A 141,069-nucleotide genomic window follows, 5' to 3' on the forward strand; every position below is an offset into this window, starting at 1 on the left:
GAGCTCTGCCACTGACCAGTTTGTGAGAGCCACATGGTACTGGGAGAGCTGTTCCCCTCTTTGTGTCCTTTGTTTTTTCCCAACCTGGGCGCTCACCCTTCACCTGCTGGACCCACATGGGTGGCAAACTTCCCAGATCGGTGACAGTCCCTGCACTCCTGGTCAGACCACAAAACTCTTCCTTATTACAAAACACAAATTGAAGATAACTTGTAATGGTGGATGTACACCTTATTCTGGTGCGAGGGTCTAGGATGGCAATATTACCTAGACCTTTCAACTAGATGCTAGATGACCTTTCAACTGTTGCTTTAAAAACCTTATACATATCTTGAGCGCTGTGTGTTTAACTCTGTAGCTCTAACGATATGCTGAAGTTCATCTTTATGATCACTTGTGACAGAGTCCACAAAGTACCAGATGCAGTTTGAGACCTGACAGATTCCATCAAGTGAAGGATTTCCAGAAAGGAAAGATGTCTACATATCTATTTATAGATGTCTATTTATACTGCAGAGGTGTGGATGCTGATGAGTGCACAGCATGTGGCCAGCTGTGGATAGACTCAGCAAGCATTTCATGGGTAGTTGGAGCATGGCAGGCAGGATAATGCTTCTGCTTTCATTCTGAGGGTCAAAAAGTGTGTGGTGCAAAGAGCATATATATAATCCAGTGTTGCCTGTCTTTTCTGGCCAAATTGCCTGCACAGGAGTCTGAGAAAAGGGAAAAAACCAAAACAAACCATTAGAAATAAAGGGACGGTGACATGAGGTAAAGATCAAGAACAGGGAGAGGAGGTGGCACATCTTGGCTGGATGAAAGCTGAAGGGCAGGGAGGAAAGGAACAGCCAAGAAGCAGCAGATGGTCCAGGGGACGTTCTCTGATGCATGTCCCTTGGTGTCACGTTCCTAACAGGCCGCCCTGCAAGCTGATCCAGCATGTTATGCCCCAGTGTCCTGCCTGCCTGTGAAGGCAGCAGGCTTGAAAACAGAAGCGGGAGGCTTGTGCTGGGCACTCTGCAAGGTGGCCAGGGTCTGAGCGCCATGGCCAAGAAGGGGAATAGGAGGGGATGACCATGCAGAGGAGAAAAGAGAGCAGGCATGAGCCATGCAGTGGAGTGGAGGAGGACAAAATGGACTGGCTGGCATTGCTGGGAGAAACCTGGAGCAGGTGTGCAATAAGGAGCAAAGGATGTTGCAAAGGGATGGGCAAAATGGGAGAAAGAACCGTAGCGGGCATTTGTACAACACAGCTTTGGGAGAATGAGTGATTTTGAAGGAACCTAGCCCAGAATTAGGTGATACGGGCTGTTAGTCAAACTTCCTAAAGGACTTGAAACTCAGCATGAGACACCCCTGCCCAGCAGACCACATCACAGACACCCAGACCCACGACACATGAGCGATGTCATGGCAGCATGGCGTTGCTGCAGCATGGCATCACTGCACCATGGTCTCCCTCCCAGAGACTTCTCCCTTTGTCTCCTGGTCTTTTCTGGCACTGTCCAGAGAAACCACGGGGATTTCTTTGCCTCCAGGAGATCAGTTCTCAGCCTGGTGATGGCTGGAGAAGCCTTAGAATGTGTTAATGTTATTTATGTCAGCAGATAGACTCTGCCACTGAGACTGGGCTACTGTTGTGCCAGGCACTACACAAAATCATGGTAAGAGCTGGTCTCTGCTCCAAAAAGGTTATTACCCAGGACAGGCAAGGAGATGAAGTCGCTTGCTTAACTAGCCCAGCAAGTCAGTAGCAGAAAGGGGGAAGGAGCTCCAGCTTCCTTCGTTTGAGGTCAGTGCTTGGTGGACCAGCTCAGATAGTTTCTCACGTTGCCCATATCAGCATATTCTGCTTGCCAGTGTTTATCTCACATCCTTGAGCAATAGCCCTCAGGACTCTGCAGTTCAGTTTTGTTTTATTTTATGGAGGAAGTGACACTCACAACACTCTCAGAGGTTATGTTGTTGCATTGCAACAGCTCTCATCCTACACAGAGATGGAAGAGATCTGAGCAATGCAGATGTGATGACTCAGCTTTGCTGGATTTTACAGCAGTGGAGCTCCACTGAATTTCCAGAGAGATATTCTGATGAGCTTGATGTAAGAGGAAAGAGAATCAAACCTAGTGAAGCTGCCCCAAAGTTAGCCACCCAAAGCAAGCCTCCACCAAAGCCCTTCTCCAATACAGCGGTGCAGCACACAGGGGGGAAGGACACGCACATCTCCCCAGTTTGAGATGCCTATGATGCAAAAATACCTACTCAGTCTAGTTGCCCTGACCTCCTTTTGTAGTCAACAGAGAGAAAACAAATGCAACTAGGGCACAGCTTCTCTGGTTTCTTTTAAACATTTACTTTGGATAAAACAGCTTGCTGTCTGGAAGCGCTCACCCCCCTGCACTGACATGGAGCATCTTGCTCAGACACAGCTCTTGACACCTGGTCAGATGAATCCCAACCTGGCCCTCCCACAGAGATCCAAAAAGGCTGGCAAAAGCCCAGTGCACTGGATCTGTTTGGAGTGAGAAACTCCTCCCAGCTCACAGGGATGAACACCTCTCATACAGAATCACATGTAATCTGCAAGTTCTTCGGGGGCCATTACTGTGGCAAGAAGTGGGTGGCTCTTACACCAGCCCAAGCTTTGAATCAAAGGCACCTGAGCATCCCTGGCAGCTGCCTGGTTTGTGGTGGTTTCACTCATCCAGCTGTACTACCCCAGGTGACCAGCCAAGGGTGGGGAAGGGGCCTCCTGTGCTGGCGCCATAGCACTGAGGTAAAGGACAAGGCCAGGTCAGCAGGCTAGGCAAGGGAACGCTGCACTGGTCAGATGAGAAGTGGCTAAGGCTGGCTGGTTTTACTCTCTCTGTTAGCACTGGATTTGAGAACAGTATTTTTGGTCACCAAAGGACACCTAGACAGGGACTCTGTCCCAAGTCTCAGCATGCCAGAACCTCAGGGATGACTAAAGTTTAGGCACCTTCATCAGGAGGATGACCAATCCTTCATCAAGTAGTTATCATTTGAGGAAAAAGCTGGTCGTCTTCACCAGGAGGACCACCGACTCCTTGTCAAGTACATATTGCCAAGCATTTACCCAACTGTTCCCCACAAAATTTCCATCTTCAGTGCAATGTTCAAAACAAGCTATTACTAATCAATGATCTCTATTTCCAAGATGATACCGGAGTTAGACACATCCCAGCTCCACTTCTTGTGATAGAGCTGCACATATTAGTTGCTAAACAATGTCTCAAACTGTACGTACACTTACATAACCTTGTGCTGTATAATCAACACATTTTATAGCACGAAGAGATCAATCATGCTGATCATCATCACAGAAACATGCCTCTGCCTCCTATCATGTCATTAAAACAACAAAACAACCCCCCAAAAATTTCCAACCTCTGCACCTGCCAACACCCAGCATAGCTTGATGTACCTTGGGACGCTGGCTCTTCTGTAACTTGTGAGCACCACCTGAGCACCACTGGCAGTCAGCAGTCAAAATCCACCCATGCACTACTGCTCCAGCACAGGGCAAAGATCATGAAGAAAGGCTGGGATGATGTCTGCGGAGGGAGGGAGGGAGGAAGGAAAGAAACAAGAAGGGTGATGGAAACAGAGCTGTTTGCACTGTGTTCCACTTGCCAGTCCCTTTCCCAGCACACTCTCTGCCCACCTAGCCTCTTCCCACTGCTGGGTGCTCTTTCCAAGCCTGGAAACAGAGGCTCACATCTTCCTCCAGATGCAGCATTAACAGCAGGCTGTGGGTATCAGTCCCATACTCACCTCCTCGTTTGCTTTGCTCTTGCTGCACCTCCAGAAGAAGGACCACAGACAGACAGGCACTGCCAGCATTTCCAAAGCAAGGACAGAGGTACTGCGGAAGGGTGGCAGGGGCTGAGACACCCGTAGGGCCATTACAACAGCACTGAGTGGGCTACAGCATGTGGCAGGAAAACAGCCATGACACCACGCTGCTGCATGGGGCCGTGTTGACCCTGCTTTAACCTCCTGATGCTGCAATATCAAGTGCTTGATCAGGGGCACAGGAGCCTGCAAGGGGGGCAGGATGCTTTCAAATAGACACTGGCGGTTTGGGGAACTCCAGTCTCCAGGTGAGAATGTGGCCCTGTTACTCCCATATTCATTTATTTCTCCTCAATGGAGCTGATCCTCTCCACAGAGCAGCATCATCCTTCTCTTATTCCAGCCCTACCTCCTAGCCAGGGAACAGTGTGGGAAGAGGAGTCTTTTAAAGGGAAAATACAAGGCAATACAATGACTGAGGGGAGGTTTCTGGAGACCTGTCCCTGCCTATCCTATTCGGAGCCTTTGGGACAGCCTCTTCACCCCTCCAGCCCTTCTTTGTGGTCAGCCCCATCCGAAAAATTAGACAATGAAGAGCAGGAGGTTGTTTCTCGAATGTGCAGCCAGTCCCACCAGGGCCACCATGACCCTGGCCCCTCTAGACAGACCCCCGACCTCATAACCACCTCCAGCCCCATCAGGAGTGCACTGTGAGCCGTGCAGAAACAGAAGGATGCTGTTGAACCCCCCGGCAAGGGTTGCAGTGGAGCCTAGTCCTTGTGTGACAGCTGCCAGGCTGGGGGTACCCTACACTCTGCGCCCTCCCACAAGGCACCCCTTGGTTCCTGCTCTCAGAGGGAGCAGCGCTGCGTGCAGCACCGCAGCCCAGCATCCTCAAGGCTCTGGTACCCTCTGCTGGCCCTGAACGTTTCTTTTGCTAACGAAGCCTCTCCTGTGGTGTTTTTCAGCCTGAAGGTCACCCACAGACATAGCAGCAGCCTCTTGGCACCTGCAGTGTCTTTGCTCGCTTGCAACGCCCAAGACTTCACTGCCTTCAGTCCCTCACCATCTCACACACCGGCAGTGGCCCCCAGGTGCCTGGCAAGGGACAACCTGCACCTTAGGTCTTCAGGAGGACATTGAAGAGAACCAATACTACTTTGCTAGAAATGATAAAAACCTGCAGGGTTGGACAAGCGCAAGGTCATGTAGCAAATACAGAAGGGCTACTGGTGGCTGCACAAGCCCACCCCAGGGCAGAGAGCACGAGAGGTTCCTGGTGAGCAGGACCACTGTCCCTACAGCAGTCAGCACATAAACAAGGTGGCAGAGGCTACTTGGATGAGGGCACACAGCTCTTGGGCATCACCCTGCACCCCCATCCTCAGTGGGGCAAACGGGGGGCTCTGCCCATGCCTCCAGCAGGGCTCTCACACAAGCGCTTTGCTGCAGGGTAAAGCATTTGACTGCTGCAGCCCTTGGAGAGGGGAAGGAGGGAAGAGCTGAGCAGCTTTGAAGCCTGGAACAGCAGGCTGTTTCCTCCGCTGCCGCCAGGAGACTGGGAAGACGGCAGCTGCTGCACACTGTGACCAGGTAAGGTGCTTCCCACACCAAAGCCCAACAGGGCAGCCTGTGCCAACAGCATTTATATCTTAATAGACAGACCAAACCCCGAGTGAGAAATTAGTTTCTGCCTTTAGGACTGCTGGTGCTGCCCATGGGATTGCATCCTGCTTTGAGGCAAGTCCCCAGGGGGGTGCTGGGGTGTGGGTAACACGGGATGAGCAGGAGGGATGCCTTTCCAGCCAAAATCCTGCACTACCTCTCAAGGGGAAAGGGGATACGTTCCCTCTGTCATTCCGAGCAGCCAAAGACCCTGGGCTACCAATACTAGTTTTTATTTTAATACACACGAAAAGCTTTTGGAATTCAGAGAAACACCAACATGATACAGTGACAAAGCATCCAAGGGGAACTCTGACCACCGCGAACGAACCCTGGTTCAAGAGGGAGGCCCTGGGCTGTTTGGCTCCCCAAGGAAAAGCTGCTTCCAGGAGCGGGCTCCAATGCCATGGGGCACTGCCTGTACACGCGCAGGCATCAGACAGCAGCGGTTCCCTCTCAGTGCGAGATGGGGAGGTCACTTGAGGCGGTAGAGGACTTTGCGTTGCATACGGTGCTGGATCTCCCCCCGCCGCATCATCAGCTGCAGCACCTTGTAGATGGCATGTTCTGGGTATTTCTGGAAAAGGGGAGAACAAGGGGAGATAAGCTGGCAGTGGAAAGCTCACTAGAGTCCAGCAGAAACCTGCAACCTCCACTAAAGCCTGGCTTGTCCCTCTTTGAAGGGAAGGAGCCCTGTGGCGTCAGGTGCCGATGTTCCTTTCACTATTTCACGTGTGACTGCAGCCAGTATCATAAATCAAATGGTTCTGGTTCCAAGGGTAGCACAGCAACCTACCCAAACAGCCCCAAACCTCAGTGCTTCTGCAGAAAAATGCATTCTTCCTTCACTCCCTTAAACTCTGCAATCACACTGCACACCACTCCCTACAAATAACTTCAAAAGCAGGTATGACCAGAACGCTCTTCAGCCACCTCTTGGGGAATGGCTTTCACCCCCCAAGCGGCAGCCTGGAGTCCCCACTTTCACAGCCCAACCCTCCGCAGGGTCCCTGTCCCACCTGTCGCGTGAAGTCCTGGACAATGCTGTGCTCTGACACTTGAGAGCCGATGGCAAAGCGACGCTTGAGCTGCTTCTCAATGCGGGACAGCATCTCTTGGTCCTCCTGTGTCGTGAAGCCTTCTGCCCCTGGAGGGAGAGCCTGCATGAACTCCCTGTGCCACCCAGGCATCACTCTAAGCCACTGCCCATCTCCTGTGTGTCCCACAAGAAGCATGTCTGAGACTTTAGGAAACCCATAAACTAATCTACCATCAAAGGTTGTGGAGCTCCAAAGACACAGCTGAATGCGGACATGACTGCTGGAGCTTCCTTCAAACCCTTTGTGCCACGCTGCCTCCCAAGGAAATGTAGTTGCCACCCCCACGGGGAAAGATGTTAAGAGGACAAACAGGTTGGGGAACCACCTCCAGCACTGGGCTCTGCTCTTGGGACCACAGGGAGCCAAGACCATCCCTCCCTTGTCCAGCATGGGTGAAGACCCTCGGTGCTATTCGTTGTTGCCCTCCCTGTGAGCCACAGCCCCACAGCCATAACAGCCCCTTGCCACCACAAGCAGTGCTTTGCCTTTGCTCAGAAAGCAGGTCCAGCACCTGTCTCGTAGCACCCCCTGCCAGCCTGGTCCTGGGAGGGTGCAGAGGAATGAAGGCAGTGGGTTGATTAGCATTGATAACATGCAGCTGTGGCCTTGATTGACATGGATGATGTGCAGCTGTAGCTCGTTTCAGCTAAGTAGTTAAATAGCCCTGAGGATGGTGGGAGAGGTGGCTGGATGGAGGAGGAGCAGTGTGGTCTGACCTCTGGAGGAAGGAGATACAGCACAGACAGTAGAATCTGACCAACGGTAAAGCCTTGTTGCAGTCTACTAGTTTGATCATGCTGCAAAAGGAGGGGAGCTTGTCTTCCCTGCCGCGAGCAACCAGACCCATAATGTCCCTCCTGCCCCCAGCACAGAGCATCTCCCCCTCACCTGACAGGCTGCCTGACATGGCTGCATCAAGGGTGGACACCTGGAAGAGCCGCAAAGCCTCCTCAATGTCTGCCTCTGTGGCGAAGGGCTGAAGCTTCATCTTTGCCAGGGACTCAGCAATGCGCACAATGGCCTCCAGCTGCCTGCAGCCAGAAGAGATGTTCCCTGCTTTCTACAGTAGCTATGAGGGGTCTTCTCCTTCCACCCAACCCGACACCCCCACCTACTCCGGTCTGGCCACCTTCTGCCCCCCCGTGGCACCTCCAATGTTGCCCTGTTCACAGAAGGCTCCCCTAAACCCCAGCACCCCACTAACCCCCTCTTCCTGGGCTATCCCAGGTGACTCCCAGTAATGCAACCCCAATCCCGAGGGTTTCGGTGGGGGGAGGAGGGCGGGGCTGCTCACCGGATGGTGATGGGGATGCTGGAGCGGCGGTCGCTCTCCTGCTCGTGCTGGCGAGTGCCGCTCCGCATCAGGATGTAGCGGTTCTTCAGCTTCTCCGCTGCTGCCACTGACAGCCGAGGGCCACACCTCCTGCAAGGGGGGACAGGAGCTGGAAGCAGTGCCGCTGGGGAGGGTCCCCTGCACAGAGGGTTCCCCAGACACCCCTCGCTTCCTTGCACCATGCTGCGGCACCATTATGAGCTGCTCTTGCTTCCCTTTTTTTGAGACGGGACTTCAAAAAAGTCACCCAGATTGGGTGCCACCACTTGCAAGCATCTGCTGCGTGGTTTGCTCCTCACCGCTGCCTCCCTCCCACTGGGCAGCCTGGGCACTGCGAAAAGGTCATGCCTCTCACTCACGTCCGACAGAAGGAGATGAGCTTCTTCAGCTTGTTCAGCTCGATCTCACCCTCCACCGCCTGAGTCTGTGTCAAGGCACTCACGTGTAAGGACATCACATGCTTGGCCAGTGTCTAGGAGAGCAGAAGGCAGTCAGGCAGCAGGAACGCCCCTGCTTCCTTCTCCCAAAAAATGGGGCACCATGAGTCCCCACTGCACCCACATGCCCCAACCCACCATGTCTCGCTCCTCGTTGTGCTCATCCTTGACGATGAAGATCATGTCAAACCGGGACAGGATGGTGGGCATAAAATCAATGTTCTCCTCACCCTTGGTCTCGTCCCAGCGCCCAAAGACGGAGTTGGCAGCTGCCAACACTGAGCACCGAGAGTTGAGTGTGGTTGTGATTCCTGCCTGCAGAGGGAGGGAGGAATGGATGGGGTCAAGACCATGACCATGTCACAGCAGGGTAGAAGGCTATTAACTCATAGCAAAAGGTCTAAAGCAGTTTGTAAGGACTCATCCTCAATCACTTGCACATAAATAAAACCCCTTAAGTAGCATCCAGTTGCTCTGTAGTCGTTCCATATTGGAGAAGGGTCAGCACAGGAGCTATGTGGGGCTCCCACATGTCCTTCTAGAGGAGGACTGGCTTCAGCTGAGACTTGAGCACTGAGTAACTTCATTTGAACCTCAAGCCAAGGGCAAAGACACACAAGACCCCACCCTAGGTTTGTGACCTGCGCCAGAACCTGGGCAGCTGGGGCTGAGTGTCCCTGGGCAACTTCGGGGGCAAAGTGCAGGTCTGCAGGTAGCAGGGCAAGAGCGACCAGCAAGGAAAAGCTGTGGCAGGTGCTCTGTTACCACCGGCTGAACAGCTGAAGGGTGGGCCAGAACAAACAGGAGGGAGCAGAACTGCTACCAAAAAAAAAAAAAAAAAGCAAGCTTGAGCAGTGGAAACAAAGAGAAACTCTGATTTGAGAGAAGACCTGGTACCAGGATATCAGACAGTTTCTGTAGATCTCCTCAGGGGGTGGAGAACAGTGGAAAGGAAGAAAAAGAAGTGACATCAGGCTGTGACACAGGGACATCAGCCAAACTACTAAATCTAGAGGAGCAGAGGACAGGCAGAGCAAAGGGAGCTCATTTCAGCCCTGTTGAAGTTCAAGCTGCCTAAGAGAAGACAACCCAAAGCCTACACATAGGGCTGACCAGTCTCAGATCAGAGAAACCAGTAACCATCAAAACCACTGCCTGGACACTAAAACAGGCAATTCTGGCAGAAGATGCATGACCATTGGTTGCTGGGCTCTCAGAAACTCAGTGGCAAGTCAGGCTCCTGACCTGGGGTGATGTGCACCCACAGCCCACCTTAGCAATGGAGATGGTTTGCTGCTCCATGGCCTCATGAATGGCTACACGGTCATCCTCCCGCATCTTCTCATCCAAGATGGGAAAAAAAAGAGGCGAGAAAAAAAAAAAAAAAAAAGTCATCATCAGTCACCTCTGCTGGACCTCAGATACACACCCACTGATGCTAACCCCCAAGGTAAAGCTCTGCAAGAAACCTCTGCCCAAGAGCACAGGACATAACCAGGATTTCCCTGCAGCCCCATGCCCTGACCTTCCCCATAAGAAAATGAGGCAGCATCAGGAGTTGCCCTTTCTCCTGCAGCTCTGGGCTCTCCCAGGAGGAGCTGGCAGCCCAAGGGCTCTCTTCCCTGCTCCCACACAAGCAGCCCCACGGGTACCTTGTCAAACTCATCGATGCACACCACTCCCCCATCTGCCAGCACCATGGCTCCTCCCTCCATGAAGAAACTCCTGGAGGAAGGGTCGCGGATCACTGAGGCCGTCAAGCCGGCAGCACTGCTGCCTTTCCCTGAGGTGTAAACCTAGCAGCATGCAGGACAAGGGGACAGCACGTCAGCCGCTGTAGGGCTCCGGAGCACCTCCAGCACTGCCAAATCCAGCACTGCTGGAGGAAATTCAAGGACCTCAAGCAAAACCCCTCAGCACATACAAAAAGCAGACCTGCTGCGTACAGAGCAAGACTATTGCCTAGTCCCAGCCCGTGGACTAAGCAGCTGTGACGCACCAGATGGCTTGCAGACACACAAATACAGGTATTCAGTGCAGAACAAGGACTGACTCATTGTTTGGTGGGCTGCTGCATCAGCTTTGTTTCCCCCCCTGCCGATGAAACAATGTAGTCATGGGCTGAGTTTAATAGAGACTACAAGAAAGCACAGCTGAAAGTATAATTTCATGCCTGGGTTCAGCCTAGAGGTTCGTGCCTGAGATGCAGTCAACTTCATTTGTCCTGACCAGCCAGCCTCTCCACTGATCAAGATTCAACAATAAACAGCAGCACCAGTCACGTCTTTTGATGTCTGCAAATAGCCTGGCTCATATCATAATGAAAGGCATTACCTGCTCCCCCTTCCCTCCTCCACCCTCTGTCCTGCACCCCACCTCTTCCAAGACAGCACCAGAAATGGCAGTTTGCACCTCTGCCAGCTGATCCAGCTGTGGATGCACGGGCAGGTATCTGCTGTGACCACCGTCTAGTCTTTGGTGCTATGCCAGGAGCAGAAGGAAGAAACAAGCTGCACTACAAGGGGGCACCCTCAAGCCACCTACCCCAATGGGCGAACACTTCTCAACGAACTTCAGCAGCTGCGATTTGGCTGTACCGGGGTCACCTAACATCAGCAAGTTGATGTCTCCTCTGCGGGTCAGCCCATCTGGGAGCCTGGAGTGACAGGGTGGGAAGAAGAGAGGCAGGAAAGATGGGTGAGCCTTTCAAGCATTGCTGACAAAGTGGCAGGTGGCTGGCAGCACCACCAGAAGACTGTACAAAGGCTTTGTGGATAAATGAAAACCATGCCACCACTCTCTCTCCACCAGGATGACTCTTCCTCACCTCTTGCGAGAGCCTCCAAATAAGAGGCAGGCAATGGCCTTCTTGATGTCGGTGCTGCCATAGATGGAGGGAGCAATGCTTTTGGCAATAGTCTCATAGATGTTGGGCATAGCAGCAAGGCGACGAAGTTCCTCCTCCTCTTGAGGGGTCACTGAGCCAGCAAAGGTATGTCCTGTACACAGATGAGGAGAGTGATGCAACAGCAAACAAATGGATGTTTTCAAGTAAATGACACTACTCCCCCCCCACCTGCCACCACCAAAATCCCTTCTTTAAGATCATGCCAAGTGCCACCAAGTGGAAAGGGTGGAGAGGGCAGGCATTTGCTATCCCAGCAAGGCAGGCTGTGTCCTTTGAGGCTGGTAGGAGAAAAGGAAGGATCTTGGGCAAAACAGCTCTGGAGGAACCAGAGGGAGAATTACAGTCAGGACCATGTTTTAAATACATAGCTCAATTGTAACTATTGACTGCAGCCCAGATCCTCAGGGATGGCTTAGTAGATTCCCACTATGATCAATAAGATAAAAGCACTTAAATACCCTGGAGAACTCAGGCTGAAGCCTCATTTAATATCACTGAAAGTCATACAGGAGACTACTGCAGAGCATCCAGGGCAAGATAGACCCCTGGACTGGTTTGAACCTTCTGCCATCTAAGCAGCGGAGAAGGATCCAGGCTGTGATTTCACACAGTCCTTGCTGAGGGACCACCTTGTTCAGGGAGGGGCCTCTCCCAACACCAAGCCACCAACACAGACCAGGTCACCAAAAGCAGCCCTCACCTGAGCCCTCCATGTCCACCCGGATGCCCACCACGCGAATGTAAGCGCTTCGGATGCCCACGCCCACGTTGTCACGGCTTCTGTTCTTGCTCTGGGCAGATTTCTTGATGGAGTAGATGCCCATGATAGTGACTCTGTTCCCTGGGACAACTTTGTCGCACAGGTACCTAAGAGGAGGAAGGGGAAAGCAGAGGAATCTTAGTGGGGGAAAGGATGGCACCAGCAACACCCAGCGGGGCCAGGGTGGGGAGACGGCGCCGGTACCTGTCGCAGTACAGCTGCAAGTGCCGGGGCATCTCGCCATGTGGCACAGCGTCTGGGGACTCCTGCAGCTTCAGGATCTGGAAGTCCACACACTTGCACTTATCTGGCATGATGAAATAGGGGTCCAGCGGGCACTTTGGGCGGCCAGCTTGTTCTCTGTGCGGAGAGATCCATCAGGTAAAGTTGCTGGCACTCAAGAGCCACCCCTGGGAGCCCCCCTGTAGAGGGGACAGCAGTGATAGAGCCCAGAGCAGCCGCCCCCCTGAGCAGTGCCCAGCAGGTGAGAATGGCAGTCACACAAGGCCATACCAAGCCCCCTGTCTTGTCAACAGCTGCCGAAAGCATGCAGGAGAACAAGCCATAAACAGGGTGATACTTGTCTGAGTGCTCTCCCTGCCTTCCCCCTGTCCCCTGCAAGCTAAAAGCAGGGAGGAAGGTAATTCATTAATTACACAGAAGGTAACAGTATACGCTCAGCAACACAGCAGGGCATTTTTCTTTATGACCTCGCACACAAAGCAAATGTTAAGTGGTTTCTGGTGAGAAAGCAATTAGCAATGTGACAAGGCTGCCATCAACCTCTCAGTCTCTCGAGACACATTTGCCTTGCTAGACTACAAGCTCTCCGAGACAAGGAGCACCTCCGTGTCCTGCTGCTGTCTCAGTACATCACTACCGATGCCTGACTCCACGCAGAGCTTTCAGGGAGGGTAACACAAGAGTGCAGATGCACTCACACAGTCAAGGATCAGGTGTGAGGTGCCATACAGACTACGTGCAGGAACGATCCCTATCCCAAAGGCTTCTCAAGTTGCATTATAGGTAAGCCACAGAAAATAATACTGGCAGGCATGAGCTCGAAGACGCAACCCACTAGGATTCAGTTGGCGTAGGAGCTGCAGCACAGCGGCAGCCTCATGCTCACAGTTCACATTGGCATCCAGAGCTGTAAAGCAGGATTTGAAGGTTAGTAGCAAGGCATCCCTACAGAAGGTAACGCAAAACAGCCCCCTGGAGAGGGGGAAGCAGAAGAAAGAAGTTTGTTTGAAAAAGGACAGCAGCTTAACACAGCATTATGGGACAGCTAGAGGCAGGAATGAACCTTTAGGTACACGAGGCAAAATGCCCTACAGATAAAAAGAACTCCCTGGACATGGCTGCTCAACACTGCTTGCAGCACTGGTCAGGCAGCATCAAAACCAGCGTGACCACGGATGTATGGAACTAAAACTCGCCAGCCACAGGTGCATGCAGCCACAAGGGCAAAACGTAGGGAGGAGGCAGAAGGCAGCACAGATGCTTGTCTGGTGCAAGAGGGAGCTGACTCTGCGGTGCTCATGGGATGGAGGGGGAGGAAGAGAAGGGGGCACAGTCTTTTTTTCCCCCACCAGCCTGCTGCACGTATCCCCATGTCAGCCCTTACGTGTTGCATTTCCTGGGAAGAGCATAACCCTCCAGGCCTGGGCGCACCGCGATGTTGCTGATGGTGTTGCGGCAGCTACGGCACTGGATGGCTATTCTGGTGGCTTTGGCTCTCACAGGGGTTGCTGCAATTACGATCCCAGGGATCTTCACAAGGTGGGACATCTGGTCAGACTGAAAAGGAAAAGGAAAGGTGAGAAAGTCATCACTGGAGGATGGCTGGGAAAATATAGAAGCTAAAGAAACACAGTTCTTTCTTAGCCACACTTCCCACATTCATGAGACTAAAGTACCAGAACAAAAAAGCCTGCACAATGTCACTCTTCTGCTCTGCAGCAACAGAGGAATGTGGCATGACTTAAGCCATGCTGATTTCAAAGCAAGAGAGGAAAGAACAAAACACTCCATGCAGAACATCATCAACAGCAATAATGTCCCCGCAGCAGGGACCAGCAATAACAGTCGTTTGCAGTGTGATTTAAGTTGCAGGGTATCTCTCCTTGTGAATTAATGTACAACCCATGTCCTGAACTACACAATCAAGTACCAAAAGCTTTCCTGCAATCACGACCACACACAAGGAAGCCCTGTCACTCACTGCTCAGTGTGACAGCCTATTCACCTCACCTTCAGGCTGCGGATGTTGGCTGCATTGGCATCTGATCTCAGCATCACCTGGATATCTTGGAGAGTTTCCTCCCCTGAAGGACGAGGACGGGTAACCTCATCTGCAACTTCTTTTGCTGCTTCTTCCAACTAGAAAGGGAATAACTAGGATATTACAGGTATATTACAGTATATTGTCAGAGCTGCTCTCACGATGTGACAACGTCAGCATGCCAGGTTGCCAGCCTCCTCCACCCTTACCAGATGCAGGTGCTCTGCTGGTTGCTTGTAGAGATAGTCAGCAAGATCTTCATCAAAGCTGGCCAAGTCTTCCATCTCCACCTCCACCCAGTACTGACTCAGGTTATAGTGGCGTTTAAGCTCATCCCTGGAAGGCAATAAGCGGTTTGCAGGGCAGAAAGCAGCAGTCACCCACAGTGACCTTATGACAAGCAAGGAGAAGAGAAGAAAGGTTCTGAAGGGAGTCCTTGGTTTGGAAAGCAAACAGGGAAAATCAAGAGAATGCCAAGAGAAGCACAGGGGGACCAGGGCAAATCTTTCACCCAAAACCACTTTGAAATTTAACAGAAAATGACAGAAAGACCAGGGACACCAGGGCTTGCAGTCACAATGCAAAGCACTAATGGTTTACTAAACAACCAGACAGGCAACTGGAAAACTTCTACACAAGATAATACACTATTATACCTAAAATATGGTTTAAAGACACCAAAGTAATAGCACAGCAGGCAATGTTCTCCTTAGAAAAGCCAGGAAGGATCCATGAAATTCAGAGATGAAAGGTGAAAGACTGTTCCAGCCCTGGCATGATACATCTCCGTGTTCATGCTCTACAGGTGTGTCCCCAGGCTGCACAGGCAAAGGGATGGTCAAGGGACCTTCCCAGCCTCAGAAGGCACACGTGGACAGTGCTGCACCGATTTTAATGGATACAGACAAAATTCCAGACCAGAAAGCACTAGAACTTCAAGACAGACCTTGAATTTCACAATTAAGTGCAAGCCTGGCAGTGCGGATCCCTCTATTGCTACCTCTGCCTGGCTGCCAAAAAATCTGGGAGAACACCAGACCTCAGTTTTCCTATAAGGCTAAATGGGAAAGGCAAAATTTCTTATACTGACAAAGAGCTCTTCACAGCCTATGGCAAGAAAAAAGCTGACATGGGCTATTGTCTCTCTGGGGTGTGCATAGCTGGCAGGAGGTTAACAGCAGAGTGGAAGCATGGAGAGGAGTGGGTAAGGTGCAGAAGGAGAAAAGCGGCTGCAGCAGCACCTGTATTTGAAGGTGAAGCCCGTCCGGTCCGTGCCCACCCGGTACTGCCGCAGGAACTCCTTGAACCGCTTCTGCAGCTGCGACTTCCGAACCTGCCCCTCATCCACCGACGCATCACCCCCAAAGCTGTCACTGTAGAAAACGCCAAGGTCGTCGAAGCCAGACATGGCGACTACTGCTCCCCTGCGGGGGTGGGAGTGCACGGTCAGCCCCAGCCCAGCCCCGTCCCAGGCCCAGCCTCAGGCCCGGGCCCAGCCTCAGCCCCAGGCCCAGGCCCAGGCCCAGGCCCAGGCCCAGCCTCAGCCTCAGGCCCAGGCCCCTCCTCCTCCCACCCCCCCCGCACCAAATGTCCCACGGGATCCCCCCCACCGCCGCACCGCACTCACCCCACGCACCGGTCCTGTCGTCCTCCGCCCCCACCCCAACACCCCAGGGACACCCCCGACACCCCATTCCACCCCACGCCGCCCCGCCCCGCACCTCGCTACCTGCGGGAAGCCGCCACCAACTTTTTCGCGGCAAAAGCAGCGCGCGGCGGAAACCAAACTGCCGCACGGGGCGCGCCACCGCCCCCCCCGCGCACTCCTATTGGCCCGGCCGCAGCGCGCCGCCGCGGATTGGGCCCCCGCCGTCCTCTCGCCCCGCCCCGGGAGGAAGAGCGTGGCCTCGCCGCTGCCGTAGATTGGTCGGGGCGCGCCGTCCCCTGCCGGCCGCGCGCGGTTTGGCGCGAAATCTGGGGGAGAAGGGCGGGGAGGGGAGAGGCGAAATGGCGGGCGGGATCTCGGTGGCGGGGCGGGGCGGGGGAGCGCGTCGGTGGCCCCCAGCTGTCGGGTGGGAGGCGCGGCCGCGGCGGGGGCAGCGTTGCAGGCCGAGGGGTGGGCGGAGGCGTTAGTTACCGAGGGTAAAATGAATGACTGCTGCCGGCTCCTGGGGGGCGGCTGGGGGCTCCGCCTGCGGGGCTCGGGGGGTGGTGGACCCTGAGCGGTAGGTTGCTGTAGGCTGGAGGGGCCGGGCCGGGCCTGTTGCGGTGGGATGCGCTGTGGGGAAATGGCAGGCAGGCCGCACCGCCGCAGGGGTGGCCCCGGCAGGGCAGCGGGGCTGGCGGCACCCGAACGGGGGCGGCTGCCGGTGGTGCTGCCGCCGCCTCAGCGTGCGTGTTCTCCGGGGCGCTTGTCTCGTGACTAGCGGTGTATTTTGGGGGGCGGCTGGCGGGTCATCGCGTCAGCATTCTGGCCCTTCAGAAACGGGGTCGTGCCCAGCAGAGATGAAAACGAAGCTGGGCGGCGCGGTGCGGTGCGAGGGAGGTTTTAACTGCGGCGGGTGCAAAATAACAGACCATCCCGTCATTGCAGAGAAACCAGATACCAGTGTCGCAGCCAAGTACAAGCAAAGCTTTAGCCTCTACTTCTGAAGACTGCTTGAAGCTCAGTCTGGGGTCCTCTAGCGTGCGGTAGCGCAATGGCCGTGCGATACCCAGAGCACCACACCCCTTCTGCCGTGAGCAGGCTGGACCCAGGTTTCCTAACTTTGAGGTCACAGTTATGATCTCTTTCAGCGGCAGGAGGGGCCGAGTGTGGCAAGAGTGCATTTCAGAGCTCGTGGGCATTTGTTTGCGTGTTTGGAATGTTTTGTTAGTTGTTCAGCATGGTTGAATGAACATAATGATTTAGTTGGAGTGGGTTAGAGGGACTGAATAGGTAGAACTTAATATGAATTTGAATGTTCTTGTATTTTAATAGCTTTAAAGCTCATATCCCAGCTTTTCAGATATCTTTTTTTTAAAGAATTAACTGTTTTTTCTACCAGGCGTTGGCAAATGGGTCCAAATAGAGAAGCATTAAAGGGGATTTTGGAAGGGAGGCAGGGCAGAGAAGCGCCTGAGATTAATGACAGCCCATCTTTCCCACTGCTTATTCTCAGCAGGACCTGCCTTCTGATTCTTGCTGTTTGAGCAGGTTCAGTGCTGATCGTTAAAACGGATCAGTAGGAAAGCATGTCTTTGGGATTAAGGTCACAACCAGAACAGACGGCATCACGGAGACAGGTTGATCACAGAGGCTTTCTGGTAGAAAGAGAGGAAGGGACTCTGAGGTGATAGGTAATGGCCTTGTCAGTGTGCCTGCTGTGCCATACCCGAACTGCACCCGCTCCTGCAGTGACTCCTGTGTTAGAGGACCCTCCAAAGCAGATAGGGCCTATGGCCGTAATAGTGGCTGGCCACAAAGCCAGCCCTGCAGATATCTGCCTCAGCAAAAAGAGGGGAAAGAAAGCTGTATGCATGGGCTGCTCCAGCAGTCCTGTGTGTTTGGAGTGTCTTTAGCAATGCCGTGTGTGTGCTGAATCCTGGGAGTAAGTTGGGTTGGTTTGTTACCTAGGTGAGGGTGTGCATGCTTGATGTCTCTCATTTACCTGCCTCGTAGGAGCAAAACCTACTGTGCCTTTCATTTCTGGGTGGTGAAGACATACTTGCTTTTCTGATTTGTGCTGGCAAAGTTCTGGCAAAGACAGTCTGGTAATGGAACCCTTAGCTGGTAGCAGTCAGGGACAGCTGTCCTTGTTTTGACAGGTTGAGGGTCCCATCACCTTTTGCTTTTAACAGAATAGCAGCCAGCTCTCGCATATGGCTTCCACCCCTTAAAAATACTTTATATGTTCACAGAATTTCGTGTGGTTTCTAGAAATAGAGACCAGTGTGTAGGAGCTGAAGATACCTGCCCCAGCTTGTAACAGGTTATTATTAGCACTGAGTGGGAGCAGAGTCTGGCTCTGATGATAGCTCCCACTTCCGTCTATTGTCATGGCTGTGGGGGCAGCAGCTTCAAAAGACACAGAACTGGGAGGAAGAAAGATTCCTCCTCTCTTCCCAGGTAAGGCTTTAATAACAGGAACCACCAGGCCTGAAGATTTTACATTGAAGTTTATGTGTATAAATTATATAACCAGACAAGAGGATGACATTGTATCTTCAACAACCGTCTTCTGCTTTTTAAAAACCAAAAATGATTGGAGAAAGAATTAACAAAGACCTACTAGTGTCATAGAAAACAGTCTGTAACTCACAGGAGCCGTGTGGCTCCACAGAAAAAGTGATCACAGTATTATCTAGCAGTATAAAAAAATTGAGCAAACAGAGCTCTGGGGAGCGTCGTATTTCTGAGGCGAGACACATGTCAAAGCTGCGTTTCTGATCCTGTAGGATTTTGCAGACACTCTGTAAGGCAACGACAATTCTTGGCTGTTGTTTTTAGCCTTTTCTACCCATAGTTTTTGGTGGTAAAGTTAGTCTCTGAGAAGAGCTGACACCAAGCATGAGAGAGACTTTGAACCCCCTTACAGCACTCTGTTTGATTTCTGGGGAGAAAAGTCTCCTAATATTAGTGGCAGAGCCAAGATCACAGTAGCCAGTCGGGGGGGATTTCTCTCACGAGGACTGGGAAAGGTGGATTAGTTCAGGATGAGGGAAGGCACAAAGAAAAGGAAGGTCCTGCTCTTTCACATGGCAAATAAGCCCACGGCAACTGTCATGGCTAGGAAGCCAAGCGCCAGGATCCACCGCACCAGGGGAGTTGTGGGCATCATGTCTTTGTGTCTCCCACTTGTCTTCTCACTTTCTTTCCCAGGTGCTGGACCTAGATCAAGTAGGGAAGGAGAAAAAAAAAGGTGGGTAAGAAGAGGGTGAGGCAAGAAGCCGCTGGTATCGCTTGCTCTCCCCACTGCCAGAGCAGACCCTGCTGGAGTTGTCAAGGGGAGAGGGAGGAAGGCCAGAGCTTGGTTGGGCTGGGGGAAGCGGCAGCAGCAGGTTCTTCTCTCCTGAGGTCAGTGAGGAAGGGAAGCAGCAGGCTCGACCTGGGAATCGCAAAGGCTCACAACCTCTCCTGCCTGTATCTGAGTACCTGCAAGTGCTGGCCTCTTCCCTTATCTCCTTACAGGCTTACAAATGCACCGCCCAGTTCCATCAAACCCCTGATGTGTGCAGAAGACAGCCAAATACTTAAGTCAGAATTTTAAAAGGCATTTTGTCTCCAACGAAGTCAGAATTTTAAAAGGCATTTTGTCTCCTGCTTTTCGTTGGTTTGATTCGTAGGCATCGAATGACCTTAAACAGTCCTCAGCACTCCAGGTAATTTTCTCAGTGTAACTTCAGGATGGGATTCCTCATCCAACACCAAACTTTTCTGAAAATCTTACTTTTATGAGCATATTGGGAAAGGAATGGCAAAGCTTCACAGAGAACTTTTTCTCACTTTCCTAAAGAAGTAGCTTTAAGCTTCATTGTCTAGAGATGTGTAAGATGAGGTCTGCTTTATATTTTTTGCCACAGGAAAACTGTGGTTCAGTCCCGTATGCACTGAAAAATCTCCCTTTTTGTTTCAGAATCAGTAGGTCTTTATAAGGGCTTTTTTATTTGCATCACACATTATCAGGGAAACCACTCTCCTTTGTAAACATCTGAGCCCACTCCTCACTCAGTCACAAGCCTGACTGAAAAGGGATTGCTTTGCTTGCAGCTGCTGCTCGGGCTTTGCCCAGTTCGGGATCGGCCCTTGCCAGCAGTGGAGCTTTTTAAGTCTTGCAAAACTGATGGGCAGCCTGCACATCCCCACTTCCCAGCTGGTTACGTTGCACCATCCAGAATGATGTTCACTGCAAACCCAGCACACTTTCAGGAGTGCTTTCAGTAAATGCTTCTGGAAGGCAGAAAAGTGACCAGAGGGAGATTTAATCCAAAAGGACAGGCTGTTGGGATAGGGATCTGTGTCTGAAAGAAACTTCTGTCAGAATCACAGCACCGTGGCTGATCTGCTGGGCCCAAAAGTGCTGCCTTTAGTTCTGTGAACTCAACCAGTTTTCCCTGTGGTCAAAACCCATGTGGCGAGCAAACCTTGCCCTTGTTAAAGCCTAAGAGGACGAGAGGGGAGTCTCTTCTTGTAAAGCTCCCTCACTGACACTATTTCTGGAGAGCCCACGTGTCATCCTTCCTCAGTCGTGTCTAGAAGGAGCTTTGCACACACCATCGCACCTTGCACTGCTGCTGATGGCTGGAGAAGCATCTCATGCTCATTTCTCAGTGGCTTTTACAAAGGACAACAAAGGAAGGAAAGCAAAACCACAAAGGGGCAATGTTAAACACCTGCCCTTGGAAGTGGCTTACCGTGCTGGTATGACCTGTTCATGTTCCTTGTGCGAAGCTCTGCCTTCGGCTGCACGGGGTGATCATTCTCCTGGCCCTTAGACACCAGCTTCTGCAATGCCTCAAACACCTGAGAAGAGGGAATACTGTCTCGTTAGGTGGCCACCTCTTCCCTGCCCCTGCCCCAGGCACTTTAAGAACTAGAGGAAGACACAAGCCTTCAGTCTAAGTCTCTTGGTACTTTTTGCACAAAACATAACCTGCCTGTGGGGTCAAGAGCATGTCTTTCATGCTCCTTGTTCGCTTCACAGGTTCTCTCAGAAGCTTCCAGCTCAGGTATTGCCCATCTGATGGGAGGGAAAGCAAGGTACCTGTGTGGCTAGTAAGCATGCACAGAGGACCTGTGGAGCTATACTATAGAGGTAGGACAGATGGGTGGTGATCCCCACTCCCAGTATAAGCCCTCATTCGTATCTGAATACTGGTGCATGGAAGAGACTGAATTCAAACCCTGAGGGAGGAAGAAAAGCTTTCCGGAGACCAGCCTTTTACTAGGCTGCCACGTTGGACAAGTGTAGCCATCTGACTAGCTTGCTCGTCACAACTTCCCAGAAACTCAACAACAGAAATACTGGCTTTGTCTTTCCTCTGTAGCTATTATCTTGTTTCAGAGAGGGTGTGGGCAGGCAGGGCTGGCTGGTTGTTACTCACCTGTATATTTAGCAGGAAGGCTTTCTTGGCCTCCTCCAAAACTCTTTTCTTAGTGGCAACATCCATCTCGAGGGCATTCATGCGGGAGCGATAGAGCTGCTTGAACTTGGTGGCATTGGAGACTCCATCAAACGTGAAGAAAGCCAGCCCTTCTCCCGTGCTAGGCAGCTGGAGGGCCTTCTGGGCAATTTTCTTCAGCACCTGCCCCCCAGACAGGTCTCCCAGATACCGAGTGTAGGCATGGGCCACCAGGAGCTCTGGGTGGTTCTTGCCTACATAGTGGAGCCTCTCGACATATTTCTGAGTAGCCTCAGGACATGGGATCTCTTCCTTCCAGTTGCTGCCGTAGAAGTACTCCAAGTCTTCCTCTAGGGCAGCTTTCCGGTGCAGCTCCACTGGGAAATACACAGGGGCATAAACTGGGTTGTTCTTGTTACGTTCAATCTCTTCCTCCAGAGCAGAGTAGATGAAGTACAAGGATGCCGTAACCAGCTGAAAGAGAAGGAAGAGGATGAGCTACAGGTGCATCTGTCTGTCGTCTTCAGGTTTGAGGGACAAATCCTGCTAACAAGAAAGGCACCTGTGGGCACACCCCGTGTGAGTCAGTCGTGCACGACTGTAGTTTTGCAGGTTTCCCATGTGGAAAACAGAGCTGCAAGGTGCAGTGAGACACCTTTAGCTCTTCCCCTTCTGCTTGAGGCAGCATCAGGTAAGACCTAAGCCCTTTTCAGCAAGATACTGGTCTTACCTGCCCTTAAAAGCTGCTGCCTTCACCTTTTAAGTTAAAGATCTTGCAGCTTGATGTACTGGAAACTGGAGCCATCTTATGTCATGCCTGGCCTATTCTCCCTGTTCCCTCAGTCAATAGGGTATTCCCAAAGGTATATTTGCTGGTGCATTGTTTAAATCTGAATGCCTCAAGATGTGGCTTCCCTTGCTGGGGCCTTGGGAGATGATGACACACCCTGTTTATTTTTCAATGTATTCATCCTGTTGGCATCCCACCATCCTGGGAACTGAGACACCACTGCTCTCCTCATTTGGTCTTGCAAGTGGGGTTGCTTCCTTGGTTGCCCCGAGGAGACAACATAAAAGGAGGCTGGAAGCACAGCGTGCCTCTGACAGATGCCTTTGTGAAGGAGTGCTGCGAGGCTGTGCGTTCTCCTCTCAATTTTGAAACCACTGTTATTGTTGTTTTCCCCAGCTTACGCAATTCTCTTCTATCTGCCAGCTTTTCCACGTGGAATAAGACAGTCTGGCTGTATTCTTTCCTTCCCCTGGCATACTCTTTTCAGAGGCTGTATTCATGTGTACAGCCACAGCACCCCTTCCTTGGACTGGAATCCCTTATCAGCAGTAAAGGGTAAAACGTGAAGGTATTGCAGTACGGGTGCGTGGGGTTTGGGGTGGGGGGCTTGGGGAATGTTATGCTGGTAGACAGGAGAGAAAGTTTTCTCTCCCATAAAGCAGTCAGTTCTGCAGTAAAGGAGTTGCCGTTTCAACCTTTCCCCACTGTGCCAGCAAATAGGACTTTGATAAGCACACAGGCAGTGGCTTGGTTGTGGAAACAAATAGTCAGTCTGGGGAGTCACGTATCAGGGTAGATATATAGGTTTGCCAAGAGAGTAAACAAAAACAGAGGTTTTTAAACAATAACCTGTTACCCAGCTTACTGGAAAAGAAACAAAATACAGGAGCATTGCCTAACAAATTAAGAAAATATAACGTGACTGGTTGTTTTCAGAGGCAAGTAGTGGTTTAATGGGAAATGTTGAAAGCTGTCGTTGCTTTTTAAAACCCACATCACATCTCACTCTCCCTGACAGTATGTAAATATCTTCTGAGAAACTGGGCTGTATTTGTGAGGGCCTGACTTTTTATGTTACTGCCAGCCTGTCTCAAAGTTCACTGCCTAACCAATGTCACATTTCTAACAGCAGGAAATTGGCACGTGAGATTAAATTTATGCTTGACTAAGTATCCTGGATGCAACCTGCCAGAAATAAGTAGTCTTTTTCCTGCTCTTGTGGATTTATTTGCTAAGGAACAATTCAACAACAAAGTAATTAAGCCACAGGTTGGATCACTAGCTGTTATTTGCAAGTCCATGCGTCACATCCTATAGCCTCCCAGGAATTTCTGGCCCAGGTGTGTGCTTTGTTTTTGCTCCTGGCTTTGTTATGTAGCTCAGATCCCAGGAATCATGTATCTAGCTAGGTCAGAGCAGGCTAATATCTGCAAATGTTTCTCTTTTATCTTAAGAAAAGTAACGAGCTTCTATACGCTAGTGGCAGACATGGCTTGCTCAAACTCAGTCTGCCTCCCTTATTAATGTTCACAGTATCAGCTCTGGTATAAACCAGGTGACAACTGAAACATTGCAAAGGTCAGTGCCAGAGATGATCCCACATACTCACTTTCTCACTATTATTCTAGCTGTAGCTGCTTAGAGTGCTGTAAATTTAGTATTCTCCCTCTTTGGGGCATTTCAGCTGCTCAAGTATCTCCATATAGTCGTATCTCCATTACCTATCGTTGCCAGTAATTAACATGCAGGCATTTATGAGGAAAGAGAAAAGCAATTGCCTTAATCTCATCAGCTCTTTGTCTTTTTTTATCCTGTTGCAGCTTGGCTGTCCATCCTGATACGCACAATCCTGTGCTGCCTTCTGCCAGAGGAGCTGGTAAGATCTTGGGATGCTGGAGTTTGATGAAGAGCATGTTTTGCACAGGAGATGCTGATACCAGACAGTTGTAATGCAAAGGACCTCCTTCCTCATGCCGTCCCCATCCTCCCCCCCTTCTTTAGACCCTGCACAGCCCCATCTGATCTGACGTTTTATTTCCTGGCGAGGAAATCCCATCCCCAAGTAATGCTGCTACAAAAGTACCTTAAACTCATGGAGCGACACCTGCCCTTTCTGGAAGTTCTTCATGAACGGCGTGTTCTCCGCCTGCTCGTGCACTTCCTTGGTAGCTTCCTTCATCAGTTCTGACAGGTCCCTGGACATGCTGTGGAAGAGCCACAAAACAGAAGGCAATGCTGTCACTCTCCTTTGGCAAAATGGATCTTAGCTCTCCAGGAAAAAACGGGGACCCTGGGGTGGCAGGAAAAGGAGCAGAGCATTCCCAAGAGCCGTGGATGGGAATCAGGGAGCACTAGCATCCCAAACGCTGTCCGAGCAAGGAAGACTGACAGACTCCATCCAGAGGTGAAAGCAGGCACATGCCGTTCCCTGCAGAGCAGAAACAGGAACAGCGTGCCTAAAAGCAAGGGGAGAAATGCAACACTCCTCTGGCAAAAAAATCCCCTCTGGTTCCCATCCCACTCTCACCCTTCAGATCGGTGTGCCTGGGAAGTTTCCATGTTTCTCCACGTCGTTTCACTCCTCCGCTTGCCTGTTGTTTTTTCTTGCTCGTGCTCTCCTCCTTCCCTGCTGCTCCCAGGACAGCGAAGCTCTGAGCTGGGCAGCCCGGCTCAGCATCCAGCTTTATACAGCCAGGCCACGTGAGCGGCCCGGCCGCTGACCTCAGCCTCGGTGCAAACTTCTTGCAACACGATTGCACTTCCCTTCCCAGCTTGGCTGGCAGCCCCTGCTTGCCTGTAGCCCCAAGGGACGAGAAGGAAGTCACCTGATTCACTTTGATAACTAAGCACAAACAAGAGGCTGTCCGTAACTTCTCCTTCAAGGGTGCCTGGCTCCCCAACCCTCTCAGCGCAGTGCCCGTGCTGCAAGAGGGGCTGGCTGTGCTGGGGGCTGCAGGGCTGGACGAGGAGGGGTGGCTTCACAGGGCTAGTGCCTGGGTCAGGGTGGGCAACCTCCTCTCCTTCCAGCCCAGTTTGTGTCCTGGCACCCCCCTCCCTGGGGTGCCAGTAACAGCACCCGCCTTCATCTGCTCTAGCATGGCTTGGGTGTAATCGTCGTCTTTCCCATAACTGTGCACATCTTCACGGAGTCTTTCAGGTAACATCGTATTTGCGGACCGTGGGGTGGGGAGCTCAGCACTACCGGTTAGGAGCATACCCCCTGCACGGCAGGGAGCACCGCAGGCACCCTGGGGTATGTACCAGTCGTGGGCACCCAGAGTAATCTGGCTGCTGTGGCACGTGCATGCACCAGCTCTGGTCTGTGAGCACTAGAACTGCCCTTGCTCGGTGCTAGGCACTGGGGAGTAAACCCTGTGATTTTGCACAGAGCTAGCACGGCTGTGCCAGCACTGAGGCACAGTGAAATCCTTCCCATGCTGTCTTGTGCATTGAAAAAATGCCATCTGATTTGTGTGGCAACTGGCCCCTGCTGTTACTGTAGCTGTGTACAAGGCAATTTAGGAGAATAGCACTCCATCTCCTAGATACCCAGAAGGCGGCTGGGGTAGCTGATGAACTGCAAAGTTGTCGTGCGAGACTTGGGGGGGGAAACTGAGGAAGTCTGCAGAGACTTTCAAAGGCAACTCATTTCTCTGGCTTGAGAAAAAAGAATTGGATAAGGTGCCTCTGCCAGTAGCTGGCTGCTCTGCTGTTCTGTCTGGCAAAGTGGTCAGTGAGGCAGTCAACAGGTGAAGCAGGGCCCTTCTTGTCCAACTGTAGCTGTGCTGGGAGCAGGGCTAGCCAGGACAGATGATGCATTGGCCAGCTGTACTTCAGAAAACCACACGTTCTGTGCTCAACCCAAAGAGCAGGGTACTTAAAAGCCACCTTTCCCCTGCTGCTGTGGTTGTGAGAAAGCCCTGTGCTGCAGTCGTGCAGCAGGTGGTAGGGAGGCAGAGGCTGGGGAGGTGGCAGAAGGACTGTGGCATCATCTGTCTGTCCCCTCCAGCAAGTCCTCTCTGGGGCTTTGCTGGTGGCTGCTGCTGTCCAAGCCACACATATCTCCTTCTCATAGCACCGACACCTGGCCACGCTTGGGTTTGATGCTGCAGGTTCAAAAGCTGTCCTGGAGGAAATATGCTTCCGTGCTTATTTTTCAACTCAGGCAGACATCTGGTGTGCGGTGCAGTGCTCAGGAAGGATTACTCAGCGCTTCCACCCTGACTCAGCCAGACTTTTCCTGTCTTGCTTTTGTCTTTTAAAGCCACAGTGCTTGCTAGCAAAAGCTGTCATGTTCCACTCTTACCCCCATCCCACTGCAGACAACTTGCTGCTGCCTTGCTTGTTTTTCTGTAGGGTAAAATGAATGGGTCCGGATGTCTGCACCTTTGAAGCAACTGTGACAAAGCCCCAGACATCCCCTGAGAGAGGACTCCTGTGCGGAGTCCACAGGAGCACAGGGCTGCATGGCCAGTCCCTCCTGAAAACATTGATGCCATTTTGCCACAGGGATGGCCCTGAAATGAGAATTTCCCTCTGGCATCACTCCTTAAAGCTCACATTTTCCGTCCTTTTCGATGAGTCCTGTTTTGACATGGGAAACTGGAGCACAGATGGAACTTGTAGTTGTGGTGGAAGGAAGTAGGGAATATATAAGGATATGAAAATGAATAATATTATTTATTTTATGAAATAACATGAAAAAAATCCAGCCCTCGAGCCGTGCCCCTCTTTTCATCTCTGTTCTGCAGCTCTGGTAATGCACCCGGTTCCTCACCAAGGACTTTCTGGTTGCTCTCAAGCCAGCCCTTTTGTTCCTTGCCTGCGTGCCTTCTTCCAAGAGGCTGCATGCTTGGGGGCACTATAAAGGTTGTATCCAAAAGGTCCTCCTCCTTCCTTTTCATCCAGGGTTGTGGTAGGTGTGGTTGTGAGACTGGGGAGAAGAGAGAGAAAGGGTGTTTTGTCATGTCACTGCCATTCCAAGTAGGATACTTCTTCCCGGGAAGAAGTCCTGGCTCGTAACCACACTTCCCCAAGACATGGAGTCAATATTCCTCCTCGTGGATCTTGGGGCTTTACCTTCTCCTGGCTGGTCACAAAATATGAGGTCCCTACTGCAGCTCACCTCCACTGTAGGGTTTTCCATCAGGCAAGCAAGCTGTGCCCCGTGACTGATTTACGCTGCCTGATCTCTAGCTGGTCAGGGTTACTTGGGACGGAGCAGCTGAGACTGGGCCCCGCTCCCCGGAAAGGCCCAGATGCCCTGCAGCAAGATGGAAGGAGAACTGAAAGTGGGGGGTCATCATCTTTGCAGTTGCTGGACTGAGGCATTTCTGGCCCCATCCAGTGCTGTGCTGCGAGGACTTGTATTGCTTCTGCCATGCTGTTGCTGTGCAGTGTGGGGAAGATTAATGACACCGAGTGTGCTAATGTGCTGGCAGAGGTTTGTGAGGGAACATCTCTTCCCTGAAGAGAACTTGGGAAGTCGACACTTGGGAGTGATGCGTAGGGAACGAGGTATGTGCTTTTAGTGGAAGGAGCAATCTGGCTCCCAGGGCAACTCCCGCTGTGTGTAGCGGGCCACGAGAAGGCAGAGGTCAGCCCACATCTAGGTAAGCAGGAGATCTTGCTTGAATTTTGTCAAGGTGTCAGACTTGTGGTCTCCACCATACCTGCCAGAAGTCCTGTTGTCTCCTGCTTTTCCAGCAAGCTGGGTGGTACCAGAGCTACTCGCTGTGAGGGTGAGGTGCATGGGCACCGGTGAAACTGCCCAGGAGATTTCTAGCAAAGATGAACCAAATAGCCTTAGGCAAGATACTTTTAATAGTTCCTGCTGGGCTTAAAAGCCTCAATCAGCACATCCCAACCCCTGAGAAAATGCTTGGTCAAGAAATGGTGTAGATGAATGGTTAACAACAACAGAAGGTTTTGGAGTGGTCAGTGTTTTCATCTGCGATAGGGAAGTGGGGGGAGGGTTCTCCTCTTTATACACTTAACAGCCTGTTCTGCCAATAGATACATGGTCAGAAATGTCTAGTTACACGGGCAGTCACGGAGTGCAAAGTCAGCTCTCCTGAACCTGTGTGGGAAGTGCTGTTCCATGCTGGCCTCTGGCAGGCAGCTCCCAGCAGCTTGGCTTGGCTCGGCTTGGCTTGGCTCAGCTCCGTGGGGAAGGCAGCACCCTGGAAAACCAGCCTTCACTGGCTCGGAGGGGTTAATGGTCTCTCTTGGACCGTGACACAGCAAAATGCAGCTGCCAGCCCAGTTTGCACCGGAAAGCTGACTCAGTAACCAGGACTTGCTGTGTAATGGCAGGGGAAAAAAAGAAAAAAAAAAGGCTGTGATAACTGCTTCAGTAACTAGCTGAAGGCAGCAATTAGTACTGGAATATGCAGAGATACTCTGTGGGTTAACTGGTGTTTACCAAAGGAGATTGCCCAGCACAGCCCAGCTGGCAGAACTGACTGTGCTCCTGCCGTCAGCATCAAACAATCCAGCTCCAGATCAAAGATGCAGGTGGAAAAAGGGAGGTTGGGAGTGCAGTGCACTGGGAACCCCCGTGGGGAGTGCAGGCCCACAGCGGTTTGCCAGACTGGCACTACTGGTGCCTTTTGGGGGGTCCTATAGACAGATATGGGGCAAACCCCACACACAGGAACCCTGAAGACCAGCATGGTGGGAGATGGAGGTGCAGGCAGATCTCTCAGATATAGATGAATCAGCATGACAAAAATAGGAAATGCAGATTACAATACATATTTTTACAGATGTATGGATCTGCGTGCCGCAGTGGCAGTGCATGAGCGTCTCCAGCCCATGACTACCAGAAAGGAGAGAGCTCTGGCCTGGCTGGGACTAGAGCAGGGAGGAGGAGTGGGAACAGGGCAAACACCCTGCAAGGCACTTTCTGGCTTTGTGAGTAGAGACTCAGTGTCAGGCAGCGACCTAAAACATGCAGCAGGTCTCTGGGTTAGGGGTGCACTGGGCTGAAATTTTGGGGCAGCATGCATAGAGCCTACCACGCTCCTTAGAGCTGAGGGGTGGGGGAACAGCCCTGTGCTCTGCTGGGGATTTGCCCTGGGAGCAAAAGGGAGGCGTGAAAGGCAGCAGGGCAGAGTTAGCAAATAAAAATCCCATTTGTGTAAACGTTTCAGTCCGTGCTGCCTCCTTTGTTTCAGAGCTACAAACGTGTAAAACAAAGCGTGCTCTGACTGCGGGACAGAACAAACTGTGAAAATCTGGATTTGAAAACCACACATATGCAACAAGGAGGACCTTGTGCCAACAACTCACCCCCCTTCCTCAGGGGAGGCGGGGGGGATGGAGCTGGAAACCAAGTTTTGCCAAGAGAGTGAGACCCAGGCTCCCCTCCCTCCAGATTTCCAAGCCACCCCTGCGTGGTTCCCTGCCCCCGGGTATGGGAGACCCATGTCCCCCTCCTCCGTGGCGCCGTGCAGCCCGTGGGCTGGGGGCAGCTGGGGCTCTTTCTGGAGATTTCTCTGATTTTCCCGAGAAGTGGGACTAGGGCCAACAGCGGCAGCTGCAATCTCAGGGCGGTGCACGGAAAACCGCCCCTTGATAAACAGCCTCACATGGACTCTGCTCCACCGTGACTCAGCAAAACAGCCCCTCGCCACAGCCCCGAAACCTTTACTCAGCAATATGGGGTGGCCCGGCCTGACCCTGACTCAACAGGACACCCACGTGGGGTGACTCGGCACTAGCTGTGGGGTGACTCAGCATTAGCGGGAGGAGGGCTGCGGGGGTCTGGGGCTGTGGCAGGCGCAGGGAGCCCTGGCAGGACTCGCAGCGCCACTGGCAGCAGCAAAATGCTCCCATTCCTGCTGTGCTTCCCAGCCCCCTGCAGCTGTGCTGGGCCGGCAGGGAAGGGTCAGAAAAGGTGGTGTTCCAGGCTGGGAAAGCCGCACGCCTCACTGACCCGGGGGCGTGGAGGATGCTGTGGCCATCTGCCCTGGGACCCAGGTGGTCCCCACTCCATTATGGGGGGAATCAAGGCATGGGAGCGCTGCTCTTTAGGGTGCAGGATGGGCACCCAGCTTCACCGGTGCTGGTGGAAAACACCAAACCCAGGAAATAGGGTGTGTGGGAATGAGGTTATTTTAGAGGCTGGCATGTGGGGCATGCCAAATTTAAGCGGCTTACCCAAGCACACAGAGGGTGTCTGTGGCACAGCCGTGTGCCTCCCTTTCCCCCTCCCTTTTTCTTCACTCCTTACCGAAGATCACTCCTGGGCGGGCAGGCAAATCTGTATTTACACCACCAAGCCACCACCTATTTTAAAAGCGTGATGGCTACACGCTAACAGGAATAAATAGGCCGTAGAAGGGTTAGCAAGGATAAATGTTTTTTCAAAGCCCTACATTTAGGGGCACAGTGGGCTCAATGTCGGAGAGCCCCATGCACCACGGTGCTTATGGGCTGCAGCCACTAGTGCAAAAGAGCAAGAACATCCCCCTTTTTGGGGAGGCCTTCCCCAGCCTCCTGGGCACCTGGGGAGACTGGGCTGTCAGCTGTGTGTGGCAGAGACCCCCTGCCCAGTGCCTAGCCCAGCAGGACCTCAGTGCTGTGGTTGCGGCTGTTGCACTAAATAATCATTAATAGGCACACCTGTGCGACATGGGATTTGAATTAAAGTGTTCAGCTGCTGGGCGCAGTCTGGCAGAGGTGAGAGGGACTGGAGATGCTTGACATGAGGTGAGCCACCCCCTTATTGCTCTGCAGGAGCTTGTGGTTGATGGTGTGAATTGCTACAAAAAGTGTTTGCCTGCCCGGAGGCAGTGGGGATGGGCAGAGGGGCACTGCTGGCAGCAGATCACCCACACTCTGGCTGCCCCCACCTCCCTGCTCCCTTTTGGACTGAAATTGTGAAAAGAAGCTCAGAACATTGCCACTTATCTCCCACTGAGACTGGTCTGATATTTAAGTCCCTTCTTTTTTTTGGTCAAGGAGCTAAAAATACCGCAGAAGTGCCTTGCGGCAATTTTTCTGAACACAGATTTTCCTGCTGCTCTGTGCTGGTGAAAAGAACCTCCCTTAAAGCTGCAGGAAAGCCATACCCTTGCCTCACTCCACCATCAGATTCACCTTGTGCCCGATGTGTGCTTTTCTGCCACGTTCGGCCAGGAAAGCACAGCACCTGGGGACTGGCATGTGCAGCTTTTCTGTGCCAGGAGGAAATGACTGACCCCCCCTGACAAAGCCCTGCTGCAGCGCCTGTCTCCCCAGGGCTCTCCTTGCAAGGGCTGAGAACCCAGCCTCGCTGCTGTAGATCAAAACACCCCCCTGCCCCCCGGCCAGGGGCTCCCACCAAGGACCAAGGTCAAGCCCTGCAGAAATGCTGCTGGAGACAGTGCTGCAGCAAACTTCTCCTCCCCACGGGGAGCAATCCTGTCCCCTCTGACCCATCTCTGTCCCTCTGACTGCTGGTGACCCTGCCAGGAGAGGGAAGCGAATCTGCCTGCTTGTGTAGACCAAACCCGCTGTGGTTCCCAGCACCCTCACACACACACGAGGTTTTGCAAGGAGGACAACAGCAGATAGGAAAGAGGAAGCTTTTGCTTGCAAGCCTGTGCCCCTGAGCCCCCGTTTCTTTGCTCACACTGGTCACTGGCACAAAGCAACAGGGACACTTGTTCACCCAACACGCGGCAGAGCTGCTGTGCGCCGCGTGGGATCCTTTTAGACTGGGGACAGCGGGCAAGTCAATGGAAGAGCAATCTCGTCAGGGCTACCAGCACCTTAGCGTCACTCTGGTGCAAGAAATCACCTCTGTCTGCATGGTTTGTGGAATATCTTCAAGAGAAACAGAAAAAAACCCAGACTGGCTGCCAGTACAACTCCTTGTTGCACTGTTGCACCAGTGACTGCTGGCTAACTCTGTTTCCTTGCTCCCAAGCACTGGGGCACATACTTTTCCTCTTGTGTGTTTATGCACAATTTCCTACCCTCTTTTTTTTTTTTTTTCTCTTTCCTCTCTTTTTCTGCTTCCATTTGCTTATGACCCCACACAGATAAAAATGAGTTCCCTACAGAAATGTTTTCCTTTCTTACAACCCCATCTCTGCTGCTCACTGGGTCCCTGCTGTACGCCCCTTCCCAGCATCTCCATCTGCCCTGAGCAGCACCACTACAGTGATATGAAGGGGAGCGGCTTTATTCCCATTTTGTGAAGGAAGGGGGAACTTTGTTATTCAAAGTAAGCTTTGAGGAAGTTTTGACATGGCAGAGCAACATGAAAATCCTGTGGGATGGAGAGCAGCCTTCCCAATGTACTAGCACTGGACACTTCTGTGCTGATTTGTGAGGTGATGTGGGAAATCAGGAGATTTTTTGTTAATTGCTCTTAAAAAAAATCATATACTGTTTGGAGGTTAGTAGTAGGTAAAAGAGAAGCATGCATTTTTTTGCCTGTACAAATATGATGCTGGTATGCCAAGAACCACACAACTCAAACATCATGGAAATTCTCATTAACTTTTAGCATATATTTGATTTTTAGAGATGTGAAGCAACTCTGACCCAGTACAAGGAAGTTATGCCTTTCTTCAGTTTACATAGAAACAACTGTTTCTATGTTCTGGGTCATGCAAAATATCTGGCCAGGCCAGGATCCTGTTCCCAGTGTGATTATTAATGGACACAGGTCAAGTGCTCCGTCCCCGCGCCCGTGCAGTCGCAATACCCAGATGGGTGCTCTGAAGCCGTTGCTGTGTAGGTCCACGCTGGGCTAATGGTTGCAGCATAATACTTAGAATAAGGAAAAACTTTGTTTTGTTTCCAGTGGCTGCAGAACCTGCTAAGCTGGTCACTGGGAAGGAAGAGGTTGTCCTCTGTGTTGGTGGAGCTCAGGCTGGGTGTGCAAGGGACCACAGCCATCTGGTGGTCAGAGTGAGCAGGCGGTGTTATTTCTTTTTAAAATAGCAACATTAGAAAACAGTTTTAAAAAGGGAAAGGCATTTAAAGGAATTCTTTGTAGTGGTGTCATTTTATTTTTTCGCAATCATAAAGCAGTTTTTGACAAGGCAAAACACCTGGCCTCTACTTAAAACAATCCCTTGCAGACCTGGCAGGTTTATTTTCCAAGTTCCTCCTCAAAAGAAACCTTGCAAAATTACTCAAGCTATTACTGGTATAATCTATAACAAGTACAACAGTACTAATTTGGGCGTGAAATCTTTCCATGTTCCCATTCTTCATATTTTCAGTTGCTTGAAAAAAGATACGTCATCCCTGTAGGATAAATCTCTGCGCTGGTGGGCCGCAGTGAAGAGCACTGTGACCATGGTGGGCTGCGTGGCGGGGAGGGGACAGGCTTGCCCAGAGGGCCACGACCAGCACCCTGAACTTCCACCTGTTGGTCATTGCTTCAGACTCACCCCACTTGGCAGTCACTAAAACCCCTTCCCACCTGTTTGTGCTGTGACGGAAATAGCCGCGAGCTGATTCCCCTGTGCTCAAGTCTTTCTTGGGGACGGTCCCCCTCTCAGCTTTGCGAGCTCCTGTGCAGGCTGTCTGGGGAGGAAGAAAACAAGGTGAGGGTGGAGAAGGGGTCCTTACCCTGAGGTGGGCTCAGGGCATCCCAGGGGCAGCAAGGAGGAGCTTGAGCTCCCCATGTTTGGGGTACACATTCGAAGATGGCTTCATTTCTCTTTCAAGGAAAGCCGTGGGTATGCACCAAGGGAGCTGGAGGCACCGAGAGCTTTAAGCACCTGCTGAGGCATGAACCAGTGTTCAAAACATCACCAGTGTGAACAGGCTGGGGTCCTTTGCAAGTGCTGCCTGGACACCAGAAGCCCTCCCTTTCTGGCAGAGCCAGGCAGCCTGCGTGCAGGCACTGGCAAGAGGCCTTGGGCATCAGGCCCCTGGCTCTGGAGACCCTTCTGGTCCCACAACTGCAAACCCACCAGCCTGGGCTCCATTGTGCCATTGTGCCTCCGCTCTTGCTTCCTCCCCTGCAGGTGCTCCAGGAGGGGAAGCTCAGCATTTGGCCCCTTTGCCTTTCCTCCTTGTCCTGTTTTTCTGTTGAGACTCGCAGGAGGGGAGCTGCAGGGGCTCTCAGACCCTCATGCCTCAGCTCAGAGCCCTGTCTCGCAGGAGGGACCTGCCCTTGCGGGTCTGCAGCACCGGAGGGGTTGGGGGGTTGGGGGGTACTGCGCTGGCCTGTCACTCATGGGCCCGCATGGTCCTTTGACTTGGAGTGTCCTCCTGTGAGCCACAGGCCTAGCACAGAGCCTTTGGTGCAAGCTCTGCGTGCTCTGGCTGGGGTGGGGGGGGGAGATGCTCTGCAGGGAGCCGTGTTTGGTTCTGGGCTTGCTACAGCAGTGACAGCAGCGGCCAGATCCAGAGCTGCGTGGGCAAATCTAGCCTCTCCACCCGGGTTTCACTTCTAGCATCTGCTGGGACAGGGATGCTTTGGAGATTAAAAACACAAAAAGGCTATTTCAGGAAGCCACGGGTGTGGTAAAAATGGACTGGTGACAGAGGTCTGCAGCTGTGCCACTCCTCAGCGCTTACCCACGTTGGCTGCATGAAACCCTCATGCAGTCAGTAAGGCAGAAACCTGCTGCTCTTAGGCTGTGCTTTCCGGAGGGGAAGTGCTAAGCATGCTTCGTTTGATCAAAGCCCTTCTTAGGCGAGGAGCATGGGGTCCTGTGGGGTGGTGAAGTCCTGCTGCGGAACTGGCTGCAGCAGGGGCGAGTAGCTCAGAGATGGAAGCCACAACCTCCAGCTTCAGGCAGCCTCTAGCAGAGCCACTCCTGGACTCATCAGCAAGATGGGGCAGGGTGGGCAGCTTTCAGGCTCGCTAGGCTGGCCTCTCCCCTGCCCACCAACTCCGTAAGACAGTATGTGCACTCTGGTTTAAGGACAGCTGCTGAAAGAGGGTTACATTAAATATATAATACCATCTGGTTAAGAAAGGAGGGGGAGTCTCCCCTAGTTCCTCCCAGAGGCACTGGGAATGCAATGGTGATTCATTTTTCCAAGGGACACTGTCCAAGCATAGTATCTGCTGTCCGTCTTGGAAAGCTGAGGAAGACACAAAGCCTCCTCGTGTCCCACGATTGCTTACAGGGGAGGAAAGCCAGCACCGGCTGCCACCAGCTGCAGACCAGCTTCGCTCACAGCTCTTACCCTCAAGCCTCTGCCCCAGCTTGGTACATCTGAGACGGCAGTGCAGGCACTGGAAGAGGAAGGTGCTGAGGTCTGGACAACTTCAGCCAATTTAACTCCTTCCTACAAATCTAGGGCTGAAAGGACACTTTCGACCTGATCAACCCTCCTTTTAAGAATCCCTCCCCCTGCTCCCGCTTGGCTGGACACCGGGGGTGGTGGCATGGGGACAACTGAGGACAGGACATCCCATGGATACCAGAGCACCCTTTTGTAGCAACTGTATTTCTTGCATGTCTTGAAGAGATTTATGGGCTGCGAGGTGGGTATCGAGAGCTGGTCACAAGGTAGAGAGGGAAAGGAGAGTAGGTAGCTCACCCTCTCGCTATTTTGAGATGGGGTGTAGTCACCTCCCCAGAAGACTGTGCCAAAAAGCAGCGAGCACCTGCCTTGGCTTGCAGCACCCTCAGCCCCATGCCGTGCCCCACCTCAGCACCACAGCGCCCTTGCCTTTTTTTGGAAAGCAAATGTGGCTGCATGGTTGCACACCTCTTCTCCCCGCCAGGGTCCTCCCCTCCCCACGCCAGCACTGACAGCGCACACATATCTTCAAGGGAGGCTCAAGACTTTGCTCCTTTAATGTGCAATAAAAAAAGGCAACTCTCCCACACTCCGCAAGAAATCCCATGAGCAGGAGCCCCAGGCTTGGCACCCTCCTCCCTGGCTGCCTTTTACAACTGGGTAGTGCATGCAGTTTGCTCAAAAGGGTTTTTCTCTCCATGTGCAAAGGAGCTCCTGGCTGCTGCAGGGCTGCTTTGCTGGCACGAGATGACTGATGTCTCACTTCACCTCTGTGGTCACCAGCTGAACAAGCTACCCCAGCAACAGCACGTTCTCTCTGGTATAACAGTGCTGGTGGCCTCCTGCTTTAGGGAACGCAGCTCTTTGGCCCCAGCACACACAGCTATCCTGAGGGAGTCCATAGCATTGGCCTGATCAGAGACTCCCCACACCGCGGCACAATGTGGTGGAAGGCATCGGTGGAAGTGAGGGGGAGGTGGGACTGCATCAGGAAAAGACAGGAGAAAAGTATAATAATGGGAGAATTAAATTAACTGCAGAGTTTGCTGAAGGCACATCCTACCCCACAGCAGACAGCGCCTTCAGCCTGGGGTGCTGCTCACAGCTCAAGCCCTGTGTGCAGCCGAGGGCTTTGGTAACTGGCTGTCCTGCAAAAGAAATATTTGGGCTGTGGGTAGGATTCTGGATAAACTGATGAGAAGGGGAGGAAAGGAAGAGGAAAAGAAATGGTTGTGAGTGGGAAAGTGTTGCATACCACAAGCACTTGTGCGAGAGACTAGAGCAACTGGGCCCCTCTACCATTAGTGTTCCTCCTCTGTGACCTCTAATGCTTCACATCCCCATGCTTCCCAGTCTAACACTGGCAGTCAGAGGGCTGGAGATCCATTCCAGGGATGGGGTGAGGAGAGGCAGGCAGGAATGATTTCAGCAGCAGACTGCAGCCTCTCCTGTTTCTTGGGCAAGATTTCTTAACTACCTCACTGGAGAGGAGGATGGGGAGCTTCTTCCACTTTGCCCACACTGTCCCCCCCAGGAAAAGCCCACTGAACTCCCACATTCCCTAGCAGCTTTAAAAAACCCCTTCACAAGTCTATTGTGTAACATCCCTAAACACAACAAAGATTATCTAAAATCTGAAAGCAGCTTAAAAATAAAAACAACTCAAAGGGAAAACAGGAAAAGAGTGGAGGAAGGGGACAGAGTCCTTCCTCTGCTGGCCCCTGGTCGGAGGCAAGCAAAACAGCACACACAGCCTCTTGCTCCACACCACACCAGTCCATAGCATTCACAAGGCAAACATAGTGTCATCTTCCTTTGCTTGCTTCTGATGATGGCTGGCAGCAGGAGGGGAGATGGACGTCCCTGCTGAGGAGCTGGATAAAGTGGGTAGTCGGTCTGCAACTTTTGCTCGCTCTTCCAGAAACTTGTCGAATTCTGGGGCAAGAGAAGAGCAGAGCATTAGCAAGGAGGGAGGTCTGTGAAAGAGCCAAGGAGTTGCCAGGACCAGCTGGAGAAAGGGGTTGCTTGGCAAGTCTTACCTTCGCTTGTGACACCTTTTGCATCCTCTGACTCTCCCTAGGGAAGGAGAAGGGCATGGTTAGAAGCAAGGTAGACAAAGGCATCTCCACAGATGTGATTCTTCGTCTGCACAGAGACAGGATAGCACTCCCCTTAACTCCGCAGTACAGACATGTTAGAATGGTCCTGAGCCTCAGTTCGTTAGTTACGCCTCCCAGAAGGCTGACCATACTGCTGTGGTATCCCAAACCCTGTGTTCTTGGCTTTTCCTCCCCTGCTCCCTCCAAGCAGCCTGTGCCACATATTCAGCAGTGCCAGCGCTATTGTACACTGCCTAAAATCCAGCCCTGCAGACAACTCTGGCAGGACTGCTGGCTCCAGGGAAGCAGCTCCTCACATACCACATCTGTAGAGAGCCACTTTTCTATGTCTTCCATGAAATTGGCTTGGGGAACTGGCACCTAAAACAGAAGGAAAAGGAGTGATGAGGCCAAGAAAAAGAGAGGACGTTGCAGGAAATCCACTCTGCAAAAAGAAAGCGCAACCCAAAAGCTAACCCTGTTGCTCCGCTGTTCTGTCAGCTCAGGCCCTTCCAAATCCAGCCAGTGCCACTGCAGAGCTCTCCCAGCTACCGGTGCCACCGCTCACCTGCTTCCTCTGCCCCATCCACAGCCAGACATGCACAGTTTCCAGGATACAGGCTATCAAAAGCATCTGGGGTTTAGTGGTTGGCTTTGGGGTATTAGGACTGTACCAGGCTTTCCATTTTGGTGGACCCACTAGGTGGAAGTTGGCTGCTTGTATTAGGCAGCCAGAGAACAAGAGACAAGCTTCTCTCCAAACCTCTTCCCTTCTGCAGACAAGTGACAGTCTGATGTCAAAGTCTGTGATGCTGAAGATACTGGACATGTCAGGTTTGGCACCACATTAAGGGGGAAAGACACCTCCCAAGAAGTGATTCCCTGGTATGATCATGGAGCACAGCAGGATTTGGCATCACACCAAACTAAAGAAACAGACCCATCAGAGAGAAGGTCTTCTGCAATTTAAGTAAATTTTACTTCCACTCGGGACAAGTCTAGCTCAGAAGACTTCACGTCCCTGGCCAATTTAAGTAGCAAAGAGACATCTTCCTAGCAGATGGAGAAAACTTGGAAGGAAACCAAGTCTGATTCCAAACCCCAGATCCTTTTCTCCAATCATGAGCTCCTGAACAAAGCTGAGCAAGGAGCAGCCCTTGCTAGAGGCTCCACAAGCAGAAGCGCAAGAGAGTATTTGTGGGAACTTACTATTAGTCTCCTAGTATGTATAGCTCTACTTGCTCCCAGGAAACCAGCAAGACCAAGAAAAAGAGCAATTCCTTCTTACCAAGGACAGGCAGATTTCCCCAAACCAGGTACTAAGTGCAAATAGTTACCACAGCTGACAGATGGATGAACAGGGATGGAAGAGGATGTATGGGACTAGGGAAGTTTCAAAGTGAACTGGCTTTGTCTACCCAGAGAGGAACTCTTTGGGGTAGAAGGGCATTCAAGCTAACTGGACAGCATGTGGGGAAACTTCCTAGAGCAGACATCAGTTTGGGCAGTGCCCATTTCAGGAAGACAGGCTAACAAGCCTAACTAAGACCTGGGAGCCTGTCAAAGCCTCAGTGTGCTTGAGGGGATGTAATTGCAGGAATTCCTGCTGCCAAAAGACCAAATTCAACAGCTGGAAGGGTCAAACACTTTATCTAGAGAAGGAGGTCTTGAATAGGGTAAAAGCCCAAATGTGTTTTCCTCCAAATGGGGCAGCTCATGCTGAGCAGGAGAGGCTGCAGGGGGAATGAATAGCAGGAGTCTTCCTCATGATGCCACCAGCCAGTGCCTCTGCCCCAGACACCCACTCCAAAACAGGCCATCCTCTAGCTCAGAGTGGCACATGCTCTCGTGGCCTCAGAGCAACTTGGATTTTTTCCTACAGACATGTTTACTTGAGGAAGGACTGATACACTGCCTGCTTCCTTCCCAACCCTGGTCTCCACTACTGGCCCAGATCAAGGTTGCTTCATTTGAGTTTGCAGTCTCTGCTGATGTCTGCTGTACACCCTCATGTGCTGTGCCAGAGCCACTTCTAGTTCAGCAGCCCCAGCCTCCCCCTCCCTGCTGGCACTCCACGATCTCACCATTCCTTGCCGCATCATCCACTTAGTCAGCTGGGCTCCATCACTAGACGCACCAGGCTCCCCCTGGTCAAGAGAGAGTCTGCACTGAAAACTGCTATCGCAGAGGGCGAGGGAGAGGGGAGGCAGTGGGTTTAGGGTTGGGGAAAGGACACGTAAGTACTGGTGGCCTAATTCTCTGATTGCAGAGAGAAGGCAACTGGACTTGGGGAATCCTGCTGAAGACAAATAAAACATACATTTCCAGGTGGAAATTTCCCTGTAGATATATGGAGGCCATCCTGTTACTGACTGAGTCAGCCCCAGACTTTCCATAGTTCCCCACCTCTGCGGTTTAAAGGATGAGGTATATAGCCCAGGTAGGAAACACAGGTTGGTAGAGACCAGGAGTTATCATCAGTCATGTTAAATACTTGATTTTTCCCAAACAGACAACACAATTGTTGCATCGGTAAGCAAAGAGGATACTCTTATTCCTGCTGATACACTTTAAGCTCTGTGGCCACTCACCGTTCCTGTGTTCTGCTGCCGGGCATCCAGGGCACCAGCAAGTCCTTTGGAGGCTTGGGGATCTTCATACTTTACCCTGAAAGCATGAAGTTAGATAACACACAGGCTGATGAGATGCCCGAGAGTGAAAAGCAGAACTCCTAAACACATATTCTGTGCTTCTGACTGCACAACTTCTCATCTCTTGTTCTGCTTCCAAGAGCTTCTAGGTGTGCAAACCCCCTACTAAAGGTGTAGCCCATCACCAAACAGACTAATTACTCACTGCAAGATCACTGTGGGATACCACAGGACAGCCCAGGCAGACAACAGGCGGATGACATGGCATCGTATGAAAACAACCATACAAGAGACTAAAACACAGACTTACAGAGCTAGGTGCAGCAACCACAACACTCATCTTCTCTGGGGCTGATTATAGAAGAGAGATAACTAACACAGACTGACCGGAAGATTACAGCTACTTCAGAAAGGATTTGAGCAACAAGCCTCTATATACTCATCTACCTTCACAGACACAAACACAGCTCAAAAACATCTCTTTAACTGATACAACTCAAGAATTGATGGTGGCAGAGATTCACTGGTCTGTTCTACATAGGAGGTGAGACTGGATGATCAGAAGAGCCTAGTGTTGCTTCAAGGTCTCCAGATGTACCATTACAGCAACCTTTTTCTACACATATACACATCTCACCCATAATCTCCCTCATCCCATTTCTCTGCCCCATCTAGCCTGCTACCACACATCACCATTTGATCCATGCAGAGCAGGGAAAACAGTCCATCCATGCTGGGAGAATGAAGCCTCTCCTAGAAACTCTCCGCAAGTCTCCTCTCCAGCTGCGCCCAGGCCCCTTTTTGCAGACCCAGCAGACCATCAAGTGGAGCTGTTTTTGTTGAGAGCCAGGGGCTTGGGCCACCGGCGCTCAAACTTCTCGAAGAAGTGCTCATCAGTGAAGGGGCCGCTGTGGACAATGGCATCAAGGATGAAGTACAACGCTGCTATCATGCCACTGATGAGGAAGAACGGCAGGAAAGGCTTGAGATGTTTCAAGCACTGCTTCGCCGAGATGCACATGAAGCATGGGGGGGTCAGGAACAAACCCCAGTGGCCTTGCCTGTGTCTCCTGCCAGCACGTCCTGTCTGGGAACAGCAGAGCAATGGGTCTGTTCAGATGGAGGGAGACACTGAGAGCTGAGGTTGGTGAGTGAAATGTGAAGCCTGAGCCAGTGAGAGTAGAAGCTACCTGGCAGGAGTGCAAGTGCAGGCAGATGGAGGGCAGTGAGAAATAAATAGAAGATGTCTTGTTACTTGTGCAGAGATCATAAGCCTCAGCCTGTTAAGGATTGCGCCACAGCGGAGAGGATACGATTCCATGCCTGTCCAGATCTCCCCCAGCCTTAAGCACTCAGAACATACCAGTGGCTCAGATTTCAGCCCCACACTGGGTGCTGCCAGCACCACTGTTTTTGTCCTGGCCTGCCTCTGTCCTCAGGCAGCACACCCCACAGTAGAAGTGGTGGGGAAACCCACGGACAAAACACATGACGTTGTGTGTAGGCCATGGGTTTCCCCACTACTTTTACCAGAAGCAGTCTGAGGCAGAGGAATGAAAGGAGACATCCTTAAGAGACCTAAACTTGCCACTGCGCAGCTGCAGAACAAGGCACTCCCGTGGATGGACATCAGGACCACAGGTCTTTGAGGGCTGAAGGCAGTCATGTGCCTGGGGGCTCTGCTGCTTGGTAACTGATGGAGAGCAGTGGATGACTCTGACAGGCAAAACAGCATGAGATGAGCCTCAGTCTCTTAAGCCAAAGGGATCTGGTCAGCACAGCTCTTGTCAGCTCCTCCCAGAACAAGGATTCAGGAATCCATTTTTTGCAGTAGGGAAGAGATCTCTTCAGTTCAGCCAGTACTACGGAGACCCAACTCTTAGTGCTTTACACCAGGAGGTCTCAAACACACTGTGGAGGTAGAAACATCAGGCCCACTGACCAACAGAGAAGTTGAGGCACAGAGCAGTGCCCTGCCTTGCAAGCCACAACTGACTGCATGCTTCCTGCACTCCAGTTCAATACTCTGTCCATTAGGCTGTAACGATATTCAGCAGTTCCCAAATTCAACATCACCTCAGTCAGGGCACATGAGTTCAGAGACAGACAAGGAAACTCAGCCAGTCCCACTCCACACCTTCATCTCCAGACACTGAGTCTCCCCAGCACATGCAGCACTGCAGTCCCCACACGCAGAGACCACTCCATCTCCCCACACCCAGGAGGACACTGTGAAAGGGGGACGACGGCAGCAGGGAGAGGGACTGGGAACACAGAGGCCGTCCTACAAACACTGTGTGTCAGAAGAGTGCATTTTCCGCTGTCTCCCAAGAACTGCTGCTGGTTGGGGTCACAGCCCCAGTTGCCTGAGCCCTCCCCCTTTGCAAGAAGGCAGGACAGGATAGAGTGGGCTGATACACTCACTCTCTGCGCTGCTCAGCCAGTGAGCTGCCTCGGGTCAGCGCAAACATGTCAAACTCTTCTTCCAGCTTGCCAGAGGTATCGAGGGAGTGCAGCCCCGCGCTTATGCTGCTCGAGCCCAGGTCTGTGGGAGAGAGAGCAGGGTGAGCAGGCAGCACAGAGCAGTAAACAGAGGGCTGTGGGCTTGGAGGGTGCTAGGTGGAAAGCTAGCATCAGGACAGGCTAAACTGCTCTAGGCCCACTCCTCTATCCTGCCCCTCAGCTGCAGCGCCGGCTGTGTGTGTGTGCAGTGCCATGGGTGAAGTAACAGAAGCAGTTTCTTTGCCTGCTCAGCAGATATTTTTAGCTCAGTCTCAGGCAGCATCATCATCAATTTACTGCATTTAGGCTAAATGTTCCTGACCATTTAAGACAACTCAGAGGGAATTGCCTCATAACCTGTGGAAGAGGAAGGATAACCTGTGCTTCTGGGCAAGCACCTCTGAGACAGATGAGTAGATTTTCATGACTCAGGCATCATCTGGCAAACCCTGACTTGAAAAATATCTCACCTGGCTTGTCTGTAAAAACAGTCTTGCCATTTTTCTGTAGCTGCATCCATGCTGTACTGAATGTGCTCACAGCTAGCAAGAGGTTCAGGGAGTGCTATGCAGGTTGTCAGTATGTTTTGAGGAGCCCTCAGGACCTCTCAGGCTTTCTGAGTAAACGACCTGTCAAATCTTGGGTCCTGAACCCAAGATGCTCACGGATGCCTTTGCAGCACAACTCAGCTGCTTTTCTTCTCCCAGACCTCAGTGGTCAGTCTGACACCACACAGCAAGAGAGGCAACTGCACTGCTGCTAGGCACTGCAGAAGGAGCAACTTTCTCCCCTCCCCTCCCCTCCGCCTATTGCTGAGGTCCTTCTTAAGTCACGTCCAGCTTGTGCACAACTTGAGGTGTGGATGCTGAGACATATGCTTGTGTGCCTTGGGGCACACACAAGTTTCTTCATGAGTTTATTAGTTGACCATACACCCTATTTATCTAGGTTACTTTACAAATGTGACTAAATATTTTTGGGAAGTGATTCAAAGGCATTCTTAGGAATCAAGGATTCCCAGAGCAGCACAGTAGAAGGACTGAGGGGTAAACTGCATGGCAACATACTCATTTCAGCCAGCTGAGAGGAAAGGTTGTTGGTGACTTCAGGCTGTCTCACTGCAGGAGTACTGGTTCCCAGGTCAATCAAGCTGTTCTCTGCCTCATTTGGTGCCTTTGGAGAAAAAAAAGGGAAAAATGATGGAGTTTTGGAAGCTCAAACACTCTGACCCCACAACTGTAGCTCATTAACACTGAAGAGGGAAGCCTTTCTGTACCCATTGAAAAGTATCAGCTGTGAAGCCCCTCCTTGTGAGAAGGAGGACAGTGATCAGAGAACTGGCTGGGAATAGTGTTGCAGGGCAGAATACGCCTTGGTAGCCAGCCTCTCAGCTCCGCTGGATGTCAGCAAGTAGGGTAGGTACTGGCTCAGAGGACAGGGCAGTGCTCAGAGGACAAAAGGAGACTCATATGGGAACTGGTCCTCTCAGTGTTCATTACTAGGAAACCGTAACTACTCCTGGTCTGCTCTTGTTCTTCGGGTGAGAAGAAGGCTCCCACTGGCAGGGAGGGAGAGGCTAGCAGTGAGAACTGGAGTGTCCTCCACACCAGTGCAGCTGGTGCAGCTGGGCTGTGAGAGCAAAGCCTACACCTTGTAAGTGGGGCAGATTGAACCTCTCTCCAATTTAGCAGGGCACTGCTGGACCTGCAGGATGCAGAACAAGCTGCACAGAGGGGCAGTTGCTCCAACTTACCTTAACAGGCTGTCCTGTCCGAAGACGCTCAAACCTACAAGGAAGATGACAGGATGCGTTTCAGTAGTGTGTGCTTATTCACCCATAGCCCAAGAGATTTCTTACAACGCTTGGTGCACACTGCCCTTTCCGACATACTAGGAAAGGGGGACCATGGCTCAGGGCCCAATTCTTGCTCAAGACCGAAGACACTGTGACAAAGCCCACAGAACTGATGTCTCCTGAGAGGTGGTGAGAGGAAGCTTCTTGTGATCCTCCACAACTACTTCTAACCAAAATGGTTCAAACCCAGTTCTTCATACAGACACAGGGACTAAATTCTCCAGACTTCATCCTAGCTTAAGAGGTGGGTTTGATGGAATGGAAGAAAAAAGAAAGGGGTGCTGATCCCACCTGGGCAAGTCCTCTCTGTCCCTCTCTACCTCAGAGCTAGAAAACCAGCTCTTCCTATGCAGTTCCTTCCTTCTTCTTCTAGGTTATTGCACAGGGACATCTTTATATTCTATCAGTAACTTAAACAGCAGCTTTGAAGGGACAGGAATAAATCAGCGAAAACTGAGCACTGGCTTTGTTCTCAAAGATGGATGATACAGGCTGATACATCTTGAGTATTATATTTATGGGAAAATCAAAAGGGTTGCATAGAAAGTCTCCAAGGGACTGTAAACTTGTGGAAAAGCAGGGCAGAGAATTGAGGAGAGAGGTACCTTTCATGGCGCAGAAACACATTGTTGAGGTTGTCATTGACGAGGAGCAGCTCCTCGGTGAGTTGCTCATGGAGGACATGGGGAATTAGCTCCAGCACACGCTGCTGCATGGCTCTGCATGTCCGATTCAGCTCCTACTCACAGCAAGGAAAAGTTACCACAAAGGTCAGGCTAAGGCTGAGCTCTCACAGATTTGGAAGTTTCACTGGGACAGACAGACCCCAGAGGCAACTGGGATCTATCAGCAAGGGCTGATGGGCAACAGATACCAGTGTGAGAGGTAAGCTGAGTCTGAGTTTTACAGACAGTAATTGTATACCTCTTGTGTAACACATAACCCAGAAAGAAAGGCTCTCAGGGACTACAAGTCCCCATCTGAGATGATTCCAGCCTCAATAGTGCAACTTTCCTTGGCCTGTGGAAAACTCCACTTTCCCTGTGTGTCCCTTATCCTACCACTCCCTGGCAAATCCCACACTAAACTGTCCAGTTGTTCCCCACGCCTGGCATGTGTCATATCTCAGTCCATCAAGTCACTGCTAAATCAAGCTGCATGTGCCAGCCCTCCACCCTGCCAGTGTTCCTTACTTGCAGCAGCTCCAGGTCAGAAGGCTCAGCCTGGGATGGCACCAGCTCTGTCAACATCTCTGACATGACCTTCATGTTCCCATTCACCACTTCCAGCTCACTGCGCAGCTTCCCAATCTGCAAAAGGGAGGGGAAGTGACAGCTCCACCTGGGAAGACTGGGGAGATAGCTGAGGTAACTCTGTGTGTGTGTTCATAGAGCCAAAGGGTATGGCCACTGGGGAGCTCACTTGTCACCACTCAGTCTAGCTCCCAGGAGCTCCCAGCAGAAGAAAGCTCCATTACTTGCCATCAAGTTCATTTTCTGGTAATATATGCCAGGGCCTCATCTAGGATCTCTGGCCACTAGCCTAGCCTTGTTTTTTAATAGCCAGCACAGGCTGCTGTTATGATTCAAATCTCTCATCAGCTAGCAGGTCCTGTGTGGCAGCCACTCAAATAATTTCATTTCCAAAGCAGTGTAAGAGGGGGAAAAAAATTAATTCCCATTCAAAAGGTGAGCCTCAGTTAATTGCGCAGTTGAAGCTTTTTACCTCTGGTTTCAAAAGCTGCTAATAAGCCTCTTGAGGACAGTTTGTACCCTCTGCTCTGCAAGGGGATGCAACATACCGACAGCTGGAGATTTGGTGCTGAACATGGTGTCATATGAAGTCAGGGTGAGGAAGGAGAAAGAGGTTGGGGAAACAAGTGAGAAAGCCCTGGTCTTTGGAAACTGCATAGCCAGACATGGTTGATTCATATAAAGCCAGAAGTGAGGCAAGATAAAGAAAGATGTTGAGGCGGCACCTACTGAGCAAGCTTTTGCTGTACTGCGCTACAAAGACCTCACTCAAAACCTGTGTCTCAGTTCCCCACTTCCCTATAGCCAGGGCATCTTCCCTCTACCTGCAAGCAGCCCTGTCTTAGGAAAACATAACTGCTCTGTATTTGTGGTATTCCAGCTCACCACTGTGACCACAACGGAGCTCTGGGGAGCTCTCAAGGGACTATGCTTTAAGGAACAGCTCCTTGAGGACAGAGGCTGGGGAAGGACGAGGACAGCAGCACCAGAACAGTGTTTGTGAAACAGTCCCCAAACGCAGGGAGAGTCAGCAGCATCACTGGGCTCGTGTCCAACTCACCTGCTCTGGTGTGGGTGTGATGGGCGTCTCACTGGGTGTGCCTCTCCCAGTGGGCAGGGTGACAGGGTGGAGGATGGACTCTATCTGCTGAGGGGAGTTGACCACAGGTGAGTTCTGTCCGGACTGGGAGTCAGAGCTATACACAGTCTACAGACAGAGGTGGGAAAAGTGATGGAGAGGAGACGTTAGACACTCACAGCTGACAGAGAAGTACAATTAGGAGATAAATGTTGATGTCAAGTCCCCACCTGCTTTCAACAGCTTTCTTAGCAAAGAGGCTGTCCTGGAGCTTCTTGCTCCACGAAAGCCCTCTAAGTACAAGCTAGAGTTCCTGAAGTTCCCTCATAGCTCCAGAACAGCAACTGCCCAACACCCTTCTCTTCAGCAATGCTCCCATACTCCCATACCCTCTGTGGTGTGTGGATGGGTGACAGCATGTCCAGATCAGTCATGGGGAACTCCAGGCCCTTCCGTCTCAGGTCTTCATAGACAGCAACAACACCAGTCAAGTCTGGTGAGCTGCGGAAGGCATCTGCCCAGGACTAGGGAGAAGGAGACAGTACAGCCCATCATCATTTACAGTAGTCTTCTGTACAAACACCTGAAGACACGCACTCTCTGAAGAGGTGCAGATGCTCATGCTTCTTGGCTCACCTGGATGAGGGTCAGCACCTTGTCATGCACTATGGCAGGTGGATTGTTCTTTGGCAGGATTGTTCTCACCAGGACACCTTCTACAAAGTCCTGGCTGGACACAAGGACATGGAATCGATGGCCGCAGTTTTTGACGCATGTCTCCAGGACCTTCAAAGGCAATAATGCATTAGCTATAGCCTTCTCTGCCTACATGTGTTTGCCTTGTTGGCTTTAGGTACCCCCGCCTTTTCAGCCAGGGACTCAGCTTTACAGCAGGATATCACAGTGCTGAGAAAGAGCCCTGACCACTCACCGTCAAAGCCAGCATAACTTCATGGAAGTTCTTATTCCCTACAATTCTCTTCTTAATGGCTCGGAAAGCATCTTTGGGCCTGCAGGGGAAATCAGATGAAGAAAGATCATCAGAAGATTGAGACCCACATACAGAGAGGCAAAGCAAAACAGCCACTGGCTCTGGATGCCTCATACTCAGCAGGTGACCTTCCCCACCACAGTTTCAGGACAGCTTGGAGCAATGACTGGGAAAATAGCTTCTGCCTGTGGTTCTGCAAGAGAAGCAGGGTCCTGCTAAAGTGTACTGTTACTGAAACTGGAGGCCTCTGTGTCGATGTCTGCAACAACTCAAGGTGTAAAGGACACAACAGAGAGCAGAGTAAAAGCAATGCTAGAAACGCACTACTTGGGGCAGAACAACATGCCATGGCAGAGAGACTGAAAAGAAGGAGAACACAAAAAAGCTTGGCATGGGTTAGAAACAGGAAGGAGTGAGCTGCAGCAATCCCCGTGTTGCTCAGAGAGAAGCTGTTTAACAACATTTCCCTGGAGGAAAGAAGGCTAAAAAGCAGCAGGGTAGATGCAGTGGCAAAATCTTGCATATATTGCAGGTGTGCAAGACAGCAGCAGTATAGCAGGGTCTCCTTAATCCTTCTCAGAGGGGAGAAGCACTGCAGTCTCAGCCCACTGTGGTCTTGTGAGAGGGCAGAAATGAACCAACATGCTCTGGCAGAGCACGGGAAGAGAGGCTGGGCTGGAAGAGCAGCAGCATTGGAGGAGAAGAGCGTGGTGGAGACACAGAGGCAATGAGGTATTGGCCTGCGGGGCAGCATGGCTGCAATGGATGGGCATTAGCAGGGCAGTGGCAGAGCCCATCATGTCCAGAGGGTACAGCTGTGTTATCAGCTGCTCAGAATTGAAACAGCAAGTGGCCACAGCTTGGGCCTGAGAACTGTGGACAGACGGGCATATTTGCACTGTGGGGATAGCATGGGAAAAGACTGGTGACAGATTTGTGAGTAGAGATGTTTGACTTTGTTTTCATACAACTGTGAAGCTGAAAACTGGGCTTGCTAATCCTCTGTCAGCACCACTGTGGGGTAGGACAGCAGGAGCGAAACCTACATTTTTTAATCCATGTAGCACCTTCCTTTTTACATGCTGCTCTTGACATCTCCACTGTGAGAAGGAGCAGTCCCCCTTGAATTCACTGGCAAACCCCCAGAGTTAACAAGTCTGGCAGATCTCTGAACATCTCCCTGCAGGGAGAGGGAGACGAGGGCTCCCCCACCTACTTTGCACATGTCTGAGTGACTGTACATGAAAATACCTGAGAAGTGAACCCCCAGCAGGACCTGCACATTCAGAGGACTGAATACAGCCTGAGATTTTCCTCTCTTCTCAGTCACCAGCCTGCAGATTTTCACATTCCCAGAAGAGAGAAACAGAGGGGTATGAAGGAGGAATAAATTGAAGTGGAAGAATTGCAAATATGCCTCTGGGAGATGGGAGGCAGCCTGGCTTGAACTGAGGTTTCTCTGGGGACCTCGAAGGCCTGTTTGATGGCTCTCAGTGCTCACAAAGATTACAGGGAAGCATCTAACAGATGCTCTGACAGCCTTGCTGTGTCTCTTGGCCTCCTAGCAGAATGCCATCCCAGGGAGTGTTGGGAAGCCTAGCTTATTACCTCCACCAGTGCATGCTACCGCTGGAGTCTAGGGATATAGTGTTACAGTGTCTGCTGGGACCTGCTGCTGGATGTGTACCCATGCCAGCTCCCTTACCCTTCTTCAGTCTCGTTAATGATGTCGCAGATCTCCATGTTCAGAGCCCAGTCCTCGCTCTGCAGGGATCCATCGGTAGCTCTCTCTGGAAAACAGCAACCAAGACAGAGCAAGGCTAAGAGCAGCCCTGGCACTTTCATGGGCTGCTGTTCAGCCGTCACAACACCCCAGAGCTCAGCCTCCTCCCTCTCCGTGGCTTCCAGCACCACAAGCAAGGAGGCAAAACTAGGCGTAAAGTCCAGGTCCCCAAGTACTCCCACTAGGTGTCACCACCGCAAAGCACATGGCTGGCCGGCGTTGGGACGGGTGGATGCTCAACTTCGCCCATGCCACATAGCTACCAACACACAAACACACACCGCCTGATCTCTGGTGTTCTGCACATGAGGGGAGGGGGCTCGGCATGACTTCAGCTCCTCAGCTGGAGAGAAGGGGGCTTATTTGCTTTGCTGCTGGAGGGCCAGAAACCGGGAGTTTGGTCTGCTCACACTGGCACGGATCGATGGCACCACTCTTGGTTTGCACCATATCAAGGAGACAAAAGAATCAACTCCCTTCTTTTTACACAGGCCTTACATAAACAAAGACACAAACATAAACACCCAAAGCAGGGCGCTCTCCTGTTTAAGGTTTACACCTCTCCCTGAACTTCTGGCCTCTGGGGAGTATGGACAGAAGTGGACTGCAGGCTGAAGTTGAAGCAGTATTGTTTCAGCTTTGTGTCCCCTTTAATTAGGAATTCTTCAGTCAGCCTTGATGTTATTCAAGGCAGAGATTTAGGAAATGAGCAGCTATTACTGAGAGCACCAGTGTCTCCACCCTATAATCAGCCAGTCTTGGTCCTAGCCATGCTGACTGACCGATGCCTTCAGGGACACCACCAGCTGCGGGGGGGGGGGAAGAAAACCACCAGCGGCGCAGGCAGGCCCAGGCACTCTCCAGATCACAAGGAAACACAGAGACAGCAGATGGCAAGCAGAGGACAAGAACCATCTTCCCCAGCTCTCCCATCATATGAAACGCCTGACTTAGCACCGGGGCAAGAGAATTAAAACTAGCCAGACCGGTTTAGCACCTACCAGGTACTCTTCAGGAGAGCCCAGACTCAACAAGGTACTTAGAGAAGTGCCTGCATTTACAAAACTGCTGTTCCTGCAAAATCTGGAGCTGGGCCTTGCCAGCTACCCCTTTGTAGAGGCCCTTCCTCCACAGAGCTGCTTTATTCTGCTTTTGACCCAGCAGCTAATGATGCCTCTGTGGGAATGGAATGAAATGGCCATTCACGAAGGAACAGGATAGGGCTGTAACACAGGCAAAATAAGATTTTTAAACTCCTGCTTGGGTAAACACATCCATCATGGTTTGGGATGCCTTGTTTTTAAGGGCCAGGCAGAGAGCTATTCACAGCACCGTGCAATGCAGCCTCTTACACACGTGTCCCTCCCACAGATTACACACCACAGCACTAAGCTACCTGTCCGCATCTTACTGCAATCCAGCCACCACCTTTTCTGTTGACTGCAGAATGTATTGATGACACTGTGATTACACTGATACACTGTGGCCACAGCCAGACTGCAGAGGGCAAACTGAGGGAGTGGCAGAACTTCCTGATGCTCTTCCACCTTTCTGAAGATCTCGCTACTACTATAAAATCCTGAAGGCCCCCGGATTCAGGTGAACTCTTTGTCACTTTGTGTACTGATTTTATATAGGAACCCTGGTCTCTTGCAGATCTAAGCTTCCTCAGTGGGGCACAGGAGGTAGCATCACATTGGGTGGTGTGGTGGAGAATATATCCAGGGCAGTGGGATGCAGGGATGCGTGTCTGGTGCACCAGGGCATACACCAGTGAATGGGTGAAGCTGTAGTAATACATGGGAGAAAATGTTTTCCATTAGGGCTCCTTTGGGATCAGGACTTGGTATAGTGGCAGAGGTCCAGGTTCTCTCCTGCTCTGGGACACCACATGGCCAGCCTTGCTGGCAGGCAGATTGCAGCTCAGCTCAGTCTGATGGATTTGGCATACATGGTCAGAAAGCCACCCTTCACTTGCACTTTCCTCCAGCATCCCCCACTCATGACACACCTTGGTTTGAACTCCAGCATAGCCAGAAGTTTCTCCATACAGTTTGCTGCCTCTGGCAGTGAAGCACCCAAATCAATCATACAGGGGTTACTCCACTGAAAGGAAATCCACATCCACTCTTCTTATCCCTGAAGGAAAACACTGTACATGGAAGTAAAAAAACCACAACCAAGGAACAGGGCTGAGCCTGCTGGGAAGCCCTGAGCTACAGAAGAAACCAAGGATGAAACAAAAACTGCCTTAAACCCTCAAGTCCTTGCTGTTCAAGTCTCCCCAACCCTCCTCGTACTCATTTTCACTGTACATAAACACAAACTGAGTCTGCAAACACCCTTCCCTCACTTCCCTATGTTTGGTGGCACTCTGTAACCACCACCATCCCTTTTCCTCCAAACATCCCAATCCTGCCAAGGTCAGACAGCAGGTTTGCTTTTCAGACAGGAATGCGAACAAACTGTGCATGCTCCTTCACCTGGCTGGCCACTTACAGAAAAATGGGGCTTCCTCCAAAGTGACACACACTGCCCCACTGTTACCCCACAACGCTGTGGTCAGCCTGCTACCGTCACCCCTGTTCATACTGGCTGACCAAAAGCTGCAGGAAAGCAGCAAACCTGCCATAAATGCAACGTAGGCTCAAAAAAGACAAAGTTCGAAGAGCAGTGTTAGAGCATATGGAAAACAGGAAAGTGACCATGAGGTATTTCCAAGGACAAAGCACCTGAATTTACCCAGTACAGATTAAGGCCTTGGGAGAGCTGGAGCTAATGCCCTTTTAATCCTCCTTGCTTGCTTCCAAGCTCTAATGGACTGTCCAAGACTTGTGGGATATGTTGGAGCTTTCTCTGAAATCCTGAACTTTATCCTTTTACTAAAGCCTGCAGAAGAGAAGGAAACAAAGTCTATTCATTAGTCACATGAAGGATCAGGGTGGCTGGCCTTGTTTCACGAGCTGTAATTAGCACATGAGCTGTCTGCCCCTCATGAAATGTGAGCCGGGGATGGCCGGGTGGAGCGATAAGCCCCTAAAAACAGCAAGCACAGGAGGCAGGGCACAACCCCCTGCCCAGCGCTCTGCCTGGTGGGGCTCATCAGGCAGCATCCACTTCTGCTGGCTAAGGAGCTGAGCCTGACCTGCCACGGAGAATCCTCCCCAGCAAAGTTTATCGGCGGGCACATGAATGCCGTCTCCCTCCAAGACTGAAACCAACAGAATGTACAGGAGGCTGTTCACAGGGCCGCTTCAAAACCACATTGTTTTGGCAGCCAGTCCCGCTCTCCGGGTGTGACAGCATTGGGGTTTGTCTGATTCCAGTCTGCTGCTTCACAAATTGCTTGGACTGACCCAGAACCACTGAAGAATGTGGTACGGGTTGATTTAAAGCATTGAGACTTTTCCTGCCTGGCATTTGATGCGCTCCTGCTGAGTTCAACTGGCTTATAAAAATTATCTAGAATCATCAGATAAGAAAGAACTCTAAGCACGGCATAACTGACACAACAGAGCTTCGTGCTATCAGTGAATTTCACAGCTTTGCTTCTTTTCAAGTTTATTGTCTCTGCTTTCGTGGCAGGGGAGAGCCCGCTGTGGGGCTGGCAATCTCACCCGGCCATCCCTGCAGCAGCACACCAGCAACACAGCCAACAGCATGGGGAAGTACAGGAGCTGGGGACAAAAGATAACTGTGCGAGCTCCTGTCTCCTTTGCTCCCTGTCGCTGAAGCACCCATAACCAGACAGGTGCTGTTCAGAAACCCCTCGCCTGTGACATACTCTGCCATATCTCTCTCATCAGAGAATGTGTGCCTCTCCTCCAAGTCAAGCCCTTAAAACCAGAGCTCCCTACAGTGCTTAGTCTCGCTGGCTTTAAATTCCTTAGCAAAGCATCAAGCACCTTCTCACCCGTTTCAACAGATGTTTGAGGGCACCACCATTGTGTTGCACGAGACAGCACAGGTTCAGCAGAAGGCAACACAACAGTCCTTTCCCCTAAGCTCCCTTCAATTCATAACCCCCTGGCCCAAATCAGCATCCTGTACAATGTCTCCTTGCTAAGCCTCCTGCTTTCGCTTCCCTGGGGGAAACCAGCACCAGCTCAGTCAGGACTCCACAGTTCAGCTGCACTGCTCCTCCGAAGACGGACAACACACTTTCTAGAGAGAACAGAGATATGGTCCAAACCTAATTCAAGGATGCTGATCGACACACACCTGTACTGACATAATGCTGTGGGTATTTGGGTCTCTGAATTTCTCCTGCTCCTTCCCTGTGAATCAGCTTGAACCCTTAGGGATCAAACAACTCTTCCACTGCTGCCTTCGCCTCCAGACAGAGTGGGCACAGAAGGCAAGGCAACACTTTTTTGAGAAGCACTACCTTGGAGGGACCCATCTGACTCTTACAGGAGACTGTTACCCACAACAGCTGGTAACTGCTGCCCACCAGTTCCTAAGGTCCTAACTCACAGAGGGGTGCAGGGATACCTGCAAAGTGGGATCCAAGTGGCTGTGGGGATTTTTCTGCATATTGTGTTGTACCTGCTCTCCTTCCTCACCCATGAGCCCCTTACTTGCTACCTCTTTACAGTCGGCACTTTTCCTGGCTCTCATGCTTAAACCAACCTCTAACCATAAAAAAATCCTCTTCATCTCTGTGCTACACTGTTACTTCTCTCCCTTGCCCGCCCTCACTCACTGAAATAACCGGGCTCTGTCCCTTTCAGTATTGCTGTAATTACTAGTTATTCCAGACTTCCAGGATCAGGAGAGAGCATTGGTGGTTTCTTCTCCCTTCTCTCACTCAGAGCACATCCTTGAATTTAGATTTTCCATTTTGAAGTTTCTCTTAGCTCCTACATGGAGGCGCAGCGGATTTCCCTTTTGAGGGGGGAATCCAAACTACAATGCTTCAGCACTCTGGAGATTTTCCCACTGGGTTAAAAAAAAAAACAACAACCCCCCCCAAAAAAACCCAAACAAACCCAACCAACAAAACCCCTGAAGAAGCCGGTATTCATCTTACTTGGGAAAAGACACCATGGTCCAAAACCAGGACAGAGGCAACTTTTGTGACTAAATCTCAAGACTGGAAGTAAAAAGCTAGAAAACCTACTCCTTTGCAATTGACTCATTCTGTGACAGATGACTGACACTATCTGAGCATTGGTTTCCTTGTCAGCAAAATAAATGGGACTTACTAGATTAACATTATTGAAGGAATTTGAGAAAGTTGCTGCAGTGTGCCACAGAGGATTTTTTTTCATTCCTTAGCCTTCATCTAAAGCTATTTTAGACTTTGTAAGCTGTATCAGGTAGACATGACTTTGCTCAAGTAATTTACAAAGGCACAGTATTAGCTTTCTGCAGACAGCCCAAAGCAGCAGCGCTATACAGGTTTGGTGATCAGGCTCATGGGTTCAACGTGCAGCTGCCACAGACCTACCAAACAAGTTTGGGTAAGTCATGTTCGCGTCTCAAATTAAACAGAGATGATAGCACTTATCCATGTCCCCAGGAAGTTGATAAGCAATGTTCAAAAGCAGAAAACATTCGTATTTTCAGCCACCAGGCCTTTCAAGTTCTCCACACTGAGTTCCCTTCTCATATGCTGCAGTTCCTCCACCCCTTTGGACTCCCATAACCCCAGTCAACCCCAGTCATTAAGATCTCTAATATCACACCTCTGGTACTAAGGACTCTAAACTCTAAACTCCTGTTTGACAGCACTCTTGAAATACAGTTTTCCTCCTCTTTGTTGTTGGTTTGTTGCTTGAAAAACCCTTCTTTAATTGAAGCAAAGCCCAGAGGGACCCCACTTACAATCTGGCTACTATACTGATCAGAAGATCCAGAGGGCAAGAAGTGATCTGTAACATCTAAAGATAACTTCAGATTGCCTCTACCCAAACACAAAACCGAATCTGATGCACTCACTGAGGGAATCAAAGAGCATTCATTCTGGAAAGGGCAGGAGATGGCTTCTCTTGGGAAGTGTGATGGAACATGTGATATTCATGGGGGGAAACTGTCAAATATCATCTGAAGTTTTTTGTTACAGAAAACTTTCCCGGTCATCCTTCTCCCACTTTGCTGTGTGCATCTCACCTATCTCACCCAACACTAGAGTGGGACACCGCAGTGCCCCTGACTCACATCATTCAGACAGTGCTTTGGGTAGCCTCTAAACTAAGCAGCGCTTATAAAAGCATTACCTAAAGCAGCTGCTTGCTCCCTTCCCAGCCACAGCAGCCTATTCATCCATGCTGCGCTATTCACCAAAACCTACTGAATCAATGACCAGATGTTTACAGCAAATAACCAAGGTCTGCACAAGTGACAAAAAGCAAGACTGAGCAAGTGCATCAACTTACAAATGGCTGTTGCACGAGCTGGAGAGTTTAAACAGGCAACATCCATCACAACTTGAAGGCACTTAAGACAATACAACATGGGAAGAAAATAACCTTTATTCTAAGTATTTTAAAGAACTGCATCTGTTTTCAGACCAGTGTAGCTGTTAATGGTCTTGTTCTTTCTAACTGTAGCATCTCTTTGCTCAGTTTCTGAAGGCTACATCCTTCTGTGCTCATCTAGCTGACCTGAACACAGGGACTAAGCCAGACTGTGTGTCTTCGGGCCTGCAAGGTCACAGAGCTGACGCTACACTCCTGCCCGTGATTCCACTGCCGGGGCTGGTACTCGGCCCTGTGAGGGAGCCTGTGGCGTAGTTGGGGGCTGCTCTCCACAGAGCCAGGGCACAGCCTTGCCAGGCCCTACTTGTCCCAGACCTCTGTGCTGGGAAATCCACAGGGGCCAGCCACCCCCAGAGTGCTCATCCTTCACGTGGGGAACGCTGATCCGACTAGCTGTGCCACAGCACCCCGGAGCCAGGCCAGCCTGAAGCCCCCTGTCCCCCCGCAGCCTCCAGCTCAGCGACGGCTGCCCCCACCGCCCTGTCACCTCAGGGCCAGCGCAGCCCCTAACTGCCCGGTGTGCCGCCCAGCCAAGCAGCAGCTCCCGCGGTACCCCCCGGCAGCACCTCGCCCCTCTCACGAAGCCCCCAGAGAGGTGCAGGCGGGAATGGCCCCGAGCCAATCACGGGCCTCGGCTCTATCGGGGGGCGTGGTTCAAGCCACCGGTCTGCGTCCCCTTTAAGTGAGGAAACTTCGCCTCGCCACCTCAAGACCCCCTCGCGCCCGGATTGGCTGGCGGGTCCGACGACGGAGCCGCCACGGGCTGCGCGTCCACTACTGGTCGGCAACGCCCGTCAGTCGGAGCGGAGCTCTCCTCTGATTGGTCGATGCCCTCTCCGTCCCGCCGCGAAGGCGGGGGCCGACGCTTCTCGGAGGAAGGGGTCCGGCGGGCGGGCGAGCGCCCCCGGGGACGCGGGGGAGGGCGACCGAGCGGGCGGGGAGGGGCGGGGGGGCGCGCGGCCGCGGGGCTCACCGATGCGCTGCCCCACGGGGGAGCTGAAGGGGTTCCCCAGGAGAAAGTCCATCGCCGCCGCGCCGCGATCAGCTGACGCCGCCGCCGCCGCCGCTCACGTGACCCGCGCGCCAGGCCGGGGCGGGCCCCCGCCGGGCCCCGCTGTGACGCCACCGCCGCCGCGCGGGAGGGGCGCCCGGCCCCGCCGCGGGGCTGAGGCACGGAGCTGCGCGGGGCCGGCCCCGGCCCGCAGGAGCCGAGAGGCTCCCGGCCCCGAGAGCCGCCACCGCTCCCCGCAACACCGCGCTGCGCTTCAGCCCGTGCAGAAAAACCGCGCGCTGCAGCTTCGCCCAGATACGCGACAGCCTGTCGCGATAGATTTTCAGTTCCCCGTAAGCCCGTGTCGGTGCGGACTCGTAGGGAGCGGGGGGTACCAGCTGGGCGGCCGGGCACCGCGTTCTGCGACGCCCTCCGTGGCTGCCATCCACTAACGCTGACCCGCGACCGCAAATCACGATGGACCCCCCAGCCTTGCCCCCAGTCCCAGGTACTGTTCTCCCCCAGGTGCCACGAACCTGAACGGGTGAGGCAGCAGGGAAAAGCCCCGATGCCATCTGCGGTGCTCGGTGGCAGGTCCCCCCTTCAGAGGTCCCCAAACGGTCAGTGCCCCTTACAGCGACATTTTGGGTGACCAGCGCTAGTGGGAATAGAATAGCTTGCCTGCAAACTGAGGTGAGTTTAAGGAGAAGTGTTTGCTGAGAAACACTAAATACTAGTAGCAACAACAGCTGCAGAAAGCACAGTGCATGCCAGAAATTAAGGACAATACTCCAAACATTAAAAAACACAATTATATTGTAAGTCCAGTACAAAAAAGTTTCTTTGTATAATTGTGACATAATCTGGATCAAACAGCAAGGAAATAACAAAAATATAAAAACTGCTAAGTCTTGCCAAAGTTTTCCCTCTAGTACCAAATACCACAAGATACAGATTATACAAAGTGTACAAATTTTAATAAAAATATAATACACCAGGGCTGTGTGTGTTTTTCACTCTTCAAGAGTTTTCCATTGTACAGACAACAAACCTAAAGCTGATTCCCTTCTGTTCCTTAGAGAGCAGATCTACCCCTTCACCACAATGGTCTCCATTGCAAAGGGCTGGAAAGAGACACTTATTTTATGCTCTTCCCAATAGCGGGTGTTTTAGTACAGGCCAGAATCCGAAGTGGGATCGGACTCCCTCCCTCCTGGGCCCCTCCCAATTCCAGGCTCACTGGGATTAGTCATACACTGTTGAAACATGTATGCTCTGGTGTGAGGGCTTGGGTCGAGAACACGTACCTTCTGCCTCCTCCACTAACTGGCTGAGAAAACCAAACACAGCACTGTGAAAAGCTCCGTAAGAGATGGCCTACCTTGTACAGACACAGCTGGGGAATATAAGAGGACACCTGCACCTGTGAGGACATCCTGCACACCTAAAGATTTAATTTAAATCTTATTTGGGGCTCAGCCACAATAAGGGATGGCTCACTTTCAACTGCCCTGAAAAACAGAAGGCAGATTTCAGACTGGCAGTAAAAAAAGCGCTCTTCCATCTTTTTAAAGCTCTTACATTATGAGGCTGGAAAGACTGGAGTCAAATTGTATTTCAGTTGTTCTACCTACCGTCACAAGATAGCCTGTATTCTACAAACATGTAAGATCTTTCTGGTGTTTCCCCGTGCAGTGCCAATGCTTACTACTACACATACAGCTGATTCCTGCAGGAAGCGGGGTGAGGCAAACGATTCATATTTTCTACACACTTGGTGGAGGGAGGCATTTTTGCTTTTAAATTATGTATATATATATATATATATACACACGCAGAGAAATATACAGGATAAATTAAAATCTGTTACAGATATTGGTAGAAGTTAAATACATATGATAGGAACACCACATACACGGACATACAGACACACAAAAGCCTTTATGAGAAAGTGTTCTCTTGCGGCTCCTTTTCTAGAGGAGTAGAAAACCAAACACCAAGTATGTGGCTGGAAGGAAAGGGAATCGGTCCAATCAACCCACATGTGCCTTACTCAGCCATAACAGCTTCAAACTGGTCATTAATCACTGCCTCGCAGCAGCACCATGGCTCTTTCAATACGGCTGGTGAAAGGGATGGGGGATGAACAATCTCAGAAACCAAAGTTGTCTGTGTCTGTTCACAAAACAGATGCAAAATGGGCAGAAGCAATCCAAGTTTTTCCCATCTGCTTCCACGCTTTTCTCCATCGAAGCAGGCTGACTGTGCTCTGGAAAAATCAGCAGGAGGTTCGTTCTCTCAAGCCAATGCAGCTGGTTGATACATCATGCTAATGGCAATTTGGGTGCAAGTCCGCAAGAAAAGATTAAATTTGTTGTCGTCTTCCACTTTACTTCAAATGCCAGCTACCAGACCAGCCAGCTGACGCTGAAAACTTTCAGTTACTACTGACTGAAGAGGGGGGGGGGTTGGAAAAATTGACCAAGAGGCAAAGACCTCTGTATCTTTGATCAGCTATCCAGTTTTCCCCTCAAGCAGTAGATTTTAAACTGAAGAACAGCTAGAAATAAGGCTGGTGAAGAGTTCAGTTCTATTCCTTGGTCCAAAACATATTATCATCTCTACCTACCCATAGAATATCAGAATACTTTAGGTTGGAAGGGATATCAGGAGGTCATCTGGTCCACCCCCCTGCTTAAATAAAGTCCAACTAGAGCAGGCTGCTCATTCAGTTTCTAAATATCATCAAGGATGGAGAGTCAAGTACCTCTCTGGGCCACCTGTTTCAATGACCCCTCTCATGGTGATGCTTTTTATATCGCAAAGTCCATTCTCTGGCTGCTTCCCCCACTAAAGGATGTGAATTTAAGGCCAGTATCTCAAAAGCTTTCTGAATTCTTCTTACAAAATACTTTAAGATTGGAGGACATTTAACCCACCAACACAAAGGGGTTTTCTCAGCTTAACTTCACAACTTTTCATAAAATAGAAGCCAAATTGTTACAATCCTATGTATATACTATACAGATAGAAAACTTTAAAACCCTACACACGGAGCCCTTTGGGAGCACCGGCATAGTGCATATGTACACAAGTCAGCTATGCAGAGGTTGAGTACATTCCAGGATCCTTTCCCATCAAAGTCCAGGCATGATGTAGGCGATGTTGTCTAGTGTGTTTGACTGGGAAAAGAAATTTAGTATTTTTTAGTGTTGGTTAATGACTCAAAATCCTTAAAAAATGACACAGATGAGGGTACTAAGCACATTCACTTATCTTACAAGTTATCATATGATGAGACAACCAAATGTGCCTAGTCATCACCACCACTGCTAGGCTTATTTTCACATTTTTGGAAATGTAAATTAACTAAACATAAAGGTAGTCTCAGTATTTGTAAGCACCTGGAAACAATGAAAATGCTTGAGGCTTTCCTCATGTGACCTCCTCCTTATGAACCCCACACTCTTATCTTTGATTTTAAAACAAGCACATTGACCGTATCACATTAACCATGGGAAAAACTAGTGATGAAGGACTTCAGAAAAGTGATCTATGGTGTAGCATATAAAAAAAAAATTACTTTACACTCAAAAGTCCTTTATGATAACCATGGGAAAAACTAGTGATGAAGGACTTCAGAAAAGTGATCTATGCTGTAGCATATAAAAAAAAAATTACTTTACACTCAAAAGTCCTTTATGAAATTCTATAGTGTAAAAGTAAAGAGAAAATCTTTCAAACACACTCACTAATAGGGTGTCAGATGGGAAAAAGTGCCTTCCAATTTTCCTTGCAAAACATAACAGAATTCTGACAGTAAGAGTCCTTCTCTTGCAGATCAGAAAACAAGACAGCATATTATCTGTATGTTCTTCAAATGCACTATTTCAGTAGGCTCAAGCCTGTGGCTGGATGGCTGAAGAAGGCCTTAGATACACCATCTTTTAATTGCTGAAGACAGAGGAGCTGGAGCTGTACCAGTTGAGATTCTCGAATTTAACAGTGCCACCTACTGACTGAAAAGAGAAATTGCATGCGTGCAACACGCAACACGACCACTGGCAGTTTTATCCACACCATGGCACACCGCTGTCGTGATCTCTCTCATGGTAAAAACCAGAGTAATTTATTTATTATCCAGTCTCAATACAATACTGGTTTTCAGAAGAGAAGGGTAAGTGCCTTAATCCACTTAAAGCTCCATTGCTTCTTATAACACAAAGTTGATTAAGTTTCCAATATACACACCATTAGTCATGTAGTGTCATTGCTCCAAACGCACTGGCAAGCAAGAGGGAAAAAAAGTATACCATGTTCTTCCATGGCTTAGGGTGGGAACACCCTACTGACTCAGCTTTTGCACAGAGAGCCAGTTTGTGCGAGCTCAGAGCCCAAGCTGTCGACTTTGTTGTTAACAGTCTGTTCTCTGAATCAATGTTTGGGCTGCCCTATTATACCATGCTAACTCCTATCCCATTTTTCTTGTTCTCTCTGACAGATTTGTTTTTAGTCTCTTAACTTTTGCAGACTGTATATTTATTTTTCATTTCTGCTCCACTCCTTTGCTGCTTTATTCATGTCTCCTGTTGGAGGTATGACTCCTGATTCCTTTTATGCTGCTGCCACCTTAATTTATGTCCACACCACGCTACATGGATACCACAAGCTGTTGCTAAATCAGGGCTCAATATTAAGTGTAGTTTAAAGCGGAAAATAACCTGTAGTTATGTAGCTCCTTAAAACAGAGACTGTTTTTCTTCCCTTGGAGAAGGTTACAGCCATGTGTAAAAGGCCCTACTCAATCACATCAGGAATCCCAAGATCACAAGTTATTTTTTATGCTACTAAAGAAAAAACAGATTGTGTGATACACAGCAGCTAGAAGGTGGTTTTTATTTTTATGGAAAATTAGACCTTTAAAAAACACTGCTATGTGTACAGGTGCTTTTATTTGATTCAGATGGATTTATTCAATCACTAAACCTGCACACTGCAATCAATGCTACAAACACTAGGTCAACCTCTACTGGGAGGAAAAATGTTGCACAGTATCATACAACAGCAACATCTGAAAGAAATTCAAGAAATATTCCTCTATAGAAATGCATGACCGTAACAATTTTCTGATTGCATTGGAATTATAATCACATCGTAAGAGTGATGAATCAAAAAACTCTAGCTGGACTTTACTGAAATTAACAGTGCTAGAATGGAAATAATCACAAGGAACTCACCAAAACGTGCTTAGGGCAGCCATTCAACTCAGGTAGTTGTGTGGTCAGACATGCTAATGGACCCAAAGCACAGATGATTGAATCCAGAAGTACTGACAAACTTCCTGAAACAGCCACCATTCCCTGCAAGTACGGAAAAAAAAAGCAGGGTAGGAAATTATTAGTAATTCCTACCTTAGGAATTAAAAAATTCCACTAATTAGTAGTGGAATTAGTAGTGGAAATTATGGTTCTTTCACAAGTGTATTGGTTCTCATGCGGATACAGCATCTTCACTCTGGAGCTCCTCTAGTCCACTTTCATTATTTACAGTAACAAAACCATGCCATGCACTTCACACAGACTGCTGGCTCAAAAAATTTAAGAATTCAGTAGGCAACATACTGGTGTAGGAGAACAGCAGGGGACAACAGAAAAGGTCAGAAAGTTGTCAGCTGTGTAAAACAATTCCACCATTTTTTGTAATGTAATTTCTTTGCCATTTTGTACCATCTATTTTGTTAACTACTTGAGTCCTAAAGACAATAGTTATTTTATCATTGAAGTCTAAAGACATGCTAAGCCTGTAACTAATGTTTTAGTCATTGATATACTTTCAGGAAAGGGAATTTGTTTCTGTAAAGGGGGAGATTTTACTCCAGTTGTTCCTCTGAAGAATGACTTCAGTCATACCAGAAACAAAACTCAAGAACATTTATTTTACTACTGATAAAACAAGCAAGCATAGTAGGATGAGATGATCACACTAGCCATAAAATTCAATGATATCATTTCAGCCAAATACATATTCACCTTACAGGCTGGGCTGAGTTCTGAAAGTGTGTGTGCGTACATGTGTATGGATGCATAGAATCACTAACAGCAGGAAAACATTAAAAAATGACATTTTCTACATTACTAGGTGAATTGAAACAATAGTAGCCCCTATCCAAAGCACTGGCAATATGATACTTCCAGAAAACAGGGCACGCGAGAAACATCTTGGTAAAGGCTGATGGTTTTCTTAGAATGTGTGAGATGGCAATAGAAACTGAGCCACAGACTGGCAAAGATAGCAAGGAATTACCAAATCCAAGGTGAACATACAGTAAGACTGAAGAGTCTGTTAAACTAAGAATTGCCTTCAAGGACCTAGAGCTGTGAAGGACCTTCTTCTTTGATGCCTACTGTTTACTAAGAAACAAGGCTTTTTATTTCCCTGAGAACAGCAATGCATCAAAGAAACAGGACACACCATCTCCGATTTCTCAATCCTAACAGAAAAGTATTGGTTTTAAGTAAAATAAAATAATAATCCCCCCCAATCCTGTGTGTAGATTACGTCGCATCACTGTGAGATCGAGGGTTAGACTCACCTCTGTTTCCTGCAGTCTGTGTCCAATAAGGCTCAGAGATTCACCCAGCAGCTGTAAATGTGCAGCTACATCAATAGGATCTGTCTCAGGGACTTTGGCTGGTGAGGAAGACACCACCACAGTGCTGGTGGGGGACTTCTTATGAGGGGAAATCACCCCTGTTGGAGAAGCTGGAAACACACAAATTAATTTGACATTCTCTTCTTTCATTCTTTTACTTACTAGCCTATTTACTCAGTAAAGTTCAAATCTCAAAGGCATGAGATACTTAAATAGTTCTGTGGACCTGGTCCTGTGATCTCTGGAGTCAAAGCTTGGCTTCTACATGTACAAAACATCTCCCTCAGCTGAATGCAATTTGGGAGGATTTGGTTTGGGAGATACGATAGAATTTTCCTCTAGCAGCAAACTAACTCCACTTGAACATCCGTGTTGCCTCTTCTTATTTTACATTTCACATGGGGTAATGGCTTTAAGCTGAAAGCGGGTAACTTTAGATTAGATGTAACAAAGAAATTCTTCGCTATGAGGGTGGTGAGGCACTGGAACAGGTTGCCCAGAGAAGCTGTGGATGTCCCATCCCTAGAAGTGTTCAAGGCCAGGTCCGATGGGGCTTTGAGCAACCTGGTCTACTGGAAGGTGTCCCTGCCCATGGTTGCAACTAGCTGATCTTTAAGGTTCCTTCCAACCCAACCCATTCTATAATTCTATGATTTCAATCCGTAAGCTGCTAAAAACAGTACCATTCTACAAAGCAGACACGGAAATATTTTTGAAAAATGCTGACATCATTCTCACTCTCACAGAAAAATTGTTTTTGAGTAATATGATTTGATGTCAAGCCTTATAAGCAAGCAGGTAGGTGTGTGAAGCAGGAAAGGACCTTTGTTGCTTACCCCACAGGCAACACTGTCTTCCCTGTCCAAGAAAAAAAAGACCACAGCAAATAAAGTACAACAATTACCTTTTATTTTTGGTGCACCATCTGAAGATGATGCCTTTCTCTTCACAGTGGTGGCCTCTGCTTTATTCTGTTTGTGTTGGAGATACTGAGCTTTCTGTTTCCATATCTGCAGTTACCATGGCATGAAAAGAGAGGTTCATAACATTAGGTAATTCTGTTACCTGGTGCCAGGACCTGGAGGCAGAATGATGTTATGTAGCTAACTGGTGAAGCAATACCACGAGAAGAAACTGGATGCTTTTATGATCACATGAGCAAAATTTCCATACATTCCACCTTTACATACTTCAGGGACATAAGTAGCACTTTTTAAGGTATGGTGGCAATGCTGCCAGCACATTCTGACCTAAGCACTTAGTTTACAGAAATGATTTTACAAAACCATCTCACACACACTCACCAGTTTATCCTTCTCGGGTAGCTGCTTCCATACTTCTGCCAGTTTTTTACTTAGTTCTCCAAAATCTGGCAGAAGGAAAGAAGAAAAATGTTTAAAACAAATGAAATCATAAAATCATGGAGAGAACACAGGAAATTTCCTAGCCCATACATACACTTTTAAGAAGCTACCCATTCCACAACTGGAACTCTCCACACTGTCCTGAAAATGATTGCCACTGTGCATTCCCGTTACTGTTTAAGATGGAAAAAACCCCTTATACCAGGAATATAAAGTCACATGTACATACAGCAATGAAGGTAAGTCTTTAAATAAAGAATGCTGGGAAGGTAACACAATGAAGGTAACTATGGAAAGAAAGAGCTAGCAATTCTTTGGTATCCAGATTCACAGCTTGGTTAAAATGCAATGAAATCAAATAATGAAATCCACTCCTGTCCTCTCTGCCACCTCTTATTCAAAGAAAACCGGCCAACTCTTTGCATTCTATCAAAATTAAGATGGTATGAAAAAGAGATGATACGTTCTGCTAATTAATCTGACTGGTGTATAATCAAGAGAAGAGAAGGCTAGATTATTCTCTCACCTATTCCAGGGTGCTCAGACACAATAGTTGTACGATATTCCTTACAGAACACTTGATAGGCAGACATATTTTTCTTCTTTGGCTAGTTAGAAGAAGAAAAGGAAACAAAGATTTTTAATTATGATGAGACCTACTTGAACTTAGCAAGAATTTGGCATTTATTGAAGACTTACAGATGTGGTGCTCAGACCAGGAACTAAAAAAGCAGTGTTTTACATGTTCTGGCTGAATTTAGTGTTTATGAAAGCATAGGAACCAGCTAGATCCAGTCTTAGCACAAGGCTTATCTTGCAACAACTCTATCAATGCATTTAATTCATAAGTTACAACAACCTGCTATTCTAAATCTAGGATCGACACACAACTCTGTTAATATACTTCAGTTTTAAAACTTAAAAATAACAAAAAAAAATATCTGCTATACTATTCAGAGTTCCTATTATAAATCTGTCAAAACAATTCAGTCCTCAACATTTTGCTCCATTCCTTGCATCCTTACAGAACACTTCAAATTGGCAGGAAAATAGACAGTGGAAGTACACTGACAGCAGAGGCATAAGCAATGGCTGAGCTATGATCAGAGAAAACTTACCAAACAGAATAGAATAATGGCTGAACAAATTTGGGCTACATCTGCCCACTGCCTGACACAAAGCAACTCTTGTCTATTTGAACATACAGAAACTGGTTTTCCCCATTTATATACTTACATAGCTGCAGTTATATCACCTGTAAACTCATTCATATGCTAGTTACCACTTTTCCTACTCATATTTTTATACACTAGCCATGGAAAACTGAATTTATGCGTGCTGGACAAAACTGGGCATGTGATAGTCTATAAGAATTAGAATTTCACTTGAACAGAGGAGTAAATGTGTAAATACCTTCACTTCTCAGGTTAGAGCTTGATTCCTTTTAACAGGAACTGTAATGATGATCTACATCACTAGTCCAAAAGTCTGCCTGGCAACAGCTAGAACCAGTTACCTTAGAAAATGGTGCAGCTGTGCATGGTACATAACCTGCACCGAGCAAATTAAGCACAACTTTTTCAAAGAACCTCTATCGGCTAAGGACTTCCTGTGCCAAAAAACCAGAATGATACATGTTCCTTTTGCTACAAACAGAAATCACAGTGGCTTACACATTTTTCCTAACATGCTTCAGTGAAACCATTGATTCTGTATTAGTTGTTCTTCTGTTTCAATTTAACATGCCTTTGTAATGGAGTGCCTAATTCACCACCACCCACCACCCACCAAAATTCTCCCTCCAATTTTTCCTTACTTTTTCTCTGTCTTTTTCCTTTTCCATTTCTTTTTCCTTTTCTCTTTCCTTTTCCTTTTCTCTTTCCTTTTCCTTTTCCTTTTCTCTTTCCTTTTCCTTTTCTCTTTCTCTTTCTTTTTCCTTTTCTCTTTCTTTTTCCTTTTCCTTTTCTCTTTCCTTTTCCTTTTCTCTTTCCTTTTCCTTTTCCTTTTCTCTTTCCTTTTCCTTTTCTCTTTCTCTTTCTTTTTCCTTTTCTCTTTCCTTTTCCTTTTCCCTTTCCCATTTCTCAGCTTTGTCCTTCTCCTTGTCTTCCTTTTTCCTCCTCTTCTCACCTTGACCATCTGAATGAAAAACAGCAGGAGGAGGTGGAGGAAGAACATAGGGGGTACTGGGAGGAGGCGGTGGCGACACTGTTACTTCTGCTAATGCCACAGGAGCGTGCCCAGAACTCTTTTTAGACTTAGAGTGCCTCTTCTCTCTGTGTTTCTCCTTGTCTTTTTTTTTCTTACTTTTTTTTGACTTCTTCTTCTTTTTGATTTCCCGGTAGGAGTCATCTATCACTAGCTCTCCAGCTTCCAACTCCCCACCAGAAGAGGAACCAGATTCTGGTGGTGCCTCCACACCTGAAATCTCATACTCACTCCCATGGCCCTCTGAAAAAAGGGAGGTGTCAGCACCAAGACCCTCAGAAGGTGGATGAGAGTCTGAAGGTGTTTTGTGCTTCTTCCGGGATGACTTCAGGAAGCTCTGCAGTTCATGACCCAGCAGGAATGAGCCTTGCTCATCTCGAGCCGATTTCTTTGAAGATTTCTTTGCAGCTGCTGGTGCTGAAGAGTAGGAGAAAGAATCATCATCTGCTGCACTACTTTTCTCTTTCGGTGAAAGGATGAGCTTCATCTTCAAGCCATCAGGTTCACGCAGAGTAAGTGTCTCTGTGTTCACGTAGAGAGGTTTCATTTTTTTAGATTTGTGGAAGCTGCCATCGTCCACTGAGTGCTCCCCACTGCTCCCACTCAGCTTTTTCTTGGGGTGCTCCTTTTTGCTTTCTGAATGACCAGAGGAAGTATAAGATGATTTTTCTGAGGTCTTCTTTGAAGACTTTGAGCTTGTGGCCAAAGGTGAGGTGATAGCCTTGAGTAAATCCATGGTTGTATCAGCTGAGGATGGGCTAGAAACTGCTTTTTTCTTCTTCTTTGATGGTAGATCCAAAGGCGAAACACCTGGAAAAGATCAAGAAAAATGTACATCAAGATGATTCCCTTAAAGACAGCATTATGCTAGCCCAAAGAAGTGAAGTAGAAATTCTGCAAAATTTATGATTACAGCCAATAGATTTACCTCCTGGCTTAAACAGAAGAGCTCTGAAGCTTGTAGCCAGCTCAGCAAAGCCTTACTGATACAGTTTAGGAGCTGTAATGCCTGAGCTGGTCAACCAATTTAAGGCAGGAAGACAGAGTAGGAAAGTTCTTGAAGTTTTATCAAACCCTGTATTCTGTTGTGAAATAACATATTTTGATGAAAATGTACCTTACTGAGCCTGAAATTACACCTCAAGTGCAAGGTTTTCATGCCATTTTTAGCCAAGGTGAGACCAATGAATTGAAAGTACAAGCTTTTTCATTCTGAAAACAGATTTTGATGAAATTTCAGCTTAGCTTCCTCTTTTCACTGGGCCAAAAATAAATCTTACACCTGTTAAGCTTTTATGAACAGAACTGTCATTTTCTGGGCAGCTTATTAATTGTGAGAATAATGTTTCTGTATTTAAACTGAACCCAAAAGCATTAATTTCTCACCCTGATGCCTTCTACTTTTATAAATTCAGAGAAAGTAATACTATCTGCAAGTAAAGTTACAGCTTGTAACGCAACAGGGGAAAAAGAAATGCAAATATCGAAAGGAAAGGCATGAGTCAGAAAACTACAAGTTGTCAATGAGAAGGGAGTGGAAAATGTCTACCCCCAACAATGGCAACTTGTTATGCTAGACCTTAAAATTCTCCCTAATCTTCTGCTGTCTTGTGCTGATCAGCATCAGGTTTCTGATTACTTGTCCTAAGACAGGCTGATGTGCTCCTCCCCCATAAACCGCTAACAACAAAGCTTGATGACACTCTTTAACAGTGTTCTTTCCTTAAAGTCATCATCTGTTAGCACCTTCCCCTGCTTGATTGCTACCTTACCTCTGTAGCAGAACTCATCGGAGGAGTGCTTTCTCTTCTTTTTGTGAGGCTCTGTCCCCGGAAAAAGCTCACTGTCCTACAATAAGAAGAAAAAAGTTGCTGACAAACAACAGGGAAATAATATGAGATTCACATGGACTACTGACATAGATAATAATTTGCAGGAGATATTAAGAGTTATTTGTATTGCTGTAACATCAAAGAGCCCTAGGTATGAACCAGGATCATTATTCTAGGCACCAAAACAAGCAAAGGAAACATACTCTGTCCCCAAAAGTCCACAGTGTAGGTTTAAGGTAAGAGGTAAAAAGCATGGTACAGATAAGTGGGAGAATACAAAAAAATGGTATTAGTCAGGATTGGTTTCAGCACATCAGCCACCTAACTGGCGTCAAGCTTTCTTGTAGGCACTGCAGCAAGACAGGGCTATAAGGTAACTGAAAGACAGATCTCCATAGGGAGCTCCCCCCAAGTGAGAGAAGCAATACACAAGAAAACTTGAGAAAGCATATTTGAAAGTGTTAAGAAATGGGCAATGAAAGCCAGCACGTGGAGATCAGCTGATGAGTTGATAAAAGACAGACATCTACCTCTTAATAAAGCTAAGAGATAACTAAGCATGCATAGGCTGGCAAGCCTTGAAAATGAAGGCAAGCAGTTCATGTTTAATATGCTGAAAAAGATAAAAGAAGTGACAGGAGGTGTAGAGAGGTGACAATTAAAATGATGGGCCAAAAAACTGTCCTTAATATGTCATGTCACCCAATTATTATTTGTCTTTTGACCAACTTATGGTCTGAAAATGAAGATCTTCTACAGAATTCCATCTGCATGGTAGAAGAAAATTCTAAATTTAAGCTAGAACTTCTTTCCAGTTTAAAAAAAACCTAAATAATCACAAGATTTTTATCAAATTCAAAAAAAGATTCAAAGATAATCACCTTTGAGCTACAGCAGAAATTTTAGCTCAAAGAGGATAATTTTGAAGAAACTTAAGTTGTCACTACGTGATTTCAGAGTTAAGGCCCCACAGAGGTGAATAGGGCAAGTCCATACCTCTCAAGAGCTATCGTTTCAGGCTTTCTGCAGAATCAGGAAGATAACAATGCATCAGTTAACATTATATTCATCCTTTGCTGGCTATTTATACAACCATAAATTCTAAAAAAATGTTTTTTGTGTGCCTATAAAGTTATTCATGTTATCTTATGACTTGCAAGGTTCTACATAAAGACTAGGACAGCACTCTACTACCGTATTTTACATAGCCAGAAACATCAGAATCAGTTGTAATTGGGATTGACCCCGTCCTTTTCCCCAGAAAGGTTACAGAACAATACTGGACACTACTAGCTGCTCTTGCAGTCTTCTATGTGCATTTCTACATAAAAAAGAACAACAAACCCATCCGTCCCAGTTCATCACTAGCTTTCCACATTTCCTTACACTTTCAACCTTTTCTCTGTGGACTTCCTGACCTGGGTTGCTATCTTGTCTTCCTCTTGCAGCTGATCCTTGTGAGAACGCTTTTTCTCTCGCTGTATCCTGCCAGTTGCCAGCCACGCGTCATCAACACTTCGGTCACTCTCTAGGAACTCTTAAGATTTACGTGAAATGGGAAAAAAGGGAGAAATGAAATACCCCATTAAGGAGTGATATACATGTGGGCTATGCACAAAATAAGGTAACAGGGGATGCTGGCACAGTGATGCACAAAACCCAAGAAGCACAGGGGCCTAAAAGATAACAATATGTACTCTGACCACAGGGATGGGCTCAGTGCTCTAATGCTGTAACACAATCACTCAAGATTTCATTTCTAACCCCTGTATTTCTTCCTGAAGACAACTGGACCTAAAAATATTACCATGACTAAAGATACCCTTATCCCTGGTCTCCTGTTCCATTGACCTAGCAGGGAAAAGAAAGGCTGCAGTGGCAGTTTCCAATCAAGGTGTTTGCATTAGGAAACACCACCCATTTCTCTCAAGTTCTAAGCCCAGTACTTTACACCTGGAAGTCAAGGGCTTGGGATCCTCCAGCAACTTGGCCAGGTTAAATTTAAGGGCTCCATGACATACTGGCTTCCTTTCCCACTCTGACTGCATGGCCTGGCAAGGGCTGCAGAGGGTACCCTTTGTTTTTTGGCAACTCCCTCTGAGTTTATGAAGCAGTCATACCTTCTTTCTTCTTGGAGTCATCATAAGCCATGGTGGTCCTGCAGGAGCCTGAGAATGTGTTGCCACGTCTGGGCTCCTTCCCCCGTTCCCATCTACAGGAAAAGGTCTGAGAAACAGAGAATGAAAATAACCCTCCCATAAAGAAGAATCACGATGTAAAATGGGAAATTTCCTCTGAATCAAGTGAAGATTCTCTGGAAGACAGTGGGAAAGGAAAGGAGTCTACCTTCTGGTCAGTTCATGCTCACTCTTCAGGCTTGACAGAAATTTTTTTTTAATTAAATTGGAGGTAGTTGTTCTATTATTTTAAAGATATAGAAGACCACCCCTCTTCACTGTAAAATCTCCAAATCACTGAAGCATTTTATTTACAAAAATAGGAAGGGGGTGAGAAGATAGCAGAGTTTGATTTTCACGACACACAAAACTGCACCCAAACTTGTGTCAAAGCCATTTTTTATCAGGAGCCACTGTAGCAGAGTGGAATGTTTAAAGAGAGATTTCAAACCCTTGAATCTCAGACAATGTGAAGGAAAAGAAGGAACCAGGCAGAAATCATTGTACTACAAGAGAATAATTTCAAATATTTTTAATTAAAAGATCGCACATTTTGTAATGAAGGTGTGCATCCTTCTGATGTGTTTCCCAACACTACCACTGCAGCCATTCTGAATGCCAGCCTGGGAGAGGGAATGGAAGAAAGCACTCCTTTTTGCTAGGCCTTCTGCAGGACCTCAATACCTGTCAGCTCCCAGGTTTCAGGCCTCCTCTACTTGAATAATTCTGTTCCACAGCTGCTCGCATACAGCAGGGCACTGCCCTTATGGAACAGCTGCACCCTGGTTCTCTCAAGAGTAAACAGCTTTTATTCTTCAGTCAGTGACCGGCTTAACATGGAAAGATCAACCTTTTGCTCATAAGCAATTAAACCAACTGCATCTACCCGATTTTGTGTGTTTGCGCACACACATGTAAGCATTCAACCACAAAGACCATGCAGTTTATCCATTCTTGCTGACACTGTAATCTTGCCACACTGAAGTTACATTAGAATACCTCTGACAGCAGGGAACTTGTGCTTGTACATCCCTGGATGTACCTCAATTTTATAAATAATTGACTGAGGCTGAGGATGTGCAACATATTCATCTGATAGTGGTTACTCACATGAAACAAGTCCCAACTAAATCAAGCATGCAGGTACACAGCAGATGTTTCTGTTTAAATTCATAGGAATACATGTTACTTCTTCAGGTTTCAGGAAACCATCCACCACAAAACGTTTTAATTTGGTATCCTGACCACTATATGTTGCTGGTAGCAAGCGCCACAACTTGTAGACAGAATTTGTGTAGACACATAAGATCACTGCATATGTATACACACTAGAGCACTGCACTTTGCAATAAAAAAAAGGGCATCTTGCCATTTGTGTGTTCACAATTTTGAACCGGATCTTGTCAACATTTCATGATGTTCAGTTGTTGTATGGACTTCAGTGGCAACACATGTGATACTACAGCACTGTGCCCAAGAGTGTAAGGGCCTAATCTAAACACTGCTCAGCAAAATAAAGCTGAAGACAGTCACCGATGACTTGAAGAAACTAATATTTGTCTATAGCTATACGTGTAACTTTTACTCTCTTTTTAAATCTTATCTGTTTGACAGGTATAAAGACTGGTAGATAACTCCCAAAGGGGCCTCCAACCTACACTCTAACTCTGCAAATACAAAGCACATCCTTAACTAGTGCCATCCTATAATTCCTAACCAGGTTCCCCTGCCTCAAATTCTTTGGTTTCAGCAGTAATCGCAGGGGTTGGGTGGAACAGATTTCTCTTCACGTCTCCCATTCCGTAACACACACGCCTGCGGGATCAAGACCGAGCGTTGCTCTTCTGCAGCCCCCCGGACTCCACAGGGACCCCCGCACTTCGGTCCCCCAGGGGAGGCTGCACCCCATGGCGGCGGGCCGCGGGGCTGGAAGCGGAGGGGGGGCGGCGGCGGCTCGGGCCGGGCCCTCTCCCCGTTTCCCGCCGGCGCTCCCAAGCGACCTGGCCGAGCCGCGGGGGCTGCCAGGCCCCGACGGGAATTCCGCGCACGGCGGAGGGAGAAAACGTCAGCGCCGGCCCCGGGCCGGCCCTCCCCTGCCCCCCGCCCCGCACGTGTGCGCCAGCACCCTCAGGGCCTGGGGACGTCAGGACTCTCCCGCCGCCGCCGCCGCCGTTTGAAGCGGGCTCGGCTGCCCCGCTCCCGCCCGTGCGCCTTCTCACCCCAGCGGACTCCGGCCTCACTCCAGCCCACGGCTCCACCCCTGCAGGAGGCCCGAGCGTGCCCCGGCAGCGGGGCCCCCCAGCGGCGACAGGGCCAGGTGGCCGGCTGGTGTCGAGCGGCGGGGTGGGGAAGGCGCCTCACTCTGCACCGCCGCTTCCCGCCGCGCCACCGCCGCCCGCGGCCGCCATCTTGAAAAAGGAGACAAGGGACGCCCGCCCGGCGACGGGGCCAGGGGCGGCCAGTCGAGCACCTCCAACGTGGCACCCGCAGGGTGGGGGAGAGGGAGGGGTGAAGGATTACCGAGCGCATCGATAGCCGAGCGGGGCGGGGCGCGCCGTGCGGCGGGGTCTGAGCGGAGCCGCCGCGTCCGGCACCCGCCACGCGTTTATCGTTCCCCGCCGTGGCCCGCCGCTGCTGGCACGGGCGGGGTTTGGAATACCGTGCGCTGGGCCGCGGGGCCTAGCTCGGTGCCCCGCTGGTGCGAGCGCACGGGCCCAGGGCTGGGGCCGGGGCGGCCTGGGAGCTGGGCCACCCCCCGTGCCCCCAGGCACCCACCGTGGTTCCTCGGGTGCCGGGTGCCCCCCGGAGGCACGAGTGGGCCGCGCACCGCGGCCCCGAGCGCCCGGGGCCGAGCCGGTGCTCGCCTTGCCCTGCTGGGCACAGGGTGGGCCTGCGGTGCTGGCGGGGCGTGCCTCCCACCCCTCAGCCTCCCTGGCGGGGACAGGCCTGAGCTGGCCGGGCTGGCAGCGCGGGTTAGCTGTTGGCTGCTTGTGCCTGCTGCGCTGGCTCAATGGGAAAGGGTGAAATCCTGTTACGAAGCAGTTACTGGGCCAGCACGTTGATGAGATGAGTCATGCGAAGCCTATCTGGTTGCCTGAGGAACTGCATGGGTGGAGAGTGGGGACCTGAGCAGCGCTCTGGGGCTGCTGCCTGTGAAGGCGTCGTGCAATCCTCACACCCTTTCCAATCAGCTTTCCAAAGGTGGTGATCAAATGAAAGGCAAATCACCCCCTGCATCTTCTAAAGGGCTCACTCCTAAGTGCAAAGGATTCAAGATGGAGGTAATAAAGCTCAAGAAACAGCCAGGTCAGAAAAGTCTTTTCCCCACCAGTTTAGCCTTTCCTCACTCTGACCGCTCAAGAGGTCCCTGTTTGACAAACCTCATTTAACTCTTACCTTAAATCCCATCATCTCCACTGGTGCAGGAATCTTCTTTTTATTTAGATGTCAGCAGACACTCACATGACTCTGTGTCAGAGGCTGTTCACAGTCACATGCTGCCTACAGACTACAGTTCCCAGCCATGCCTGAGGTTAAACCTGACACATCACAGACATTCTGGTCTCAGCCCTTACAGATCTGCCGTCTGGTCCTGCTGATGCTTTTGTGTCCTAACAAGTACGTAATGGTGACAATAATTATTTGTGGTACAGTAGGGCCTAGAGGAATTAGAAGCAGATAGAAGCCTATGCCCTTTATGCTGTGTGAAAGTATAGTTTGATCCAAAGTGAGCGGTACAGCCCCTATGCACAGATCGATGTCTGCAAGTCCAGCAGCTTTAACGCATCAGAGTAAAAACCTGCTAGCCCTTAGGCTGAGCACAAGGCCTGTACAGATGTTCTCATGAATGTATATGCCTGCTGCTGGTGAAACTGTCTAAAATCATTCTTTGATTTTAGTTGAGTAAGGGCCTCTGCAAATTCATGACCAGGACTATGGTGGGTTGACCCTGGCTGGATGCCAGGTGCCCACCAAAGCTGCTCAGTCACTCCCCTCCTCAGCTGGACAGTGGAGAGAAAATACAATGAAAGGCCCATGGGTGGAGAGAAGGACAGGGAGATCACTCAGCAATTCCTGTCACAGGCAAAACAGACTTGACTTGGGGAAAAATTAATTTATTACCAATCAAATCAGAGTAGGGTAATGAGAAAATAAAAACAAATCTTAAAATACCTTCTTCTCACCCCTGTCTTTTTCCCAGGCTCCTGATTATCTCTGCCTCCTCCCCTCAGTGGCACGGGGGATGGGGAATGGGGGTTGTGGTCGGTTCATCACATGTACCTGCTGCTCGTCCTCTTCAGAGGGAGGACCCCTCCCACTCTTCCCCTGCTCCAGCATGTGGTCCCTCCCACAGGAGGCAGTTCTTCACAATTCTCCAATGTGAGTCCTTCCCATGGGCTGTAGCTATTCATGAACTGCTCCAGCGTGGGTCCCTCGCACAGGGTGCGGTCCTTCAGGAACAAACTGCTGCAGCATGGGTCCCCGTGGGGTCTCAAGCCCTGCCAGCAAACCGGCTCCAGCCTGGACTCCTCTCTGCACGGGTCCACAGGTCCTGCCGGGCGCCAGCATCAAGCATGGGCTTCCCACAGGGTCCCAGCCTCCTTTGGGCATCCACCTGCTCAAGTGCAGGTTCCTCTATGGGCTGCAGGTGGGTATCTGCTCCACCGTGGACTTCATGGGCTGCAGGGGCACAGCCTGCTTCGCTGTGGCCTTTGCCACAGGCTGCATATGAATCTGGAGCACGTCCTCCCCACCTTCTTCACTGACCCTGGTGTCTGCAGAGTTGTTGCTCTCACTTATTCTCACTCTCTCTGGCTACAATTCCTGTAGGTTTTTGTCCCCTTCTTAAAAATGCTACCCCAGAGGTGCTGCTACCCTGCCTATCACTGATGGGCTCAGCCTTGGCCAGTGGCAGGTCTGTCTTGGAGCCGGCTGGCATTGGTCTGTCAGACATAGGAGAAGCCGCCCCTATAGCCCTGCTGCTACCAAAACTTTGCCATGCAAACCTACAACAAGGACCTTGCCAGAGTTGAACCCACTGAGACCTGCTCTTTAGCTCTGATTATTGATATTTCATGGGGTCCCAGCAGTGGATCCCTACCCCATTTGGCAGTGCACAGTACAACAAAAACACAGCTCCTGTCACCAGAATTTTACAGTCTTCATCTTTCTTGCTCATATTACAAAATATATGGAAACATGAGTTAACTCCTGGGAGCACTCAGCCTACAGGTCAGGTGGAGGTGGAATGGGAGCAAGTCAGGATAAGCCATTAGCATGGTTGGGAAAGGCTAGGTGCAGCCTGAAGGAACAGGGATATAGATTACTTTGAAAACTGAAAGCCTAAATTAGCCTGGCATTTGATGGCAAATATTTGATAAAGATAGCTAGTAAATGTGTAGGGATGGTATGTTTAATATTCTGTACCCTAGAATGAGAAAGGATTCTAGTTCCCCTGCAGTTTAATGTTTTTACTGCTAGGTGGCTTGTAGGCATTGGAGTGTGTCAGTGATTGTGTGTGGAGGAGAGAGAAAGAATTTGCAGGTGGATTTGCAAAAGTGAGACTATAGCAAGATACTTTTATTTAAAGCCACTGAAGCACCAATCATTCAGACTTCCCCTGGTGAGATCTATCCATGCTCCTTTCCTCCTACAGAACAACAACAACAGCAACAATACTAATACTAATAATAGTAACTGTAGTAGTAACAATAACATGTAGTCCCTCCTACTGCACTTCTCATCAGCGCAGAAATGCTCAGAAAAATTTCAGTCATTCTTATTCTTTAGAGCTAATAAAGGGAACCAACGAGCAGAAGCCACTGGCATTTATTGGGTGCTTTCAAACAGCTTAGCCTTTCCCTTTTCTAGAAAATCCAGGGATCCCTTTAACGTGTACGCCTAGATTATACAGGTCAGGTGGGGAAAATGTCAGGATGCTGATAGCACATTTAGGAGAGTCACAACCCCTTCAAATCCTTAACACCTGGCAGAATTACTTCTTTGTACTCTTAAATATAAGAGGTCATACGAGGGAATCAAAAAATCAAACAGTCCCCACAGTTTCTAAGACCTGAAGCACAGCTTCAGTCAGTCTCAGGCTATTGTGAAAATATTGCTTATTCCTTTTGTTCAGACCATCTTGCATTCTTTGCCTACATGCCAGGGAGACAAAGTGCAAAAGGGTACATGGTATGTTTCCTCAGGTGTCTTCTTGGCAGTGAGATACAGATTGTATGAAATGCTTTCGCCAGTGCAGAATGTTTTAGGGCATGTGTATACTTTCTCATGCTTAATGTAAGAATAATTGTGTGCTAAGGGCTTACTGCCCATGAAGCCACTCAATATGGTCTTGCTTTCCCCATGTTATATCCACTATCTACCCTTGTCTGCCTATTTTCTCCTGCCTGTACTAAGGTGCAAGTTTCTGGATTTAGTTAGCCCTCTTTTTGTTTCATTGTTTCTCAGTACTTAGTTCAGTGGGGTCTCAAGGGCAATGAGTGTAGGAGGAATGAGTAGCAACATGAGCACAAGCCCACAACCAAGTTATGTACTGAATTAAATACAGCACTCAGAGCTGTATGAACAATTATCAATTCTCCCTGCCATAGTTTGCAACTCACAAATGCCTTTTCACTCCTGCCCCATTTTACCATATTTTTTTCCTAGATTCCAAGATGATTTGGCATTAACTGGAATGGAACCTAGATCAAAACCTCCGATCCCCACCTGTCTATGAAAAGCCTGCTTCTTTTTACACAGTGCTACTCTTCTCTGTGCACGCTACACTACCTTGTATGTTACTAGCTACCAAGCTGCCTTTATAAAGGAAGCTTGGTTTGTTACATTTGAGAGGTTCTGTGAAAAATAAACATATTTTAACAGGCCTATGGCTATGAATATGGAGGAAATGGCCATAATGTTACAGTGGACTTCAGGTGAAATGGACCTTGCTTGCCAATTACCTCAGCTGTATAATTTCCTTGGTCTTATTTATAAACAAGGCTAGTGAGTCATTTGAATACAAGGACTTGTTTCCTTACAGAAGCAAAACTTCAAAAGATTTGCTATCTGCATTGTTTCAGTGTTGGGGATTTACTTAAATTACTTCTCATTTGTCTTCATTTTTTTTCAGGATGCATTCATTTTCTTGCCTCTTCATCTGGGAATACAGTCGTTAATGCAGCAGCAAGGGTGTGTGATTCATTTGTAATGTCAATATGAAGGCCTGAATGTTCCCCAGAGCCACAACTTCTGTCATGGTGGGGACGGACCTTCTCCCCTGGTTCTCGTACTGCACCCTCTGTATTCACATGCAGAAGTAAGGTGAGGTGGGAGGATAGAGTCCTCGTCCATCGGGTGGGGAAACAGTACCATGTGTTACAGCAGGATTAGTGGGGTCTGGAGAGGAAGAGTGCACTCCTGGATGTGGTTAGGCAAAGCAAAAGGGATGATACTGGGGCAATATGCATAGAGGAAAGGCTAAATGCAGACAAATCAGTCATCCTTGGATTTGCCTCTTTTCATGGATTTTGATCTCCTCCTCCCTACCACCTGCCAGGGAGGTAGAATTGGTTTAATCTGAGTTTCATGGAGCTGTAGAAGGCCTATGCCACTGCTTTTAGCACTCAGCTCTCCCTCCGTGCCTGCTCCCTAGGGACCTTTCTGGTTTTTGCTGACCATAATTCCTCACAGCCCTGGTCCCATAAAACATCAAGCATTCAACCCTATCTGTATTCTTGTTTTACATTTTCTTTTTTTTCCTTGGATTTGGTAATTTATTTCATTTCCTCCTCTCATACCTTGATTCTTTCCATTATAGCTCTTTTCTGTACAGTCCAGACTGACCTGCTTCTCCCTTTTTAGTCAAAGTGGCATGATCCTTCACCTGTACAAAAAAGCCTGTAACTCTGGGCTGCTTTATTCCTGCAGTTTTCTGTTTAGAACAGAAGCATAGCTTCAGCAGATGTTCTGCACTGGGTAGAGGCAATTATTTTATTGCTAAAATTTCTCTTAACATTATGTCGATGGGTCATGGCTCTTTTTGTGGACCAAGCCTGCATATTGCTTCTGTTTCTGGCTACAGATGTCGTAGCTGGAGATCAGAACTTTTGAGAAGAGCAGACTTCCCTGAATGGTTGCAAAGTGGCAGTGGAGTTTGCAGGGGCTGGCAACAGGACAGTGCTACCTGCAAAACTCTTGGGATGCCAGCTGGACCAGTGCCAGCCATGGTGTGCCACAATCAATGGAGCTGCTGCAAAAATATGGGCAAGAGGTGACATATGGAAAAGGCTCCAGACTCCCAAAGTTTGGAGGCATGGCAAAGGCAATAGGAAGATGCACTGGTGTTGGGGCCAGGTGAGGAATAATAAAAGGTGCCTTGTACACCTGCATGCATTGTGGAGTGGTATGTGTTGGGGGAAATTGGTGTTGCAGGACATTTTATATGTTGCAGCAGGTAATTTGCAATGCTTTCTTTCAGGGTCACAGGATTCAGACAAGATGATCTGGGTCCGTTCCCTGCTGTTGTAGGCCCACTGTCATTCGATCCCTATTGTAAACTGATCGGTCTTTACCTTAAAAGCAATCAAGTCTCATCCTCTCACAACATTCACTGGAAGGCTTTTCCAGAATCACCTTAATCCGATGGTTAGGAACCATCTTCTGATTATCAGCCTGAATGTATTCATGGTTAGCTTGCATCCATTTGTTCCTGTGCCAAAATTTTCTTTTAGTTAGTGTAATTATTGTCTCTTGTTGCTGTTTTTGCTCTGATGTATTTATAGAGAGCTGTTGTACCTCCTCTCAGTTCTCATCTTGCAAGGCTAAACAAAGCATGCTCTCCTAGTTGCCTCCTAGCTGGTGGCCTCCTCCTTCCTCTCCCCATGCCCACAGCCTTACTCTGTGCTTGCTCACATTGAATTCATCCCTGAAGCTGGGTGACTGGTAATGGACACTGTTTACTCAGAGGTCTCACCAAGGGCTTACACAGTGACGCTAATAATTCCCTCTCTCTAGAGGAAATACTCCTTTTTTCTTTTTTTTTTTTTTTTTTTTTTTTTGTGGAGATAGAAGAGTTGAATACTTTCTTAAAACTTTTGAATACAACTTTCTGATAAGATGTTAAAAAAACAGCAAGAGTCCGTCTGCATTATAATTTCCCCTATAGTCACAGGGGGATATGGGAAACAAGGAACATACACAGCATGTTCCTGGCTTTTTGGGGAGCAGGGCAGAGGCTGCTCAGCTCTGGGTTTACTCTGTGACTGCCGTACATGTAATGTTGAGGAGGGACTCTTGTGTCAGGTAGGTAGCACTCTGTGATATTGCTTTGCAGGGTGGGCCACCGCCATCACGCTGGAGGCTTTGGGGTGCTGATCATGTGAGGCCTGGAGCTGACCTTTGTCTTGCTTTGTATCTCCAACATGCCCTAGCTACTGCAGGGCTATACCATCTTTCTTGCCTTCTTTCTCTCTTTTCCTCCTTACGTCACTTTTTCTCCTGATAGTTAAGGTGCCAGTGGATGCTGAACATGTAGCTGTGACCCTTTTGCTGCTTAAATGCAGGTACTCCTTTCACCATGCCCATGAACTCATCAGCTGCCTGCCTGACTCACACCTGTCTGAGATGATACTGGATTATATTTAGGTTGGCCCCAGTTTTAACTGCCTTAAATAAAAATTATCTGTTTGCTATATTGTGCCAGACATCACAAAACTTGTAGCATTTGGGAATGGAGTACAGGATGAAATTACAGAAGTAGGAACATGGGAGACGGTTATAACATTTATTAAAGAGAGGATGTTTATCCTGGTCATTTTGCTTATGTGTGCAGGGGCACACATCGTGGTGAAAAGACCTTGGAGTGCTGAGACTTTCTGGGAATCGTCACTTGAAGGAAAGATAAACTGTACTGCATGGAGCCACCAACCCCCCTTTCCCCAGCTATTTAAAAGCAACTGTTCCCTGGTCTCGGGGTAAATACAGCTGGTCAGGGATACAGTGACATTTTTGTGTGGTTGCACTAGTGTTTGTTAAGGAACTTGCTTAAAGAAGCCTCACCTCTCACTGTGCCACAAGCTGAGATAAATATTAACTCAAGCTCACTTTTCTGGGTTACAGGAGAACATAAAAATAGGGACCTGTGGCATTGTGACATGGTACAGCAGAATTATTTAGCTGGGAAGTCTGCCGTCTGGGCCACGACTGAGATAATGCTGGGAATGGCATAGGAGTGGAAGGCCTCTGTAAAATGAATTTTAACTGTACTTTGCACGAAGCAGACAAAAGAGTCATAAAGCTGAGCTTAATGTTGTGGGGGTTTTTTTGACAGTATTTGTCCAAAGCATAAGTAAAAACATAGAGTAAAATTGCAATGAGAATATTTTCTGTGCAAACTGCATTAGAAACCTACAGAAGAACTCAGGGTGCTCCAAGGTGAATCAGAGTGGAAGCTCCTTCAGCTCATAGCTCACTGCAGCCATGCAACAATATTTTGAAATTTCTTCCTTTCTTCCTTTAATTGCTGTCCAGGTGGAAGCTGAGGGTTTTCAGCATTGTCTAGGGATGCTGAAGCTGTGGCAGTCTGAAGAGCAGTTTTGACAAGCCTCCCAGTGATCCTCAGATCCTCTCCATGTGCCTGGGCTGTGTACTGGTCAGTGGTACACTATGTAAGAGAGGACACATTGTTCTCCCAGAAGTGCTGGTCCCAAATAGGGCACACAGGGCTGTGCACCCCACATTTGTTTTGGTGAGAAACCCAGGGGATAATTTGATATTTTGTAGTTAAGGTCTCAGACTGGGGGAGTCCCAAACAAGAAAAAAAATCTGTTGTTCATTTCTATGAAGGATACAACACTTAGTGTACTTACATAGAGAGAAGTAGAGAGATTGTATCAGTGTACATGCCAGTCATAACTCATTTCTCTTTTTAATAGTACTAGCCTGGTAAGGCTATTAAGTATTGGTGCTGCACTTGGAGCACAGAAAGAATAGGATGTTTTATGGTCCTAAATTCAATTCACGGTTAAATGTCTCAGGTAATGGAAGCTTTTACCACATCACTTGAGAGACCATTGTATTGTCTGCTAGATTTCATAAGCAAGGCATTTTCTTCTTTATTTAGTTGAGCTGCTCGCTTTTCCTGAAAAAATAAATGACCAAATAAAAAGCAAATCTGAGAGCCTCCCCCACTGAGTCTATTTCAGTTGTTGCTGTTTTCTTCACATTTTCCTCCATGAACTGCATTAGTTTCCAGTTGAAGGAACCTGAAGAAAAGATGATTATTACCAAGAAATTTGCAAATTAGCATGGCTCAAAACACCCCCACAGCAGTGTTCTAGTAAAATGAGTGAGGCTGGGCTAAAACATCTATATATTTATTTGGATCATTCTATATTTGGATTTAGCAATCCTATTTACTGAGCTGAAATTTAGGACTCTTTAGATACATTTGTCGTGGAAATAGGACTAGTAAATTATAAGTTCTCATAGGTGGGAGGATGAGGACAGTGCCTAAGATCAAACAAGGAGAAAAGCAACATTCTTCCTTTTCTGTTAAGTCTGTTTGCATATTTTCAGCACATTCAGCAAATGAATAGGTCTGTGGATGGTCAAAATTAGTGGTTAAAGAGAAGCAAAATGCACCAAGTATGGGATGTGGGATATTGCAGGGCTATTATACAAATTGATGCTATGCCTTCAGCAGGAGTTTTCCATTCAATTTATGTCACCTTCAAAGGAGGAGAGGGCAGTTGAGTCACCCTGCCAGGACGAGTCTATGCATGGAAATACTCCCATATAAAGATTGAAACATTAGTGAAGAGATGAAGAAGGGATGGGAAATGTACACCATATAAGGTACAATGCTGGAGAAGACATGACGACTAACCACTGTTTTTTACAAAACAAGAAGAAAGGACAATTTAATTGAGAGGAAGAAGACTGGTAAAAGGGAGCTTTCTTCCATATGACAAAAGGAGGCAGTGGAAACCCCTGCTTTCATGTTTCTTGGAGTCCAGGAGCACAGCTCTAAACAAGGGTGGAAATTTCTGTGTTAACTCTAGTGTAATTACTGTATTTGCAAATATATTTTTATTTAAACACTGCCGTTCTGGAAAGCAGAGACCTGCCATGTTCTGGAACAGAAGTCAAATTTGGATTCTGAGAACTTGTCAAGAAATGCTTCTGGGAGACAAATGATCACATAAATGTCAACTGCAGCATTTCTTAAATGTTCCTGCTCCAGTCGTTGCCAGCAATAATGTCACAGCAATATCTTTTGGGCTGAACGTGGATCTGCACAACATTATGTTCTGAAGGCATCCATAGCACTAAATTTTTCACCATACTCCTCTCTTTACCACAGCTAAATTCACAGTTTATGTACGCATTATCCTGTGCTTCTAAGCTACTGCTACTTGCCAAGATTTACAGCATCTTTCCTTAAACTCAAATGTCTACAAAAATCACCAGATGGCAGCAGAGTCATTTCTGGTCTCCTCTTGCCCTGAACTCATCACAGCTGCATGCTCTGGGGTGCTCCTTGTAGCCACAGTTCCCAGCTTTGCAGGGTATGCAAAGGCAGCTATACCTGCTAAGAAAGTACTTGCCTCTTCCTCATCAAGAGATTTATGTTCTCCATTCGGTGACTCCATGAAGGCTGGGTTTTAAGGGATGAATCTCTATTTTTTTCTCCATACTCCTTGTTTTTCTCAAGAGTTGCCCCAATCTGTAGCTTACAGACACCAATATATATACATGCTAATGGCTGTGTTCTTACTGTATGTTATATACTGCCAAGTTTATGCAGGATCATCAACAGCTTTGGCTAAAAGCAGAGATTGTCTCTGGAACCAGCAGAGGTTGACTCCATGGCTCAGGGATGAAACTGGCTTAATAAGAATCATGTTAACGACATTACTTGCTGTTGTTCCACCCTTGTGGTTGGGTTTTTTCAAGAAAATGCTAGAAGTAAAATGCTAAGAGGAGAGAAATACCCTGAAGGGTTACAAAATTCAGAATAATTTTGGTCTGGAACAATCCTCAAGTTTCCCAATTCTGCAATTTCCCATAAAAAGGAATAATTCCCAGGCAGTTTCCCAGCTACAACTGTTAGACATGGAGGCTCCGTAGCAGCCTGACGGATGGGTGAACAGACAGGAAAGCAGCCTGGCTGGTGGTATCAGTGTTTTTTTGCCTGCTTTCCCAAGAAACCTCACTGAACTTGAGCAGTCTGCAGGAATCATTCAGATGTCAGTGCTAAAACGAGGAGGAAGTTTCCTCTGGTGGTCATGATCTGGTCTCTGTAGGTCCAGTAGCTCCTTTCCTGCCTGCTTCAATGACAGGCCGATCTCTAGGGCAAGGGAAAAAGGGAGAGGTTATTGTGATTCTTCTGGCTTGTTTCTTTTAGAAAAAAAAAACCACAAAACAAACCCCAACAAAAAACTGAATCAACGCACACTTTTATTCCTCCTGGAAGAGCTCCTTTCAATGAAGTTTTGGGTCTGGAGATGGATCAAAGCAACTGTGTTCAAACCTACTGGAAAGGAAATGGCTCTTATCATAGGTTTCAAAATGACCTTTACCATACTCTCACAAAATCAAAAAAATACTGCTGTGCTCAGCAAAAGACAGATGGAGGCTTCTAAACTCAGGTTCATCAAATGCATTCCTGGATAGACACTCTTCCAAGGTCACCTCCTATGTAACCTGTGAAATCACTGAATGTGTGTGTGGGTGTTTATTGATACTGGGGGTTGGTGCTTCTGGATATTTTCACAAGATTAAGGGCTTCCTTCTTACTCCCAGAAGTGCCCCTGTTACAATTTGGTGGTGGAAGAAATTCCCCAAATTAGTGCTGTTCCACCCATTGTTAAAGCCTTCTTTCCAGAGTTGTGGAAAGGTATTAGTAGAAAAGAAAAGGAGATAATTTTACGTATTTGCACACCCAAAACCTCACAATTTAGGGCTGCAAACTCGCTTCCTCATCCTCCCTCCTACTTAATTTTCTCCATGCAACCCTCCAGCAGGGGTTGGAAGTTTGAAATGGACGTAAAGCAAAAATACATGCTGTCTGTTATCATGAGCATATTTCAAGGGGAAAATGGATTATACTTTTATTGGACTGAATGCATTCAATTGCAGAAACTTTTATTATTTTGAAACAAAGTTTTGTGACTCAAACAAAAGGCTAAGTGTTACCCACTATGCCAATTCTAAGCATTTTCCTATAGCTGATTTTTAAAATAGCCTTTAGGATTTACTTGACTAAATGAAACCTCAGGAAGGAGAATCTTGCGGGGAGGGGGGAGGGGAGGGAAATCACTGCATTAGAGGTGATAAAATGAGAAATGAGAGTGATGAACATCAGTGCAAACTCATCAGCATTAGAATAAACTCAGAAATAGACAGTCTACATTTCCATAATGCTGTCAGCTGCCACTACAGAGACAGGGATCTATTACCTCTGTTTATACTGCTGCTAACTTAATTTATAGCAATTTATTCTATAAAAGTAGACAGCAACTTGACTGGCTGGGGAAAAAAAATCCCGTTTGTGCTGAAAATAAAAATGATAATGCACATAATAGATTCCTGAAAGTAATTTGAATGGCCAGTTAAGACACAAGGTGAGTTAGACATATTTTTAGTAAATCTCAGCATGAATTACTTACTTTCATATGCACGTTTGTAGATGCATCGATAAAGGGCAGACATGGCACATTTATGTAGTAAGATTGGAGGGGCCCAGGCTAGCTCACCTCTTGCAGGCTTCTTTATTTTGCTGTGATTGCATGGGAGGGGGGAAACGAGAGCAGAAGTGGCCACAGTGCCCTCAGGGCTGAAATCAGGTACCTTTTCATGATCAGCATTGTAAAAAAAGGATCTGATACAGCTTTGTCCCACCAAAAATGTGCAGCTCATGTAATTTCTGTCCAGATGGCAGAGAAGATAAGAAACACCAAGCTTTCCACAGCTTTCAGTCTATGGAGGTGTCTGTAAGATATTTGGCAGGCAGGCATTGGTATGTTCTGCTTTTGCTCCAGACCAGCTGACACAAGCCTCAAACTGGAGACTCAGCCTGGTGTCTCCTCAGCCCGGTCCCTCAGCCTGGTCCCTCAGCATGGTGTCTCAGCTTGGACTCAGCTCTGTGCTCACCACTACTGCTCCGTGTTGGGTCTGGAGCGGATTGCATCCTGTTAGACTGACTCCAGAACAAACTAGCAGCAGTTTGCAAGATACCATGAAAACATACCTAGAGATGTTGGGATCTCAGCCCTTTGGGTGAGATTACATACCAGCTTGTTAAAGCCCATGGCCTGGTGCAGTCAGAGGTGTTCTGCTCTCAGGCAGTGGTCCTCACTCTCTTTGTTCCCTGAACAGGAATCTGGACTTTCTCCATAGCAAACAAGCCTCTTGGTGAGAAGCTTGCTCTTCTTAAGTACTTTTCAAGGCCCCTAAGAAGCAGTTCATGAGCCTCTAGGGTTCCATAAAGCCAGAGGCAGAAAAGCACGATTCTGGAAAGTCTAAGGGATATAATCATTAGCTACAGGTAAACATGTGCTTAAAAGTTTTGCTAATCAGAGATGGACTGCTGAACCAGGGCCTTGGGAGCTGCCTTGTGACCACAGTTATTCCCTTTATGACAAGGAGTTGATCTTCAGACTGAGGTAGAATGTTTTCCTGTAGCAACATAAGCTGTTTCTGCAGAGGAAAGGAAAGGGAGGAAAGGACTGGCAATAGTTTGTGTCAGCCTCTGCTCAGGATTAAAATAGCTGGGAGCAGAGCAAAATGATGAGTACTGTCGCTGCTGTGCATATACCACCAGGTTTGCATAAAACAGAGGATAAGGTAGCTGAGAACTGAGCTGCATGGACTAAGCCACAGAAGGAGAGAAGTGTAATGCAGAAACATCAAGGTCTGGCATATTTGATAGTGACTCTGGGCGGAGAGAGGCATGAGAAGTTTGCACGATACTTGTCTGCCAGCTGTCTAGCTCCAGAGATTGCTGATCCATAAGAATCTCACATCTCATAACAATGCCATGAGCAGAATGAAGCCTCTATTGCATTTTGCACCACACTGATCCCCCTGGCTCAGTGGCATCCCCAGTGTTTCCAGGGCTAACAGGTGAGGTTGCCCTCATGCAGATCATTGCTTCAGAAACAGCACATGTTTCTCAGCCAGCTTTGCCCATGCCTCCCATCACTTGAAGGCCTCCAATGCTCTTTCCCCTGAGCAGCTACAGGCTGGCACCACGTCCTCACACCTCTCATGGCAGTGGAAACTGCTGAGGTCTATGATGCTGTGCAGGAGCAGCTTGGGGGAGGACTGGCAGCACCCTTGGCCCCACAAACAGCCTCTGCATGTTTCCCCTATGGCATGGTAACTCAGCTGGCATACACAGAGCACCCATGTGAGTCCCATCTGAAGGCTTACAATGTGGATGGTGGGACAAGCCAGTCCTGAGGGTAAGCTCGAAGGCTGGTGTCTCTGACATGCATCCCCAGCTTTACCTGTGTCAGTGTCTCGGGGTCAAACCAGTGGTTGAAGTACTTTGTCCATGCCTGTGCTGCTTCAGATGTGAGCTTAGTAAAAATTGTTGTTGAGAAACCAGATCTGGACCATGTTCAAAAGCCAAACTAATTCTCTTTGCTTCAGGCCTTGAACCCTTTAATTTGCTGCTATTGGAGGCTTATCCAGCTGCTAGCTACAAACTCTTCCTGCTGCAGCACTATGCTGTGTTATGCTCCTGCTCTACTGTAAGGGAAGAGACAAGGGAAACATGGGATTTAGAAGGATTTTTGATGTAATATTTCAAAGCTTTACAAAGGACTCTGGTAGGGGTCGGTGTAGGCTCCTCATTCTAACTGAGAGTTTAGATTAAGAAAAACAAGCCGTTGATTCATTGCCTCGGGTCTTCAGCTGTGCAAACCAGCAGGGCATTGATTTATAATGGGTGAGAGTCTAGGGCAGTCTGGTAGCCCACAACATAAGTAAGCCCACAAAAGGCTATATAAGCATGCAAAAGGATAGTGTTTCTGGTCTTTATTGTTTTTTAGCTGCTTAAAGACCATCTATTTCAGTAGGTGTCAGAGGATTAATAACTTTGAGGATCTGCCATCTTGCACATCATTTAAAAGGCCCTAATGGGGTAAGGGAGCACAGACAGATTTGCTGAGGTTCTGCGTACCTCGGCACCTGTGACAGTCTTTCCAAATTCATACAGTCAAGCAGAGAACACTGGCATGTGCAACAGGAAGGAAGGGAAATCTCATTGTGCGTGGTAAGAGATGACAGGTTTAAGCCACTGTGCCTTATGAAAGAGGACACCAGGTTGTCTGCGGGAACAGGGAACTAGATGGGAGTAGTGAGTGTGGAAATGCAAAGGAGCAACACGCATGGCAAGTTGAAGACATTTCAGTGTACGGTATATACCAAAACGAAAAAAATCATTGTCTATGATTTCAAGCCTAATTGCTGTTCCTTGAGGGCCTCAGTATAACAGATTATTATTGATGTGAAAGGAAGGGCTTGCTAGGAAACATGGTTAAATAAAATTTTGAACTCTAAAAGCTTTGATCATGGGGCTGATTTTGTGTCCACTTCAACCTAACTTACTTAATATATAGAATAGCTCATGACAGCATTTTTGATAGTAGTCAGGTATAAAGCTGGATTTTACTTTATTTGACCACCCATCAGTGAGAAATTAAGAGTCAGTTAGCAGTGCAATGTAATGCATTGAAACGTGACACATACTGCACTAGTCAGCCACACTGCAGGTTATAGACAACATCACACATTGCATTCAAATAGCTGGATTGTCAGGTCTGTGGAACATCATGAAGTTTGCCTTCAAGTGCTGTTCTGCTCTGAAAAGCAGGCTTTAAAAAGCTCACTGTGTGGCTCCATGTTTATTGCATTGCTCTAGTCCTTGTCAGATCACACTGCTTAGAAGAAGATGCTTTCTTCTTTCTAGTTGCCAGCTCAGAGTGGGATCAGAGAAGAAAGGTGGCTTGTTCTTCCATGTCAACTCAAAGAGTGTAAGTGACACATGAATGATTTCATCCCTTTATGTTTTGCACTACTTGGGCAGCCCTTGTTGTCTCACCCAGTAACTGCTGCTGGAGCACAGTATTTGCTTTTTATAGAAGCCGTCTTTACCTTCCCTGCCTGGTGTCATTTAGGTTAAGACAGTTAGTCATGAAGTGGCTGCAGTGCTGTAAGCTGTGTTTCAAGGTAAGTCAGCTCGCAGATCAGTTGGTCAGCTAAGAAGCTGTAGTATGGCCTCCTTCTTTTGATGCCTGTTCTCAAAGGTCTGCCCAGCCTTAGACTCCCAGGGCTAGGTAAAGAACACCATCAGACACAAAAGGGTATGCATTTGCTTGTGCTTGCATGAATCAAAATCCCATGCTAACAGATGAGAGAGGAGCCAAATGAAGTGAGACATGGGGCACTGAACACATCTGTCAGAGAAGTCTGTGAGAAAAGCTGAGTACAGTTTCACTGTGGTGTGATGCAGTGCTCATTCCTTTTCAGTAGCTGCCGACTGGGCCTTCTGGGTCTCATCTAGTTCTCCTGAGTAGCTGCCTCCTACCCTTTCTCTCCTCCTTTCTTTCTCCTTCTTTTATGCAGTTTTTCCTCTTGGTTCAGCAGTGTGGCATGGATGGACATACGCTGAGAGTTTGGCCCTGTGCTCAAAAGAGGGTCTCCAGGAGGCAGGGGTCAGAAAGGGCTGGGCAGGAGGAAAGGCATGAGGAGGTGTGAGCACCAGCACAGCACGGTGTCCTTGGGGTTTGTGCTTTGTGGGGGTGGTAAGCTCCACCTGAAGGTCTTATGGTTGGGGTGTCCTCAGATGTCTCTTCCTTATGAATCCTGTCATCTCTGTGGGAGCTGACCTCACTCTTGAAAGCTGTTTTTCGGCTGTGCTATTCAAGAGTCTCTCTCCACTACTCAGACAGCTTTTGTTCACTGACTTCTTGGGACAAAATAGCCTCTGACCCTCTTTGTCCAGCCTGTCTGGTATCATGATCAGCCTGTTCAGAAGCCACTCATGTGAAGGCAGAGGAAATGGAACTTGATGGCTTTACTAGCCTTTTTTGTTAACCTTGTTTCCATGGGAAAGCAAGGTAACACGTGCAGATGCAATGAGTTTCCCACCAACTAAGGAGATGGCTTATAATAATATTGATGCATCTGATTTCTTCTGACGTGCCTGTGGGTCTCTTGAGCTACTCTGTAGACAGTCTGCTAGGAAAAGCTGATAGTGAGCAGTCTTTGCTTTTCCCAAGCATTTTTTCCAACATGCTTCTTTGTTTTCTTCCTAATCCACCTTGCAGTGAGGTCATGATCTCATGTGGGCTCCTATCTACACTATCTTAACAGAAACAATTACACTTTCTGCTTTAATTCACAGTGAGCTCCACCCTCCCTTCCAAAGCTGGAGGATGCATTTTCCCTTAGCTGTAGCTGTGTAGCTCTTGCTGACTTAAAAAGATCAGACAGGTACATGATAGGAAGCACCCAACCTCCTTCAGGGTTCCCACATATATTGCCATGGGGAGAGAATCATCCTTGCTTGCTTCTGAGAATGAACTGCTTGACCCCCTCCCTAACCTCTGAGGGAGAGGAATTAATTCAGAAGTAAACACTGCCTTCAGATACAAGCTGCTTATCTGAGTCCTGAGCAGGGGCTTTGTACAGGAACCCCTTAGGAGGTGCTCCATCACATGCTTCCCCTCCAAAGCAAGCAGTCAAGTGGTGAACCCTCTAGCAAGACACAGTGATACAGCTTAAACTAACCTACTTACCCACCACAGCAGCCTTAAGCAGTTTCCCCTGGCTGTTGGCACTGCTCTGACACAGGGATTCCCTGCACTTGCTGTGTTGCCTCACATCCACAACCTTGATGGTCAGGTGAGGTTCCAGGACTGCTGCCTTTGGCAGCATCCCCAGCTGTGTGTGCTGAGTTTTGGTGGAGATGCTCCCCTGCCCCCATGCTGGCTGTGCAGTCCATAAATGCCCCTTGATGATCTTCATCACTGTCCTTGGGAGTGGTGGTGGGTTAGCAGATTAGTCGTAACTTAGTAAGAGGGAAGTCATCTGTGAGGCAGTAGTAACAAAGAAAATAATTATCCTCTCCATTAAGAGCAGTTTAGCAGTTTAGAGGAAGATGAGAGCAAAGGATTGTTTCCTCCTTTTATCTCTTTACTAGAGAAACAGGGGACGCAGAGGCTCGGCTGTGCTCAAGCAGCCAGACAGGCAGGTGGATGACGGTGGGGGCAGAAGTGACAATTCTCTCCTTCCTCATCCTCATTTCCTGCTAAGGATGGAAAAGAGGGAGGGGAGTCAGTGGCCAGAGAGGACACTGCTGATGGTGACACAGCAGGTGAAAACCTGCTAGGAGTCTGTAAGAGATACAGGAGGAAAGAAGTGAATAGCTGATGACAAGTGGAACTAATGAGACCTGGTTTCAATACATTTTTGTCTCATGGTTGGTTGTCAGTCCAATTTAAACTTCTCCTGTTGTTGGGGCATTAATAACGCTTCTCGTCTGTGTGGGCTGTCTTTAGTCTAAAAAGCTGTGAGTTCAGCCTGCAGGCTTTCTGCATTTGGGACACAGGTACTCTGTCCTCTACCTGGACCTCCTTCTTTTTTTATGAAAACCTTTCATTTATGCTGTCATGATAGTGGAATTCAGCTAAAATTTTACAGTGAGCTCAAGGGAGCGAGGGAAGGAAAGGAAGACATTTGAATGGACAGACACATGCATTAACACCTCTGCACAAAGAGCATGGTTGTGTGAATCCCATTTCCTTAGAAAATCTGGATCAAAATGTCTGATATTTCAGCAAGTGAAGGGTGGACTAAAACACTCAGAGGGCCTTGGGAAAGTGAAGGACCATGCAAATGGGATGCTCAGTTTTTATTGTCTGACTTCTGTCATTGTTCTAGAGAAAGAGAAATGCCACACATGATGCCTGAAATCTGCCAGCATCTACCTCCAGCTGCTCCCCTGCAATTATCTTTTAAATAGCAGAAATTGTTTTCTGCTCTTGATCTCTCACTGCTGCCTTCTTCTTCATCCTCTTCTTTTATTTCATAAATATCATAAAATCACCACTTCAAAAGAGGGAGAGAGGGAGACATTAATTAAGAAGCTTGTATTCTAGTTTGAGGCTTTCACTGATAATCAGAAACTGCTTGAGTTGCGCTTTCAGGGGTCTGTAATATGAACAGAATCTCTGAATAGGGAGACAGGCTGTAATTAATTTCTCTCTCCAGGATGATTACAGATATAAATAGTAAAACAAAGACAGGCAAATATCAGCAGAGGTGCCCACATTGCATGTACTCCATCATAACGTTGCTCAGTAGCAGATTGTTTTCTACTCAAGGTCAGTGGTTCACAGCACGAGAAGGATATGCCACTGAATTCCCAGGAGGTCACTTTTCCTGGCCTTTGCTAGCACAACACCTGATAAATCATCACTTTCAAGACACTTTTCCAAGTGTCAGGCATAGCAAAGGAACTTTTTCTTCTCATCCCACCCCTATCAGAAACCTGCACTATCAGAAACCTGTCCTGTGGAGGGCTGGCAGCAGAAACTAGTTAAGCTGGGGTATTTTGAGTGTTAGTGCAGCAGCATTGTGGGAAGCATGAAGTCTTAGCAAGGAGATGAAAGGGTAGGATTGGCAGAAGCCTCTAGCTGCTTTTCAGCATCTCAGGTTTCATGGGGAAAAAAAAGTGCCTTGCTGCCAGGGCTCTGCAGCAAATTCAAAAGAAAGAGCAAGTCTAGTGTTGCAGCACTGAGCAAGTTTGCAGACAGCCTGCAAAAAATGACGTCCATTTGTTTGAGCAGGTGCTGTCTCCACAGCCAGTGCTGACACTTTTGGTGTCTTCAACATGAAATGTTTTGTTGCTGAATGAAGCCCGGGGAGAAGAGGGAGAAGGCTGGGCTTATACCGGTTCATGTGTTCTTCTCAGACAGACCAGTGGCTTGGGCAATGCCTTGGGCTACATGCTGTAAGACAGCAGCAGGTAGGGCTGCGCAGAGAACATGTCCTTGCTTTCACATCCTATGAGGATGGTGAGATGTAATGTTCTGGAGATGTGGCTCTTCTGTATGCCCCTTCATCCAAAGCTAAGGGAAAGGCAGTGAGATAACAGCCAGCTCTTTCCTAGAGCTCTTCATTAGCAGCCATCAATGCTTTTTCAAAGCAGGTCAACATTATCATTGACTATTTTATAGAGGGACAATGAGGCATGAGGATACACAGAGCAATTCACTCACAATCTCCGCTAGCAACAGGTACTGTGTCTTCCATGACCCATATTGTGCCTGACCCCAAACCTACAGCTTCCTTTAAGGGCAAATAAGCTCAAAAGAGATAAACTATGAGCAGCTTCCATAGCAAGCTGATGCCATAGCAGTGAAAACTGCTCCTGTTGTTCTTTCCAGGCTTGTCAACAGCACCATCAGGTTCCAGCTCCGCATATATGTTAGCAGTAGGAATGGAGGGATAACTCACTTGAAAGCTTTCTTCTGGGGTTTATGTAGTGATTTTATCAACTTGTTCTCATGCTGACAACCTGCCTAAAATAAAGGACTTTGCTCTGAAAACAGGGACTGCAGTATCTACTTTTAAATAAGCAGAAAGGAAGCAATAGTCAGGGACTGGCTGAATAATGCAGCAGACTCCCTTCCAGAGGAGGAAGGATCGAGCTGATGGTGGGTCAGAAATTGATTGTCAGGTGAAGAAAGATGTAGGAGATATTGAAAGGTCCAGAGAAGGTCAATGAAGATAGAAGTGTCATTGAATTTATAGATGATGAGAGATCACAGGGACTCTTTAGCCAGAAATGATGACTAGTTACAGGGAGACTTGTCTGAGACATTCACAATGATTAAAGATGGAAAGTGAAATTGATTGCTCCTTCCTTTCTTTCCTTTTTTTTTAAAAAAAAGCACCTCTGTCCTGCAATGTAGGAACAAGGGGTCACTCACCGAAAATTAAAGGGCAGCAGCTCTAGAGCTGATAAAAAGAAACCTTTTTTCTTTTAAAAATGCTGCATGTAGTTTATCCGTGGAATTTATAGTCCCTTTCCCCGAGGTCATGGAGGCAAAGGCTGTGGCCAGATTTTAAAGAGTCTGGACTAATTTCACAGCCCTTTACAACATATATGGCTACCTGAGGCAAGGCAAAAAGTGCAGGTATTGAATCACATGCTTTGGGGAAAAACCTTAGAAATCCTTCTTTGAGACAGGATGGACATCTCCTTGTCAGAGCATGGCAGGCAGCTGGAGTTTAAACATGCCCATCCTTGTGCACCACTCCTTTGTGGGGGCTTTCTGCCTGACTATGGAGGCATTTGAAGGGAACATGAACCTCAGCTGAGCTTCTCTTATCCCTGGAATGGGATCTTAACAAAAAACTCACCTTCATGCCAGCCCTAAGCGATGAATCAGTGCACCCTGTGCCTCAGGGTTGTCAGCTCCAGCAGAGGGGTGAGGAGCATGGCAAGGGACAGCCCTTCTTTAACCTGATACAGCTCCACTAGGACAAGCTTATTTGTCAGAGTCCACAGTTATCCTGGGAACTATTATTTATCTGGTGACTTTTCTCTTGCCTTTCCTTGGGTGCAACAGGGGCAGGGTGTTGCAACAACTCAGTTCCAGCACTGTCAACCTCGTGCAGCAGTGTGCTGACAGAACAGAAGGTGGCTGCAGAGGCAGTGAAGCAGCGTTTCTGCACCCAAGGAGTCAGTCAGGGTGGAAGGGTGGGCACAGGGTGGGAGATGTTGCAAGGCATGGACAGGATGGATGTTAATTATGTACATGCTGGTTTGTGAAGCACTTGTGAGAATCAAACATTATTGTCAGACTGGCAAGATGTCAAAAAAATAAATACACACCAAGCCTAGCACATGGCTCTTGAATTCTCTCCAGAGTAGCTGGGATCTGGGTTCAGAGCTGAAGCACAGATCCAGCTCTCACATTTATCATGGCCTTGTCTTTTCTTAAGGAAGGTAGCAACCATCAGGTTTTGTTCTTTGGAAGGAGACGGTTTCATCATTCGTTGGCCGTGAAACTCTATCTGCTTGGGAAAATAGTGAACAGGGGACAGGTAAAGCTGCAAATCTGCTGTGATGCGAGTCCCAGGGCAATTCTGCCAAGGATGAAGAACTCGCCATTTTGACAGCTGGGCCATAATGATAAAATTACAGCCTTCTAATGTGCCATAGATACCTCATGCAAGAGTAAAACGTGGTCTGGGCTTTCACTTTTGAGGGCTGGGATTCAGTTTTGTTTGCAATTCTGTCTTCAAAGGAAGATGGTGATGGAGCATGTATGGTTGTTTGAAAGAGAGCTTGTCCTCTGGCAAAACACGGGTTAAAGACATTTGTTAGTTCTGGAGTCTTCACTGGAAACATCTGTAATCATATCCCTGTGTCCTGGAGAGCCATCAGCCATTTCCACTTTAAGGGGAACACAAGGCTTGTAATGCTCTTTCCCAGTATTTTTTGAAGCAGGGATTACATGTCAGTTTTTCATGTCAGTGGTCTTCTGGCTAGTCTTTTTTATCCAACAGCAGCCATGACTAATAGCTGAGGTTCTTTACTGCTCTACTCTGCCACCAGACATAAGTTTTCCCATGTCACCAGTCAGAAATCGTGGGATAATGTCATCGTATTGACAGTGCTGTCAGCTCACTAAAATATTGCATGATGTCCTCCCAGTGACCACTTTGGTTGGGCAAAGCTGTTATCAGTCTGCTTTCCTGCAGAGTTTTGTGGTAAAATCCCCCTTCAACTGCACATGATTGACATACTGACCTTATCAGGATAGCTTCATGGTAAGTGCTATTTAAATGCGTAAACCCTTATTCTCCTCCTTGTCATTGCATCCTTCACCTGTATTGTGCATGGCCAGCTGGAGAGGATGCTTTAACTAGCAGTGGACTGTTCCTCAAACTGACATAGCAGGGCAGACTTGTGAATTTTTCCCAAATCCCCAGATGGTGCCTTCCACTGAGATTGCTGTTGATCAGGTGGAGCTCTTTTCCATCTGGGCTATAAACATATGCATACACACAGAAGAAGGATTATCAATAATGCAACAGTGACTGTGATGAACCGTGATAGGTGGTGACAGGAAGTGGGAGATGAATACATTCAAATCAGTGTGCTTGGCAGGTATGTGAAATATTATTGTGTTAGAGGTGGGACCTTTAGTGCTTTAACGCCAATACCCCAGGTGAGAGATCCAGTACTGATGCTGTCAGTCAAATTTGATTTTCTGTAGGTTCTTCTCACCCATCACTGTGGTGTAGCAGTATCTTTTCTCAAGCAGTATCACTGGTGTTTGTCACAGGTGGTTCTTTCCTCTTTCCTTCTTTTCTGGATCCAGGAGAAAGAGAGCAAAATTAGAATGGGCAAATAGAGAGGAGGAGAGTGGGTGCATCGGTGGGAGCTGTGTTACAATGGGGACTGCGTGGCACCGCAGGCCACTGAATAGCTCTAGCCAGACCCCCAGTGCTAAAGCAATCAGGAGATGTGAAAGGCAAGGGGAGAGAGAGATTTGACTGCAAAGATATCACTCTTATGTATGCAAGCGTGATTACTTTTTGAGACCATGAGGGAAAACGGGAGGCGAAGTTTTCCAAACAGCCCATTCATCAGGCTTATGCCTTTCTTGATCCTTTAGTCAGGAAGGGATGAAAATATTTCTAAATTTGAACCCTGCCTTCACAGTCTGAGGTATACTTTATCTTATGGAAAAGCAAAATGTCCTGTGATCTTTTACGCTTGTCTTCTCTGATCCTTCTTTCTGGGAATGATTCCCCTTTTTCAGCCTGAAGAAATCAAGGCTGAAAAGAGCAGTGTGGTTGACAGGTCCCTTGGCAGTCTGTGCGTGTTGAACTCTTGAATGAAGGTCACACCAAATGATTTGCAGATGATCTACGTGCAGTTAAACATGTTTGCACAAAACGCTCATCAAATAATTCTGAATAATGAGTGCAGGTGCTAAAATCTGCATGTGTCTGCAGGCATTTCATGATCAGAAGTAAGAACTTAAAATTTGCCAGCTTAAGTTGTTCCTGACAGAATAATCAGCACGCTCTGCTGTGCTCTGTGGTTGCACCCTCTGTTCTGTGCCTGAATTACAGATACAGGAGATGCTCAGTGCAGTTAGCCTTCCCCATGTGGACGTTTTAACAAGCCAATTTTCTCATTCTGCCATGCAAGAAATCTCAAAAGCAGACTGACTGCAAGGTAGGTTGTGTTTGAGGAATTAAGAATTAAAACCAAAACACTCTCATGGCTCAGATTCAGAGGAGACTAGAGGTGACCAAGTGCCAGTTGCACTCACTGGTAAGTTTTTATGAAACAAGACTGTTGCGTTGGTAATTACGCTGGTCAGCCTTTGGGTGCTTGTTTCCTGATTTTACACACAGCATTCATGCTACACCCTGCTCTGTTCTGAGAAGAGATGACTTGGTAAAGGCTGACTTTGTGTGAACCAGTGAGCTGTGCTGGTTCAAATCCCCAAAGGCTGCATCCAAATGTGAGTGAAGGAGAGGAACCAGTGACCTGGGTGAGATCAGCACCACTGCTCATCATAGCCTGGGCTACATGAAGACAGCCACAGCAAAAACCCCTGCAATCCATGAACCTCTGTGTGGGCATGGAGGTCATGGAAAGAAACACGCGCATCTCATGTATGAGCAATTTGGACTGTGGTCAAGAACTAGGCAGAACTGGTGACTGGGCAGTTCTCTTTCCTCCAAGGGACTTTCTTCTCTAGAAATACTTTTGACTACTTAATAGTGTATATGGTACAGAAGTGTCCAGTTTTCCTGACCCTACAAAATCATGTCAAAATGTTTCTCTGGCCAAGAGTCAGCAAACAACATATATTTCCTAGAGCCAAGCCTGACAGAAATGTTGGGAGAGGTTTACAGGCACGCACTGACAAAGCCTGGCCAGGAGTTCTATTTCTTAATGGTGGGAGGGGATCTGTCTGACTCAGACATGAGAATGGGGCTATGGTTGCTTAATCCACTTTCCGTCACAGCTGGGGCTATCAATTACCTGCAGCTCCTGAGCTGGCATGCCTCTGTCGTGGGATAGATTCTACATTTGAGCTGCATTTGAATTGCTTGCGAGTCTTGGCTCAAGAACCACAGGCTGGTTGCTCCTGATTAAAGGCCAGAGGTGGTAAAATAGAGACAAGGGGCTAAATGTCTTTGCTCAAACTACTCTAGCACCTGTACCAGTGCTGGCCAGTAACTGTACAACAACCTAGAGTAGCTGCATCTCTGATGGACAGGATAGGACTCCCTGAGACGGCAGCATCTGTTCCCTGGATTTAATCTGTTTTGTTTAAAAACAGAGGACTGCAGTCTTTAGGGCTGTTGGCTTGGCATATTATGGGGGTACTGTATGCAAATGTAATTATACACATGAACGCCCCCTGAGAAAAATCCAAATAATTCTTAAATTGGCACAGAGACAATGCTACTATTGAGTTTAAGGTGGTCAGCCTGCTGGACATTGCATTTCAATTACCTTTACATTCATTTGGTGCCACTGAAGTGAAGTCATTTTCACTGATTAATGCCAAGAACCAACAGATATGTTCTTCCCTTTTGTTTTCTCCTTTTCAAAATTGAATTTAGTGCTGGTGAGCAGTGCCAAAATGACAGCTCTGCAGTCTGCAGTGTTTTGTTCAGCCAAGGAACTAGTCCTAGCACAGCATGAGCAAGAGATTCTTTGCTCACAAATGGATGCACTGAGGAAGCAGGAATCAGTCGGCTGCACCTCCCTTAGTGGTGCATAGTCCCAGTGTGGCAACTCTGTGAATTTTTGCATCCCTGTGTCAGCTACATGAGGCACATTTTGACTTTCCTGGTGAAAGGCATAATTTTTGGACTAGAGGGAGTAGGTGGAAGGGGATCCTATACTTGGGCAGTGCACAGACCCTGTTGTCTTGTGCCTAACGGTGGTAATGGGGTGTGCATACAGTGTGCAGTGGAGGGAAAGAGAGTCTCTTCTCTCCGAGCCAGCATTTGTTTGAACTCCCTACATCCATGTAGCACAAGGTTTCTCCAGGGGGGTTAGGTCGTGGAAGTGGTGCAACCTGGCTAGCAAGGGTCTGTGCTCGCCTGCATGTGGGCTGCTTCTTGTGCTTGGGCTGTATTATAGAACCATAGAATCATTTAAGTTGGGAAAGACCGTTAAGATCATCAAGTCTGACAGTTAACTTGACACTACCATGTCTACTGCTAAACCATGTTCCTATTGCTTGGATGGGAATTGTTGATGCTGATGTCTCCTTGGTGTACTTTGATGGACCATGTAGATGAGCCCTCCTGTGGTCCCCTGGCAGTGGGACTGGCAGAAATCAGGTTGCATGAACTACAAAGCAGCTGGCAGGCTAACAGTGGTCTCCAGCCACCTGTTGCAAACTCAGGCACATTGGCACACAGGACTAGTCTGTGATCCCTGCTGTACCTGTGAAGGCAGAGGAAAACAGTGACTTCAAATCTGGACGGGGCTTCTTGGCCCACTTAAAGCACAACCAAGCAATGTACTGGATGCAGGATCTTCAGGACAGGCCAAATGGTCCCATAGGGAAAAAGGAGTGAACTGCCAATGCTTTTGTACAACAGCGCTTCCCATTGCCATGAAGCTGCTCAACGTGTACTAATGAATGACAAAGGCCAGTTACCCCAGTCACCAGGGGTGTCCCAAACAGCCTCACTGCTTGCATCTCACTCCCTTTTCCCCACCCTACCACCTCTCTTCTTGGACCCCTAGGAAGGAAGAGGAGGAAGGTGGATATTCATGACCACGTCAGGGAGATAAAAGAGAAACAAGTAGCAGGTGTGCTAGAAAGCCATTAGAAGGTATGCTTTTCTTGTGACATTTTGTTATCATAATTATTATTTCAGATGCCTTTGGAGTATAATCAACAGTTGTCTCCCTATCAATGTGCTTAGTAAAAATGTCTCAAATGCACAAGAGAATCCATTTATTGCTTCTGAGTTGCAGGAAGCTGAAATTACTGATTAAATAACCTCTCAGATCAAGTGAGGGTAAATCAGTACTGACCAGGGAGAACAAACAGTGCAGATTTTACTCTTGTGACCCAAAGCTGCACACCATCACAGTTCATCTGATCTTGTCAAATGAAAATGAAGGTGAATTATCTGTCTTTTTCCAGCTGGTGTTCCTATGATGTGGACAGGAATACCAGCATACAATAGTTTAAGGATTTTTTTTCCTCTTTGGTTTCTTGCTTGTACATTAGAAAGGGAATAGGAAAAACCATGACGCTGTCGTGTTTAATATGCTTGTGTATATTGTCTCGTGCTTAAGGTTTCCTCCAGTAAGTAATTTAAAATCTTCTAAACATCTTTGTTGTGTATCTCACATGATTATGGACTGAATATGGCTTTCAGCTTTGCCTGAGCCATCTTCCTAATTCTGAGGGGTTTTGCAGTGGTAAGTGAGGTCAAGCCCTTGTCTTCTCAGTTTTCATTTTGGTATATTCAACACGTATGAGGAGCTGGATTTCCCACCTACTCTTTGGCTTGCTCTAACCCTTACAGAAGCAGTTTAAGTACATCATTGCTTGTATTACAGCTTTATGGCCAACAGAGTGCTGATGTCTGTTCAGATTTGTTTTGACAAAAAGTGGCAGAAATTGGTCTGGGATGTTGTGTTTTCTGGGTACCACTTTTCTACAGCCATGTTCATCTCAGATTTACCATCTCCTGCTCTTTGAGGTCCCTGGATTTTACTTACTTTTTGAACCACTTGGCCAGACATGCAGCTTGGCAAATATTTAACCATGAATTTCACTGTTAAGGCTGGAACTGTTGAGAAAGATTTCTCCCCTTTTCTGCAAATATCATGAGTAATGATAGGTTATAGCAGTCTTGTGTGTTGGACTTTCACCTTGGTTATTTTGCCAGTTTGACTCCTACAGCAGGTCCAGAAGGACAACGAAGAGCACAAGTCAAGACTGGTGCAGACAAGATGCCTGCATGTCCCAGGGATATTCCAGCACCCCGGGGGTTGTCTGTGAATAAATCTAGCTTCCAGCTGTTTGCTCTAACTTCATAAGGTTTTCAGACCTTCAAAAGATCCTTTAAAATGCTAAAAAGTCCTTGAAATTGTTAATGGGATGATGAGCTGAAGAGGCTTATCATCTTCCAGACAAGGACCTTTTCTAGAAGAGGGATTTTAATCCTATTGCATATTGGTGCAAGAAGTGGAGGGTGAGATTTATGGTCTATCATGTGCATGAGTGAGATTAGTGGATCTTAAGGGTGTCTTCTCTGGCTTTAAATTCAGTTTTCCTTTTATTTTTTATGAAAGTTGGATTGCAATGGTTTTAGTACTTGCCTAAGCAAGGGATTGAAAATATGGGTTGTGATCAGGTGGAGAAGGTCTTGGGAAAAATCCCGGAAAAGCTGTTAAATCAGCAAAAATTTCCTCAATGTAATCTAGACAGTTGGAGCTCACTTGTTTGTGACCAAAGAAGGGGTCACAGAGAGGGTTCCCACCTCTTGTCTTCTAGAACATAGTGTCTTTGGTCACCATTGCACTTGACAGCAGAGCTACAGGCAGAAGAAAATATAAAGAACAGAGAGAGCTTTCAACCACCTGCAATTTAATTTAAAGAAAAGATCAGTCTCTGTGGTTACAATCTACATACTTACACCCCTCCCATGAATCTTGAGTTAGTAAAACCTGTCTCCAGGCTGTTGGATGATCTTAATTAAACTTAATTAATTATTTATTCAAATAAAATAAGACATGCCAAGACTCTCTGGGGAGGCTGTAAGGGTAATAATGCCTCTTATTAGAAAAACGTGTCAATACCTCACATAAACCGGGGCCATTTTGTTTGTATGGGATCCTGCTTTCTTAAAGTCTTCAGGTCTCAAAACAATGAATTTTCATTTGTGTATGGTAGGAGCTCTCCACCCCTCTCGTACCATCACCCTCTTGCTGTTTTGTGTTGTGGAACTGCAAATACTAAGCAGACATTTCTTTTCCTAGGTAGCTTCTGGCAGTCTTCACCTGAACTTTTAAGATCATTTATACAGACCGGAAACAAGTAATGCCAAGAAGATACTTCTTTTCCATGACACATTGTGAGTGATTCTTGCATAAAATTGCCAAGCACTTGACAAAGTCATAATCACTAACTAATGATCCATAATGCAATTGCTATAATTAGTGGCATTATTGATATTACCTTACTAGAGTAATGGGACTCACTTAACCTTTGTAGCAAAAGAAATTGGGGTATTGATGCTGACAAGGACTGGCATCAAGTGGACAATAAACAGTCTGTACAGCAGTTACTTGATAACATCCCTGTAGCTTGGTCTCTGCTACTTACCATAGCTATGTGGCTGGTTTGGAACTGCAAGAATTTGGAGCAGTGGATAGTCCTTTTTCCACTCCAGTCTGCTCAGACCTGTCAAGGCTATGCCTTGACTGAAAGGTTAAGTGTGCTCCAAGTCCCATGACCTATGGATAAGCCCTATGTGTCCATATTCTTCATAGGAAGAGTCAGGTATCTGAGTCCACCCCAGAGTGGAGATACCTGCTGGTGGGCAGAGCTGGAGTGTGCTTGACCCTCTCCAGGGAGGTGTGTGGGACAATGCATCCCTGCAGTGGCCTGGACCTAGAGGTACATCTTCAAGGGATGATGGGGTGCTCCCCATGGTGTCCCATTTTGGGAGCTTTCCCAAAAGCTGGGCAGCTCTGTGGTGAGCCATGCTTGTTTTTTCCCCCCAGCAAGGAACTGGACTGAGACCAACCACCCACTAGATGACAACATCTCTAGCTGCTAAGAGGCTGTGCTGGATTCAACAGGTTATCACAGAGGAAGAGGCTGGCTCAGATTTCTTTGTGAAACCAGCAGCCAGAAAGAGGGGTTTTCTTAGACAGGTCTCCTCAAGCAAGGAGGTGAAATGATAGATGACATATGATGGTCATGTGGCACAAGGTGCAAGCTACTTTGGGCTGAAGTCCTGTAGTAAAGCCTTTGGGAAATCAGCATCTTTTTTTTAATGACTACAACATATTATATTGTCCTCTCTCTATTTGTTTTAATAGAAAATATCCACCAAACATGTTCATCTGTGCACAGGCTGTCCTCTTTGAAGGCTGGTGATGAGGATGAGCACCACCTCTGTTCCCACTACCTGTTGCAGGCAGGCTACGTAATCATGATGTTCCTCTTGGCTTTGTAATTGTACACTTCATAGCTTGAAGAATAATAATGGTAATAAGCTCTGGAGAAAGAAACCATGTCAGTATGGAGCTCTTGCCCTCTTGCTGGAGCCCCATTTGAAGGGTGCAGTGGGAAGCATTGAGAGGGGTTGCTGTGGAAAGCTGCCTTTCACCTTAGCAAAACCATCCCTCTCACCAGCTCTCCCCATGTGAAGGAGCTCCCCCCCCGGCCCCCCCCCCCCCCCCCCCCCCCCCAGCTTCGTGGCTGCATCCAGTCTCACAGAGCCTCAGCAGGGCTGGGTGAGGGCCAGCCTGATGGCTCTGTCTTGCTTGTCGGGCCAGCTACCTTGGTGCCGTTCCAAAGTTATCTCCTAATTAACCTTGACACAAGCCTCAGCTTTCCAAAAGCCTGCTGGACCTCTGAAAAATTCAATTTTTTCTCTGATGAGGTGCATTCAGATAAGTTTCAGCTTAATGGGGCCAACAGTCCCTGAAGTGTACAGGTGGATGCTTAACTGGACTTGTCCTCTTCATCACAGGGAAAACTTGCTACATGCTAAAAAAATTAATTTGCTGATCTTTATAAAATCTATTTATAACAAAATCTACAAAGGAGAAATGAGATTGAAAACTGACTCCAGACACCACTTAGTAAGAATTATTTCATGCCAGTATGTGTTAAATTCGATATCTATTCCATTCATGCAGTGTAGTTTATTAAAATGAACAGCATCTCAAATATGCATTTCTGCATTCAGTTACCTCAGCCTATTCTTGATGGATCTATTACTGCTGAAGGATACAAATTTCTGCCGACTGTGAGAGAGTTCATGGCCATTTGATGGTGGGGAGAAAAAAAAAGAAAAAGGGGCAAGTTGAAGGCATAAAGTGTCTTAGCCTAAAAATAGCAATGAGAACTAACCAGCAGGAGACCCACATCAGAGCAATATATAGGCTGTCTGTGGCCTTTCTGGTGACAGAGCCTGACTGCCACATCACTGCTAACAGATGGTTTATTGTGGACGTTTTCCACGGATAAGGAGGCATTTTTCTGGGGCTATCCTGGGAGATAGGGTACTCTAACCAGCCTTCAGAAACACCCCAAATCACGAGGGTTTGGTTTTGCTTGAGGCAACAGATGAGGTTCCTCCCCAGACCCCACCACCTCTTTATGCCACCAGCCCTGTCCATCTCTGCCCTTGGGACCTCTCCACCAGCAGGTGCCTCTGCCCCATCCCTGACAGTGTCTCTGGCCAGGTTTGCTCCGTCCCCTCCTGCAGTGGAGCTGCCCTCATGCTGTGCCTCTGCAGCCCGACCTCTGGGCGCCTCTCCAGCACCTGGAAGCTGTGCACCTGGCTCTTGGTTTCTCACACCATCCAGCCACTTATAATGTCTCTGTCCCAGGGACTAAATCGAGTGTTTAATGGCCTCCCAAGGGGAAACCGTTGTAAAAGCTGCAGCAGTAAATATAGTCCAAAGAGTCCAAGAAAGCAAAGAACAACTAGGTGTGTTGGCTGATTTAAATGGGCCATCTTGGTTTCTCTGTCTCACATCTTCACTTTTCTAAATTCCTTGCCTTCACCTCTGATGCTTTGCTATATTTAGCTTGATAACTAACTGTATTTCCAGTAACCTTGCAAAGCATTTTCAGCAGAATGAATATGCAAGATCCTACCTGAAAGTATGATGTTATTTTGTGTTACATATAGTCTTATTTTTCTGGCATTTTCCCTACTGGGGTGAAGAAGCTTAAGACACATATGTGCCTGGCGGTTTTAGAGTGCTGCCCAAGTGCTAATTTCTTGTGTGAGGTAAGCACTTTGGTTAGCTTTAAAAAGAAGGGAAAGATGAAGCTGATGGAGGAAAAGACTTGCTAAAAAAGTCAGAAGAGAGTCCATGGCTGAGCAGAGGCTGAAGCCATGGACGCTGGTGTGTGTTAAGTCTGGTAAGTCAAAGCTCTCATTGCTACTGTAAGCCTGCACTGACTTACACGATTAGAGTTTTTGCACCCTTCCCTTTCTGGCACATGGTGAACCCCTGACTTCAGAAAGTCAAGTGCTTCTTCATGGGTGATAAAAATAAATGTACTGCAAACCATTAGCCATCATTGGAAAAGTAGGGCAGGGGCTGTGCTGGGGTGTGCGGCTTACAGCTGGGTTGTGATACCGGGCATCTGTTACACCGATCAGCAACAGCTAGAGATGCGCTGTGTGCTGGAGCACACCTTTGCAGATTGACTCACGGAGACAGCTGAAGTTTTAGCCCTGTAAGTCAGGGCTTCCACAAGACATTGGGTAGGGTTATAAATCAGTGGGTCAGTCCAGCACCGGAGATATCTTTAAAAGGAGTACATTTTTGCCAGGGTTAAATCTTCCCAATCAGAGGCCTCCGTTTGGAGCCTGGCTTTGTCATACAAGACTAATTGACAAACCTCTGTGCTATAATATTATCCCTGTCACCCCACTGAAATGCAATAGTAATGCTGGCTTCTATAAATCAACCTGATCTTAAAAAGGAAAGTTAAATGAGCATCGCATTATAAACCACAAAGCACATTCATCACTCTGCTACAAACCATAAATATGACAAGTACATCCATCAATTCAGCACCTTTCTTTCAGGTCTGCCTAAATGGACTTTAGTAACTTAATGGCTCCAGAAAGCTTTCCCTTCTTAAATACACTGTGGAGCCTGGTTTTTCATTTACCATGGTTAGCAGAAGTGAAGCTCAGCCATCTGTAGCCATGTTCCTGTGCCAAGAGCTCCTGCAAGGGAAAAATCCACCTCTTCAGAGGGTGCACCTAGAGTAACTCCCTTGGAAAAGGTTACTGTCACGCTGCTCCACTGCTAGTGCTTCAACTGTACGAACTGGCAACGGTTGGATGTCTGCCTACTATAGCCATCGAGCTAGGCAAGCTAGAAAACACTCTAGCTGAAAAGGGATAAACAGATCTAAAGCGAAGTTTTCCATGATTTGCTGTCAGACTATAAAGATTTATTGAGTGGGTACTCTGGATCCCTGATAATACCATGTTTCCATTACCAGCCTGGTGGATGTGCTAGGGAATTATTAAATCTGCAGAGAAGAGTAAGCTGGAAGGGATGCTGCACATGTCTGGAAGGCAGGATTTCAAACGGCTAATGGGAAGAATATCTCTGGAAAACAGTATATGGTTCAAGAACAACTACCAGTCTGAAGACTGCTGGGTCCTCTTTTGGATGTGGTATCACCACACTGCAAGAGAGGCCTGAGCCAACTGGTGACAGTCAAAGAGAGAGCAGAGAGGGTGGAAAACAAGTGGGTGAGGAAAGAGTGAAAGAACTGGGCTTAACCAAAAGAAGAGGTGACTGAAGGCAGACATGACAATGATCTCTAAACACATAAAAAGCCACAATAAGGAGAACAGGAATACACTTACCCACCCCACCCCACACCCCACCTCCCGTCTGCTATGGTGAAGTAAAGAAATAATGGTTTTAAGTTGTAGAAAGAGAGATTTAGGTTTGGCATTAGGACTAAATTTCCCAATAGTAATGGCAGATAAAGCAGTAGAGTAGGTTGCCTGGGAAGGCAGTGACATCTTCATCGTGGGAGGCTTTGAAGATCTGACTAAGCAAACAGTAGACAGTGCCTTGTGGAAATGGGGTGGACAAGATGTTGTCTGAGTGCTTCCAGCCCTGTTTTCTGTAATTCTATGTTTGGCTAGCAACAGAGCTGTTAGTCCTGTTAGTCTTACAGGACATAACAGTCCATGCTCCTCTGCCTGCCCATTTTCCCATGCGCAGTTAGATATTGGAGGCAGCATACCTAGCAGTTTCCCACTTGCATCTTCCCTATCTCCTGCTGAAGGACACGTGTAGATGAACCATTCCACCTTCCCTTGTTTCTCTTGATCCTCTGGGGTGAACAGCAGTGGAGCTCAGCCCAGTCCTGTTATGCGGAGGGGAACAGATGGACTTCAGAAGCAGCACATGTGCAAATCCTTGTGGAGGCATTGCCACCAGAACACTGTGCACTCCCAGAAACATCTTTTAAAAGTCACATCCCAGGCACTGCTTTTAGATAGAGCAGCTGACAACACAAAGACTGGCTGTAAAATATCTAATCCCCCAAGGAGAGTTGCAGTAAAGCTAACAAATGCTATGTTAAGCCCAGTGGACAAGGATCCTGCCATGGCTAGCACTCTGGGGGGAGAGGTGTTTTGAGATGGGTGGAAGAATCTCTAGAAGAGGTTTTTGGAGAAAATGTCAGGATTCCATACTTGCTGCCTGTTGTTGTGAGGGTCTGCACCTGATGCTGTGGGGCTGACGATGTTCCTCCGGATCATCAGGGCTGAGACTCTATGATACTGGTGCTGACCCCCAGCTCCCCTCCGCTTGTCTGGAGGAGATATTGCTGCGCTTCCATCCCATCAGCTCTCTCCCACTTGCACTCAGCTACTGTGCCACAGAGCACAGTGCAGCTGTAGCTCCCCACACTGCCTTGGCATGGCCAGCAGTAAGACAGCACCTTCATGGGCCTGGCTGGGAAGGGGAGAAGAGTGGGGTCAATCCTGCCTGCCTAGATCCCACACTGTCGGCTGGCCTTGCAGCCAGTGGAACATTCTGGTGGGTCTTTTTTCACTTCAACCATAAAATATCTTTTGAAGTCATCAGGAAATGTGTCCGCTTGGAAAAAACCCAAACAAAGAGCAGCAGCTTTTCCTTGCCCTCCCAGCAAACCATGGACATAAGCAGATGCCTGGGGTAGAATAAGAACAGGGCAAGCACATGTCCTACTGCTTCTAATCAACTTCCCTTGTTAAATAAATTAGGTCAAGTCAATACACAGAAATCACAGCAACTGAGTTAAGTGGGTGCTGAGAAAGCTGTAGGTTTATTCTGTTCCGTTCAGTGTTGCACCTGAAGCCTGGGTAAATTCATTAGGGCAAATGACAGGCAGTCATGCCTATCCAGGCGGTGGGCAGTGCTGCAGACAAGGAGCTGGTGGTCACCTGAAGTGGAGCTGACTCCAGGGACAGGCAGGACCTCACCACTGACCTGTTATGTCCTTTAGGTTGCAGGATACATTTGCGTGGGTCTGGAACCTGTGAAAAAGGTGCTATTAGTATGTTTCTTGACAGGGTGTGCTTGCTCATATGCTGTCCCTTTAGCCTCCCCTAAGACTACTAGCTACGAAATTACTTCTGGCGCATGTGTTTCACTTGCATGTGTGCAGCTTTAAAGCAGGTTAGCTCATGCATGGACTCTGGGCTAAGAACCTCAGGGACAGTGGACTTGCCTAGTAAGATCTCTGTCCCTCTATAAAAGAAAGCATGCCAAAGAAACACAGCATAGTAAGTCAAACACCCCGAATACTGAGAATACAAGAACTAAAGATCTCCTTCCCTTCCAAGCTCAATCCTGACACTTCATGCCAGTTCATTATGGTGCACTCAGGGATTATGTGATCACATGCTATTTTTTCCAGATGCCCCTGTGCATCATTTCTCATGACTAAGTCCAGTAACCAGCCACCAGAAAGTCCTACAGAGGAAAACACAGGTGGGAAAGTTTGATATTCAACTGGTTTTTATAGGCCAAATTTGAGCAGATGCAACTGGGCACAGAAAATGCTGCTGCTTGAACTCCTCTCCTGCAACATTTCCAGACTGTGAAGTACAGCACAGAGGTGCAAAAGCTCCTACAAACCCCATAATGGCTTTTTAACAATGGAGAGAGGTGGGAAATTTAAATAAGGAGGTTGTGGGAAGATGTAGATGAAATGGCTATATAGATGTGGGGAAAGAAAAGGCAGTGTTGTGCAGCTGCTGTTCTTTCTTATGGCCGGAAGTAGCACGTTGCATCAGGAAGTACTTAAAGAGAAGAAAGATACTAAATCCTTCCCAGAAGTGTAACACTTTGCATTAGGCTCAAGCTGAAAACCTTGGCTCAAAACAAATCTGAACACAAGAGTGTTTAACCACTAGAGCCAAACTTTATGGCTAGCACACAGCTCTAGATAAATAATGATACCAAAGCATATTCTTTTCCTTTTAAATGAGGTCCAAATAATTATGATGGTCTGTCTTTGAGAAAAATTGACCAAGCTTAGCATATCTTAATTAGCTTCCATCTTCCCAAAGGAAAAAAACGGAATGAAGTTGTATACTTCTTAATTCACCTTGGTAAAAAGGACCATCTTTGAATGCTTGGCCTGATACAGAGATGTCACTTTTAAAATAACTCAGCCTGGCTTAACGTGTCTTGACAGGATATAATAACCTGGTGCAGCATGTTAAGAAGAAATAGTCATCCTTTTGGACTGGGCTTTAGAATCAATAATACTGATACAGAAAAAATACTGGGGGGAAAAAAGAGAAATCCTTACAAGCGGATTGTAGGAATGAGGTGCATTAGATCAGCTATTTGTCAGGTGGTGTAATCTGATGGTCCTAGGGTCAATGATGATGGGTTTTTCAGTAGTGGTGAAACTCTTCGTCAGTCTTCAGTCATGGCTCTTCCTGAAGTGTGAGAGGTTAGGATGCCTGAGTAATTAAATGAGACAAAATCTAGCAACTTCAAAACCTCTGTGCAATAATTCTTTGATTTTTGTTGGTGCAGTAGGTATTTCATAGTGATTGTAAAGCAATTGGGTTTTTGGAGGGCCACAAGATTGTGGAATTAACAGTCATGCCAGAAGCCTCACCTGGCTTCAGCCATCTAAAGGTTGTGCGTGTGACGAGTATTGGGTGGTTGATGTGGATAGGGTTGGCAGTCTCAGTCCAAGCCACAGAGGTGGCCCAGTGTCCACAGCAGAGCAATGAAGGCTTGGAGGAGCACTTAATTTGGGGTGCCGTGTGTCAAGGTTTTGGCTGCAGATCTTCCTAAGCTATCAGCGAGCAAGCTTGGAAGTTATCTGTGCTGCTTTCACTGCCTACAAAGCCCTGCATCGCTCCTGCACTTCTCATAGTGGACTGTGACCAGGTGGGGATGAAAAGACCCAGTCTCACCACTAGAAACAGCCCCAAGAGGTCCTTGGGGGGCAGGGGCAGGCATAGTACGAGGGTTCCCTTGGACAGTGCTTTCCCTGCATCTCTTTTTAGGACTCAGCAGAGGGACTGAGTTCTCCAAGAGATGTCAGCTAGGCACGGTCCTCCAGCCTCAGCTGGGCTGGAATTTTTTTTAGAATTTTACTGTACCCTTGAGGAAAATAATAACATGAGTTTTTTGCCCTCCTGCAGCCCAAATCTTATAGCTACTTGGAGGCCTGCATAATTTCACCTTCAACATGATGCTGTGAAATATGTGATCCCCAATTTATAACTGGTGGATCTCAGACAGAAGGCAAGTCAGATGGCATGGCCAAGGGTCCCTGGGAAGCCGGTGGTGGGATTTGGAGGCAAGGAGGCCATCCTCACATCCCACGCGATGCAGATGAAGGCCTGTTAGTCATTAACTGGAGCTTATCGCAGCTGATGGCACTGCTCCATCTTCTTCACTGGGAGCCTGCTGCAAAGCCTACTGGTGCTGTTGGAAAGGCTCCTACTCGAACGATGGGCTTTTGGCCAGTTCTCTGTGCTCTGCCGCCAACCATTAGTTTGCAAATGCAGTTTACGATTTCCTCTCTCTTCACTTACCCCCATCAAGGGCTTGGCTGAATACAGCAATAAGGAAGCAAGGAGGGTCAAGTTTATAAATGACTGTGGGAAGTTTGGTTTCCATGGCTGCCAGCAATTACTGTGCAGACTCAGATGAGTGGAGATTACAGCCCAGGGCTGCTATTTTGCGCGCTGGCAAGACACAATAACAAATGACAAACTTAATTCACTGCTGCAGCAGGGAGGAGGCATCTCACTCTGTGAACCTGGGGCTTATCTTACAGGAGAAGCAGCTCTAAGTGGATTTTTCCTTTTTCTGGCTGTGCTGATGCCAGCTAATGCATATTCTTCAGTCAGTAGCATCATCTCACCTCGGAGATCTTAAGTCTATTAGCTACCCAAAATTTCTATTTCTGGACCTCAGAAACGTTAAGCAAATAAGAAAATCCAGCCCCCAGGGTGGGCTTAGAGGTCAGCCTTATTTGTAATTTCTTTGCCCAAAGGATCTGATTAACTCTTTGCTAATTGAAATACAAAATAAATAGTTGCTTGGCTAAGATGCGAGGTGGCAGCTTGCATTCCACAGGGGTTGGGAGCTCACCTCTCTCCAGAACATTTCCACATGCTGCCTACTGTCAACGCAGGTGCCAGGGGCTTATTTATAAGATTACAAGTCCACACTATGGAACCATTTATTACTTTTAGCAATCAGTTAATAATGAGCTGTATGAGCTAAACTTGGTATCATGGCTTAAACCACAGTAAAAGATATGCACTTAGGCAGTGCATGGTGCATGTTAGTGTTTCCAGCAGGAAGGTTTTGTAAGAGCATCTCCAGCTATCTTGAACCCTTCCTGGTACCTCTAAGGCAAAAGAAGCCATTTGGGGCAAACGGAAAACTTTACAGTCTGCTCAGCGCTAAGCGGACACAATAAAATATATAACCATATAGTGAGTTGGCACCGAGGCAGCACTTTTCAACTTCTGTCTTAGTTGTTGTTGCAATTTCCTGCCACAGCAGACAAGTAATATTCCTTTCCAACAGACACAGGAGATAAATACTGGGATTAGAGTTACGCATCAAGAACCATCTTCAGAGGCAGGTATCACTCAGCAAGTAGCTACTCCACTGAAATCAATGGCACTTCTGCTATTGATGCCTTCCTTGCTGTTGGGTGCCAAGAGACAGTGGTCAGATCACCCCTGCAGCCATCACTCTGGTAAACTGAGTAGTTTGGCGCTTGTAGTCATGCCTTGGAAAGCAGGTTTGCAAATTCCAGGGCCATTGTCCTGGATCTTCTCTGGAGCATCTCCAGCTAAGCAGTCTGGGCTCCTGGTGTGGTTGCACCAGTTTCAAAGAAAAGGTGAAATTACCTCCTTACTGCCCTCAGAGGTGGCCTGATCAGGTGTTTCATCAGATGTGAAAGTATCCCATTGGCTATTTATGGTTGACTAACTGGGGTCCATAACTGATTTTTTGAAGACATTCCTGACCATTCCCTGTTCTGTAGGTGCCACCTGTATTTTCTGTTCCTAGATATATGACTGAACTGAAACACAGTTGCCGTACTTGTTTTTGCCAAGTTCACCAAGAAATTACAAAGCTGTTTGTGTCAGTGACATCTCCTACAATTTTCTACCCTTCCAATCTTAATATGACAGATTTTAGTGGCAGATTTTATTAGAACATAGGTATGAATGTAAAATACCATCATGCCACCCACCTACCCTTGTGGGACCCAATCCCTAAGACAACCACAGGATGACAGCTTTCTGTGTTCAATCATATTTTCAGAGTCATTAGTCACTTTAATCCATTTACTACACACTCTGTTGGCTTTGTATTGTTCTAGGATTTAAATCCAGCTGGTGTGTGGTACCAAGTTGAATACTTTGGAAAATCTTAGTGTTTTTTCTCACCAACACCATTGACTTCATCAACTAAACTTGTAATCAAGGAAAGAAAGATATTAAGTTCATTTGACAGGGTCTGTTTTCCATAAACCCCTGCTGATGGGCACGAATTATATTCCCCCTATTAGCTGCTCCATTATTTTACCTGGGATCGATGTCAGTCTGACAGGCCTATAATTACCTGGGTCATCTCCTTTACCCTTTTAAAATATTAGCTCAACACAAGCTTTCTGTCAGTCCTGTGGAAATTCCCTGCTGCTCCATGAGTTATGGAAAATTAACCTTTATAGTACAGAGAGCTGTAGCAAAAGCAGCACAGGGCAGGACAAGGCTGTCTTCTTCACTCCCTGTCACCTGCCATACTAGAAGGTGTCCCCCAGCCTCCCTGGTATCATTACACGCAGTCAGGAAAGTTGGACTTCGGCCACTTGCCCTGTTTCCATGAGCACAAGTCCCCCTTTCCTCCCAGCACCACTACCTGATGGATGCCTTTCTTCTGCTCCATACCGTAGTCCTGGCTTCCACACTGTGGCCTTTTGGGACCAGAACTGGGGTCTCTGGCAGGGCCATGCCCCCTGGGGAGTACATCCCAGCTGTGGGTGGTAGGAGCTAAGGACTTCCCCATTGCTGCTGGAGCACTGGGCTGCTGGGACCCACGAGGTGATTGTGTGTCTGGCAGCTCTGCCTCCTGCTTGGGGAGCAACCTTGAACAAGTGGTTCCCCTTTTGATGCTGTGTCTCCTGGCAGGCAAAACAGGGGTGACTGTTTCTGGGTCGGGAGCTTTGTGGTCACTATGTGAGAGGAGTAAATGTTAATATATTATTTGTCTTCTTTTTTCTTTTTGCTTTCCCTTTTTTCCCCTCACCTTCTCTACAGTCTTTTCTTGGATTCTGCTTGCTTCTTAACCCATGTGTTTGTCTGGGCTTCTGCTGCTGTTGTCATACCCAGGCAGGGTCTGACTAAAACAAATGCATATCCATGTAAGCACAAGAATCCACAGCATATCGGACCACAAGAGGAGTGCTGTGGCTTTCATGCTCTGGAGCTGTTCTTGTATGTATAAAAGGCTACAATTTTAACCAATGTCAAGGCTACAATTTTAACCAATGTCAAGGTCCGCTGGATGAGAGACAGACATCTTTTATTATATAACTAAAATATGGCATGAATAGCTGTAACTTCTGTAAGGAGGCAAGCAGACATATGTACACGGAAGAGTTCATAACCAAGAATATCAATAATATCAAGAACAAATACACAAGCTCCTCCTTTCCCCATTCATGTAAGCACAAACAGGAGTCAGCACGCACACACAGAGTGTGAAGGTATTGAAAAGGAGTGCCCATGTCAAGCCAGGTTAGATATAACCTATAATTTAATAGCTGATTCTTTTTTTTTTGGTAAGTGTTTCAGCATCTTCTTTTGATCTATGCTTTTGGGTAAGTATTTCAGCATCTTCTTTTGATCTGTGCTTTTGGGTGTACTGCACGATCTCATCCCAAAGCCAAGAAATTTTTATTCCGAGGTTCTCCAAGGACCCCTCCTGCTGACCTCCTCCAACTTTTTCTCTGGCTGCCTGAGAAAAAAGAGATCTGGTGTTTGGAGAAAAAAAAATAATATCTCGGTTTACTGGTCTTTGCTTCCAAAAGTGGTCTGAGTTAGGCAAGGAGAAAGGCTAAAAAAAAAAGTTATAGACTAAGAAATCAGGAAGGAAATATGTCAATGTAGAATTTTTCCTCATGGGCTATTGACAAGGGGCACAGCCAGCACAGTAGCAGGGAGTGATCACCCTGTCAGGTCAATGAGATGGAAGAGACACAGAGAACTTGCTGACATTTCTAGGGACCCATGTAAGATGCTAAGCACGGCTTGCATTTGGATATTAGTTTGCAGGCAAGTGATGTTTCTCTTCCCAACACAGGCCCCATAGAATAGTAATAAGGGAACGCTGAGGACTGGAACCAGCTCAGGGTTATTTTATTAGTGTATGTGGTTATCAGGCAAAGCCTAGCACTGGGGATCCTGTTACACACGACTGCTTCTGAGTCATTACTCCAAGCTTATGAGAGAAGCACATTTCCCTCCTGGGGGACCCCAGATAATTGTTGATTTGGAGAGTGAAGATGAATGGCAATGCTGAACCACACACACATACACACACAAAATGTCAGACTTAACTCCCTGTGTTTTAACGTAGATTCTTCAAGAAGAGGCCGAGTCATTGATTTCCCTCTCTGGGATGAACCCTGAAGAATAGGTAGGCACTGACACACAATTTCTGTCTTTCTGATAGCAAATAAATGAAGCGGCACTGAGAGTAGCACTGAAGCCACTCATCGACCGTGAAGTGCCCACCCTAGCATACAGTGCAGAGCTTTGGGACAGCAAGCAGTGCACCGCAGGGAAGGTGGCATAGTAGCATTAACTCTTGCTTTCCCACAGGAAAACAAGCCTGAGCTGAAAGTGGAGTCACTTAGTAACTTAACTCCCAGCCTGAGCGGCTGGTGCTGGTATTTACTGGAGACACTGGAAAGCAGCAGTCTTAAGACTTGACACAACTGTCCTTACTAGCATTGCTTAGAGAGGAAGCAGCAACATCTAAAGCTCAAGCAAAAACTTGTTAAAACTTATTTGTAGCTCCCAGTTTAGAGTAGACTCCAGGAAGCATTTCCATATGTGGAGATATGGTATGAAAAGGCTGAAATCCTTTATCCATGCAGGTTCCAGGGGCACAAGCAAGTGATTTCATGTAGCTCAGTGGCTTTATGGAGGTCATCTGAGACAAGAAATTTTATTTCCTTTTGTAGACTGACCCAGGAACAGCTCATCTCAGATGGTCACAGCAGCTTGGCCGACGAGTGGTAATTCCATTTCTGGTGGCCACTCTGCAACAGACGTACTACAGACATACTGCTCATCCCAGCACTGCTTTAAAGGAGAGGGAATCAGTTTGTGTGAAAGAAAGAAGGGAAGAAGTGTTGTTGGTGCCCACAGTCCCTGCGGGTGGGGGGATGCTGGCTCATCAGTGGTTTTTCACTTGGAGAGGAAGCAGCTTCTTTCTTCTCAGATTAGGCGAGGATGAGTACTGCTCAGTGCAAAGAAAATTACCTGATTTTAAGAAATTTGGAGAAGTAAGCCATTTCCTTCTATGGCATTGCCCCATTGCCTATATTTAGTTGCCCATCTACTTATGGGCATCAAAGCAGCAATGGCCTTTGTCTGTCACTGGTGCAACCCAGCATGTCCAGGGACTATTTTGGCCTTCAATGAAAGGGAAGCCAGCTCTTAGTACACTCCAGGCAGGCCCTGGGGAACTTGCATGTTGCCAAGACTACACAGCTACTGGTGTCCAAAATAGCTGAAGTCCATCTGCTAGGCAGTGGTGCCTGCAGCACAGACATCTCCAGAAGGATAGGGCCCATTTGCCCACAGCAATTTTATGTCAAGGATTCCTTTAGGTCAGGGTTAACTCTTGCTGCAGTAATATTCACATATGCTGCAGTATCTGCATGCATAACTGTGTGTGACCCTGATTGTATGAGTGCTTCTTGTAAAATGCACAGACTAGGGCCAGTCCTCCATTTCTCTGGTCCAGCACGGGCCATTTAACACTTGTGGAATGTGTTGAAAACATAAAGTCCAGCAGAATATTTGCTTCTGCCACCACGGCTAGCAATATAGGCCCACGTGTTGAGGTGCGCAGAGCCCTGGCAGGTCCTTCTGCCCCACTGAGCAGGAGAGCAGGAGTGATTCCTGCTGGTCCATGACAGCTGGTGCCTCTTCAGTGACCCAGTGATGACAGGGCAAGGAGGGAGGAAATAATTCTCACTGCCCTAATGCAAGCAGCAAAGAAAAACTGAAAAATTGTGAAAAATCCTTTGACAGCTTGTCTTTAATTACAGAGCATCAGCCCTGTGTAGCAAACTGGGCTGAGCAGGGTGGTCCCTCTGTGGTACAAATATCTCTTGCTCTTTGTGCTGTTTGTCTAGGAGCTGGAAGGGATGCCAGCAAGTCATCAGGAAATACCATGTTTTCACAGACCCAGAGGTGCCTTAATTTCCATAATAATACTGTTTTCTTCTCTTAATTATTGATAGTCTTCCTAGATGAATATAATATTTAAAAATGTATTAAGCAGAGCTGTTCTGCCCTGAAAGAAAGAATAATAGTAAAACTTTGTCTTGTAGCTGCCTGCAGGCTTTATCCCACAGCAAGATGATTGAAGCAGAAAGAATAACTTAACAAAAAAGGTATTGAATAGAGGCTTCAGGAGTCTCACTTCTGTTCCTGACTATGTCATGGGTGTCCACTCTCACCTCTGCTCCCTCACTGTCTAACTGTGGTGCAGAACAAGATGTATTTTCCTGGTGCATTCTTTCTTTTGATGCTTTAGTTTTCTTGCTTCTTACTCTGCAGAGGAGACAGTGGTTCATGGGATTGGTGTCACTTGGGAGAATTTAACTGCTGTTGAAATACTTATAGTAATGTAGAGAACATTGATGCTGATTAGGAGGGGGTCTGGGAAACAGATGTAACTGCATTGTGGGAGTTTTCTAGCCGTTTTTCAGGAGATGGTAGCTGTCACCAGTCTCTAAGGCAGTGTTCCAATGCTGTCATAAAAATAAAACCCTAGCTGTAAAGGTAAAAAAATCATTGTCTCTTAGCTGTAGTCTCAGACCTGCTCAGGTATGCTCTGAGCAAGAGAGTACCTGCTGGCAGCCTTCTCTCTCACTGTCCTCTGTGAGTCCTGTAATGCCACAATCCAGGTAAGGCACCAGAGAGCAAGCATAAAAATTATCCTTAGGGGAATTCTGTGCTGGTATATAATAATCCAAATAAGTATCATGGTAGTTGGCTCATGGACTCCCCCCAGAATATTATCTGCATCATTTAGGTGGGGAAAGCAAGGCAAAGAGCTTAAGTAATTTATCCAAGGAAGCACACAGGTCAGGAGCAGAGTGGGGGCAGCGCTCAGAGGGACCTGTGTGTGTGCACTGCATTTGTCAATGCAGTCTGTCCCCTTAAGGAGAGCAGAACCTCCCACTAGGATTGTTTAAACTTATTTTGCAAAACTCATCTATTCCAAATGACTACCCAAAGTAATCATTTACATGCAACTGAGTATTGTCTCAGAAGTAATTTACTAGTGATTACTTTTTATGATGTGCATGCTAGTTGCATGCAGCTGCACAGCATTACATGATAATCAGCCCTACACTTCGGTAGGAAAAGCTAACTGGCATGACACAATCCAAACCCTCTCACTAGCGAGAAATAACCTGATTATTCCATAAGATTATGGTTTTTCCTCTGCAGAAAGCTCTGATCCCCTGTTACACCCAAGGACATCCATCATCCCAGCATGAGTGGAGCAGGCCACTAGGTGGAAGTGTTGGCTGAGCAAGCTCGGGAGATGATAAGCTAAGTAAGAGAGGAGAAAGTCCTGGGATCCTGGCTTGCTTTCCCTTTAGGAACGTCGGTGCTAGCAGCATGGACTCAGACTCGGTCTGTTCGTGGAAGGCACCACTGGAGAAAGCGCTCTGTCATTTTGCTCATGCACTGTTTTGCGACTTGCTGTTGATTAGAAAAAATAGAGATATTACAATTTAAACTGAGGTGGGTAAACACCTCATTGAGGCAGCCCGATAATAAGGAAGCCGATTCCAAGAAATGCGGGCAACTGCAGAGTTCCTGCTGAGCTCAGCAGTTCTGAAAAATACAGCTGTTCATTCAAGTGCCTTAAAAAATATAAAAGAAACCAACACACACACACACACACACACACACACCCCCGCCTTGGCTTTAGGGACCAGCCCGTGATAGTCCTGGCCTGCCATGTAAAAGTCCTTATGCCTTATTTTGCTGCAAGTCGAAAATTCTGGGGAAAATGAGCTTTTGCCTGACGACAGTTTTGGCTGAAGAGCTGGCACAGTGATCAGAAGAGCTTCAGAGGTGTGGTGCCCTGCTGACCCCCCAGCCTTGCTGAGGTGAAGGGGGTGACTTGGGGGAGCACGCTGCCTTCAGTGGTGCGAGGAAGATGGATCACAACAGGGAGACTGAACACTGCGAACCCTGTCTGCCCGTCCTGTGTGAGTGATGGGAGCTTGTTGCACGCAGAGGTGGGAACTCTAGGCAACGGGGCAGCCTGGCTACTCCTCCCTCAGACACTGGAGAGTGCCATTAAATGTGTGTGCCATGAAGATTTCTTTCTCCAGGATGACTCTGAGAATGATTGAGGTTTCTTGCTTCCCTTAAAGCATAAAGGAGGGGGGCAGCGGCACTTTCTTTGCAGCCAGAGCAGGCAGGTTTACCAGTGGAGGGAAGCATTCCTGCATGGGAAGCTGCTGCTTTACTTCTGTGTTTACTCTCCCAACAGTTCCCACAATTAAAGTGCTCCAGCAACAATAAATATTTTGGTGTGCAGTCTCACTTGTTAGCTACCTTGCATAGCAGGGTTCACAGGGCTGCTGCATTTCTGCGCTCTGTGAGCTGCATGGCACTCACCATACCCACCGCTCCTTTACTGCTGTTTTAGTCCACCTGAGCATGATGAGCTCGTACCTAAAGGGGGCATAACTGAATCTCAAAAGGATGGGGGATTAATTTGGAGAACATGGCACATCTCAGTGTACACAGGTATGGATACTGCAGTGTGATAGCTCTGTAAATCCCTTCAATGCAATACAGCTAAGCTGGAGACTGGATGCTGAAAAACACTAGCTTTCTGGCAAGAGCACCTCGTTGCATGCTCGAGAGAAGATAGAGATGATGAAAATATGTGAATGTCTTTTAATAGCACTCTTCTTGTAGCTATAAGGAAGAACTGTAAGTTGAGGGGACAAACTATGCAGACTCAATCATATAAACCTTAGGAGGACTCGTGCAAGTAGGAACTTACCAGGTTCCACTGTGGCAGACAGGGACAACCCCACTTGTTGTCTGTTGGGTAGCTCTTTCAAGAGAGCCTTTCAGGGAACTGGCTGAGCTGCCTGTTACTGCAATGTCCCAGCTTCCCAGTCACTGAAGCTAAGCCAGGAGTTCAGGGCAGCCAGTTTTAGGAGCCTGCAGCCTCCAGGCTGCTTCTCAGAGCAGATGAGTTGTGCTGTTTCATACAACAGAGAGGTGACAGGTTGGGATGCATCTAGCTAGCTAATAGCGACACAGCCATGTAGCATTTTGTATTAGTGCTTTCTTTTTTTTTTTTTTCCTGTGTGCTCCTGTAAATCAAAGCTATGCAACCTTAGGTTAGTCCCTTCAGTGTACACATTAGGAAACACTATTTTTTACATATTAATATACCCCTTCCCAAAAAATTATTTCTCCATGCCCTTTACATTTTCATAGCATGGTTCTTTGTGGATCTTATGACACATCTATTATTTCATAGGTGCCACACATAGCAGCTAAAGGGAAATTGCTGGAGGGAACACTAAAGAAAAACCTACCTTTCCACACCATCTTCTGTGCTTCTCTATAGATCGTCTGTTGGAGCAGGAATGTCAGGTACCAGGCCTACTACTTTCCTTGCATTTTGCAAGATGTTGCTTGTGGGACCGTGATGGTCTGGTTCATGATGGCAGAGCAAGGTACCTCTTGTTTTTCCCCCTCTATATGCCTCAGAGTCCCTAGAAAGAAGGTTGCTGATGTACCAGAACTGGTGGCTTGTAATACATCCCTAGCATTGGTTTTATTTTACATGGTGCTGTAGTCACTGAAAAAATGGTAGAGCTGGCATAGATTTAATTTTCTTCTTAGTAGCTGGTACAGTGCTATGTTTTGGATTTGGTGTGAGAACAATGTTGGTAGGACACTGATGTTTTTAGTTGTTGCTAAGTGATGTTTATACTAAGTCAAGGACTTTCCAGTTTCCTGGGCCCTGCCAGCGAAAGGGCTGGAGAAGCATGGGAAATTGGGAAGGGACACAGCCAGGACAGCTGACCTAACTAACCAAAAGGATATTCCATACCATATGACATCATGCTGAGTATATAAGCCGGGGGACATCTGGTGTTATGGCATTTGTCTTCCCAAGTAACTGTTACGCACGCTGAAGCCCTGCTTTCCTGGAGATGGCTGAACACCTGCCTGCCCATGGGAAGCAGCGAATGAATTCCTTGTTTTGCTTTGCTTGCATGTGTGGCTTTTGCTTTACCTATTAAGCTGTCTTTATCTCAGCCCATGAGTTTTATCATTTTACTCTTCTGATCCTCTCCCCCATTCCACTGTGGAGGGAGTGAGTAAATGGCTGCGTGGTGCTTAGTCGCTGGCCTGGGTTAAACCATGGCAAAGCTTCAGAGCACAGTGAAAGACAATCAGCTTTCAGACCTCCTGTCTTTCCTTTGCTATGTTGCAAAGAGCCCTGTCTTGATAAATATGCCACAGCGAGCAGAGTTAGTGAAAGCTTTGCAAAGCTGAGAGCATGTATCCCTGAGTCTGGCCACCCAAACTAGGTTTGTGATGCCTCAGACCCCTATAGAGAAAATGAAACCCCAGCTACTGCAAGCATCAGGTTAGGGGCTGAGACCATATATTCACATGATATCTTTGGAGCCGTGGAAATCCTGGAAGCTGGAAGGTACAAAGGCTAAGGCGTCCCAACACTGGACTTACTAAACAGTACAACAGACCATCATGGTAGGAAAAAGGTCCTGCTCCTGTAGTAGCTTCATCAGAGCCTCATCACTGAGGGCCTTGTAGATATAACTATGGTCCAAGAGGAGGGCAAGGCTCCCACTAAAGGTGCAAAGGTGGCACAGCCAAAGAGCTAGTACTAATTTATTGCAGCTGAAGACCCACCGCAAATACATGCTTAGTGTGCTTTTTCTGCTTCCCAAAAGTGAATCCCTTGTTTTCTGAAAGAGCAAGATTAATACTTAGCACTTGCTAACCACTTTACATGTTCAGTGTGCTATACAAATATTAACTAATTAATCTCATCATGACATAATTAAATCTTATTTTACAGTGATTGAATGTTATCTTACACTTTGTACAATATTGTAATTACAAAGATAGGACATCCCCCCTAAATTAAATGATAGATCAAAGTGTGAGAACAATTGACAGTTTTATGGTTTCCTTTTTCCCTCTTACTTATATCCAAGATGACTGGAGAATCCAGTACAATTTTTTGAAGGCCAGGGCTTGTGAGCACATTAGTTCAGAAGATGAACAGATCCACAACCCTGCAACAGTTGTTTTTTTTAGAGGGTCTTCCAATATTGGCCTTTTTCCACGTGCCTGAGACATAAACACCAGTCTGAGTCTATTCCAGTCTGGCCCTCCCATTGCTCTCTGAAAGAGCCAAAACTAAATGCAAACAGCAAAGGGTACTCCTTCCCCTGACCCTGTCCCCTGAGGATAAGGGCTTGCTGAGTAATACCAAGGAGAGCACAGATCCATCCCAGCATACAGCCTCTTTGGCTCCCTGTTCGCATTTCTATGTGTTGGACAGCCCATTGCCCTCCTTCCAGGACCCGCCATGGGGTATGCACCTCCGCAGGACCTGGCCCTGTGGCTCCTGCACTCCCTGGCCTGATGGCAACCCTGGAAAACTGAATGCCAGGGGGTTGATCCAGGGAAGCGTGGAGCAGGGCGCTCAGCCACCCGATGTGCTGTGTGTGGGGTGGCAGGGTGGCAACCCTCTGCAGTGACCACCCAGGCAAGGTGGCTGAAGCAGTGTGTGTCTGCGGTGACCCTCCAGCTTGCCGCTCCCCAGGCTGGGGCGATGAGCATGCTGCGAGAGAGGGACCAAAGATGGGGTATGAGGGGAAAGGAGGGGCTGTTACTGCAACACAGGATCCCCCTCCCACATCCTGCTCCATGTTACATGCTGTTGTAAAAAGAACATTTGACTCTGAGGGGTTATTTATATGAAACTGCTTTCCAAAAGGAATGCCTTCCTCCCTTATCTCTCCTGCCTTGTTTGCCAGGGATAAAGCTCTTCTGAAGCTCCCCTCAGGACACAAGGATTGCTCTGTTGGCACAGAGCAGGTGGGGCCAAATTGCTGTTGCCAGAGCAGAGTATTTGCTCTGAGGTGCCCTGGGTTTGAGTGGACTGCAAACTCATTTCAACAAATGAGTTGCAGCAAAACCGGGGACTCCTTGCAAGTAAATTAGTTGCATGGGATCAGTGGGGCCAGGCTCTGCTCAGCACAGGACACAAGGCATTGCTTTGGAACCTGCTTGTGGAACCTTGTGGAACTGTGAAGTACCTGGCTCCAGACCACCATCTGGATAGCCAGAAAGCTGCTCTGCCATGCTTCAAATATCCAGTGCTCCCAGGAGAGCCAGGAGTTTCTGGGATGCTGAGGGGTGGTGGTGACTTCCACTTGGCAGAGCTTTTAGTGACCCGTGACTCTGTGTTGGCAGCTGTTTTGTGGTGGGGGAAAAAGGTACAGCAGGAAATCAGACACAGGGTAGGCAATGTTACCCACAAAGGTGAAAGACAGACACAGGTGCCTGTAGAAGGGCAACAAGATTAATTTGGTCTATGACAGGAATGTTGTTAGAGGAAACTCTCCAGGATGGAAGCTAAAGAGAATGCTGAAGGTGATCAAACTGGAGCAGAAGCAACAAAGTGGTGAGGAACTGACCCAAAAATTTGTTCATGCAAAACCCAGTCTAAGATTTCACTGAGAAACAGGTGACAAGTCGGAAGCAGGGAAAGCAGGCAGACAACCCCTGGATGGCTTTCTGCTTCATGAGGGCCCAGCCTTCCTCTGTGGGGTGTGCAGTAAACTGTGGCGAGCTTCATCAGCCTCGGTCCCTGGGGCACTCCAGGCATGGCTGGTGCAGGCAGCAGGAGGGAGTGCCCTGCAGATCTGGTCCAAAACCAGAAGAGGTCCAGCTGCATCCCAGTTCAAGTAGCTCAATATGGAGTCTATGCTAGCGCAGCTGCCCTGCTGCTAGGTGCAGACCAAGCCCCATTAGGGGCTTGGGTAGCCCCATGTGCCTTAGGTTTGGCTAGGTTTCCTGCTGGGCTCATGAAGACACAGTGGCAATGCTGCTGGGAGGTGTAGAAGGGGGTGAAGGTGTTTGTGGTGTTATCCAAGAGCCTGAATAAAAATTTGTCTCTCTCTACCTAGGAATGAAGTCCATAAAACGCTCTGCGTTTTAGCTTGCCTGTTCTGCCGTGGAATAGTGATGGCAAAGCTTTTGTTATCCCTGGCACTTTATGTTATGTTTTTAATTTTTATTTAACCATTAATATCTGAGATATATCCATTAATATCAGAATTGGCTTTTGTGTGACCTGCTAGGCAAATGCAAGCCTCTTGCACCTTCTGGAGCACTGGAGTTGCTCCTGTTGCGTTATAGGAGGTGGTGTGGTCACCAGGGACAGTGAGCGCCCCTCACCAAGTGACCACTCTGAAGTGAAGGTCAGAGCAGAGAGGAAACTGGCTGAGGCTGCCAGGGAGAGCAGCTGCAGTTGGTACCCTCTGAATTCAGACGGATTCTTACCCTAGCTATTTGAAGCAGATTATATGCATAAATAATAAAATATCTTGCTCTGGGCAAGTGACCACTGAACTGCTCGATCAGGCAAAGTGTGGGCACCCCTGGGGAATACAGCAATCTGGAATGAATCTGGCTGGTTACACAGGAGAGTTTAAAAGGCTGGGTCATGCTCAGTCACACATACCTCTCCTGAAAGGATAACAGTTGGAAACAAGGATGAAAAGCAAAGTTCTGGTCTTCTGCACAGGGCTGGTGCTGGCTAGTAATCTGCTAGACCAGCTTCCATGGGCCCCTTCTCTCCTTTCATTTCTCAGGTTTCAGTATCTAAAGGACTGGCTTCCAGTTGGCAAAGGGAGCTGTAAGCAACTTTGGTTTCAATTATGGTCTCCCGGGGTGGGGGGGCTAAACTGATCCTGTGGTGCCACCATAGCCACCAACTGCATGGTCACCCTCTCCCCTTTGCACATTGGCTGCCTCTGCCCTCCACTTTGCTGCTTTTAGTCTGGGTCACTACTGGCATTCTGCTACTAGTGTAAGAGGACTGCCTAGGAGGGACTGTCACCATGACCCATGGTGGCCTTGCTCTGCATAGTTCTTTCAGGTGGAAGCCAGCAGTCAGCCTATAGGCAAGGTTCAGCTGGCCAGGAGGCAACTGGAACTGCGAGGTCTCTTTCTGTCAGTTTTTAAGCCCCCCTGAACCACACTGCTTTATAGGAGGTGGTGGATCCTTCCCATAGGAGGTTGTGCGTCCTTCCTATAGGAGGGAAGGCATCCCCCTCTTCTGGACAAGGCTGCCAGTGCTGCTCTGTTGGTTGTTCCTGCAGCCTGCAGGGCTGGCTAGGATTGCCACATTATTGCTGGGCAGTGCTTCTGCCCCTGCCCCTGCCCCTGCCCCTGCCCCTGCCCTGTCAGGCACATCAGACATTGTCCCTGGCACACAGTGGGCCAAGGGGATGCCATCAGGGCATTTCTGCTCCTTCTTCCCATGGACTGATGGACAACCCAGGTGCTGGTACAAATCCTGTGGCAGAACTTTTTCAGCAGGAAGGGTGCACCAGGCATGTTTAGTGCCACTTTGAGTACTTTTTCATAGCTGTAAGCCAGCCTATGGAAAGTACTGGCCACATTGTTCACTTGAGCTGGAACCCAGCTGGGAGCCACTGAGAGGAGAACTGAGGGTGCTTGGCCCCACAGCAGACCCTGAGTTCACATCACTTCCTCGACAGGCCAAGCAGGGGTAGATCTGCTCATCTCCATCCAGCCCGGCAGCAGAGATCTGTGCTCAGCTCTTCCCATGCACAGCCTGGGTGCTACACTGCTCTGCTGGCTAGCTCTGGTCTGCTGCCCACCCAGCCACCTCACATGTGTCTCCAGGCACTCTGCTGACATCTTTGTGTGGCTTCCTATTAATCCACAGTGTTGCACTGTATGGCCGGGAGGGTGTCTGAGCTCTGGCATCCTCCAGCTATGTGTGGGGCTGTGCTTGCAGGCTGTGTGTGATTGGTTAATCTGCATGCAACACTGACCTGGAGGTGGTCCTCCAGATGTGTAGTAGATACAGCTGGATCACCAGCTAGGTAAGTAGTCCATGGTGCAGGCAGAAAGCAAGCAAATCATGAACCTGCTGCATTTAAGATGATTTGAGTCCATCCCTAATGCTGCAGCACAAGCATGTTAACGTCTTGTCAGGAGAGGAGTTTCTGTTGTTGCCCTGAGATAGTGGGGAAATAATGATTGTATAGGGGAGAGATGCCACCCAAGTCTACAGGTACAGGGACACGAAGAGGAGAGATATGTCCTCTCTCTCACCTGGTCTGTGGGCTTTCTCCCTGGGTCCCCTTTCCCTCCCCAACAAAAGCTCTGTGTGACTATAAAACCATAACAGCAGACAAAAAAGCCTGACTGAGGGAGAGAAGCATAGTGGGCAGCCACATATTATTGCAGTTAATCCCTTGTAGTTTTCCTCTGGTGAGAATCTGTGGCTATCAAATAAAATTAAGAATTGCCACAGGCTGTTTGTGGGTGCAGAAGGGTGATTGGTTTGGTTAAGAATCATGTTGTTTCCCCTCTCAGGATCATCCTGTAATGCCTAATGAAGGACATGATAGTAGCTCCCATGTGGGTTACCTGCAACACCCCTCTGTTAACCTGTGCTATCCCACCGAGATGATACTGCAATAAATAATCAAGCACATCAGTGCATAAACATGCTGCCTGCACTCTCCCCAGGTCTTATTCCAGTCGAGTGCAAGCATTGTGTATTCCACACCAGGCTAATCATGGGGAGGAAATTTGCTGCGGACTGGAATCTCATCAAAGCAAACAACAGCAATCTCAATGAATTGCAGCGACCCAAGTGTCTGCTTTAATCACTCACTCATGTGTTTCCTTTAGTAAAATAGAAGAAAACACAACACATGTAAACTTGATCGCTCTTAAATGAACAGTTTAATCCTGGCACGGCTGTTGCTTGTCTACAGAAGGAAGGGCATTGTCTTTACAGACAGCCTTCCAAATGCTGCAGTACTGAAGCACGTGTTGCATGGTAGAGGGTAAAAAGATAATGAGCAAGGGAGGGCAGTGATGCTAGGTAAAAATCTGCTGCAAGAGAGCTAAAAAAAATGTCATACTGTACGTAGGATGGACTGGACAATTGCCATGGAGATCAGGGAGTGTGTTTACAGGTGCCACAGTGGACAATCTCGACGGCTGGTAGCAATTGCATGTCTGGGTAATGCTGAGGGGTCACCAGCCTTTTCATTCTGGAAGGAACAATTAAAGCTGCTATGGAGAGAGATATTTAGAGACAACAGAAGCTGCTGCCCAAGACAATTTTTCAGATACGAGTTAGTTCCTCAGGCCAAAGACAGGCTGCATCAAAAGTACTTCTTTAGGCTAGCTAGACTTCGAAACCTGCTTCTTCTACCACTGAGGTGAATTGAAGGATTTCTGCTGAAAGAGAACTTAAATGTTTTGCCCCATGGATCTTTGGTTTTGTTACATACACTTATGGCGGTGTTGCACTTCAGCCTATTTCAGGAATAAATGCACAAATTCTTCTCCCCTCACTGCAGCAGAAATCCAGAGCATCTCCATTTTCAGCAAGTGGAAGCTGGACTTTTTCTTTCAACAGTCTGCAGTAGATGCCTTTGCTATTTTGTCCCAATTAACCACCATTCCTCACTTTCCACAACCCTGAAAACTATTTGGTTTGATTCAGGATCATGTTAATAGATTTACCCCAGGGCACTGGCATCACTACAGTAGTGTAATACCTGATTTATGTCCTGTGTGAGATCAGAACAAGCATGCCACCTCTAACCCTAAATAATTTTCTCACTTTCATATTGTAATATTGATCTGTCCATTTCAAAGCAGTCCAGGCATTCATCTTGTTATCAGATTCTCACAGGGAGCACAAGGCTGTGTTCTGTCAATGATTTCTCAGTAAATGCTCTATTTTTAAACAAAACAAAAACCCCCACAAAACCAAAGCAGACAAACAAAAAGAATTAATCCTTAGATTTGACTACAAAACAAAGCTACGTTAATAAACTGTAAAATAGGGTGAAGCAACAGGGCTAGATTTCCCTATATTCATGTTGTTTTTAATTAGTGATTTACCCTGGGATAAAGCCCCTGAACTCAGCAGAGCTTGCTGCTAAATAAGATGTTATTGAGCAATAAAGAGGCCTGACTTCCCACCATGAAGCTTTCAGTACAGATGAACATACGTGTCCCTGGCTGCTTGTATTGAGGAATGAGGGTTTATGGAGAGTGAGTGCTATGTGGGTTCATCCAAAGGAATACTCTCCTTTTAAACCTGGAGCCCTCAGGATCCCACTAGTTTCAAAAATCATTAGTCCAGGGCTAAGCAATTTGAGCATCCTAGAAACTCCCTCCAAGTAGCTGAAGCAGTGTGGTGCAGGTGCTGAGAGTCATGTTATAGGCAGCTGGCTGGAAGGAAGGAGTCAAATGGGGTATGCAGAGACACCTGACACAATACACCCAGAGAATTTTGCCACAGACTTCAGGGGGATTGAGAATTTTCCTCTCTGCTGGCGCTCAGCATCACTTGTGCTATTGGGCAATTTTGCATTGAGCAACCTGGTCTAGTGGAAGGTGTCACTGCCCATGGCAGGGGGTTTGGAACCAGATGATCTTTAAGGTCCCTTCCAACCCAGACCATTCTATGATTCTATGAAACATGGGAATGCAGCACCCCACACCCAACCGTATCGTGATTGATGCAGCAATGCCAAGTACACAGTGGGTTTAACACGCTGGTAGCTTCTCTCTCCTCCTCACTCCTGGCTTTTCTTGTGGTTTTATTCATGCATTATTTCATCTCAGCCACGCTCCATTAATTTTTAAAAATGTTAATCCTTGCAGGTCTAGCAGTCCTTGTAACAGGTGGCAAATTGGCTTGTTTATTGCCAAAGCTTTGGGAGAAAGTGGAAGTATTGGTAAAGATATTTGCAAGGGAATATGGTTTCAGCAGGGTGCGGCAGAGTGGCTGTGTTTACAGTAGTAAACCAAACAGTGTCCAGGAGCACTCTCGGATATGAAAATATCATTGGCTATCCTGTTAGAGACTTCTCGGGCACACTGCTGGCCTGTGCTAGCTCACATTTGCCTATGGGATTGCTGGGCATGGTTTTGGGACTGTATCATTTCATGGACCATTCTGAGAGGCAGTTCACGTATGGCTGTCCTGCTCTGGATGTGGGCAGAGCATTAGGCAGCTGCAGGCTGTTCCATGGCTCATGGCATAGGGATATTCCCAAACCTTGGTTTGCTAGTATAGCCATATCCAGTGACCTCTTCACTCTCCTGGTCACCCCGTCTCCCTTTTGTTTGGACTGTTGTAGGAAAGCACCATGTTTGTGGAAAGTCTCATTCCAACCCTGAAAAAAGAGCGGCTTATGTTTCCTGAGGGCATGGCTTGCTGTAGTCAGGTCATGCACTGACACCAGGCTTGCCTGGGCTTAAATGCCATGAGGGTTGACCTGAGCACCAGCACCAGAGAAGAGTTAATACCAGGTTCAATAGAAACAGCAGGAAAAGCCCAGGCAGCTGGCACATGGTGATTATGCTGGGGATGAGGCATCGATACCAGAAGGAGGTACTGCAGGATCTTCATTAAGTTCCTCACGTCACAGGCACTAAATCCCATCCAAAAGGCAGCATCTTCCATTACGTTGCCGCCTTTACATGAGCAGGCAACACGGTCGTGTCTCCAGGGGATGAATGCATCAAACAGTAATGGACTGTGTGATCCATCAGCCGTAAGTGATGCAACAGACTGTGAAGAATGTTAAGAAACAAATCTTAACTGTGCCAAAAGGTTGTTATTACACACCAAGGCACTGCTGCTTCTCGGCCACCCCATGCTTGTCCCTCCTGAGCTGCCAGTCCTGCTCTATGTCACTGTTGAGATGTGCAGCCTCACGACACCATGCTGGTAGCAGCTACACAGCCGATAGCAGCACAAACCTGACTGCGGCCTGCTGGCCCCATGCAGGGCTCCCAGCACAAACAAACGTGGCTGTCCTCAGGTATTCACCACACCTTTTGACTTAGGAACACAGGGAGTCCATTAGAGCAGTAGAGAAGTGTGCAGAAAGAAAAGACGTTTTTATAAATAACTTAAGAAAATGGATCACATTTGGCTGGTTTAACATTTATCAAAGTTCCTGTGCTACTTGCAGGGGAGAATTAGGTATCTCTGAAGACCTCTCAGAAGTTATTCTGTGGGTTTGAACAAGGTGTGGAGTGAGATTGTAGTCAGAGCCAGCCAACATGAAGCACTAACTGCAGGGGAGTACGTATCACTTAAGCTATCTGCCTATGGCCAACTGTTGCCATAAAGTATCTCCTAGCTACCAATTAACATCCCATCCCAGAGCTCTCAGCTCTACCCCAAGCTCTGAGATGGCCTCTGAGATGGCCAAGATAGTCACAGCAAGTGATTTAGCAAGGGATGCGACACATGCCCTTCTCAAGCAAAAAGGCTGAATGAAGAGAGACGCCTTCCTTGCACCAGCCTCTGTGTGTCAACACGCATGGCTCATCAGGGCATCATGCAAATCTCAGACCCAAAGCCTGCCCAAAAATACAGGGACTGTCATTTCCATTGCTTCAGTCTGAGTGAGACCGATTTCATGCCGCATTACCTTTTTACATGCTGCAGATGTAATTTTAAATACCTGCAGCATTCACTTTGCGCTACATGGTACACACGTGTTAGAAAGTAGGTTATTTTGGGGGCAGTTTTGAGAACGCTGTGGTTACAACAATGCTCCCATTTGAGTAGCACCTAGTGAATAGGGTACAATATATGATCAAACAGCTTTAGCAATCCCTTTTCATTAGTGCGAGTAAATGCTTGGCACTGCATCAATCTTCTCCCTCTCCTCTTCTTCTAGGAGTGCCAAGTCATTTTAAAGACACATTAAATTGCCAGAAGACTCCCAAACAAAGCCAGTCAGCCTGCTGCTCGTTTGGATAAAGTTAATTACAGTGAAGATTAAAATCTGCGGTGCTTGATTGGTGTTGTTGAGACTTACAGAATCACATTGTCCTTGGGGAGCTGCTTGCCAGCTCTCCTCCCTCCCTCTTCCTGTGCCTTGCTTTTCTTTGTTGTTCTTCATAATTGTTTTGTCACCTTCTTTGCAGTGTACCTGGCAAGGTCCCTGGGACGAGGGGCTGAGCTGCACAGGGTATGATGTGCTGTTGCCTCGTGCTGCTGGCAGGGCCTGGCTGGCTGAGGATGGCGTGGAGGTGCCCAGCCTTCATCACCACTGGCATTGCATCTTGTCCCGGCTGCTGCCTTGGATTAGGACAGAGAGAGTTTCTAGGCAGAGAGAATATGTTCTGGGACTGATGGTAGTGCACGGAAGGGGAAGGAAAGGCAGCCTGCAGAGCTGTCTAGTGCTTCTTAGGAGGTCCCGCTGCGTGGGTGGCTTCTGACCAGTCCACAACCGCTCTAGAAGAGTGGTGTAGCCACAGTCTTTAGGGTACTTGTCTTTTTTTGTTTATTACCTAACATCAACACCTGCATTTCCCCAGCAAAGGTTTCGGTTCATAAGAACAAAATCAATAACAAAAATAATGGGTAATATGAAGGATTTGTGATGCCAGAGAATGCTAAGGTCTGTCATGCTGCTGGCAGTGTGGGTTCTGTCACTGGTTTTTTTACATCCCTTCTGGGTGGAATTGAAGCATTTTGGGAAAATGCTTGGAAGGGAGGAGAGATAAGATTGACCTGTGGTGGTGTGGCATCCCCAGCCCTTTTCTGGGCTTCTGAGGCCAATGTGCTTGGCATCAGGGTGCTTTTGGGGATGGCTGGTGTGAAAGGTGCCAGAAAGTTGAAAGTGATACAGTGCTGCAAAGAGAGATGAAGGACCCTACATCTGTGTCTAATGCTGGACCTTAGTAATGTCCAGACAGGCCACAGAAAGTAAATTTCCTCTGTTTTAAAAGTATAATCATTCAATACCTTCCTAAAAGATCACAAAAATACCGGTGTTTATAAAAGTGGAGAATACTAGAACATAGTCACAAATGCATTTTGGCTCAGGTAAAAGAGGATTAATGACTGGTTTTGATTGAACTGCAAGAATATTTGATTGTTTTTGTAAAAATACATAAAATATTCAAAACATCTGGACCAAAGTTTTCTGGAAAATGAATAACTGGGCATGTCCCTTGAAACCTCTGACCAGGTTTGGCTGGCTTAGGAGCATATGGGATGTGGCATCCCACCTATGGAGTGTACGATACTGGGTCCTATGGAGACAATATGGATCAGTATGCTGGCACATATGTAACATATCTGGTGGCCTTACATATTCTGGAAAAGTTAATTTAAAGTATATTTTTGATATAATATAGCCATTACCCAGAAGTGCTGTTCTTCTTACTTAAGGATATTGCACTGGGCTTCTGTGCACAGATTAGCTGCCTGCAGGCTCTTTATCTCTGCATTTCCCTCAGCCATATTTAAACTCTGACTCTTAGGAGGTGACTCCATGCCATGAAGACTGTTTGTGCCTCATTGTGCATGTGTACGAGAGTGGGGCTGCTCAGGGGCCAGGCAGTAAGAAGGGGAGGAGAAGGTAATAATACAAAATGCAGAATCAATTTCATGCTGCCTAAAGTCATGCTTGTTCTTTGATGGATAAGAACACATCAGGGGATACAGGGTATTTATTTGGCATGTATCTCCAACCAGTAGATAAAGGAAGAGCTGCTCAGAATCACTGTGTTGCAGATTTTCAAAGGAAAAAGCAATGTCTAGAAGTGCAGGGAGAGAGCACAACACAAGATTTCTTTAAAAGGGACTTAAAGAAACCTGCATGAAAGCAGGTATTTAGACTAAAAGCAGTTTCCTCTGCCAACTGGTTTGCTCTTTTCTCCTTGAAATTCTATTCAGAGACTCAAAAGTTGCTGCTGATATTTTGCAGGACATCCCAACTCCCCTTCTCCTCTGCCCTGGCCCTCCCTTGTGCATTAGGACATGTAAGCATTAAACTGTCACCAAAAAATAGCACCTTGAGCAGCTTCCAGGCACTTGAGATGCTGTATCGTGACATAGTGACTTTAAACTGTGTGTACTGGAGGGAGGAAACAACGAGGCAGTGATGAAAAGCATTGGAATAGGGGGTGATTGCTGACTCTGAAATGATTTTGTGTGTGCAGTGATGGAGGTGACAGCCAGAAATGCTACACAGACTTGGCTGAGTGGTCACTCTTGAGGAGGGTGTTTTGGCTATGTCTGTCTGTCTGTCCTCGCCCTTGGTATTTGGCTTCAAGCACCTAATTCTGTGGAGACTGGTACACTTTTTTTAACTGAAAGTTTTCCTGGATTAAAGCCATTTGATGAGCTTCTGCCCTGGCTCTTTTGCTCCTTTCCCTCAGAAAATGCCTTACTGGGTTCACACCTGGCGTGGACTCAAACTGAGCAGTTACCCACTTCATCAAAGCCCCTCTGAGAGGCAGCATATCCAGTGAGGCCAGAATCCTGGCTGGCACAGCTACCTTGCTTCTGCTTTGCTGGAGATGGCCCAGTGTCTGCCCACAGAAGCAATGTAGACTCTCCCACATCTTCTCCAGGAAGGATAACCCACATAGGCAGCAGCATGTTGGGCTTTTGGTTAAGCCTGGAGTCAAGGGAGTCCTGGGCACTTCAGCTTCCCTTTCATTTCAGGTGTGGCCTTAGGGGCTTTAAAATCATCCTGGGCTTATAAAGTTGGGGACTCAAGAGAACCTGTTCCCCAGCCAACGAAGCTAGCTTGTATATGGGGACCTTTCACTCTGTGCTTCCTCTCTCCCTGTTGTAGAAGTGAAGATAATAATAAAATGTGAACATCAGACCTTGTTTTGTGGAGTTCTTTGATCCACAGATGGAAGGTTATATAAATGCAAAGCGCTATCATTATTTATAAGGAACACACAGTGTACAGCTCCTTGCAATCTGGCACAGTGGAAATAAACAGGAAGGCACAAATTTAGCGTGATGACTTCAATGCTGGATCCAGTAAGATGCAAAGACAGGCTGGGAAGACGTGAGTTTGTTTGAACACATGATGCTGTTTTACCGGTAATTGGCAAATACAAGTATAATTATGAAAAAAAAATAATGAAAAAAGTATTTGATGTGCTGGATTCACAGGTGATTAAAACTGATCTGACCTCTCTTAGTTCAGCAGTCTCTGGGAGTTTGCATCAGTTTAGTTTCTCTTATTGTCAGAGCCTTACTTCCAAAGAAATCTATGTTTTGGAAGCCGTCTGCTCTCCTTCCAGGTATAAATTAATGTAGCTAAAGTGAGTCCCTTAAACCAGAGCTGACTTACAGTGTTGGGTATTTTGTGCTGTTGTGGTGGGAATGTATTTTAAACTGATAGCAGGCTGACAGCCTCTGAGACTGAAATCTAGGAGTTATGCTTAAGAGGAACAGGTGGGGAAACAGCTGCTCCTCTTCTGCTAAAAATGAAAGAGCAAATTCCCCTGCTTCTGCCTGGCTTTAGGGAGCAGCTCTCCCCCTCCTGTCTGGCTGGTGCTGTGGGATCCCTCTTTCTCCTGTTTTGACCTTTTTTTGTTCCCAGTGAGCAGGCGCAGTACAGGCAGGGAAATACAAGCTCCCCGGCAATGTGGCTCAGCTCTTCCCTGGGGAGATCCCAAGCTGGTGGAAGAGGTGAGCTCGCCAAAGGCTTGTTCTCCTCTTGGTTCCCCTGGGACTCAGATGCTGCTGGGATTTCTCATACCTGGGAACAGGTAACTCGGTGCAGACACTGAAGGGTGAAGGCTGTGGGCCCCCTTGACGGCTTTGCCTTGGATGCTGTGAGACCCCTGTCTTGCAGCAGGGAAGACGCTGCTCCTCATGGTGCTCTGCAGCCCACCTCTCCCCCTGCTCACCACCATGGACTGAACTGCTCCCAGCAGTGCAACCCGTGCCTCTCAAGTCACCCGCCTCAGGGAGACATCAGCTGAGGGCTCCCTCTCCCTGCAGCGCTCTTTCAAAGCCCCAAATCATATTAAAGCATGACCCCGTTTGCTCAGCACTGCTGGGTGGTAGGGAGCTGCGTGGGCTGGGTTTGGAGCTGCAAGTGGGTTTTGGTGGCCGCTGTGAGCCGCTGTGGTTTTGGGGCTGTTTTACAGCATGTTCTCACCAAGCCTGTTCGGATCCAGCGCTGCCTGCACAGGCAAGGCGAAACGGAGGCAGGCACGCTCATGGTGCCACACCATTCCCGCATCTGGCTCCAGCCCCCCCCAGCCCCCCGGGGATTTAGGCAGCAGGTCAAGGTACAGGGGCTAAGGGACCATGGAACATGGGCTTGGTTATCAGTGCGCACCTTTGCTTAGGACTGGGAGACAGGAGAAGAGCCTGGGCTAAGACAGACCCGGTTAGGCTTACTGATCTGTGATGCAGGCAGGCAGATTGCTCTTTTGGTATTTTAAAATCTCGTTCCCTTGTGCTAGGCCTCTGTTTGTCCTCTGGGTTTTAGGCAAAGCCCTGCTCTCTGCAGGCTTCCTTGTTCTCTGCCAGCGTGGGGATTGCTTGTGTTGAGCTTCATGTGGCCAGGCTGCCAGCGATGCTCACTGCGGCCTCTCCGGGGGCTCCGGCTAGACCTCAGCCTGGGAGGGGGATCTGTCCTTCCCCTGCCCTATCCACCCCTCCAGATGGAGGTGCAGGAATGAGTTTTCATGCTGGGGTCCCACCGGCAGGAGAAAGAGTAGGAAATTCAGCAAAATTTATAACTTTGCCTGGTTATACAACATGGGGTACACTAAGATAGGGGACGTGTCCAGAGATGGGCTGAAGATCAGATTTGCTCCAGGAATGACAAACATCCAGAATGAGCTGTTTCCCAGACCCTGAGGAGCACTTGGTCTCAGGGTGTTGAAGGACTTCTGACCAGTCCCATATATCTTCTGGGTATATACCATGGCCCATCATGTAGAGGATATAAAGTGGTATGCTTGATTAATGCTTTTGGACTATGCTTGAGCTGGATGGATACTCTAGGTTTTGTGAAGAGGTGCTCTTGTCTTTCATGGAGTATATGTTCTCTGGATTTTGTGTTGGGCTCTGGAGGAACAAATCAGTCATACAGCTGGAGAAGAGGTACTTTGCCAAATGCTTTGATGCACAGTGTTTTGGGGATCTATTATGTGGAAAAAACCCTTGCCTGATCTTTTGATGCTCACTCTTTATCCTTCTGTGCCCCCTGTTCACTGAGTAAGTACTAATATTTTTTCTGAGTATGGGACTAGCTGCTGGTATTCCTCAGAGTCTCTTACACATTATGTGCTTTGTACTGTACATATGCTGTATTTCCTGTGAAGGTGTTCTTTCTTCTTATAACCCTTTGGATAGATGGATAGATCCAATAATTTCAGTGAAACATGAGCTCTTGCCTCTTACAGCCTTCTGGATGGCTTCCAAAGTCATGGCAGTTCACGGACACTGCTCTGGTTAACTTCTTCACTTCCCTTGGAAGTGGACGGTGCCATGTCCCTGTGTGCAACAGGAGGGGTCTGCCGAAAGGTCTGCCTGCATCCAGAGCTGGACTCTGCAATGGCAGAAACCAGCGTAGGGTGCTGGGCACCTGCTGTGGGTGAGGGACAACCCGGGCTCTAGCTATTACGTATTGGCCCCAGTATCCATAATCCTCTGGAGCCAGCTCAGGGTTCTCAAACAACCACATGCTTTTTCAAAAGGAGAGAGGATATATAATTCAATGGGGAAAATCACAAATACCACTGCTGTTCTGTGAGAACTGTGATGTGACTGCAAAGCATATACAAAGTGAGATTCACAGCTCTCTCCTGCTGTTCTGATGCTGTTTGCTGTTCAGCTGGACTGAAATCCAGGGCCATCGTCAAACAGAGGAGGGCAAAGATGTCACAGAAGTGACTTCCACACCCCACTGGGCCTCAGCTCATGGAGAAGCACCTGTGGGATGTGGTATCCAGCATGCATTTGCCTGCTTGCTGTTGCCAACAAGCAGCAAGCTGAAATGAGCAGTATCTGTAGTCTGAATTGGTGCTCATTGCCAGTAACCAGGCCCAGCAATAGAGAGGATTGAGAAAAAATGCAATGCACCTCCACGTCCTCGGGCATATACAACAGTTGAATATGCAGCAGGGTAAGCAAATCCATGGAACAGCTTTTGCACTGCTCTTACACCTGGGCAAACTACTTCATCATATGCTGTAGGACCTTGCACCGGGGCTAGCTAACCCAGCATGCCACATGCTCCTCCTGAAACGTGTTCTGGGCAATTTCCCCTGGAATCCAGGAGTCTCAACAAGACATTTCTGCAGTGGGATGATAACTGGAAAGTTGCTAATACCAGCACAGTCAGAAGAGGGATGCATTTTACCGCTGCTAAATTATGTTGCTGCCTTTGCTACACAGGCTGAATCCCAGTGCTGGTGAAGTCAGCGGCTTTACTGGAATTGCCCATAGTATCAATTCAGAGGAGGAGCAACCCTTTTCCTCTGTTGGGAGGTTGCACCCTTGTTTAGCAGCAGTGTGGGCAGGGAAGTATGGCAGCGGGCCCACACCCAATGGGCATCACAGCAGCAGCACATCTGTGTGTCAGGCAGGACCAGTGGTTGCCTTCTCTAGCTTCCTAGGCATCTCCAGTGGAGATTCTCAGTCTGAGTTATGCTCAGCCTCTGTCATTCTCAGCCTGCTACTACTAATGAAAGTCTCTTTGTCAAGTAGCAGTGCCCCTTCCCCTCCCCTACAAACCTTCCTCTCCACCACTCCACCGCCCAGATCCCTGTTTACTACATCTTTCCAAGCTTCTTCAGTTACCTGCTAATCTCAGTCACTGTTGAGCCAAGCTAAGCATACATTCTTTTATTTTTCCCTTGTAAATCAACTCCTCTGCCGCTTTCATCATGTTTTACTGCTCTCCTCTGAACTCTGTTCACTTTGGGCACATGTTTCTGACTGTCATACTCTGCTAAAACTAGAATATAAGCCCTCAGCTCTGGGTGTTGCCTGGCTGGAAAGGGCTGTTACCTCTTGCAGCACCTCAGGGACAGGAAGAAAGTGACCTGTACCTGTGGGAGCTGTAAACTTGCGGCTCCTCAGCTCCAGCTGTTGCAAACCAGGCAGCCACCTTCTTCCTCCTGGGCTAGCTGGTGCTTTCATCCTAAGAGGTGTCCTTTTACCAGCTGAGGCAGGCTGCCACAGAAAGAGCAAAACTGCCTTTGCCACTGCCGCTGCACAAGGTTTTCACCACAGCTCATCCCAGTGCTAGTGCTCAGCCCCATCCTGCTGCCAGCACTGGCAAGGGAGGCAGGAGGAAGAAATGAGAAGGGCTACATTTGCTGGCAGTGACTTGTTGCCTTTGCAACAGCTATCGCCTGGCTGTGGAGGCAAAGTTCCTGTGTCTTTCTGCCATGTTGGATTTCATGGCCTCCTTGCATATGAATTTGCTGTCTGCAACTGCCAAGCTCCCTTCAGTTTCACTGTTTTCTGATGTGTCCTCTCTCACTTTGCATATCTGTTGCAGATCACTTTTTTTGTTGTTTTTTCCCCTTCCACATTTCCCTTGCATTTTTCATCTGAGAGGGAACTCATTTCTTTTTCATTCCAGATCATGGTCTCTCCAGGTCTGCTGGTCTTCTCACTCCTGCCTTTCTGCTACTTGCAGCAGCTGTGAATTCAGGACCTAAAGGGCAGAAACATAAATAAGTAAGGGAGAATTCCCAGGACAGCAGTAAGACATGGCCAAAGTAATGAAGCTAAAAGGTTGGCTTTGTTGTATATAGGGCAGCATTAGCACAGTGCACAGCCTTGGCTCCTGAGGTACCATCATGGTCTGTTGATGGTGTAATTGTAACGATGTCTCTTTTGGTGGGGCTGCTCAACTGTAGCTTGTCTGCTTAAGCTCTGTGAAATGTTTTTCTTCATAAAATAAATGTTTCTAGTTGCAGGTCATTGTGAGAGGACATATCAAGTCTACAAGGTCAGGCCTGTGGCTGCACAGTTTGAACAGTATCTTTTAAAAAGGCCAGTTGCAGAAGCTGGAGATGCTGGGCAGCTGTTTGAAAACTTAGTTTTCTGGCTGATGTTTTTACAGCTTTCAAAGTAAGATGGCATTTGCAAAAATCCATGTCTCTTAATCCAAAAGCTTTATGGATGGCTGTATCTCAAGGAAATATTCCCTGCAGGTTATGGTTGCAAATGATTGCTGCTTTGTGAAGCTCACGTCCCTGATAAAAAGTGGTGGGTAGGTGGGAATCTTCCAAGTCTTTCTCTCTGGCTATTTGAAATGATTCATTTTGTACTCCAGATGTTTGTCCCTGAGCCTTCTGCTAAGCCTCTGATCTTGCATTCCAGCTGCATTCCTGCTAACAGCAGCAACCCCCTCCCCGCAACTGCCTCCTGGGCCCAAGGTCTCCCAGCCACCCCAAAAAACGTTGTGTCTGCTGCCTGAGAGGGTTTTGGTTGTACTTCCCGGCAGGTTGCCCATGCCTGAGACACAGCAGGTGCTGTCCCCAGGAGAGGGGACAGTACAACCACCTCTGCAACCAGGATGTCTCCAAGCCAGCACCATGCTCAACAGGGCAATTAAATGAAAGATGAGCAGTGCCTAAAAAACAGTGGTATAATGGGGAAAGCAGGAAGAGCTGCTTATCAACTGTCACAGCAGCTGTCACGTGTCATACGCAGGACTGAGCTGCATAGAGCAGAATACTACTGAAGCAAGGTGAGGTTGTTTATCTTCTAACCCGTGTCCTCTTGCAGGACTCTCAGTACCTTGATGGGCCCTCACGGCAATGTAAATGCCCATGAGTGCCCAGATATGCACACATGTGAAATTACACATGTGCAAAATTATGAGCCATATATGCTCACAAGTGAGGCAGGCTGACTAGACAGCTTGTTCATGGAAAGTAGAGGTCTCTGTCCCTCTATTTCCATGGCACAGCAAAGAGGTGTCTGAAATACTTGGGTGACCTGATGGTCTTGCTGTGAACTCAAGAATTTGTGTCATGTAAGTTGCTTGCCTCGGTGAGTGACTGAGTGCAGGGCAGACACTTTGTGGGAAGGTAGATATGGTCTGCAGAACCTATGCATGATGGTGGATGTTACTTAGAGCTCTGGTGCTCCAAGTTTTCTGTGCATTTTTTTAAAAGGTGAAATGAGACTTTAAGATTTAATGAAAGTACTTTATTAGCGCTTTATAAAGAGTCAGAAAGAGGTATGTTTTGTGGTTTGTGGGTATACACTAATTATTTGCTGCAACTTTGCAATGTTGGCTGCAGATACGTTTCCTGTTGTCCCAGGTATTCTTCAAAGACAGCATCAAAGGTGTGACTCAGCCATCAAAGCATCAGCATGTCCTTAAAATGCCCCTGAGAATTCTCCCATTTCTCTGATAATGCTTTTGCATATTGGATCATATACTGTACCCACAGTCCTGTTAGCAGGATGGCCTGAATTTGTTACTTTTTGTAGCAAATCAGAGCTACCTTAAGAGTGCCAGAGTTAATGCTGAGTTAATGCTGATTTCCCCCCTCTGCATGTGACAGAGCACCCTGTTGCCACTGGATTTCCAGACAAAGGTGGAACAAAGAAGGGGAGGGAAACAGCAAAAGACCAAGAGAAAAGGAAACATAGCTCGTATTTACTCCATGACGGTTCAGATCACTGCACTTGGAAAAAGAAATCAACCTGCTTCAAAAATGTGCAATCCCCTGTGAAATGGTGGTGGTGGCAGGGGGGCTATGTGGCTCCAGGTTCCTGGGCTGGTTTAAGAGATTTCTCTTTAGCAGCAGTGCTTAGCACAGGTTGGTAACAGGTTAGGCATGTCCTTTCCTTTCAGAATTGGAGCTGTCTGGGGAAGGCTGAATGAAATAATTGATTTTTTTATCAGACGCAATAATTGAGGAATAATGGAAAAGGAGAACCCAGAGGAAGAAAAGCCTGGAAATTGTGGTAATACAAAGAGGAGGAATCCCTTGGGGGCAGATCATATCAACTGAAGTGGAAGAAATA

The 141,069-nt window shown here is 47.8% G+C and overlaps 4 protein-coding genes and 1 long non-coding RNA gene across 15 annotated transcripts; 1 reads left to right on the forward strand and 4 right to left on the reverse strand.

Moving 5' to 3' along the window:
- Positions 1–5,698: 5,698 nt before the first annotated feature.
- Positions 5,699–76,282, reverse strand: MCM5 (minichromosome maintenance complex component 5). 3 transcript variants are annotated; one of them, XM_055809343.1, is made up of 17 exons: positions 76,274–76,282; positions 15,545–15,727; positions 14,513–14,639; positions 14,273–14,401; positions 13,647–13,819; positions 12,224–12,379; positions 11,960–12,126; positions 11,179–11,350; positions 10,896–11,007; positions 10,004–10,147; positions 9,624–9,689; positions 8,490–8,666; positions 8,274–8,386; positions 7,876–8,004; positions 7,470–7,612; positions 6,501–6,628; positions 5,699–6,058 (listed from the first exon to the last, which is right to left on the reverse strand). In XM_055809343.1, coding segments are annotated over exons 1-17 (2,223 nt in total). In that variant the 5' UTR covers positions 76,276–76,282; the 3' UTR covers positions 5,699–5,956. The 3 variants fall into 3 exon arrangements, with proteins under 3 accessions (XP_055665318.1, XP_055665319.1, XP_055665320.1); XM_055809344.1 differs by lacking the exon at positions 76,274–76,282 and adding an exon at positions 16,033–16,148; XM_055809345.1 differs by lacking the exon at positions 76,274–76,282 and adding an exon at positions 16,025–16,105.
- On the reverse strand, positions 18,443–24,880 carry HMOX1 (heme oxygenase 1). Its single transcript, XM_005244466.4, has 5 exons — positions 24,722–24,880; positions 24,278–24,398; positions 21,387–21,878; positions 20,697–20,805; positions 18,443–19,173 (listed from the first exon to the last, which is right to left on the reverse strand). Exons 1-5 carry the CDS (start codon positions 24,751–24,753, stop codon positions 19,037–19,039), a joined length of 891 nt encoding a protein of 296 aa, XP_005244523.1. The 5' UTR covers positions 24,754–24,880; the 3' UTR covers positions 18,443–19,036.
- On the forward strand, positions 21,846–24,271 carry LOC129784837 (uncharacterized). Of its 2 annotated transcripts, XR_008747965.1 has the most exons (4): positions 21,846–21,983; positions 22,618–22,762; positions 23,324–23,534; positions 24,015–24,271. It is a non-coding gene; the product is annotated as an uncharacterized LOC129784837 (long non-coding RNA). The 2 variants fall into 2 exon arrangements; XR_008747964.1 differs by lacking the exon at positions 21,846–21,983 and having other exon boundaries at positions 22,131–22,762.
- On the reverse strand, positions 35,934–57,217 carry TOM1 (target of myb1 membrane trafficking protein). Of its 3 annotated transcripts, XM_055809346.1 has the most exons (16): positions 57,074–57,217; positions 49,541–49,625; positions 47,776–47,854; positions 47,481–47,630; positions 47,234–47,368; positions 46,827–46,973; positions 45,707–45,823; positions 45,119–45,252; positions 44,412–44,445; positions 43,726–43,831; positions 42,581–42,701; positions 40,097–40,172; positions 39,590–39,652; positions 37,827–37,886; positions 37,446–37,482; positions 35,934–37,341 (listed from the first exon to the last, which is right to left on the reverse strand). In XM_055809346.1, the coding sequence occupies exons 1-16, from the start codon at positions 57,123–57,125 to the stop codon at positions 37,193–37,195; spliced, it is 1,545 nt and encodes a 514-aa protein (XP_055665321.1). In that variant the 5' UTR covers positions 57,126–57,217; the 3' UTR covers positions 35,934–37,192. The 3 variants fall into 3 exon arrangements, with proteins under 3 accessions (XP_055665321.1, XP_055665322.1, XP_055665323.1); XM_055809347.1 differs by lacking the exon at positions 39,590–39,652; XM_055809348.1 differs by lacking the exons at positions 35,934–37,341; positions 37,446–37,482; positions 37,827–37,886; positions 39,590–39,652; positions 40,097–40,172 and adding an exon at positions 40,179–41,243.
- Positions 57,890–73,782, reverse strand: HMGXB4 (HMG-box containing 4). 6 transcript variants are annotated; one of them, XM_055809338.1, is made up of 11 exons: positions 73,541–73,782; positions 70,563–70,681; positions 69,085–69,160; positions 67,034–68,122; positions 66,924–66,949; positions 65,634–65,715; positions 65,048–65,112; positions 64,648–64,753; positions 63,684–63,853; positions 62,329–62,451; positions 57,890–60,273 (listed from the first exon to the last, which is right to left on the reverse strand). In XM_055809338.1, the coding sequence occupies exons 4-11, from the start codon at positions 68,046–68,048 to the stop codon at positions 60,229–60,231; spliced, it is 1,632 nt and encodes a 543-aa protein (XP_055665313.1). In that variant the 5' UTR covers positions 68,049–68,122; positions 69,085–69,160; positions 70,563–70,681; positions 73,541–73,782; the 3' UTR covers positions 57,890–60,228. The 6 variants fall into 6 exon arrangements, with proteins under 6 accessions (XP_055665313.1, XP_055665316.1, XP_055665312.1 ...); XM_055809341.1 differs by adding an exon at positions 71,265–71,370 and having other exon boundaries at positions 66,924–68,122; positions 73,541–73,675; XM_055809337.1 differs by having other exon boundaries at positions 66,924–68,122; positions 73,541–73,781.
- Positions 76,283–141,069: the final 64,787 nt, after the last annotated feature.

The sequence above is a fragment of the Falco peregrinus genome, chromosome 6 (genome assembly GCF_023634155.1).
Source record: "Falco peregrinus isolate bFalPer1 chromosome 6, bFalPer1.pri, whole genome shotgun sequence".
Classification (NCBI taxonomy): Eukaryota; Metazoa; Chordata; class Aves; order Falconiformes; family Falconidae; genus Falco; species Falco peregrinus.

Excerpts from the sequence above, each read along its gene's own strand:
- HMOX1 (XM_005244466.4), bottom strand. The coding sequence starts at position 24,753 with ATGGAAACTTCCCAGGCACACCGATCTGAAGG. Across the intron at positions 20,806-21,386 it reads CCTTCCTGCTAAATATACAG|GTGTTTGAGGCATTGCAGAA; the intron begins GTGAGTAACAAC and ends CCCTCTTCTCAG. Across the intron at positions 19,174-20,696 it reads GAACAGGTCATACCAGCACG|GTCCAGCACCTGGGAAAGAA; the intron begins GTAAGCCACTTC and ends TACTTGATCTAG.
- TOM1 (XM_055809346.1), bottom strand. The coding sequence starts at position 57,125 with ATGGACTTTCTCCTGGGGAACCCCTTCAGCTCCCCCGTGGGGCAGCGC. Across the intron at positions 45,253-45,706 it reads CTGACCTGGAGCTGCTGCAA|GAGCTGAATCGGACATGCAG; the intron begins GTAAGGAACACT and ends TGCTGTGAGTAG. Across the intron at positions 37,887-39,589 it reads GGATGATGCGGCAAGGAATG|GTGCCAGTTCCCCAAGCCAA; the intron begins GTGAGATCGTGG and ends CTTCTGTTTTAG.
- HMGXB4 (XM_055809341.1), bottom strand. The coding sequence starts at position 71,295 with ATGGCTTATGATGACTCCAAGAAGAAAGAAG. Across the intron at positions 68,123-69,084 it reads CGATGAGTTCTGCTACAGAG|GTGTTTCGCCTTTGGATCTA; the intron begins GTAAGGTAGCAA and ends GATCTTTTCCAG. Across the intron at positions 62,452-63,683 it reads ACAGACTGCAGGAAACAGAG|GGAATGGTGGCTGTTTCAGG; the intron begins GTGAGTCTAACC and ends CCGTACTTGCAG.
- MCM5 (XM_055809343.1), bottom strand. Across the intron at positions 12,380-13,646 it reads CTTCCCAGGAAATGCAACAC|AGAACAAGCTGGCCGCCCAA; the intron begins GTAAGGGCTGAC and ends CTCTCCGCACAG. Across the intron at positions 6,629-7,469 it reads CATGTCAGGCAGCCTGTCAG|GGGCAGAAGGCTTCACGACA; the intron begins GTGAGGGGGAGA and ends CTCTCCCTCCAG.